Source organism: Sceloporus occidentalis, unplaced genomic scaffold, assembly GCF_023333645.1.
Source record: "Sceloporus occidentalis isolate IW3139 unplaced genomic scaffold, rSceOcc1.0.p SCAF_74, whole genome shotgun sequence".
NCBI classification, from domain to species: domain Eukaryota; kingdom Metazoa; phylum Chordata; class Lepidosauria; order Squamata; family Phrynosomatidae; genus Sceloporus; species Sceloporus occidentalis.
In genome coordinates, this window is record NW_028317054.1 from 1,536,251 (window position 1) to 1,680,429 (window position 144,179).

The window sequence follows — 144,179 nt, forward strand, 5'->3', positions numbered from 1 at the left end:
TTTTAAATGCACTTCTGCGTACACCCTGTACAAATTAGGGCCTTCCTGGTCTAGACGCCCAAGGCTACTCCCTACTTCACCTGGTACTGAGGGCAGCCCTGCCAATGCACAGGACAGAAAAGGCGTTGGATTGTGGGATCTGGCATTTTAAAATCTCTTGAGAAAATAGTTGACTCTGCGTGACTCTGCAGGGCTTTTCAGTACTACTTCCAATGTGGTGGACTATTAAGTATTCCAACGTTGTATCCCTGAAAAAAATGTCCATTCAAAGGTGGTGGAACTTTTTACAATAAATGATCTTAAATAGTAACTCTAAATAATATTATTCTTGCTTTTTTATTCACCAGATCTAATTTGTGGAAAAGGAAAACCAAAATACCTCACTGGTTTATGCTATTGGGGCAAATTCTTATCATATTTATTTAACACTTAACAGTTACATTGATTGAACAACAATCGTTGGAGGTCAATTGGATGATGTATCTCATAACTCTACATACTTAAAATTGATTTTGGTTTTGACCATATATTTTTTAACCCAACACAGTTTGGTATTTGAGGTTTTGTACTAACTCAAGCTAACCTGTTTGTTTATTAACGTTGTTTAAGCCTTTGGGACCTGTTTATGGTAGAATTCAGAATCACTGCTCAAAATATTTATTTCCCAGCCACTTCTTTCGTGTTCCGCAGTGATGAAGCGCAGAGAAACCTGCCATAGACATCCTTGTCTTGATTGTCATTCTAATAGTGATTTCACCTAGTGTACCGTCTACCTATTGATTGCCTTTAAAATGAATCCAAGAACAATTACATAAAATGTTTATCTCACCGCATCACTCATTGTAAACATCTTGTTATAGTGAGTGCTGAAGCATTTTTGAAAATCAACTAAAGTGCACCTTGCCACATATATAAAAACCGTTTCCATTAGCCTTTTTTGTATCCGATAGTCATGAGAGCTTTATGTCCTTAACGCTGTTTCTTTCTAAATGGGCACATTGTTCTTTCGGAATTATATCTACCTGAATGCTGACAGCTTTATCTTTTCCTGTCCCTTTATTTCGTCTGAGTTTATACTGGATTATTGCACTGGTACAGATTGTTTCTGTATGGAAAAGACAGCTGTCCTTTTAAGTTTCCCAGAGGTACATTTTGGGGAGAGTTATGGCCGTGGCGAACTCATGAGAGCTGTTATGTCCTTACATTAAAAAAAGAACAATAAAATAGACTGACTACATGTCCTCTATAATATGCAAGGCTGAAATCTATATGAAATAGGGTGAATACTGGATTTCTTTATGTCCCCTTTATGAAAAAAAATTAAATGTTTTAGCTGAGAAGCAAATAAAATCTTCTATTTTTCTATAGTGAGTGACAAGCCCCCTGCCTTGAATGTGGACACTTAGGACAAATGCATCCCACGGAGTAGCAATGATTTTAAATCAACTCTTCAAATTACATTTATACAAGTCTTGCCAGTTAAATGAAGGGTCTGGTCTGACTAAATTGATTATTTGAAGTCGCCGTCACTTTTAAATATGTAATTATATTGATGTTGCCTAATTTGAACCAAGTCTGAATAAAAGTGTTCACCCTTGTGGTTTTTCGAGTTCTTTGGAAAAAAACATTAAAATGACATTTCTTACATCAAGCGTTACTGCTCTGTGTATTATAGTCTTTTAGGTCACATAGACTATTAGGTGAATAGCAGTCTTTTCCAAACATATCAAACTGATTTACAAGTAAACTAGAATTTCAGAAATGTGGTATGCTATGCATGCAGGTGAGTGCTGGCCCCTTTTGGACTGGGGGGGGCAAGTAAGGCTAAGTGCCCCACTGGCAACTACTGCCTGTAACTAACACAGATACAACACTTACACACTTTTTCGTACACACACTCACACACTTACCTGCTGCACTATAACCACAAGGTCATGTAACACTGCGCTACTGCCCCTGGACCAGGTCAATTGCCCCATCCCTACCGGGTCAGACGTTGCTGCATACATGTTTTTTAATGACAAAATATTTTTTGGAGATTAAGTAGGATTGAGTAAAACCATCTAGTCTATTAGAAAACTGGCCCCATTGTAATTTGTACCATTTGGGATAAAATTCTCATACCCAGGAACTTGGTACATATGCCCCAGGGGCTCTTAATCTTCCATTTCATAAAGGAAGCAAGAGGGGCAGAGCTGAATTTATGGGGTAGTGCTCAGAGACCTCCAGAGACCTAACAATCCGATGTGATACAAAGGTTCTCTGGAAATCTAGTTCCCATATAAGCCCACTTTACTAAAAAAGCACTATGGGAAACAAAGATAGGTGTTTTTTTACAGCAAAAACATAATCTCCTCTTTTAATTAAAACAGACATATATTGCCTCAATACAAACTACATATGTTTGTATGATTGACCACTCAAGTTATCAACTCAAAGCCTTGTCAGATAAGCTAACACTCATAAGCCAATGCACCTTTTCATAAATTCTGGCCCCAATGAGAAATAAAAAAGACAAAATTTCACCCATGCAAATAGGGAATCATTTTATCGTTATTTCAGAAATTGTGGCATTTTACTATGAGATGAACAACTATACTTGCCTGTTTCGGTAAAATCTATGCCAACAAAATACTCTTTTACTACGGTATGTACAAATTATTACAAAATAATGACATTGTTTGCAACATATTTAATGTGCCTGTTTTATTGAAACGATTGGAATAGTGACAGAAGCAGTTTACTTATTTCCATTTTGATGATAATAAACTGTAAATTATAGTAGCCTAAATCTGTTCTTATTAGTGTCTACAAAGTGATTCATAAATGCATTAAAAATACAATTTAAAAAATAAATCTAATATATATATATACTACACACACAAGATTAGTTTAGTTTTAGATGGTTTACTATACTATATATACATGACATTTGTTGGCAAACATCCAAAAAACTGCCAGACATCAGGCAACATGTATAAAAATAATTCCTAGGACTTTATGAATAAAGAAATGACAATGCTACAATTGGTAGTGAAACGTGCATTCAATTATTCAATTTCTTCCGTCAAAAAGTCCACCTCAATCCCAACTGATTACTAATAAATACTAATTCTATTTATTTTCTTCTTATTAATTCATTTTGGTGACAATGCATTTTTTTTTACTCTTGATAATAAGGAACCATTTTGCATAAACCTATGGTGGAGGCTGTATTTTTTCAACGTAGTTTGAAATACATCAACACATGTAATACAGTTATTAGCCAGAACTGTTAACACTGATCATCTTGGTAGAGAATCTGACCGGTTTGTAAAGAAGAAAGACTTGTATGCCTGAAGGACACAAATGATGTAAAATACAAATATTCTTTAGATGTAAAATATTAAGGGTTAACACGTATGGTCGGTTATGGTGAGAGACCGCTGGAATAGAGCATTTTAGGGTTAACATTTTCAAGCCTCTCCAGGTCATCTCATTTGGACAGCTCCCAAGTATTCTTAATTTTTCATGATTAAAGCAAGGAAAGGTGTTTCCCACTTACACAGCAACCTAGAAGAAGCGCTGGCAACAAGACAAGTTTTAAAGGAATGTCAGATGGGAGTCACATCCAGTTTTTGTAAGTGTAGGTTTTAAAACTAATGAAATTCGTCATGCCCCGGAAATCTCAAGTATGAGAATTGTAGGAAGAAAGAAACAATGTCTTTTTAGAAGTACATAAAGAATACTACAAAACAGAGTGTCAGCCTGCTTATTAATATTGTATTTTCTGTATTTTATTGATCTAACTGATGAGCATGAAAAATATTTTATGTGAGCAGAAAAACACACATTCTATATTAAAATGCAAAAAGCTTGCAAGCAGGGCCCTCTCCACCTAATGTATCGGTTTGTCTTAATCTGTCAATTCTCATCTTGTCAGACCCCCTAAAATATATGTATTGTATTAAGTGCTGTGTAAATTGCTGGCGCTATATAAATAAACTTGCAGTGGGACATACTCAATGTTGCCATCTATTGGTTGTGGTGACTAATTCATAACCCTCCACAGAAAAATGGGCTGTGAAATTGTTAATGGACTCCTGCTCGCTGTAGGATATCATGTAACAGGGCTATTTTAAGTGTGCTAGAATGGAAGAAAACCTGCATGTAAAAAATGTTTACATTAGTACGTGGTAGGAGATTCCTTCAAATAGATGTAAACACATGTAATAACTATACATTAATGTGGAGCTGGTTGCTGTTTCCAGTAAAGGAGGCCCTTCTAGTCAATAAAGTCACAAATCACCTTAACCTAGTATTCAGAATAGTGACCATATTTTCAAGCTGATACTTGAGCCAAATAGAATAACACCATAGTTTATTAACTCTATATTTGACTGCTTATTAAGCTTCCTCTCAATAAGGTAGCTCTGCATTAGATTTTTATGTTTCTCTTTTTATTTCTGACCTCCATACCCGGTCCCATCCCAACTTCTTTTCCACTTGTCTCCTTGTTTCCTCCTTTATTTCATACTTCTACGTCTCTACTGTTCTCCATACAATACTCTCATACACTCTCTTTCCATCTGACCCATTTGCCCCCTCTCTCTATTGATCTTGCTCCATCTTCCATTCTCTGTCTCGAAGAGAAACTAAAAAGTCTAAAGACAAAATCTATCACTGCATTACATGTTTGCAGAACAATTGGGTTTTTACCCAAAAGGAAGAACTTACTAAGAAAAAACTTAGGGTATCACGAGACTCAATGCACACTTGATTTTCTGTTGCTTATTTTAAAAAAATTTTTTTTTTACCTAATCAATTTTCTTGGATTTGCTGCATTTTCTTTCTTACATGTTGCACAATGTATACCAAGTTCATCCTGAATCATTCGGAGTTCAGCTGCTGCAAGCGTTAAGTAAAGCAGAGTACATTTCCAGCACATTGTGCACTCACTTGTGGACTGCTTTTGTGTTTGTCTTAATAATACCTGAATTGAAGACCTTGGGGACCTAAATATGCTACCGGAGTATTTATAATACATTTAGAAAGTCCTCAGCGAGCAGTGAAAAAATATATAAACCAGCACAATATTCTCTGTATTTTTATTACACTGGATATTAAATTTGTACAGAAAATGCAGTGGAGATATGTTAAAATAAAATGTAAAACATGAGTCGTGTATGGTATTCTTTTACAAAAACATTATAAAGACATTTTTCAGAAATATATTTCATGTTTTATGCAAACTTATCATGCTATGGATATTTTAGACACTATTTTTAGGTTACAAATATCTAAAAAGATACATTTAATATATATTCAATGCTACAGTATGTCTTATGTGTGTTCTTGTTGTTGGTAATTTTGTATATTGATAATTTTTATCTTGTTGTTACTTTTATTATTCTCACAATAGCACTCTGTTTGGTGGTGCTTTATTAAAAATGCAGAAATTACAATAATAAAAGCATATATTGTTCTGGGAGTTTGGCCCATCTAGGATTAATCCAGATTTAGCTCACTAATGCCATTCATAATGGGGAAATATGCTGGATCACAGGAAGATAGTTCATCTATAAACATCAGCCTATTCTCTTCAGCAAGAAAGACCACAAAACCCAGACAAATGTTTCATCCTTGCCAGTTCGAAGCAGCTGATCTCCCTGGGCAGAGTTGGCAAAATGTCCACATCTGAATGCCCCTGTGTTCCTTGGAGAGGCTGCCAAAATGTGTTGGATATGCTCAGATTAATACTAGAAGAGTTTACAGGGGCAGGGTGGCTAGCTCGGCTAGATAGGCAAAAACTGCCTTGTGCCTTTTCTTTTACTTAATTGGACTACCAGAGATTAGATTCGTCCCTTCTCTTTGTGTTTTTTTTTCTTTTTACCTGCAGTCACATGTAATCAGTGACTTTTTCTGGCCTAGGCCAAGGGCAGCAGGTCCAGGGGAGCGGCAGCCCCTCTGACGCATAACAAAGAGCCACAGGCTCCAGGCAACTCCACTACTCAATGGGCCGGTTAAAAGAGAGATCATTGATCTCCCCAATCAGCCCATTAACACTATGGAGGGTTGTGTCGAGTCAGTGTAGTCTTTCATACAATCATACTTATGCTTTCTGTGGCTTATCTATTCAGAAGCGGACATTGAGCATCAGACTGGCCATGGCCTTAACATTACCAATGTATCTTGATATTTTGCATTGAACTGGACAAGGCATGGCCTGCGGTCTTAAAATTGTCAATCTACTCTTAAAGCTCAACTTTTAGTCGTGGAGACTTTGCTATTTAAGTTTGAATTTAAGGTTGACAGCTAAAAAGAAGTATAAAATAATCTTATGACACATAACCAGGCTTGAGTAGTTCATAATGAAAAAAGGGTTTTAAATAACCATTTTAAACATATCTATTAAGCTGAAAATGTAAACATTGAATTTATTCAGAATAAATAATTTGGGTATTATAAGGTCTGTTATATTGTGAGCTGAATTTTCACTTGGTGGAAATCCAGGTTCCAGAATATTATTGGTATACTGGAAAATTTCACTTTTATAGCAGCTACCCTTAGGAAAAACTGCATCTGTTTCCTACTGATAACTTTCAGCAAACATCCCCCCCTTCTATCTACGAACAGGAAGCCGAAATTGAGAGAGGTTTACGGTCACAGTCATTCAAGAAACAGCCTGGGAGCCATTCCAGCATTTCAACAAAAGATTCTGACACGAGAGGTGGCAAAACATTTCTCAACAAGATGACAGAAAATGGTCAGAACAGCATCTCCAAAGGTTAGCATAAAACTTTGCTCTTCTTTCTCGTTTGCATACGTTATAAAAGGATAATTATAACATGGAATGAATTTATCATTTTAATGAACGATAAAACAGAAGTCTGATTTTAAAAGAAATATATTTTTTTGAAGGATTAGATATGCCATGCTTCTAATAAATAATATGTTGCTGAATGTGAAGTTTAAAAATACATTTTCACGACATTTCCTTTAACATTTCTAGTGCCAGAGTTGTAAGGAGCACAGAAAGCAATGTATTGCCTGCCCCATGCCACCAGTGGGTTAGCGGAGGGGGGGGGGGTCATAGTCTTTTTACTGATATTAGAAAATATAATTCAAAACATATAAAATTAAAGTATGTTTAAAAAAATTAAGTTTTTGAGTTAAACTACAAAAACAAAACCCCAACAGGATTATATAAATGTATCGGCTTCATTAACCGACTTCCGACAGACCATCACATTGGTAAGTAGATGTTTATTGTGACAGGTGCTGGACACTATTCAGCTTGGTCCGAGGATACATTGTGTGATCATTTTCCCTTCCAATTTAGCTGGGGGTTAGACGGAAGGCTGATTCCTTTATTATCATTGAGTTCTTGTCTCCTGATACCTGGTGATAAGCACATAGGACAAGAAGCCTTCTAACCGGTCCAGTATACGTTCAAATCAATCTTTCTGAATATAATCAGGATTGTTTTCAGTCAAAATCTTCATTTAAAGGCATAATCTCAGCATTGCTGTCCTGTTGTCTTCTCTATAACCTTGACTAAATCAATTAACATTTCACTTTTTTAATTTAGCCTCATAGGTCAGAACCATAATCCTTTCTGCTGAAAGATTTATATGAACCGTGATTTTAGGGGTGGAGTGGAATTTTGCATATTCTTATCATTCATGGAGTCTTGGAATTAACAAACAAGTTGGTGTCTGTTCGTAGTGTCGCCATGTCAAACTCAGCAAATGCCATAGAACTCAACTGTACTCTAGAGAGGATTTTCAGCTAAATATATGAGAATCTCTCTCCTAAGATAGATTTATTCCTCTGAATCGAATATCACTTTTTTCTATGTAGTCCAACAAAAAAATAGAATAATATAATAAATAACTTTATTTCATGTAACTAAATATAATTCTATAGGGTAACTTTTTTGTAGCTCAATTGAGCAGGAACACTGCATTGGAGGTGTGGCTACAAGCAATGAGGGCGGGACTAAGGGCAGGGATGGGCAGGGCTAGAGCTGGAGCAGAACAAGCTAGACCTCTCACCCACCTTATCAGAAGAGCAACCTCGCTCACCTGGAGAGCATCACCAGGAGGCCACATGAGTGCTGCAACAGCACAGACCCCTATTGATTTTATACCTTCTGTAAAAAGGTGTTAAGAATATCTAGCCAAAGGGTCCATATTCCCTACTACCTGCAAAAGTGGGACAGTAGGGTAGCTACATGGGACAGCAGAACCCAAAAGTTTGACTGTCCCAGAAAACGTGACATTTTGGAATGGAAATACAGACTTCTCATATTGTATTGCACAAATCCGTTGTGGGATTAATTCGCTGGAACACTGTAAAATTTTGCATTTTTTCTTGCTGATTGCCGGGTATGTAGTAATGCAACGATGCCCTAAGCCTGTGCCTATAACATAAAATGCAGCCCTATTCGCACATTAACATATCATTTGATTACATCAAAGTGTAATAATGTATAACGACATATGTGAGCAAAGCATCGATCATTCTAATTATTACAATTAAGAAAAAAATATTATAATAAGTTAGATGATTTAAGAATTAAAGTGCTGATGGCAACATATAATACTTGTACCCAAGTGTCCTCATGTAACAGTTTAATTCAGTAACTTTACCTTAGTTTTAAAGGTCATACTTTGTGCGTGCCAAGAATACTTGATAAATATACCCTTTAAGATAAAATATGTGTACACGGTGTCATACCTTACAGTGGGTCTATGGAAAAGTTCATTATAAGGATTGAATTTATGTTCGCCACTTCACATTGTTATAATTGTTCTAATTAAAAAAAAATACCCAATATATTTTGCATCCTTTGATAATGGCAAAATAAATCATACATAAACCCATGTCAAATCTGGAGGAAACTGATTAATGCACAATCAAAAAAGCAATGTTGTACGTGACATTCAATGGAAATTAAAATTATTGTATTTCTTTATTTTTCGGAAACAGCCAACATGTTCTACAAGTATATGTAATAGTATAGGGTAAAAGGATATTTGACATAAAGGAGAATTGTCAAATAAAAATTGATGATGGTTTTGTTTTTGAGCCCTTACCGTCTAATGGTAGGCAGGATGCAAGGGTTTATATGGTTTCAGCATATATTGCATGTCATTCGTTCTAAGGGTGGAAGAAAATAATTAACAAAAACATATTTCATAAATTAAGGGGAATTTGAAGGTAAAAAGATTTTAGAAAGCTTAATTTATTGGAATTCTATAAAGAGGAAAAAGTTAAGGGGGAAATACTGATGTCAGAAGCAAAGGCTGACTAATAAAAAAAACAGAGATTATAAAAAAATATATAAACTTCTTAATAAAGTTGCCACAGGTGTTTTTTTGGGGGTTTTTTTCAAAATAATGGGCAGAAAACACTTTCTTCTTTTTAAGATCAACATCCAATCCATCAATAGTTATCAATGAGGTCCATTTTGCCGGCATTATTTAAAGAGAGGTTTATGCCTTATTTAGGGAAGAACATATGATTTTTTCTATTTAATTGGATAGGTAAGGATAGAGTCTGCTGTGATCTCATAGAGCAGTTAGGGGGCATAACATTTATATTTGGATCTGGTGACGGTATACTTAATCATCACTTGGTGGTCAGAGCATAAAAATAAACCTTTAGCTAACTTCAGATACCATTACTAACATGAGCTGTAAAAAAGATATCTGTAGCCAGAGGTTTTGCGTGATGATGCAATGTTTAAACAGAGAATCGGAGGTGCTGAAGTAAACAAAGTATAGGATCCGAATATTTATGTCATTGATGTAACTGTTTATGTTTATATTGTTTAGTAATTTTCCTTATAAAAAAACAATACTCATTTTAGGAAGTATGATCATCGAGAATTGTGTATCATGTTAACAGAGTATGCTAAGTAGCCATATAAAGACTGAGGAAGGGCATACAAGTCTAAAGTAGCTGTTGTCATCATTAGGAAGTCATCCCTGTTGTTCTTGGAGTCTGTTTGCTCACTGATACGTTTTTATTTGTACCTTCTCATATGCTAGAAGGTCTTACAGCCCACAGAGAACATCTCTTCATCTTGTGTAGGCTCTAAACTTAGCAGCAAAACCAGAAAGGTATTGGTTTCAAAAGTAATCTAAACAAGATACATCCAGGAACAATTCATGTATATTCATGTCAAAAAAACACAAAGACCTGAAAAAAAAACTAAATGAGGGAAATCTCAATTGAAGTTGGTTACAGATACTTTTAAGTGTTTGTGACAGACATGTTTGTATATTTTTAATTCAATCGTAGGGATTGAATGGTTAATGTTGTTTCTATCGATTGAGTTCCAGACGTTATTTGCAATAATCGTTAACTAAAGACTGTTGTTATTAAGCAGGGGCGTAAACTATGATGAGGTTGATGTTTACAAGCCCCACCGTACCAACAGCAAAGGTGGGATGACTGCTGGACCCTTTTATATGCTAGAAAAGAGGCAGCTAATGGAACAACTCATACGTTTATAAACAGTATATAAGGTTTTTTTCTGAACGAGGAGGACTAAAATTCCCACCCATGCTTCCCAGTTTAGTCTTTTTTCTACCCTTGACTATTCATTCTGTAGCTCCTGTTTATCAGCTCTACTCAAGATTGTGATGGAAAGGCGACTGTAAACTGGATGTTGGGGACCTATGCCTCTCTGTGTAGCTGAAAACTATGGTTGCTGGATGTTTTCAGGTTTACTGTCTACCATGCCATTGTTCAGCAGGTGTTCATTTTTAAAGACAATTGATGATATTACTTGTTCTGGTTTTAGCAGTGAGCAGTGTTAGTGGGTCTATTCAATAAAAAGAGTTGGTAGAAGAGTTGAATTCTCCTCGCAGAATTAGCTATACATCCTACAAGGCCATCTCAGCCCTTCATCATCAGAGGATATCCAGCTACCCCCTCCACTGTAGCTCATACCTTTTTTTAATAAATAAAATTACAGAAATGACAGAGAATATATTTATATATATATAAATATATATATATATATATATATATATATATTTATATATTGTTTTTTATGTTTCTTTTTTACATTTTACCCTTTACAGTTCAGAGGATGTTGAATACTAACATCCACTTTCTCTGCTTGGATGTTGGACAAAAAAATCAATGCCTAACATTTGTTAGTTTTCCCTCTGGTGTGCAGTTAGCGGATAAAAATATGTAGTTCTGTGCCAGCGTTGTTTTGTTCGTCATGCTCTGCAGTAACAGATACTAAAACAGTGAATATATTAGTTCACTAAAGGACAAATAGGATCAAAAAGACACGAAAGGTCACCAACAAAGTTAAAAAAAACCTAATCAGCATTATATATATATATATTTATACTTCAACAGTGTTTTATGAGTAAAAAATTGTTTTTCTAATGTGGTAAGAGGCTGCAAGCAAGTAATTACCACACTGTAATGCTAAGCAGTTTTCTTTCTTTGATTACATGCGGTGTGTAGCGCAGCATTATTCAAACAGAAGGGGAATAAAATGAAAAATAATCTATAAATGCCATTTGTAGAAGAAAAAAAACTATAATTCTGTCTTCACATGTTACAGTGTGCATAAATGGAGAGTAAAAGATATTGAAAACAGTCCCTGAATTCAGACCTGTCCATTATTTGTGTCTGAATGTATGTCCCTGAGCCCCGTTTAATGACAAAAATTTGTGTTTATTTTCTCTTTTGCTTTAACCCCTTAAGGACAATGGACGGGCCCTAAACCCATTGAAAACAATGCATTTTGAACCCGTACATGTACAGGCTTTGTCATTAAGGGGTTCAATGCCATAAAATCCATTGAATACCATGATAAAATTACCACCTGCGCAGGTGCTTTAATTTAATATGTCTTATTTATGTCTTCAGATAGATTTTGCTGCAATTAACGACAAATACACATTTAAGTTATGTTTAGCTTTCAAACATTCTGTTAATTTATACTTTCTTTATAATAGATGCATTTAGTTTTCCTCGTACCTCATACAATGTGTATATTTTCCCTTTCTGTGTTAATATGTAAGACTATTATGCTTTTAAAGCATAAACTTGTGCTATTTTCTTAATGTTTTTCAGCATGTGAATTCTAAACAGAGGGTTGGGGGTCAACATAATAATTTCAGGGTATTTTTAACTCTTTAGTGAAATTCCAAAAACTTCTTAACTTCTAAACTACTTTTTATGTATAATGGAAAGAGGTCTCTCTGTCTGCAATTATTCCATGTATTGGTCTCTTTGCCTTTTTCACATTCCTGAAACCCACGCTCAGAGTGTCTCTCTAGCTCAGAAAGCTTCCCATTATGTCGATGTTGAAGAGAAAGAATTTTGTGGGTTTCTAGTATGTCTACAGCTGTCAATGAAAGTCAATGGCAAGATACGCATATCCCCACCTCAACACACAGGGCTAATTGGGAGCAGTGCTACTGTGGTCCATGCCATCAGAGGTCTGGATCTGCCCTCATTTGAAGTTCCCATGATAAAGAAATAAGATATACATTCTAGACATACCACTGTGTGAACTGAAAACTGCTATTAATTGAGTATGTAAAAACAACCCACATTATCCTAGCAGAAATATGCATCTCAGACATATGGAAGCATTGGACATACCTAGAATTTAGTGACTTAAATGCTATGTGTGAAATAATATATTACCCAACATCTCAACATTTGTACTTTCTTTCATTTGCTTGTAGCTAAAATTGATTATTTCAATATTTTTGCTTATGGACTCTAAAAACAGTTAATCATAGTTTATTGAGTTGCCATTTGTATGGAGTATTCAGAGGAAGCCTTGAGATGTCCACACAATGTAACAAAGCTCTCAAAAGCAACTATGTATCTCAAGACGTGTCATCGGAAGCTCTAAATCCACTGTTCCTAAAATAATAAATAGGGCAACTTTAAATGGAACATTATCTCAGACTCCCAGAAAATGAATTAACATGTTAATTTGTTTTTACAGGCTAGCTAAAAAAAAGTGATCTTATTCAAATATGTCCTGTATCACTCCCGTCTAGGGTGCCCCCTTTTTTACCCTGTCTGTTCAGTACAAACTGGAGTTTTAACTTTGACCAGGTCTTCAAAAAATCACCAATACATAGGAACACATGCGTAATTTATTTATAAATATGTATGTTAGCTGCTCCTCATGTCTATGGCATTGAATTTGGATTGTTAAAATTTCTGAACTATCAATTACGGTTCAGTGATGGCCTGAGCCTGCACCGATATAAAAAATAATGCTTGCAGGAATAGCTTTTATCATGTCTATTAGTTGTCATTTTGTTCTCGCTGTTGACTTCGAAGCATAGCTCAACAAAGCTATTAAGAATAACCATCAGGATGTTATTGTAATCTAAATGAGAGTAGCAGAGTTGGAGACTGGCCAAAGGTAGACAATGGCCGTCAATACACCTACTAATCACCAGAAAAGTGAGAAATACATGATAATGAACAGCAGAACGTGGGAGTGTAATATAAACTCATGACAGGGATACAGAAGATGTAAGCAGAATTGACATACTGTTGTATCACAGATATCGCAAACAAATAAAGAACCTAGCTACTGACATTGGATATATTTTACAGAAACTATAGTTATGGTGACTGGAATCATTCTGTCTGTGTGATCAGAAGGGAACACTATTCTCGCTATAGATTACGAGTCTAGCCAAACAAATTTAGGTCTCAGCTGTCAGAGTCTAATAATGTACAAGATATGTACAAGAGAGCCAATTCTTCTTACAGTGATTTTCTAGGTTGTTTCAAAAGAAAAGTTGGGCAAAGTTTTGTTTTAGATGTGAAAGGGTTTCCGTATTCAGATATTGTGTTTTTTTTCCCTTTTATCCTGGACAAGGTCATTGTCATAGGTTCAACACTAAGATATCTTAGGGAATTTGAAACAGAATATATTGAACTCCTTAATATATTGGAAATACATCAAAAGAATCCATTAATGGTTTCCAGTGAGTTGTACTGTTTCAAAGTTTCAGACTACTATATTTTTGTATATAATATAATATTTTACATAATATAATACTGTATATATCTACAAACCCGGTCAATTGGTCCTATATAAACTAATATAAATGTATATATGTATCATCCAATGATCTCCTTCTCTCATCTCAAGACCCTCTTCTTTAAGGACGCCTACAACCTTAAATGTTAACTCCCTTCCCCATATTCCTTTAGCTCACCTTTCCTAGTCTCTCTCTCTTGCAATATTTATAGACAGACACTCCTGTAGGTACTTCCTATCAAGTTCAGTTAATGTATCCTTAACTTGGTCATCTGTGTTTAACCAGGGATTTCACTAATTATATATAAATACATTTCTTTGAAAATATATATGGACCTTTGTAAGTACAATGCAGGCCCGTGCGCAGATGTGCACAGCACGAGGGGACGTTATTACCAGAATCTGCCCAGTGGAGAATTGTATCTCCTTTTTTCATTTACCTAGACAGCCATGATAAATCTCTTAAACCACTAGGAATGATAATCTGTGAGTCTACAGGCCCATAACACGGTTTTGCTAGAAACAGGGGAAGGGATTGTCAGTCTATAGAAAAAGGGAAGGTGGGAATTTGATAGAAAGGTAAAAGATGAAAGAGAAGGGAAGTTGAGAACGAGTTGGTTACGGTGGGGTAATCTTCCCATTAGTTGTCTAACCATTCAGTTCTGTCTCTGCCTGAGCTTGCAGAACCTCTCCGGGACCAAACCTATCATACCTTTGAACTATTCTGTTTCTCATCTGATTCTGTATCAAGCAAGAATCAAATCCTCCCCTCATATTACTTTTTTAGGATTTGGATGATTATTTCCATTTAGGCAGTATTTTACGTTTTAATTGGGAGAGTTTCATGAAGACACAATCCTTTGTACTAACGGTATCACACATGGTAAGAGATTGACATCTCTTTAGCTGATAACGATCTACAGCAGCTAATGCCCATTTAGAAGCATTTTCCCCTATGTTAAAAGAGAATTGTGGGGGCGTGGCTGACCGGCTACCAGCATGGCCGCTTGATTCTGGAGCTCCGGCGCACCTGGCCCATCTTTAGCTATTTTTAACGCTCCTTGGCCGCCATGGGCAAGCACGGCAGGGTTACTGGCACCCCAAAACCCTCGGGGTCTAAAGACAAGGGGTCGCTTACCTCGTTGCGCCCCTTCTTTCGTCCTCCGCCTGATCAGGACTCCCGCGACTCCTGTGCTAGGCCGCCATCTTCTACGGCCAGCGTGGAGAGTGATGTCGCAGATGAGGCTGCCTCGGTCGCTCGACGACCTTCTCCTGACCCCACTCCTCCCGCTTGGCAGGACAAGTTTGATCTGCTGCCTACTAAGCAAGATATTGCCGACATCGTGGATCGCGCTACCCAAGGCATTCGCTCCAGTTTAACCGCCATACAAGCGGACATCCGTCATGTAGGTGACAGGGTTGCGGCCCTGGAGGGGGATCAACCTCGTGTTTTCGCGACGGTGGACTCGTTATCTGCTCAACTTCGCGAGCAATCGATTGTCATACAACAGCTCACGAGGCGGATTGATGACCTCGACAACAGAAGCAGGCGCAATAATCTTAGGGTTCGCGGCCTGCCGGAATCGATCCTCCACGATGACCTACCTGCCACGCTTACGGCAATCTTCAATAAAGTTCTCAACAGAGAGGCTGACACTCCTGTTCGGTTCGACAGGGTCCATAGGGCCCTGCGTCAAAAGCCTTCCGGCTCTCTCCCTCCGAGGGATGTAATTTGCCGCATTCAAGATTACCCTCTCAAGGAAGACATTGTGCGGGCCTTTCGATCTCGACCTACCTTCACCTGGGATTCCTGTCCTGTTGCGGTATTTCAGGATTTGTCTCCGGCGACCCTTCAAAACCGTCGTTTGCTCCAGCCGATTACCCGGGCTCTCCGTGAGGCGAATATCCCATACCAATGGGGCTTTCCCTTTGCCCTCATTGTTCGGCGAGGTGGCAGTGCCCATATCATACGGCAACCGGAAGATGTACCCCGTTTTACGGAATCGCTTGGCCTGCCATCGTGCGACATTCCTGCGTGGGATTACTCCTTCCACCAGCCGGCGAGTCTGTCGGATCCGTCTAGGGTTTGGTCTCCTCGCCCGCAGCGTAAGAAGAGACACCACGGCGGAGAGGTTGTGCGAGCTCGGGACACACACACTGACTAAACTCGTATGTTTGCCTTTATTTTCGCCTTTATTTCTTTTTTAATTTTTGTTATTTTTTTTTTTTATACCTTATTGTGGGACGCTCTACCCTCCTGGACTTTGCTTCACCTGCTGGAGTCGCTGACGCTCGCCTTCTGTGTCCTGGCCTCTCGTCTTCGGCGGTCCTGCTTGGGCAATGTTCATGCGGCAGATCTCCTGACTGGCCCTCAGTGCTTCCTCCTCCGCTGTCGTTTCCGGACTCTCGGCTTCATTCGACATCGCTACGACGCTCAGGTTCCGGGAGGGTGGGGATGGGGGTCCTTCGTTCTGACGGCACATTGTCATGGCTCCGCTAGCGTTTTGTTTTGGGGGTTTTTTTTTTTTTTTTGTTTTTTTTTTTTGTTTTTTGTTTTTTTTTGTTTTTTTTTACTTTTATTATGCGCCGTTCTGTTGTTTTTATGTACCATATCGTATTGTGCTCTGGCCCCCTTCCCTCGCTTGTAGACCGGTGGTCCTTGTCCTCCTATTCCTTGCCGTTGATACGGGTGGCACGCCTCAGATCCCTGGCCTCGGGAGTCCGAGGGGGGTAGTGGTTTAAGTCTCTGCCCCATCGCCCACCACTTCCTCCCCCCCCCCTTTTTTTTTTTTTTTTTTTTTTTTTTATATTTATTAATTTTTTATTTATTTATTTTTTTTTTATTTTCATTTGTGATTTATTTTGTTTTTTGTCGTGTGTCCCTTCATGGGGGTACTTGTATAGGTGGCCCTTTCTATTGTCCAAAGGAGTCCCTGCCCGCACCCATGCGGTTCATATGGGCCGGGTGGCGCCACCAGACTCTTCCATGTTGGATGTTTTACTGGTTACCCTCTTGTTCCCCCCCTCGGAGCCGACCTACTTCCCTCCCTTTGGGAGTTGGAGTATTGGTTTACGACCTACTGTTAGGTCTTTGGGCTCACTATTTGATGCCTCGGCATCCGGAGTCCTGGGTTGCTTTCCACGGGCATTCCTTGGGCTCTTACTGTTCTTGTTTGATTTTTTATGGTTTAGTTTGTTTTTTTCTTTTGGCTTTTCGCCGCCAGGTAGTCTTACATTGCATTATGTCTCTTTTAATGTCTAGTTCCGATGTCTATCCCTGATTGCATTAAAATCACCTCTCTTAATGTGAGGGGTCTTAATAAGCCGCAGCAAAGGTCCAAATTATTACACACACTACACTCCTTTCGCTCTCATATCGCATTCCTTCAAGAGACCCATTTTATAGCTTCTAGAGAATTTAAACTTACAGATCGGCGTTTTGCTCAGGTTTTCTTCTCTAGTTCGCCCGATTCTAAAACTAAGGGAGTGGCCATTGTTATTCACAAACTTCTCTCCTTCCAGCTTCTGGATGTGTGGAGGGATTCGGAGGGTAGGGCCCTTTTTGTAAAAGGTTTTATTGGTAATCAGAAGGTCACGTTAGCCAACATATATTCGCCGAATCGCAACCAACCAGCCTTCCTGTGTGGCATCTTAGCGAGATTTGGTGATTTTCAGGAGGGCCTGTCCCTGTTTGGGGGAGATTTTAATATGATTCTAGACCCCCTCCAGGACTCCTCTGCCCGTGTTTCTCACATCCCTTTTCGACATATCAAGAAGGTTAAACGCGCTCTCCACTTAAATCAGTTGGTAGATGTTTGGAGGTCCCAACATCCCTCTGATAGGGATTACACCTTTTTTTCGCCTCCCCACAACAGGTATACACGCATTGATATGTTGTTTCTCTCGCACCACCACCTTTTGCACCTTCGCTCGTCTTGCATTGACGTTAGCTCCTTTAGCGACCATGCGCCGATTCATGTCACGATCTCGCTGTCTCGGTCGCGCCTTAAACCCTGGACCTGGAGACTGAATGAAAATCTCTTGGATAATCCCACTCACTTATCGGATCTCTCCGATCATCTCACACACTATTTTGCCGATAATGTTACGGATGACATTCCCTTTCCTACCATATGGGAGGCCCATAAGGCCGTTATGAGGGGTCACCTCATTCAGTTGGGGGCCACCCTTAAGAAGCTTCGGCGGGCTGAGGTTTTGTCGCTTACTACGCAGATTTACAGATTGGAGCAGGCCCATAAGGCCTCCCTGTCCTCTGTCCTTCTTCCCCAACTCCATACTCTTCGTTCTCAATTGGCCTCCCTCCTGGATGACAGAACTAAACGCTCCTTCCTGCTGACTAGGAAGCATTTTTACGAGTTGGGTGATAAGCCTGGGAAGCTGCTGGCTCGGGCTCTTCGAGCGCAGTCTTCTGCTTCCTATATTCCCAGGATTAGGAATGGTGGGGGCGACCTCTGCTTTGAGTCTTCCGAGATTGCTCACTGTTTTCATGAGTTTTATGCGGCTCTTTATAATTTACCCCACGCTGCTCCCTCCGATTCGCATTCTCGCCCTTCTATTCAGGATTACCTGGCCAAACATTTTCCCCAACGACTGGAGGACTCCGTCATTGAGTCCCTGAATGCTCCGATTTCTAGTGACGAGATCGGCCTTGCTCTGAAGTCCTCTTCGAAGGGCAAGAGTCCGGGCCCAGATGGCCTTACCACTGGTTATTATAGTCGTTTTTTTCCAGTGCTGGGCCCTCACATGACCAAATTCTTCAATTGCTTGGCGGAGGGTCAGTTGCTTGATCCTCAGTCGAATCTGGCTCACATAGTGGTTATCCCCAAGCCTGGGAGGGACGCGGATCATTGCTCCAATTATCGCCCCATATCCCTGATCAACACAGACCTTAAACTTTTGGCCAAAGTGATGGCGCTACGTTTGGGCCCATATATTCCTGCCCTGGTCCATAGGGACCAGGTTGGGTTCGTCCTGGGGAGGGAGGCCAGGGATAACACTATTAAGGTGCTTAATTTGATTGCGCACGCTACACATCACTCCACCCCGTTGGTCCTGTTGTCCCTGGACGCCGAGAAGGCGTTTGACAGGGTGGCCTGGCCCTTCCTGTTCCAGACGTTGTCCTCAATCGGGCTTCGGGGTCAATTCTTCAATCTAGTTGGCGCCCTGTATTCCAACCCCTCGGCTCAGGTCAAAGTGAATGGTATTCTGTCTTCCCGTTTCCGCATCCATAATGGTACCCGTCAGGGCTGCCCCCTCTCCCCGTTGCTTTTCGTCCTGGCAATGGAGCCCTTGGCTTCTGCACTTCGGGGTAACGCTAACATTTCCGGCCTCCGCATCGCTGATCATACGCATAAGCTTGCCATTTATGCCGATGACATGCTCTGCCTGGTTACGCAGCCCTCCACTTCCCTCCCGCATATCATTGAGGAGCTCCAGGTCTTCACGGGCCTCTCTAACTATGTTATTAATTTGCAAAAATCGGAGCTTTTAGGAATTAATTTGTCCCAGTCCCTTCGGGATTCCCTGGCCAGATCCTTCCCCTTTCGCTGGCAACATGAGGCCATAAAGTATTTGGGTCTCTGGATACCGGCTGATCTCTCTCAGCTTAAATCCTTAAATTTTGACCCCCTTCTTTCCTCTGTGCAAGGCGACCTTCGCAGGTGGGCTGTCCCTCATATCTCCTGGTTCGGCCGTATAGGGGTGATTAAAATGAATATCCTTCCCAGGTTCTTATACCTCTTGCAGTGTTTGCCCATTTTTCTTCCCAAAGCGTACTTCAAGGCCTGCCACAGGGTGTTCCGTAAATTCATTTGGGGGGACCGTTCTCCTCGCCTTTCCTTTCTACATATGGTCCGGCCTAAGCTCCGGGGAGGTTTGGGGGTCCCTAATGTGGAATGGTACTGGTTGGCGTCTCACCTTCGTCGTGTCGTGGAGTGGTCCTTGGAGGCTCCGAAGTTGTGGATACCTCTGGAGAACTCGTTTTTGGCCCATCACATTTCGGCGGTTCCATGGTTGCCAGACCGTTTCCGTCGCTTACTGGTGCACTCACATCCCACGGTTTTGGCCACGTTGCGAGTCATGGGTCGTCTCTCACGCCGTCGCCTCCTCAGGTCTGTCCCATGTCCCCTCTTCCCTCTCACGCATAACCCAACTCTCCCTCCCGATCTCAGTGGCAGTCTGGCTGGTTCTTTCCCTCGACTAGCGACGGACCGTGTTAGATTTTACCATTTCCTTCAGGGCGCTGAGTTTAAACCTCTTTCAGCTTTGGTAGGCCTGGCTCCCCCCCCCTTTCGGTCCGCGTTTTTGTATCACCGTTTGAAACATTTTCTTACCTCTCTTCTCCCTAATCCCTTGCTCACCAGGGATCTCTCTGACTTTGAGCGGCTCTGCGTTCTCCCCAAAGAGCAACCGCACTTGCTCTCATACCTGTATGCTTTGGTTGTGGACGCGCATTGTACTTCGAAACCGTTCTACCTTAGTCTCTGGGAGAGGGACCTCTCCGTCCAGTTTGCTGACGATGATTGGGACAAAATTTTAATGCTTACCCATAAGGGCGTCCTCTCCTCTAAAGTTCAGGAGACCGCCTTCAAACTATTGTCTCGCTGGTATAAGGTGCCCCTGGAACTTCACCATTACTTACCTCAGGTTTCTCCATTGTGTTGGAGGTGTGCGGAGGCGGAGGGCTCCTTTCTTCACCTGTGGTGGGAGTGTAAGGATATTCGCCCGTTCTGGGAGACAGTAGTCAGGGTGATCACTGAGGTGTCCGACCCGGATTTTGTTGCGTCCCCTCAGTCCTTGTTACTCCTCCATACTCAGGTTTCCTTCGGGTCTTTCAAACGGTCTCTCACTATTCACCTGATTCAAGCGGCGAAATCTGTCATTCCTAGGTTTTGGAAGAGGCCGGGTCCCCCCCCTATCGCCGCTTGGATTTCTAGGGTCAATTTCGTGTGTCAGATGGAGGACCTTGTGGCGACTTCTCGGGGGAGGGGGTATAAGAACGGCCTTAAATGGTTCCCATGGTCATCCTATATGTCCTCATCGCGTGGGATGGCCATTGGTTGTGCACAGCCTCCATGACCTCGCTGGTCTCGCCCTCCCTGGGGTCCTCCGTGAATCCCCGGGTTTCGCTTTCGATAGGGTTTGAGGTTGCTCCTATTTCTCTTTCCCCCCCCCCTTTTTTTTTTTTGTTCTTTTTTTTCTTTCTTTTTCCGTGCTCGTTCTGGCTGCGCAATATGACAATAGACATTTTTCTGCGGATCTTTTTGTGCGGTGAGACCCTGGTTTCGTTTGTTTCTTGTTTGACGTTCGACGCTCCAGACAATGTAACGTCTTTATTGGGGCTATGTATTTTTCTTCTGTTATTCTCCTGTGCCTTTTGAGCAACTACTGATGTGTGCGTGACTCTGGATTGTAGTAAACTACTGATCCTTTCAGGTCTATACGTGTGTAACTTATATCTTGCATTATGTATCCGTGGATCATCCATTCTGACTTATATTACGTGCTTCTTGTGTGACTCTGCACATTGTACCATGCGTTTGTAACGCCTTTGTGTTTACTGCTGTGCATGTTTTTTAATAAACGGAGAATTGACAAAAAAAAAAAAGAGAATTGTTGTCAGTAATTTCAGAAAACAACATTTCTCTACCAATATACCACCGGTCACTGTCTGTCTACTATAAATGGCAATGATGTTTGCCAAAGGGTTTGTAACGCTTTGAAAAAGAGCCTGCGCACATAAATGTAGTCTATACCCATGGCCAACAGTGCCCCTAGATCTCACTTGCTTACCTCTTATGAAGAAGGACTCATTAGTTGTACTCATAGTGTCTAACAGTGTCTGTCCGTTCAGCTGCACACATTGACAGTGCCAAATGGGATAAAGTGTTTTGACCAGAACTGTCTGTACAACGTGCGAGTGTGGTAATTACCAATTAGCAGACATGATTTCACAAGAATAATTTATCCGTCGGCGACAAAGCTGCCAGTCTGCCCTTTTGCAAGTGACTTTTGTAAAGTTGCCATCACTTTATAAGTGTTCTAGTGTAGAATGATTTTATTTTTGCATGTTGTTTTTGTTTATTATTTCATTATTGCTTTTATTCCTAATGGATAAAGATGTTTTAATTAATTTACAGGGGTGTATTTGCTTTTAATAAATTAATAAGATAATGGTGTCTCCTCAAGCAGGATTCTAGAGCCAGTCACTGACTCAGACAGTCAGCGTACAAGACTCAGTCCCTAAAAATAGATTTAAAGGTCCACCTTTTTGCATGCAACAAAAATAAAATCAGCTGTCACCATTAACTCATGTGAGAGAGGGAAGAGTATATTCAGAGTGGAGCTGGTCTCCACAAACTTACTATAATAACGGGGACTGGGAAAAATTAAAAATAAAATAGAAACGGCCTACGGTGGTGAAGAAATTCATTATATTCTTTTTAATTCTTATTTGTATCTAACGAGTTACAACAAACCTAGAGATAAGGTAAGGCCATTTTAATTGTTTTATGCTAAAGCTTTTAGACAATAACTGTGTTGTAATGTATTTTGTATTCAGTTGATTCTGTGACTCTTGGGGCATTTTGTGATTTAATAATTTAGGGCATTAATATAGAAAATCCAATACTTTTTTAAATAAAATATCACATTTTGCTGATAACACGTTTTTATTTGTCTGCAGAGAAGTTCTCAAAAAGTTCTCTTTCCCCTTTTTTGCCTCCTCTTCTCTCTCTCTCTCTCTCTCTTTCTCTCTCTTATACATCCCCTTTGTACTATTTTATCTTTACATTTCTGATTCTGAAAGTTGGCTTGCAACCAGCTACAACTATTAAAATTCAGTATTTTAAATCACCATTTCAGATACAAATTGGAAACATAAAATACTAGTACAGCAAAAAATGCAAAAAAATGGGTAGAATGGACACAAAAAATAACCAAGTGTTTATGAGTCAGGTATATGGTTTCAGTGTTCAGTTCAGATTTAGTAAGTCTCTAACTTTCTCCGAAGATGACACGTTCAATGCTGACACGTTACATTTTTGAAAAGTAATTTTTTCGAACACTAATAAACAGAACTTAAGTTATTTGAGGTTACATAAAATTGTTGCCAGCAATAGCATTACGCATGTACATAGATTACTGTCAAGAGGAAAAGAAAAATAAGCTTCCAACATGCTTAGAGCTCTGGTTATTGCATGCTGGTTAAGGTAAGATTGCATTTTTCAATGATTTATGCTTTATACCTGGATATTTTAAGAAGTAATGAAACCAAACAGGATAAACTTGGTTTTTAAATCACCCAAAGTTAAGATTCAATGATATGCGCTGTGTTTAATACTAAAATATGTTCTGCCTGTCTGAGTAGAGCTGGAAAGTTGTAGGCATAGGAAAAGATTGAATACCCATTATCACAGCAGCGAGTGTCACATCATTAGGTAAATTTATTTTTGGTTTCTTTTGCAATTGTTTTACATTCAGATAGCTAGAGTGACACAGGACTTGCCTGTGTTGAGCAATCAGGAATAAAAAGTTCAATTTCAAGGTACATTATTACATATAAAGGTAGCGGTCTTCCACAACGGTCTTTTTGAGAAACAGACAGAGTGTCGCTTAGATACATTCGCTGTGCAGATTTTTAGCTTGTTTTTTTGTTCGCCTATTAAATGAATCACTTCATATAGTTTTACCGTGAGAGGCCAAAGCCAAAAAAAATATGTATTTTGGAAAATGAAACATTCAAAAGAAGTGAGTGTTTGGTTTTTTTGGCGTAATATAATATTTAACCCTCAGTGTCATGGAGGTTTGCAGGGTTAAAGCTGCAATGCATGAGTGGAAAAGGACTTGGGCAAATAGAACCGCTTTCTAGTGCAACGCACGCTTTTACTCACAGAGTGGCTATGCTCCTAATGGAGCTATATCACAAAAAATGTGTAATTCCCCTTTAACCATAGCTATCTTTAATTATAATTTTCTCTATGATGACTGTTCTATGAATAGTTTTCTGAGCTTATCTTTGCAAGACTTGTACTGCTCCACTTAATAGATCTCTACATAACACAGTGTACTGTACTTACCGTACAAGAACAAAGTTGAATGACATATTCACTAACTAAATGGTGTTGCTAAAGACTTTGTAATGGGCAGACTAAATGGGGTAGAAAGTCTTCTGCCATCACCTACTATGTCTCTATCTACCAAGCTAAGACTACAGTTAAGAAGTGTCCTAAGGCTGGGGCTTATTACATCTACTAGGTCTTAGAAACTTCATTCTTTGACTATGGTGAACCAGGTGGTGGCTTGATATAAGCCACGTCAAAGTCAGACCAGCCAAAGGACTCAGCTCTGTTCTTTGAGACATTTGCTAAGTCTGTGGTGTTTGAGTTTGAGTTGGCTTGGCTCTGGTTTGCGCTTCTCCAATCTTGTTGGGCTAATGCTGCATCATCCAGTTATAATGAAGATATTCACATAAAATCACAACAGGCTTTGGCAATACCCTGGGGGAGGTTTCTTGTGAATCGCTTGTTTGATTTCTCCACTACTTGGATAAGGCTGGCATTGGTGGTTACTGTTTTAAGATGACTGTTCTGTGTTTCTTGCCGGTGGTCTTGGGTGTATATTACCTGGATACAGTATACAGCATATATACATATACGTACATATACACACACATATATACATTTACACAATGGCAGACTTTACACAGTGCCGGCGCTCTGTACCTGACATCTCACTGTCTTCTGACCATAGCACTGGGATATGACAACATATCCGAGGGTCAGTGGAATGAGCGGCTGCACATTGGAGACAGGCCTAGGACAGTACCCAACATAAATACACTACTATCCTGGGACAGGCCTAGGACAGTACCCAACATCAATACACTACTATCCTGGGGCAGGCCTGGAACAGTGCCCAACATAAACTCACTACAGCATGCTCCTCTGCTCACACTTTCCAGAGGCACTAACTCCACTCACTCACACTCAATCAAGCCAACAGACACTAAGCAACATTTAAGCCAATTATAATGTTTAATTGATTTATATAGTGTCATCACATTCTGCAGTACTGTACAATGGGAATCCCTCACACAATTAATGTGTTAAAACAAAGTATAAAAATGTAATGTTTTGAAATATGATATGTGGTATTAATCATAGTGGATCCAGTATTTGTGGTATGCGCAAAAACGTATTATTTGCAAATCGCTCCCACTATACCTACTAGCAATTATCTTTGATGTATCTCTTCTTCTCTATGCGTTAACTCAGTTAAGAAAGGTCTAGAAGTTGCACAATAGTTTGGAGTGTTCCATTAATCTTATTGGTTGAAGTCTAGTTTGGTTGTTGAAATACAGCATGCTGAACTGTGATGGACTAAACATGTATGTGCATTCATACAGTTAGCAATCATTTCTTGTTATATGTGCCTCAAGACTTCAGTTGCCTCCTTGTGACTGTGATTTTTACCTATCATCTTCATTTTCTACAAAATTCTATGCTGGACTTCACAGTAACATGAATTAATCGTTCATCCCTACATGAACTCTAACATTTTCACACAACGACAATGATACATTGAGCACAAGATTGCACAGGGACAGCTGCATCAATTTCCTGTATTAAAAGATCAACATTTAATATACTTGAAGTGTATGTAATTTGCAATTACTTTTATAGTCACATGGACATGGATGGGTAGGTCATATAGATCGATAGATAGATGGATAGATGGATAGAGTCACGAACCGGGTACACAGGTAGAGAAGGAGCCCAGGTGCAGGGGATACTACAGATGAGCGGAAAGAAACGAACCACAGACTGATGATACTGAGAATACTTGTATTTTAAAGGATGGTACAACATATGAACAAGGAAAGTCTCTTGGCTGGAAGCCCTCGGGATGGGGCACACACACGGCAGGAAGCCCTCGGGATGGGGCACACACGGCAGGAAGGCCTCGGGATGGGGCACACACACGGCAGGAAGCCCTCGGGATGGGGCACACACACGGCAAGAAGCCCTCGGGATGGGGCACACGCTCGGCTAGAAGCCCTCGGGATGGGGCACACACTCGGCTAGAAGCCCTCGGGATGGGTCACACTCGGCTAGAAGCCCTCGGGATGGGGCACACTCGGCTAGAAGCCCTCGGGATGGGGCACACTCGGCTAGAAGCCCTCTGGAAGGGGCACACTCGGCTAGAAGCCCACTTGCAGGGCACACGGCAGGAAGCCCACTTGCAGGGCAAGTGTTTGAGCTCTTTGTCTCAAAGTGGTAGATTTAGAGGACTTTTTTGTTTTTTGGTTTTCTTACATGATATTTATTTAGAATACTCAAAAAGTACATTGAAATACACGCTACATGTAATGAAAGAAATTTCTAGACCACAGTTGTATCATATAGACAACGTGTCTGTAGTCTTGGTTCAGGTATTTCTGGAAATGAAAGGAGACCATAAACTGGTTGCAGGAATTTGGTGTGAAATCACTGGCTGATTTCAGCGCTGCTGACTGTCAAAGGTCATGTTACGTGTGTGCTATTCCTAGTTTAGCTACATGTGAAACACAATCTGCTGAAAGTCTTCCTGAAGCCATTCTTTGTATCTGAATAGGAATGCATGTTTTGCTGCATATCCATTACATATTTTTTGTCTATTTATTCCATGAACATTTGGCCTGTTAACCAATGAGCACCATTCTTTTATTAACTTTAATGTGCTCATATTCATAGTAGGCTTGTGTAACTGGTGGCATTAGTGTTGTTCTAGAATCTGACTCTTGGCATTTTAGAATCATAAGACTGTAGGACTAAGTGACTCCAACAAAGCCATCTATATAGTTGTATACATTTAGAGTTGTTTATTTAGTGTTATTCTATATATATTATAATGTATCTTCTACAGGAACTTCAATTATAAGAGCTGTAGGTTGTATCAGCTGGAGTACCACACATAACAATATCAGCTGAATGATAAAACACATACAACCAAGAAAATGTTGTTTAAGCTTAAGGTGTTTCTTTATTTGTAAGTATATTGGATTATTATGGCTTAAGTATTATTCGCTCTCAAGTTGAAGGCACCAAACCTTGAAGGTGATCTGCCCGTGTAATGGATTGCAAGCCTTTGAGACTATTTGAAACAGAAATGTACAATATGCCTGAAGAAGAGTCCAAGATAGTCTTGAAAGCTTGCAATTCATTACAGTTAGCCAATCAAGTTATATCCTTTCCTTAATTTGCTTTTCTCTCTTTCCACCATAACATTCTATATAAATAAACTTATGTAATGGTATTTACAAATTAAAACAAAGACATGTATTAGAATTCTACGTAGTACAAACTCCCATGGGAGCTTCCATCTTAATGTCCTGTTTGTAGGAAGTTCCTGATTGTTGTGTATTGGCTCACTCAGCCTTTGTAAGGGTGAAGAAGGAGAAAGTTAATTATTCTTCCTAATTATGTTAGATTCTGCCACAGATCAGGCCTGCCCTGGCATAAACTTTTAAAATAAATATCTAAAACAATTACTAAATACATTTATTAAAAGCTGTGACAGTAAAACCCCACTATGATATGGCATTAAAAGCATACAATCTTCATATAAAGATTGGATTGAGCTTGTAATGAACTCTGTGCTAGAATTCTGTGACATTTCATTTGAAGATAATTTTAGGTCCTAAACAGGTGTAATACATTTAAGATGACACATAAACTGCAATGTCTCTATAAAGTACCTCTTTGACTCCGGTTCTTACGTTGAGTGCCAAAGCCAATTTTCAGGATCCTCTCATATGGGTTTAGGTAGATTAATCATCACAGGGATATCTGCCAGGATGACTCACTCACTTGGAAGGAGAAGTGCATGTTTTGGTATTATTATAGTGTCACTTCTCTCTATATTATAGAATTCATCAAAACAGTAGCATCTCCTACTTGCCTATGGGCCATTGGGCCCATTTAGCTGCACCAATGACTTCAAGGGCTCCAATTGTAGACTAAGCAATCACAAGAGCAAGACTATGTAGGAATTGCTTAATATTTAGTTCATTTTCATACTTTTCGTTAAAAGCTTTGATTCACTTACTTATAATTACTATATTGTAATAACATAGGCTGTATACAAGCAATCTTTATTATGGGGCTGTGCTGGTTTCATTTCATTGAGTGTGATTAATTTCTAAGGCTACACAAATATATGCCATCTGAGGCAATTATAATTCTTATATTAGTATCGTAAGAGTCTTCACTGAATGTTGAACAGCTTTTAGATAAATTAATCTAGAGATGTCCGATTTGACTCATTTAGAAACTTAGAGAATACAAGTTGATTAAAAAAATACTAATAATGTTACTGGCTATTTGTTTAAATATAAAGTACTGATTCTTCATGATATGGATTCAGAAAAATAAAAATAATTAGTAGTATTTACTTTAAACTGATTACAAAAGGTCATGTGCAGTCTAGAAATATTGACAGCATTTATTTAGTTAGTTATTTATTTTATTATAAGGCAATAAACCAGGTTTGAATATCAAAAAGTAAAAGCTTTTGTATTTTGTAGTATGAAATGTTGTTAACCCTATAACCTCCTTGGCCACATAGCACTAAGTACCAAGTTTTCAATACAAAATATTAATATTGAGGTATTTAGTAATGATGGCTATCTTGACTCTTAAACAGTTTTATATTCAACTGATAATATCCTAAAAGACAAAACTTCTCTTAAAGAGTCAAGGTGGCCATCAGTAAAAAAAAACATTTTTGGTTTCTGTCAACTACATACAATGTTGAGGATTAGGTGGAATCTAACTCAATTATAGAGTTCTCTTCTTGATGTTCTAGAAACGTCTCATGTTGTCAGGGTCATGGGTGACAGGTCAAGTTTGAGTTCCCTTGCAGGGGCAGAATCGAGCTTTGAACTTGGCTGGAGGCGGATGGGTGTTGTGTGTCAGGTTGCAGACCACTGTCATTTTCTCTTTGGCGCTATCTGTAGACACAACAGGGAGTCTAAGAACAAGCTCACAGCAACAGGGTCTGTAGAGCAGGCAGGTAGGGCAGAACACAACAAGGTCTGTAGAATAAGCAGATGGAAACAGGGTATGTAGAACGAGCAGACAGCAACGGGGTATGCAAAACAACAGTCTGTAGAACAAGCAGACTGTGGAACAATAGCACAGTAATGAGAGTAAACTGAAAGGGGTAACAAAATCCAAGCCAAGAGTCCAGATGATGGGAATAAGTCACTGTACAAAGGACAAACCAGATTCAAAGTCCATGCCAGGGGTTGAAATCCAGATAATAAGCCACAGTAATGAAATACATGGGATACAAACAGGGAAAGGAACACAATGATCAAGCAAGAAAGCTTGGAGCATGCCCGGGTATTTTTAGGCCCTTGATTGCAGATACAAACAGGTAAGGCAGAAACAGGCAGACATATTATGTCAATGGGGAGGCTGATAGTGGTCTTGTTACCTAAAAGTTATTACTCTGGCTGCCAACCAAACAAAGATGCATCTGATTCTTGGTATCTTAGAATCATAAGATCATGGCATCTTAGACTATAAGACTAAGTGACTACTTTTGTAGCATCTTTTATAACGATTCTAGAGTTGTCTTATCAAACACCGGTATGTCCGCCAGCAACCTACACATCAAAATAGGAATATGCTCAACTAACGATATCCAGTTATAAACTGATTTTTTTAATCTCCTATAACCCTCTTTACAATTAAATGTCTTGTAAAGCTTTATGTGCCATCTTATTGTCATCTTGATTGTAGTTAAACATAACAAATATTTTTTCCCATGATAATACCCAAGCAATTAATCTTTCAATTTCAAATTCTTTCACACCGCTGTCTCTTCATATTTCATTTAAGATAAGCTGTTTGTCAAAATAATTCATTGTGCTTTATCTTGGGAGCCTTGTATAATATTTAGAACTCCAGTATTCTTGTATTGTGTCTCCATGTTTCTTATAGAACCTGTTTGTAGGAAATATACATCGTGATTTACTAGCCACATGACATTAAAAAAGAAATCAAGTAAATATACAGTATGTTGTCTTCTAGATTTATATTCTACACATGTTTTCCAGTGATGTAATGTTTTTAAAATAAACCCGTGCAGACAGTGTCTGTGAGGTTTCTAAAATGGGTGGTTAACCGTTTCATACGGTAATATCATATACCGGCAGTGCGATTTAATTAGGCACTGAAAAAAAGGAAGGATTGAAAGCATTAAAGGCAAAAGACAAATGTGTTCGTCATATATACCTTATTATTTCTGTATATACTGTGGAATAATACAAAGGAATAATTGCAATAACATAAAAATCCAAAAGCAGAATTTTGAAGGATCTCTAATCTCAAGAAACACACAAAACTGTGGGTGGGGGGGAAGCCCCATCGGGTCTGACAATCTACAAGAAGCCTTCTGATTAATCATTGAAACTTTCAGTAACTAATTAATTACAGACAGGCAAAATGCATGAGTGCATACATTCATTAATATCGTTGATATTGTGCATAGAAAAAATAATCTGCTATTAATCTGTGATATTGTACATAAATTATCCCAAAAAATACCATTCCATGACAATTAGTCTACAAATGTGGGCAAAGTGCTCAAAGTTATTACCTCGGTCTCCAGTATTTTGTGTTACCAAATAAAATAAATAATTGCCTTTGAAAATACATATTTTTGATTGGACAGTCTGAAGGAAAGGTATTTTAGAAGTCACTTTCAGAAATGAAGTGCCCAAGGTGAAGAAGGATAACAAATAAGATATTTAGCATTTTCATTTCTCCAATTGTTGTATGATATTGTAATGAACTCATTAATTGAGAAATTCATTAATCTAACCAAATTCATGTGTTACATTTTATGCTTGAAATGTATTTTTAAACAGAAAAAAAAACACTGGTCTAAATCATTGACAATCCTTGGTGCCTGGAAAATCCATATAAGAATGGTAATTACATTTTCTTCACCTTAACTGTAATTGGATAATGCTATTTACACACAATAATTAACATATACTATGCCTTTAGACAAGGGTCAATCACTCAACCAGTCTGTGCTCCCAATGAAAGCACCATCACATTTTTAAATTAAATTCAGCTTCTGTTGTGGAAGCCCAAGTTAGTTTTCGTATTTGCCATCGAAACTTCCATAAAACAAGTGAGTAATCTGCTGCCGTTCCCAACGTTCCAACAAATGGAAAGAGGGGACTTAAAAAGTTAAATTGACATGTGACACTATATCCAGTGCTTCATTTAGGTTCAGGCTACCTAAATGCACATGTCTGTCTCACTACCGAGCCCATATGTCTAAAGTGGGTGTTTGTTACACATATCGTCTTCAGATAATGGTTGCATTAAAACATTAGCAACAACAGGGATGCATGATAAGGAAATTGACCACGCTGATTCAACACTATATCAGCTCCAGCCAGAACTTATATATAACTTATATGAGCTAAATGAAAGCACTTATACAAGTTCGGTATGTAATGGGGCTCTCTGTATGCACTCCATCGCTTTAGGGTAAGCTGTTAAACCAGCAATTTTCGAGTGAAAGATGGCCGGCTATTAACAGAGTCAGTGAGTTGAAATGTTTGACTCACCTGCAAACTAAGGATTACTTAGTAAATCATTTCCTTTTCCTAGTACCCGAAGGGGCAATCTCTGGCCTGTGAACAAGCACAGTCACTTGGCCAAAGAGATAAATCCTCACAAATGTCAATTCCATAAGAACGATTGCAGCCGGAACAAAAGCGTGATTCCAATAAATAACTAAAATAGGTAAATGTGCTGAACAACCTCAAACCAATCATAATTTCTAAAAACATTCCTTTCATTGGTTGTGTTGTATAGATACCTATCCCAATATAAAAAATGCATGTCACGGTGGGAATTGTCAGTCATGCTAGAGGGGCTTAATGCCAAGTTCTAATCAATGAGCACTCGTTATAACGGGACTGGACCCTGTAGAGCTCATCGTTGATGGCCCCACAGGCTTATATCACTCAATTTTGAAAAGAGTGTTTGGGGTGCATTTGTTTGTTAGTGTCATCTTTGAGGTATAATAAATATGAAAAAAACTCATCTGTCTTAGAATTTTTTTAAATTCTCGCTGTACCCTACCCATATGGGGCAATCGCTGTTCCCTTCCCCTCCTTTATAGAATAAAGTAAAGCTGAGAAGATGCTAGAGGCTGGGTATATATGACATGGTAATGACTTTGAGGTTGGCCGATGACTTTGCATGAGTTATCTCCATTGTTCAGGACAATATGTCACAACGTGACACATTCTGTTTTATATACAGGGTAGAATGTGACGGATAGGAGGAAGTAGAGAAATAAAAAAAAAAAGAATATGCTTTTTTCTCCAATTTTAATGAAGGGCATTTACACTGGTATTTAAATAAACAGCGATAGGGCTAACATTTTAAAATATTCTATATATAGCAACTAAATGGTTTTCAACATGGTTAGAATAACAGTAATATGATCCTTGTGATCCTCTTATGCTTTAACATGAGGATTTATGCAGGACTAAGTGATATGTATTAATTAATTGGTGTTGGGATGTACAGTAGTTCTGCAGAAGCTGAAACCATAATCACTTCTTAATGGGACATTTATACTGATTACTTTTTGTAGGTGGTGGCATATTTGTAGGGATAATAGAATTAATAATGGAAGGATGTTTGTCGCTTAGCAGACATGCACTCGGTGCCTAGTCGCGCTTTTTGGGGTAAATTATACATAATTAATCACCCTTAACCCTCTTCAGTTCTTTTCACTTCTCCTCCTTCCTCCTTTTAATTCTACTATAGCATATTAGCTTCTACTACAGAGGAGGGCATATAATAAGGCAAATCAGCAACAAATGAATGCCCCCGAAGGGGTGACAGTCAGGAAAGGTAGAAGACAACTTTAGTATGTGGATAATTGAAGGGTCAGAATATTATTTAACCCTTTTAAGGGCGGAAACAGTTCTATAATATGATGCACTGACCGATAACACATTGACAGAGAAAGCATACATGATCTATAAGTGCACCTGCATTCTTATATATGTAACACCATTAAAATGCTTGAGTATGATGCTTTAAAATACCACAAGGAATACGACACAAATAAAATGTACACATTTCGGAAAGTAACACGTTCAAGTAATGCTAGACCTTCTAGGCTTGTGGCCAGAAGATATATGCTACAGTTGTCCAAGCACCAAAACATGCTTTGTAGTTTATCATAGGAGTTAAATATACTAAGTCACGTCATACATTAGACTCCTTTATCATCTGTGATAAAAAAACAAAAAACTGTTGTAACATGAAGTATAGTTTAAATGAATTACTTTATATTCCAGCTTTGTTACTTTATCTTTCTACGCCGGCATTGTAAAGGGTATCACTTTCGACCAAAGACTCCATCTTCTCATGGAACCAATGATGCTATATCCATTTTCTTTACATTTACAAGTATATATTAGCTATAGGGTGTTGCCTTAAAAGTGGTTATGGTATAAAGTCTGAAAATTGCTCCTGTCTGGCCAAACACAGACTCCAATGTATTTTACCAGATACACAACAAGGCATGCATTCCTTACAGGAGTTGGAAATAAAGACTTTAGCTTACTAAAAAAACTAAATTTTACTGTAATGTCATAGTTTGGTTTTTTAAAACCATTTGTTGTATATACATTTTTTCATAGAGGATGGCATAAGTAACTCCTGCTGTTTATTTTTCTTGAAAACAGCAGATGGATCTAATTAATGTTTTTTTCACATCTATGTCTCAAGCTTTTCTTTTTTCATCCAGTATTCTAAATCAAAATGATATTAACATAATTTGGAATGCTTGTCATTCAATTTTAATGGCTATAGCGACAGATTGGATAATCCCTCAAATGTAGTTAAGACAGCTTCTTACATTTATATACAACATATGACCAAAAGTATGTGGAAGGCTTGTCTGCGGGAGTTTGTACCCAGTTGTGAGGTCAGAAGCTGATAATGGACAAGAAGACCTCGCTCTTAATCGGCCTTCCAATTCATCCAAAATATGGGTTTATGGTCAGGGGTGTGTGCAGGGCTCAAGTTCCTTCACATAAAACTCATCAAACCATGTCTTTATGGACCTTGCTTTCTGCACAGGGGTACAGTCAGGCTGGGACAAGACAGGGCCTTCCACAAACTGGTCCCCAGTAGGCAATGCATTCCTGTCTCCCTGGGCCAGTCCAAGATTGTTCATAAAGGGCCAGTACATTCTGTACCAGGCCAGTCCAAGTCGGACCACATTTTTGTGAACAGTTTTAAAAGTGAGATGAAGAGAAAGAAATCTGTGGGTGAGAGAACAGGGTGAATGAGTGAGCAAGTGAGTGAGAGGATAAGATAGGGAGTATGTATCTATTTGTGTGTCTATGTATGTTAGAGTAAGAGTATATGCATGAGTGTTTGTATATGATCATAAATGTGTATGTGCAAGTGTAAGTGTGTATGTGCGTGTATAAAAGTGTGCGTAAAAATGTGTGCCAGTGCATATGTAAGTTAATGGGGGGGCGGGGGTACAAAATCCTGAAAAACAGCTCCAGACCATTATCCCTTCTCTGCCAAACTTTACAGTAGGCATTATGTATTCTAGTATGTAGTGTTCTACATACCCAGATTCTTCCTTCAGACTTCCAATGAGTGAAGCATGCTCCACAGAACATGTTTCTGTTGCTCCGGAGGCCAGTGGCAATGTGTTTTACACGATATACGCTTCAGCACTCTCCAGCCCTTCTCTGTGGGTGTGAGTGGTTTACAGCTTTGTGGCTGTTGTTACGCCTATACACTTCTATTTCAGAATAATAGCACTTACCGTGGACTGGGGCAGATCTAGCAGGGAAGACATTTCACATACTCAATGTGACAAATCTGATTCTGATCCACCAATGAGTTGTAAGGAGGTTGTAATCTATTATGCAGATGTTTACCCGAGGACCCATTAGACACCAATAGAAAAAAAGAAAACAACCTTCCTAATTATGTGCCTTATTTAATCACCTCCCCATTATTGGCCAACAGACCATGTAAATGGTAAAAGTGGTGGCGGACTATAGCCTCCAGCTTATATCTGTGGAAAATGCTCTGGGTTTTCATCCCCTTGTGCCAGACACATCGACATAAGCGATTCATCTAGCGGAATCACACCATATGCCAACATACCTAACAGCTTTATCTTAATTTCTGTTTTTAACAGCTTCAACGCCTCGGTGATAAGTCTCATCTTACTGTAAACAAAGTGCATGACCAGAGGCTCGAAATATATCACACTTCATGTGCCTGGTCTGGCAACCTGAGCTCAGACTCAATTTTAGCAACTTATTTTAACGTACTCTGTCGCTATGACTTTACTTGTAAAAATTCCTCTATCCATATTGTTATTTACAGATATAATATAACAGAAATGTAGGTTACATTATTATTTACCTTCCGCTCGCATCTGCTACTTAGTTGTTGCTGTATTTTGATTTTGACATTTCTGCTCTTTAGGATTCACGGCAAATTACAAAGTTTTGTGAAAAACTCTCCCTGACCTTGTTATGATGAAAATGGAAGTTTTTTTTATAAAAGTGCAATTGGTTTCAGAGAACTCAGTTTCTCTAGAACTTTGGGTAGTTTTCCAAACCCCTTGGAAGTTAAAGGCACCCCTAAGCAAAACCCTAAGGTGAACCAGAACAAATCTCATTAAATCAACTGCGCCTTTGAATATTTAAATGTTTGCTGAAAGCAAGCCTTTTAAAAAATAAAATAAATACAATTTAAAATAAAAAAACAATTAAGATTTTTAAAAAAGGTTAAAAAAAATGAATCTGTGGCTGATGGCTGTTGGTTGCAACGAGTTTATATACCCCCATACAGCACTGGCCCCTAGTGGCTAGAGGATGCATTGCAAAATAGTAATGGAATGAATAATTTCTTTTTTGCTATTTATTTTGCTTTCCTTTAATTTTAAAAGTAATGTATTTGTTATTTATGGGGAGAGTCTCACATTTCACATACAAAATAGTTGTATCTTGCATGTACAAATCTTTGAGGTGCTTGTTATTATTATTTATTTTTTTATATAGCGCCTTCAAATTCTATAGCGCTGTACAATGGGTGGACAGGACACAACAAATAGTATGTAACATAAAAATTTGACTTACAGAGACAACAGGTGTGGAGGGCCCTGCTCAAAGGAGCTTACAATCTAGAGGTTGTATTTTTAAGTCGAGTGTTACTGTATCTGTGAGCGAGTTAGCAAGAACGAATATGTGAGACTGCTGCTGGTGCAAACTCACATTTTATTCTAACTTGCATGTAACACAGACCTCCCCGTGCAGGTTCCTATCTCTCTTTAGATTGCAAGGTTCCATGCATTTTGCCTAAAATTAGTCACTATAATTCATTGCTAACACATCTGTTGACATTAAATTAATAGAGAAAAATAATAGCAAAATAATTATATAACCTAGACCCATAAGGCATCAAGCCGTTGTGCGCTCCCACAATCCTCAGCCAAAAAGCTAACCAAATTTTACAGGTGAAGTCTACATTAGGAAGGGTGACATACACCTATCAGGCATAACATTATGACCACCTGTCTAATATTGTGAAGGCCCCCCTCTTGCCCCTCTCAGTGGTTATAATGCTATGGCTGATCGGTGTAGGTGCCTGTGATGGGAATTATACTCTACATTAGCTGTAGAGTCAGAGGTTGGATCCGGCACCCGCAACAAGCTGGTCATTTTGATACATTTGTACTGACTGTTCTACAGTAATAAATCTGATCTTTGGCAGGTATTCTTCAATACACTGGGAAAACTGCAGCTTCTTCATCCTTTCTGTTTCACCAAACACTCTATTCTCTCTTTATACGCTCCCATGAGCAGGGACATTGCTGCCATTTGTTTCAGTTTATACTTTGATGTCATTTTGTTTGAAATTATTGGTCTCCATTTCTCCAGTTCTTTTAAGAGGAAATGCAAGAAAAAAAGTATTTCTATTTTGCTTATTTATTTCGTTTTTACTCGTGTGGGAAGCTGTATAAAGTAACACACATCCGCATATGCATGCTCCGACATGCCGACACATAATTACTAGCCTAGTCGTACATTGATTTTGTTCAACAACTACGATAAATAAATACACAATTGGTAGCATCATGTTAGATATAACGTAAGGGCATTTTACTTTACTGAGAGAGTGGTAGATAAATAGAACAACCTCCCAGCAGACGTTGTCAAGGCTAATACAGGGAATGGAAAAGAGTTTTTTTAAATACCTTAAACACCAATATCAAATATATAATAATTGTTCAAGTTCAGTGTTTACATTTGAACTTGTTTTCTACGTCAAGTTGGCCATTATGAGCAAGTCTACATAGTTAAAATTTAAAACCAAGATGACTTAATTGTAGAATGGAGTACAGCATGTAGGAAGCTTACTGGGGTATGAGACAATAAGGGACTGTGGTTCGAACTCATTCGTATTTATTTTCATCTTGGGCTTATTTTTTCCGCTCTCGGTTATTAAACCCAATGTCTTGAGTGACCAGGGAAATCAAATCTTGTTTCACAAATGAATAATTAAACTCAGGCAATGCTAAATATACAGCCAATGTTAAGTTATAGTTCTTTAAATTATTTCAAAAGATCAGTTTTATTCTCTTAAATGCTCTTTTTTTAAAGTTAAATTTGATAAAATATTATTCCCTTGCTCATAGTTAGATAGCACCACATCATTTTAATGCTAGGCCATCTAATCGTGTGAAGCTAGCAATATACTTTATATTAATGGTATCTGCACCGTGAAAATGCATTAAACTTGTAAGATGAACTAATTTTCTGTCTTATGTTGTTTTGATCGTCTCTAGGATTTGATAAACCTAAACAAGGGCCATCAGACGAAGATACCACCTGGAGTGGTATTATCCCCTTAGATTTCCAAGAATCTTTATCTTTGAAGGAAAGAATGGCATTGTACCAAGCTGCGGTTTCCAACAAAAGTCATAGCTCCGTCACAAATGTAAGTTGCTATATGTGGATATTCTTGTGAAATAGCAACTTCTTTATTCCGATCATTTAGCGGCCTTCATTCCGACTGAGTTCATTGCAAAGAATTCACGATGTTCTCATGTCTAGCCAGCTGAGCTGTTGTAGGAGCTATTGATAGGTAGACAAACAGATAAACACCGAAAGTAATTAGAGGGATGGATTTCTTTCAAGTGCCAAACATCATTTAGACACAAACAAATGTGAACTTGCAGTAAGCCCACTGATCGTAGCCCTTCCTGGATAAAGTAGCAAGAAACCTAGAGAGTCACCCAGAGGGCAAGAGAAAAGAATGAGAAGGACAAAGAAAAAAAATCACAAAAAGAGAGAGGGTGATACAAGGACAAAGAAAAGCAAACCATGTGACATACATAAAGCCTTTTATAGCATAAAGCACTTAAAAGCACTTAAACCAGTTTACAGCAAGTGCATTTGGATTATGCGGTCAATGGTAGTTATACTGTGATACTGTGATCAAAAAGTATATTTAGCAGAATTTATTGATTTGCAACACCATAACCAGGTTTATATTCACCTTACAAATACAGATATTTTTTAAAGTGCTCCATTACTTACAAAAGAAATTGGTGATTTTGAATGGAATAATGGAAAGTCTATTTGTTCTAACCTCTATAACATCTATAAGTTTACAACTGGTGTCAGAATATATTGATCAGACAAGGAATCTAATGCAAAAATGAATGTATCAATAACCATCTGGCCAGGATTGGCCATCTGGCACACCGGGCAAATGCCAGCTGGGCTGCTGGCCAACAACCTGCCCCAATCTGATGCTGGAAATGCCTGGCCACACATTACGTGACGGAAAAAAACATAGCATATGGCTGTACAGGCGCAGCCACATATCCATCCACACTTATGTCATCAGGTAGCTACTGCCCTTACAGTACCAGGGCCACCTCATCATAGTCAGTCCAGCTCTGATAACCACCAATTCAATCATTTTAGTTCTAGTAACTGGAATTTACCTAATTATTTATGACAATTTTCAAACTCAAATTGGGGAGCACTATAATCTGTATAGGGAGTCCCTTTGCCTACTTATAAGCACCAGAAGCCTGGATGGAATTATTTAAATATATGGTGTAACATGAAAGGCAAATACTGACAGTAAATCGTGATGAAAAGTCTTCAAATGATCTACAGATTATGTGCAGGTTGTCTAGCAATAGCACATGGTCTTTGTGATTCCAAATGATAGAGGAATTTTCAGAGCGAATCAAATTTGAAGCACGATATAAAACATATCAAACTGATGCAACACATTTTTTTATCTACAAATAAAGTGGTTGTTCGATGAAAAACCTATTAGAGATAAGCTCTATCTCAGTTTTTGCAACGGGAGCCCAGCATCATTTTTTTAAAATTGCATTTTAATTCTCTGGCTGTGTGGTTTTATTTTCTTAAAGCACAGACTAAATCCATTAGGGGCAGCCTAATCAGCGCTGAAAACGGTTTACTAGCAATGACTCATTCCGTTAAACCAATTATGATTAGTGCAACAAGCTGGATGCGGTGCTAGTGGCTGCTTCATGCACCGGAGATTGAAAATGAAGGAAGGTAAAATATTTCATTTTCTTTCTCTCATAAGCAGGTAAAAATCTAAAGAACATAATTTTTTTACAACGAAAGGTACAAACTTATTGGAATCTGGTATTTAAGTATTTTATAGCATTTTATATACAGTTACACCATTCTATCCAGTTTCACCTGGAGCATCTTGGTGAAGTGCCGGGCTCAGGACCCCCATGCCTCTCCCACTAGCCACTCCGATGTCCAACCGATTACTACCACCCATTGCTCCACCCATGCCACACCCATCACCCTGCCTTGAGATCCTCCCATAAGCACGCATTATGAGAACAGGGTTAATGACGCCAGGGTGCACTATTTCTTCAGAGTTCCTTGTAACTGTATTTGTATGTTTTGTATGACACAGTGGTGTTAACCCCTTCAATCCCCTATAGACGTACCGGGACGTCCAAAAAACACCCACAAAGAAACCCCTATGGACGTCCCGGTACGTCCAGCCCTTCGTGCAGCGTCAGGGACACATCCCTGCCGCTGCACGGGAGACCAGGCTGTCGTTTGACAGCCTGGACTCCCCCCTGGCAGCAGAAGCCGGCATCGCCGGCTTTCTGCTGCCCGATCTCCGGTAACAGCTTCCGGCATGAAAGCCGGTAAGCTGTTACGGTTGAAAGTGCCCGATCGCGCGAAACGCCTGCGGGGATATCCTGCCCTCCGATGAGGCACAGAGACGCTGCGATCTCTATGCAGGTCTGTGAGGACCTGCATAGAGATCACAGTGTGATCGGTGCAGGGGGATCGCGGGGAGGGGAGTGAGAAACCATCTCTCTCACTCCCCCTCCTGTCCTGAAAGAGAAAAGCAGAAAAAAAAAGTTAATTCATTTAAAAAATAATATTAAATAAATCATTAAAATAATAATATATATAATACAAAAAAAAATTATAATGTGAGCTGTGATGTCATTGTGACATCACTGGCATGTTCAGGAGGTCCCTAGGAGGACCTCTAACCATTTCTGTGTAAAAATAATATATAAAAAATAAAAAAATTTAAAAAAAAATTAAAAAAATTTAAATTACAAAAAATAAAAAAAATATATAAAAAAAGATATTGCCATAGTATAACATCTAGCCAGTATAACCCTTCTGCCCCCGTTCACAACCCCCAAACCCGTTAAGCCATAGGCATAAAAATTATACAAAATTGTACACCTTATAGTATGCTCCCTGGTGCTGGGAAAGTCTGGAAAATCTATATAAATTAGGTATTTCTGAAATCAGGACACCTGAATTGATAAACTTGGAGGGGATTTTCCATCACTTTACCTAATTTTGTGAGGATTAAGAGGGAAAATGTAAAAAAAAATTAGTTTAATTTTCTAATCTTCGCTAGTTTTTACTAAATTTCTCATTCTAAATTTTCAGCTAATCATCCAACTATGGTATCAAACGAAAGCTCTATCTCTCCTTGAAAAAACAATATATAGGTTACATGGGTACACTATTCACAGGAAAAGAGAATCATCGCTAAACCGACATACCCCAAAAATGGCAAAATTGCTCTGGGCTTTGAGGTACCAAAAACCCCTGGGATTGAAGGGGTTAACTGGTACTTAATGAATAAACAACTAATAATATTTTGATGAAAGAACATATTTACTAAAAGGCAAACAGGATATATCAGCTTCTGTTTAGTCAGTTTATTTTGTAATTAGGTTTTTGATTACATCACAATCTGGATTGTTTTTTTGTAAATTCCACATGCAAAATATTACAAGAGGCTTTTCCTATAAAAGACCACCTGTCAATGGCTTCATTTTAAAGACATGATTGTCTGCCCTTTAACCCAACTCTTTTGCTTCTTGGCATAAAGCAGACCATCCAGTGTACAAGCAGGGATGATGCCTACTGATTAAGATGATCACAATATGCCTTTTTTCCACATTGACCAAAAGGACATCAATAGAGAGAGATACAAAATACAACAGATTTGGACAGAATTGACCATTTAATATGGTTTATAGGCAGGTTTTTTTAAATGGATCTATGGAGCCAAAAATTTAGACTAATAGAACTTCAGGGTCCTACACAGGTTTGGATTTCTGGAGCAAAAAGGGATAGGGTTTAACAGTTCAGCAGAGTGACTCACATAGAAACACTCTGCAGGGGAAAGGGAATTTGCTTTTTGGGGACCTTTTTTTTTTACAATAACATAAAAAGTGACAGGGCTGTTGTTTTAAATGTCATACTTCACCGAAAATCTCACATTCTCTCTAGAGCTATTGCACAACCTTTTCCCTTGAAAAGAATGGTCAGCAAATACAAAAGGAGCCGTTGTATTTAATACAATATTTAAGAGACCCACACGTTCTTCTATTTTTTCAGCAGAAATATTAAAAAATGATGAAGCCGTAGGGTTTTAATGCGTTACCTCCTACTCTGTTTTATGAACATGCTGCTTACTTTGAGTGGCAAACCAAATTGGATCAAAATGTTATGAAGAAATGTAGATGGCTTGTCAGCGTGACATGGTGATAGGAGATGCATATGAACTGTCAAAGCTAATATGTTTATGCTGTCAATCTTGCTGCCTATTTTCTCCTGGCCGACAGCTTGTCTTTTTCTTAAGTAATCGCATGGTCATACCATTAGGTAGGGCAATAATATATGTAGAATGTTTTATGTTGATCAGAACATCCTGCTGATTTCAACATTTCTAAAACGCCCAGCAATTTAAATTATCTTCATACATTTTTCTAGGCATTTATTATATTGCTACTTTCTATAACAAAATAAAATGAAGTTGTATGTTTGACTTTGCTCATCCTGAATAAATAAAATATGAATAAAAACATATTTGATGACTTCAAACTGATTTTTCATTTCCATTTATTGTCTTAATTTCCAAGGCTGTAGAAGAGTCGGAAACTCGTGCAGTGCCCGGCGGACTGGCTAAGATGAAGGAACAGTTTGAAAAGTCTAATGTTGCTTTATCTCACAGTGCTGTTACTCAGTATCAATATCAGCAAAGAGCTGTGAAGGTGAGAACGTTATACTAGTTTCAGGTTTTAAGGTCCAAGGCTCATCACATGTTTAAGGTCTAATACACATTGGTGTTTATTCACTAAAGAGGGTTTTGCAGTTTCATCTTTGCTGACTTTACAGTATGAAGGGCAAGCCATAGCAAGACGTCAATGATAGATTAGATAGCCTAGAATAAAGCATATTTGAACCGGTAAAATAAATTCAGGAAGTTGAAAACTTTGCTTTCACTGTAGTCAGTCTTGCTCTGACATACCTAGTAATGCTCTGGGGTCAACCTGGTCTCTGGGTAAAAGCCTGCTACCCAAGACCTCCTGGTTACTTTCCTCTTTCTCCAGGCAGTGGGGCAGTATTTGACCACTCCAAATCCCTGCCTACTCCCGTCCTACTCTCCTGTCCACTAAAGGCAGTCAGGGGCTAGTTCCACCCATACGTGCAGCTAGCCGTGCCCCCATCTGCCCTTCCCCCATGAAAGGTAGATCACTGAGTATCCTACCTTAGGAAGTTCCCAGAATGCTTTTTGATGAAATGCAGAGTAATCTGACTATTGTCTAACATGTTCATTTATTTTAGATCATACACAACGCAACTTCCTATTTATCTATTGCTACCTCTCATCAGAATACCATAGTGAATTTAAACACGATATTGAATTTGCCTCTAAAATTAAATCTTTTATTAAAATGAAAAATATGTTAAAAAATAAAGCACTTTATTTATGTACTGTAAGTCTTGTCAAACACCAGCTCTAGTGTTTCGGTGCGATATTTCTACATATGCATTAACAGAGATTTAATAAATACATTTACATACCTATTTTTGTTCAGTACTGTGATACATTTGTTCTTGTTAATGAATGCATTAAGATCTTAAGTATATTGAGAAACCATGCTGTGGTTCAAATAACATTAATTTTATAGGATAAGCACTTCCTAAATTAGTCAACATTTTCCTTTTGCAATTTTTCTTCTTATTTTACAAATTATCCATTCCAGATATTAAAATATCGATTATGTGAACTTATGGCAAATGTCTGAAAGTCAGGCAAGGTGGTAACAGCATTCTAGACCCAAGGTTGATTGTCCCATGAAACATAGTGCTTCTTGCAGAGACCCAATGGGCTTGAAGTACTGGAATATATTCTACTCATTCCTGGTCAGTTCTCCTGCATTCTTACAAATTCCCACATTAAAACAATTTAATTCCAAATTAAAGTTTGGGGTGGGATGCATTTAATGTATATCCCACATGACAGAAAATGACAGCTTTATTTACTGCTCCAATGATGGAACAACAAAGACCTCTTGGCATTCTAAATTCAAAATGGCTGTTTATCACTAATTTCTGGAAAACGATTATAACCTAGAGTGCCTAGAGATGTAGAGATGTATTAAACCCACCAAAAAATGGCAACAAATTCCACATATTAATTGACCTTCCTGCAAGGAAATTTTTGACTGGTTAATATAAAATGTTCTCTTTAACTTTGGTCTTCTTAGGGTAGAAACATTCTAGGCTCACACCTTTAGGGTTTAATTTTAAGCATATTTAACAACTTTCTTGAATAGCCAAACTCACTGGCATTTTGTGGCAAGTTTGATGTCATTTATTTGTCACATATTTACTCAACACGAAGAAGTTCTGAGTTTCTTGGTGAAGTCATCAAGCACTCAAGTTAGCAACCAAGTTAAACCTGTGTTTATCATCAGCTCAATTCAGGGTTTAGTGAAAAGGAATAACAAAGGTTTTTCAATCTCTACATATTCGCTGTCCATCACTGATAGGGTATGGAGGACATATATAATGTTCTCTGTGAAATTCCATCAGTTATATATTCTTCAAAGTCAGTAACATTTACTCAGAATTCCTCTACATATTACTGTGAAGAACACAGATGCTACATAAAGACACATGAAGTAGCTAGCGAATGTTGTTTCAGATAAGAGGTTTTTGGCGTTTATTACTTCATTATCATACATCTCGGTAAATTTTTGCAAGCGATAATGATTCTGGAATATGTGAACAGTCTTGTAATAAAAGCTCATCAGGCTATGTATATACTGCACATAATGAAAAATCCTAATTGCACGGTTAAGAGATGCATTTATGATAATACGGAATATGTGACAGGCAGTATCATAAAATACTTATGAAACTTTGTAATTGTGAATACAGATTCTAATTATAAAAAGAACATATTCAAAGTCATACTTGGGTCAGTTATTCCCAGAAGTTTATCAATCAAAATAATATGCAATAAAGTTCTCCTACATGGAAAGGCTAAGATAAATAATAGAACTGGAACTGGTAGGCAGATCTAGAACCTTTATCCCACCTCGTGCAATAATATGGTGGAAGTTTTAGTCAACAGGTGCTGGCAAGGGGAGGATAAGCTCCTGACTGCAATTTTACTCAAAGTATCAATGTGAGTAGCGGGCCATTTCAAAAGATGAGGAAGCATACCCCTATAATTTCAAGTGTGTTGGGGTATGACTAGTGGCATTAAAAGACAGGGTTAGAAGCAGAAGTTAGTGCACATGAGTTGGTTGTAGGAAAGGTTAGAAGTTTTTGTCACCCACCAACATTGGTGGTCAGCTGACCTCAATGGATTTCACAACTACCTGGGCTTGTTACAAAGAACAGCAAGACATAATTGACTAGAATATTTAAAGAGATAGGTAGAAATCTAGTAATATAATAGTAGATATCCTTAAGAAAAACATCTGAATCTAATTGGCATAAGCTAAAATTCCAAATTACTGTTACCACCAAAACCTTCTCCACAAAGACAAGAGGTTAATAATCCTAGCCACTGAAAAGTTTGTCGTGAATTGTATTGTGTGCAAGCAAATTTTTTTCAGGCACAATAATGGATGCAATATTGATGCGAGGATTATAAACTAATTAGTGCATTTTTATAATGGTTTTCTAGGTTTCAACCACACTACCGCAGAGGCAGTGCCAACATTCCCTTCCAACCAGGGAAGTAATAATTGGCCAATGGAGACACATTTAACACTAACAAGAAAACTCTATAGCGATACCTTATAACCGATGTATAAAAATGTAATGTGATTTGCAGATCCAGCAACTTTATATGGGCTTTTATTCTTTTCAAATGTTAATTGAGTAATGTATTTTTTTGCAAGAAGCATACGCTGCAAGATCACATTATCCACTTTTCACATTCTATTAAAGCATTAATAATTTCCACTATTCCTGTTTTGAGCAGGTTTATGGGCAATTAGATAGTTTCTCTGAGCTTGTGTCCATGTAATTGAGAATAATACTTTCATTTTCATTTAAAACCAAATGGGATTTTTCTTTATTTCTTTTTTTCCTTTGCCACGGTGGTTATTTACACAGTGCATTCAATGCAACTGCATTATCTTTTCAATTAACACTGACTCTTTTTATTGTTTTATTATATTATTTAACTTCTAGAAATGTCCCAATTCTCTCATTACTTCTTTGGTCATTAATATGCAAAACAGATAACGTCACAATGACTGTGATTAAAACAGCAGTTGATGGTTCTTGATTTAAAAAAAGTAAATCCTTCATGTTTGCATTTGTTATAGCATGCAGAAGGCGCTAATTTCAGTGCCGAGATGAAACACAGCCTTAGAACATTGTCTATACAGATTAATTCTCACAGCGGGTAATGTTCCCGTTGTAGATATCTTCTTTGTGGATGCTCCTTCACGTTCATTGGGACATTCAATGGTTAATATATTCCTTAGTTATAAAAATATTACAAATTGGAAAATCCTTCTAGGTAGTGCCGCCATTTTCTTACGTGTGTATCTGAATGACGTTTCCTCCTTAAGGGGACACAATAATCAGGGCCAAACTCAGGGTGACGAGGCGCCCCTGGCAGCCAATCAGTGCTCCCATGGCGTGCCCCTTAAAAAATGCTGCTCTACCCAGAAAAAATATTAACTGTAGCATAGTAAGTAAAGGAAATACAATTCTTTGCTAAATAGTCAAAAACATAAAAACAATATAAAAAGGACTATGTTTTTTTTTCTGCTGCTGTTATAGCAACAGACAGGAGAGAATAAATCTGACAGAGAGAAAATTTATGGTACAGAACCTGACTGAGCACCTTAAGCATTCAGATATAATAGGGATATTCTTCCTGTTGTATCTAATTCCATGTTTTTATATTAATTAAAACTATAATAGTAAAATTATATGACTTAATAAAATGAAATCATAGGCATGTAGCTTTTTTTTTCTTCTCCAGATGTTACACGCGGAAGCTAATAATTACTTTGGATGGTTTATTACCCATAACAAATAACATGATATTTTATATATTTATAATTAGTTGTTTTATATGTTCACAATGAATATTAATGAATCTCTTGGGCCTATAGATTTTATTTTTTTTCTTCTCTCCGCAAGCTTTTGGAACATAAGTGTACTATGTTCTCATATCAATATCATTATACTGTCAAATGATCTATATGATCATCTTTTGAAGTCCAACTGGATAATGTTTCTTTATTAAACTGGGTTTTTATCTGGTATATTTAGATATTGAAAACAAACCTTTAAGTGCTTTTTTCCACGAACGATTGCATTTAAAAAAAGCTTTTCAGAGGCAGCCAAAAAATACATTCCCCACCAGCTCACACTGCAATCTCAATTGCTTTTCCATTCCCTAATAACGTAATACTTCTGAATCAACTTCTTGGTAATATATGAACGCACACCTTACATGTACCACTTCACAAAAGCTAAATTACCTGTGGGAATTAATTATTTGGTGCACCACGTAAAAGCTTTAAAGTACTCTAAAATATTATGTCAGGCATGTGGTTTAAAGCTTTTGATATATCACAAATGCTTTTTACTTTGCAGGAATATGTGGTTGAGGTAAACTACACAATTTATATAACAGATTAATGGCAGTAACATGTAAAAGCCTGTGTGAACAGATCAGTTATTGTGATGTGCTGTGGAATGGATAGACACTCATGGAGCCTATAAACAGATGTTTACACGTCACCATAAACACATTTTAAACGCATGGATAGATACATACCTGGGGACTCGGTGGTCTACCTCCACTTCTTGATATGAGTGCTGGTAGGGTCTGAACCAGGGTCCTGGAGATGGGGTTATCCACAGGGAGATGTAGCTTGCTGCAATGGAAGAAAAACCTTCAGTAAGTAAGCAAAGTGTAACACCAACCTCCTTCCCTGATTTTATAGAAAGTAACCTAGAGGTCCACATACCTCCCAACAGTCCTCATAGTCCTAGATACACACTTGTCTGAGATACCGTCACATAATGCGACACTCGATTGACGAGTTAGGCACCTTAGACGGCGCCTTCAGTGCATCATAGTAGTATCTGTGAGGTGGCAGCGTCCAGTGGAGTTCATCTGTTTCTGAATTATCTGTCTCTGTCACTGTATTTCATTAAAATAATACATTTTAATATTTAATGCATTATATTAACTGGTAACATATATATATATATATATATATATATATATATATATATATGGCATTAATAGCATAATAGCAAGGGACGTGTATAATAGACATACCTGGGAACTTCTGGGCTCCAGCTACCCTTGCGGGACGCGGCCAGTACTGCACACTGACGTCAGCAGTCTTTCCCGCTGATATCCGGGGCATTCCCGCTCACTGTAGCAGGAAACACCCCCATTTAAAGGAAAAATGGGTGGGGAGCAGGGCGTGTCAAGACCCCACTCCCACGACCTGGAGGATTTGGGTCTTGACCCAGAGAACCGGAGAAGCAGTGCTCATCCTGCAATCTCCGAGTCAAACTGGGAGAGTTCCTAGGTATGATTATAGGGAAGGTGAGGAGAATTAACAGGAAGGGGTGGGAACAGAAGGGGGTTGGTCATTAACTATTATCCAATATTTAACATTGCAATTATTTTGTTTGATTTTTTAGATGCCTAGTTTCTATACGTTGTCATCAAATATGTGTTTGTTTTAGTTCGGTCATAATTTAATGCTTTGTAACTGGTTGTTGTTTAGGAAATGAGGCAGAGCAATGAAGTCACATTCATGAGCAGCTCACAAGCAAATGAACAACACACATCTCAAAGTGAATCTCAGTTTACAACTTTCAATACGGCACAGGTATGAACCTATTTTGCTATCTTGCACATAATCTTGTAACAGCCACTGGCTGCCAGGTCTTGCCAAGCAGGTGCATCCAACACCAGAACTATTGGCAAGCCCTTAACTGTACATTTAGACATAGGTCCGGCCTAGAGCAGCCCCAAAGGTAAATACACCATTAGTAACATACAGGGTTATTTCAAAATGTATTCATATGTTTATTGACATTTTTGATCTGCAATTAGCATTGTTTTCATAATCAAGCACCATATTTTTTCTTACCTAGGTATCTGCACTTGAGCAAAGTACCCACGAGAAACACACAGCCTCTAATTATAGTCAAGCAGCCGATGGAGTAGGTAAGTCTACTACTTTTAGATTTGCTTAGAAAGGCTGCAAATATGTTGGCAAATTAAACTAATTCTAAGGTGTAAATTTATTGATTAACCAAATAAATGACAACATATAAGGACAGACACCTAACATTTGAATGAATTAACACTTACATTTTATATTTTACAATACATGTGCACTGATATAAATATATACTAGATAGATAGACAGACAGACAGACAGACATACAGACAGACAGATAGACAGATAGATAGATAGATAGATAGATAGATATACATTTACATTTTACTATTTATTTGAAAAGCAAAAGCAACATTGACGATGAAGATCTTATAGCACTCAATAAATAAAAGCGATCCCCCAGATGATGTTTGGAACCAGGATAAAACATTGATAGATGGTGCATGATAAACATTTTTCATACTTTTGAAGTCTATTAGTTTTGTATGCCTCATTAGTATTTTAAGCAAATGTGTTACACTTATTCTTAGCAGACTATAAAGAAATCCCAAAGATTTCAGCACAGGTTGTAAAGGAACAATTTGAAAGACCTTCCAAAGAAAAAAGTACAAATCCTAGTGGAGCCTCTGTGACACGAGGAAAAAACACAAAGGTATTTATTTTCAAATATATTTCCCTGTGCTCTTTCCTGCAAGCAAATGCATATTTAATATTTAATTTGTACTGTTATTGTTCTGTTACAAGTGATAATGTCACATTCTAAAACAACAAGGTTATTATAATAATATATTTTGTAGAACAATATCAAGAGTTGACACAGAATAACAAATCGTCTTTCCTTGATTTTAATCTTATCTTATGTTCCTTTATTAAATAATAATGTGAAGTATGTTGCCCAACGTGACCTCATATTTCTATGATATATAATGTTAAAGAAATGAAAAACAATAAACGTTTAACAAAAAGGACGTATTAGGAACAATATTTTATCCATTATCCATTTGAATTGTTATAAAAAAATGTATTCCTATTGTATCTGAAATTAACGATTATGTATAAATGTATTGGAATTTTGAATACACACAAATAAGTACTTATAAAATATATTTTATCCCCTAAAGATCTATAATGACTATCCAGAATTTGAATGGCCAGTGGTACATAGCAACATCAATGATTCATCAAGCAGAGTCTTTGAATCAACAAGTGCAACCACATCGAGTAAACATACATCTTCTGCCAGTGCTGGTTCCCTTAGTTTTGGAAGCTTAGAAGAGTTTCCGCCACCCCCTCCTCCAGATATCTTAGATACAGCAGAAATGGCAGAATTTTCCCAGTCCCCTGAAGCTTTAAGTGCTTCAGAAAGGCATGTATCTACAGCGCCCAAAGAGTTATACTCAAAGCAAAGAAATCTGTATGAGCTAAAACGTTTGTACAAGCATATACATCCAGAACTTAGAAAAAATTTAGAACAGGAATATATTAGTGCCGTTTCTGACATTATAACAAGCCAATGTGATCAAAAAGATATGAAATCAAATGATGTACAGCAAGTTAAGTATGCATTTGAAAATGCCAGGGGCAGTCCACAAAAATGCATCAGTCCTGAAAGAGAATATTTAGAATGGGATGAGATTTTGAAAGGAGAAGTTCAATCCATGAGGTGGGTCTTTGAGAACCAACCTTTGGATTCAATTAAAGACGAATCACAAGAACCAAGCCATATTAAGAGTATTGGAGAGCAGGAAATTATCGCTGGTGGGGACGTAAAGTATACAACATGGATGTTTGAGACGCAACCAATCCATGCTCTAAGTACAGATATATCGGATTCTCCAGAAAACGTGGAGAAAGTTCCTGACCTTGCAAGAGGAGATGTTCGAACAGCTACCTGGCTATTTGAAACTCAGCCTTTAGATTCTCTGAATAAAATTTGCAAAGAAAATGACTCACTGGAAACCACCAATGCTCTAGAAGACATTATAGGCGGAGATGTAAAAACTGCCAGATATTTATACGAAACTCAAGTTCACGATGAAAATGTTAGTTCTGTTTATGAGCATAATATGTTAACATTAAGATCAGAACTGCAAGAAATTAGAGGAGATGTTAAAAGAACTGTAAAACAATTTGAAACTGAACCAAAATATGTCTTGAAAGATAGTTCAGGCAAAGTACTGGAAATCAAAACTGTATGCAAGGAGGATATTGAGAAAGGAGATGTGAAAACAGCACGATGGATGTTTGAAACACAGCCCTTGGACACTATTAATCAAGATGAAGTTCAAGTGAAAGTTGTCCGAGGCATATCTATGGAAGAAAGTGTGAAAGGTGGTGTGGGAAAAGCAAAATGGTTATTTGAAACACAACCTTTGGACTCAATTAAAGAAGAAACTTCCATCACAGAAAAGGAAGCCGTTATTGGAGCTGATGTTTACCAAAAATGTTGGATTTTTGAAACAATTCCCATGGATATGTTAAAAGACAAAGCTAATGAAAGGCCCCTCCAGGAAGAAGAGATAATAGGTGGCAATGTCAGCAGCGCCAAACATTTATTTGAAACTGTGCCAATGGACATGCTTAAAGAGAGCTCTGATGTTAATAAGCTTAAACAAGTAATCACCACGGAAGAGGAAAAAGGAGATGTACGACATCAAAGATGGGTTTTTGAAACAAAACCTCTGGAGCAGATTAGAGAGGAAAAGAAGGACCATATCCGGACTGTTCAACTTGAAGAAATTCATAAAGGTGATGTCAGTGGTTGTAAAAGTGCATTTGAGAGAGCAGATTGGGAAAAAATAAATTTTTCATCCAAAGTTCAAGTTGGAGATTTTGCTAAGGGTTCTGTACAGCTAAATCGAAAACTTTTTGAAACCACTCCTTTATATGCTATCCAAGATCGCTTAGGACATTATCACAAAGTTCAAACCATTCGTCAAGAAGAGATAGTAAGAGGTGATGTAAGAAGCTGCCAGTGGATGTTTGAAACTATACCGATAGATCAATTTGGGGACGATGATGAAAACTACCAAATTATCAAAGGGATCTCTTCTCAAGAAATAGTCTCTGGTGATGTAAAAACAGCAAAATGGCTTTTTGAAACACAGCCCCTTGATTCAATCAAGTACTTTAGCAATGTGGAAGATGAGGAAACTACTAGAGATCACCAAACTGATATTGTTAAAGGAGATGTCAAAATGTGTAAATGGTTATTTGAGACTCAGGCTATGGAAGATCTCTATGACAAAGATGTGAAAATGACAAACAGCGTAGATATTCAAAAGGGGGATGTAAAAACCTGCACTTGGCTTTTTGAAACACAACCACTCGATTCAATACAAGAAAATCCAGACAAAGATAATGAAATGTATAAAAGAGATTGGGAGAAAATTCAAGGCAGAGATGTACAAACAGCGTGTTTACTTTTTGAAACACAAAATTTAGAAAATATACAAGGAGAAGAAACAAAAGACTTTAAAAGGGTAGTTGAAATAGATGTCCAGAGTGGTGATGTATCCACCATGAAATATATTTTTGAAAACCAGCCATTGGATAAAATTAGTTCAAGCTCAGAAGAAGTTTTGCAAAAGATAAAAAGTATGAAATGTGAAGATCTTCAGAATGGAAATGTCTTAAATTGTAGGTGGCTGTTTGAGAATCATTCTATGGATAAGATCAATGAAAATGTAGAGGAAAACAAATCATCGTATGCCATCAAAGATGTCCAAGGAGGAAATGTAAAAAAGGGTTGTTTTATCTTTGAAACATTCTCTTTGGATCAGATAAAGGACTCAAGTTTTGAAGAGTCTTTGACTAGAACAGTCAATAAAGATGAGATAATTAAAGGAGAAGTGAAAAACTACACTATGATGTTTGAAACACAGCCTCTTTATGCTATTCAAGATAAGGAAGGACACCTTCATGAAGTCACTACTGTGAAAAAGGAAGAGGTCTCTCATGGTAACGTTCGTGGAACAAGATGGTTGTTTGAAACAAGGCCATTGGACTCTTTTAATGAAACAAGTGAAGTTTTTCTGATTAAAGCAGTTACCCAAGAGGATATAGAAAAGGGAGATTTTAACTCTGTTCGATGGAGATTTGAAACACAGCCACTGGATACCATTTCTGATGATGTTAAACCAAAAATAAAAACGATTGATGATGTTCAAGGTGGCAATGTGGAAGCCAATAAACAGCTCTTTGAAAACAAAGAGGACAAGGACCAGTTTGTGAGAACAGTTAGTATCAGTGAGATTCAACAGGGCAATGTTAAAACATCCACATGGTTATTTGAAACGCATAACATTGATGAGATTCACAGAGATGGCTACCAGAACATAAAAACTGTGACAATGGAAGACATTCATAAAGGAGATGTTCAAGAAGCAGTGTGGCTTTTTGAAAACCAGAATTTGGACTCAATAAGAGAAGATGAGGAAAATGCAAGAAATATAACAAAGGAAGAAATTCCACAGACTGATGTTAGAACAACAACATGGCTTTTTGAAACTACACCCTTGCATGAATTTAATGAGTATAAAGTAGAAAGGCAAGAAGTCATCGGGAAGAGTATCCAAGAAACATTAAAAGAGCTATACAGTCAGAAAATAGTGGAATCACATGGCATTATTTTAGAAACAGATGAAATTGGTGATATCCGCATGGCCAAATACCACCTAATGAATCCAGAAACACCAGTGATTCAAAAAGAAGATGTTATAAAGGGTGATCTCCAGAATATAATGATGAATCTACTATCTCAAAACACATCCACAGAAAGAATGGTTCTGTTAAATGAGGAAGAAAAGGGAAATGTCACCTTGACAAAATCCCACTTGTTAAACCAATCGACTGAAGTACAAGTTCAAAAAGAGGATATTGTTGGAGGGGATATACAGGAAGCCATAAAGAAACTTTTTAATGATAAGACTTTCGAAAAACAAGGAATACTAATTCAAGAAAGTGAGAAAGGAGATATTAAGATGACAGTATACTCTCTTTTTAATAGAAGTAATAACAAAGATTTTCAACGGGAGGAAGTGTTAGGTGTTGACATAAAACGTGCAATTTCTAACCTCAAATCATCAGCAGTGGCTAATGAGACATTAGAGAGAGTAAAAATAGAGGATTCTGAAAGGGGTAATGTCCAGTTTTACACAACATGTATTGAATCTGGAGCATTGGATTATCTGAAAGGTTTGCAGCAAACATCAGATGATGTTTCAGAAAAAGAAAATGAGGAGATAATTGGAGGTGATGTGGAAGGTACAAAACTACTGTTAAAAAGACAGCTATTTCAAGTTGAGCGCACCATTGATGAAACAGACATCATCCCTGGAGATGTGTACAATACAACAAAGGTTTTTATGACAGTGCCGGAGAATAAGTCACTTGATGCAAATAAAGAAGAAATTGTAAAAGGTAATTTGAGAGAAACCCTAAATTCGCTTAACCAAGCTATAAATCAGACTGTGTGTGTTGAGAAAGAAGAGATCATTAAAGCTGATCTCACTGCAACTCTAAAGTCTCTCACTGATTCACAGAATCAGGTAAGAGATATAGAAAAGCAAGACATTATCCCAGGTGACATTCAAGGAACCATTAATTCTCTTGAAAAATCCATAAACATTAAAACAGAGTATGTAAAGGAAGATGTTATTCGTGGCAACCTTGATGCAACATTAAAATCTTTGAAGGAAGCACAACAGTCTATAAAGCAATCAGAAAAAGAAAGTGTAATCAAAGGGGATGTAAGTGCAACAGTTCAAACTCTACTAGATGCCTCTACAGAGAAGAAAAATGTCCAACATAAGGTCATTGATCAAGGGGATGTGAAAGGTACCTTAAAGACCTTGTTACAGCCAACATTTCAAACAGTCCAACGAAAGGCGAGTGTGGAAGGCAATGTTAAAGACACTATCAAAAATCTAATGCAATTAAATGAAGAAATCCAAATTGAAAATAAACATTCAAGTACAAGAGGTATATCTGGCGAACAAATCAACTATGGAGGTCAGACTGACCAATATCATGCTACAAAAATTGATGGCAGAAATCAACAAAGTATTCATTCCTCACAGCAAAATTTAATCGAAGCCAGTGATACCTTGGTTGATAATGTCACAATGAAAAATGAAAAAGCTGAAATAAGTAATATATCTGGTCACAATATATATAACAAGGCTATGTTCTGTAGTGATGATGAAAAGATTCTACACCAAACAAAATCTGAATCACTCAAAGCTTGGAAGAAACATAAGCTGGTCACTGGTGATCAAGCAGCAGAACCAATATCAGCAGAGAATACATATTTACTTCGAGGATTTAGTGACGAATGCAAAGAAAAAACATCTACAGAACTCATCGATCAAAACAAGGTGATGCAAAACGCAAAAATGTCATCCAGTATTAATACCTCCAAATACACTGCATCACAACAGCCTATCAATGTGATTAATAGAGGGAGCCGTCATACATCAGACAATGTTCACAAGGAAGTAAAGAAGCAACAAATTCAGCATTATAGGAAAACAAACGATGAAATTAATGTTCAACGAGCTCAGGTTTTAGATTCTATCAATAATAATGTTGACAATGCAAGAAATTTGCAAATAATCAAGGACAAAAATGTAAGAGAGAAAGAAACAGAAAAAACCCAAACAATGGCAGTAAAAGAAATGAAATCATTTCAAGAAAAAATTAAAACAGTATCCACCAGAGAAGATCAAGAGTCTTTAACAACAAATTATTCTGGTTCTGCAAAGAAATCCAAAGAGGAGAAGAAATCTGAAACTTATTTGCCTCCTCCACCTCCATTACCACCGGTATCCTCAAATCAGTTTCTACCACCTCCACCTCCACCATTGGCAAATATGCAATCATTTAAGATGAGCGTCGAACAAGAGAATTTTCCATTGCCACCCCCACCAGTACTTGATAATGGATTTCTTCCACCACCACCACCACCTGAAACACCCCCATTAACTATTGAGTATATAGAACTAGCCAACAGAAAAATGAATATTGAATCTCCTCAGCAGAGGACCTCACACAGTGAACAATTGCAGTCACATTCAAAATCACAAATGACCGCGTCTGATCAAACATATGTGTCCGGACAACCTAGCAAGTCAAGACTGCCTAATTTGAAACCTAACATAAAAGAAATGTCAGTAACAAAAGTTAACCAAAAACAAAATATCCATAAAGAATCGACCATTTCAGAATATATGCAAAAAGTAAGCACGAGTCACTCTAGCACAGACAAATATGAACAACAGGCATATGATCATAAAATAGAAGTAATTAATCAGGGGACATTGCTCCCCAAGAAAAGGGAATTTGTATCTCCAAGAACATCGTCAGTTTCGAATACTAATATCCCCTCTACAAAAACTCACATAAAAGATAAAGCAGTTACTCAAGTTAATGAAAGTATGATTTCTAAAGATGTTTCAGCTTCAGTAACTAATCAAAAAGTAAGAACCAGTGAGTCAAATGCTCAAAACTTCAATCACCTTAAATGTGAGCAAGAATTAAAACAAGTGAAAAAGGAAAGTTTGAAGGCTAAGAAAAATGTATGTTTTTCCCCAAAAGCTGAAAATTCACCAATAAAAACTAAAGTAATAGACATTTCAGTTGCCCAAGTTGGTAAACGTGGTATTACCTCAAGGACACAAGAAATATCTTCAGAAAGTGAACAAAAAGGTAGTACAGTCCAGTTAAAATATGAGGACTTTGATCAGTTCATGTGTGATCAAGAGCTAGAAGGAATTAGTGAAGAAATTTTAAAGCCCAAAAAAAGGGTATCTTTTTCACCAAATATGTCCCCAGCTTCAGAAACTGTTTCAACACCAAAAACTAAAACAGAAGAAGCGGTATCCATTCAGCGTATGGAACATAAGCTACACAACATGGAAGTAAAAAATTATGTGGGGACACAAAATGAAACTGAGCAAGACTTTGATCAGGAGTGTGATAGAGAATTGGAAAAAATTCATGAACAAACTTTAAAACCCCAGAAAAATGTGTTTTTACCACCAAGGGCATCTCCAGCATTAACAACAGAAACAATACCAACAAAGCCTAAGACATATGTTAGAAAGTTTAAAACCCCTCTTATGATTGCAGAAGAAAAATACAGACAGCAAAGAGAGGAAATGGAAAAAAATAAACAAAAGGCTGTGTACCAGGTTGTTAATACATCCACCATGAAATCAGAAACAAACCATATCACTGAAGACCTAAAAGTTGATCAGTCTGCATCCAAGGTCTCTCTTGAAATGTCGATGGCATCAACAAAAAAATTAGACCACGATAAAAGTAATTTAAATGCTAGAGAGAATGTAATCTCTGATGAGGATTCTTTGTTATGGTTTGATCGAAGCAAACATGATTCCGCTCTATTAGCATCCCCAAAACTAAGTAACTTTGAAAGAAGTGCAGCATCATCAAATGAAGAACATGCGAGACAGGAAAAAAAATTAGATGTTGTTAAGCAGAAAAAAACAGAACATACATTTAACAAATCACAAAGGTCAAACAAAGGAGATGAATTGACTCTTGTGAAAGAAAAGACAGATGTGAAACATCTTAATAAAAGCATTAAGAATATACAGCAAGACATGAATGTGAAGCAGATACATAGCGTTGGGAACACGAGGCAAAACGAGAGTTCCACTACCCAGATGAAACAAAGAAAGACTGAGGCATCTCACAAGGTGTGCTTCAATGAAAAGCAACAAAGCCATGAACTAAAGGCACAATCAATTTCACACAACTCAGAACAACAACAACAATTAGGTATTTCTGGAAATATAGAAGAGGTGTGCAATGAACTAGAAACACAGAAAGAACAAACCAAGCACACAGGGATCACAATAACAAAGGCTGAAGGAACGGCAAGCCCAGAAATCTTAAAGAAACATCAAGTCAAGATTAATAAAACAATTAAACAAGAAAATATTGAGAGTCAAGGGCAATCTGAAAAGCCAAAGTGCTTACCTATCCACCAAACCCCCAAGGTGTTTTTTCCTAAACAGTCAACCCAAGAAAGCAAAGAAATCTCTCAAAATACTGTTATAAAAAGGCAGGTCCAAGAAACAACTGCAAAAACAGAAACATCAGAAAAGAAACAATCACTTCCAGTGTCACAAATCAAAGAGGAACCTAGTTCAACCGAAGTCATTGAGTATATTAGAAGATGTGAGGAATTACAGCAGACCCTAACAAAAGCAAAGAAAATTGAATCCAATCCACAATCATTGAATATATATACATTTACAACTTTCCTAAATATTGTTCCCAACTGGTTAATTAGTCAGGAAAAAAAGAAAGACATGGCGAATTTGGCTGCATCCAACAGTCCGGATGATATTACAAAGCAAATGTCCTACATTAAGCGCCAAGTAATGGACATGCAGTCTTCTTTTGAAAGTCAAATACATTCAGTCATAAAGTCTTCCTCAACTGCGAGTAGGCATGAATCAAGTAGTCACAGTGAACTCTCACAGAAACAGATAAGTGCCATCTCTAGAAAAGTGGACAAGACAAATCAAGTCCAGGAGAAATCGCAAAAAATTGGTAACGAATTTGGTAGATTATCAAGTGATTTCAGGGCATGTTCTCCATCCTTAAGAATGCGATCCCCATCACCTACATATATAACCATAGAATCAACAGCAAGAAGAACAGAATCACCTCAAAACGGCCCACTGCTATCCCAGTCTCCTTTAACAAAGGAACCTGTAACAGCACCTTTACCTCCTCGAAGATCCATGACACCCAAAATGACATCTCCATCTCCAACTCCACAAAAGAACCGCTCTGAACAGCTAGCCAAATTAAAAGACACAACTGCAAAGTTATCTCATGGACCGTCACAGGCACGGTCAGTCACCCCAATTCCTGTTGTGATAGAGAAAAAGTGTGAAATAATACATTCGCCCGCTTCTCTACGCAGACAGCTCAAAATAGAAAACCATTCCACAGGGTCTGTGTGTATCACTCCTACTCCAGTCAGTGAAATTGCAGTAAGTACAGTAGAGGACAGAACAGAACTTTATGAAGAAGCTAGAATGTCAGAAGTGCATAAACCATACTCCCAGAAAGATCCAACACACATTCCAGTCTGGCCTAGTCCAGATATGGATAGTGTGGATGTGATTTCAGTCACACAGAAATTTGAGGTTCCCACTAATCATTCATCTGAACGAAAAGATGCAAAAGTCTATACAAGAGAAGGGGCAAATTCATATGAAAAATCAGTCATTGGGAGCAAAGCCGAAATACACCGGACTGGTGAGGTTGAAAATAAGAATCTCAGGACAACTAAAGGCACATTTCATACTGAGCAAAAGAAGATATTAAATCCAGAGATAAAGAAATGTGATCCTCAAATGACACAAGCAAAGTCTACTCCCCATGATGACATGAAAGGGAAGACCAGAACTGTTCCAATAAGACAGTTAAAAGACCCCAATGAAAATACTTCTAAGCAAATATTTGTAAGCAGACAGCATGAAACTAAGGAACACATACTGAAACCATTGTTGCACTCTGAATCCATATCTATCACAGAACAAGTTTCTGGGACAGATCAATTAAAAAGCAAAGTGGGCAGAACTAGAACATCATTGAATTCTGAAAGTATAAAATCTGGGTTTGAGTTTAAACATGCTCCTCCTACATATGAAGATGTCATATCAGGACACATGCTAGACATTTCTGCGACCGAGTCCCCCGAGGAAATTCTGAAAAATTTTCAAAAGACATGGAAAGAAAGCGAAAGGGTCTTTCAAAGTCTCGGCTACACGGTCTCCGACACGTCTGAAATGAGAAGTAGCTTCCATCAGGAAGAATTTATTACTGGTAAACAGGCATGCTGAGTTTTCTAAATACTTAAATGACTAAATGTGAGTCTACCACACTGTAACGTTTGTGGCTTTGTGAACAGAATAATAATATGCCGTTTGAAACTAACACATAAGCTTTTGTGCAGCTGTTTTTCTTTCTGATGGTGTCTAAACACTGTATGTTTGTCTCTAACACTGAGTGCAGTGCAGGCAAAAACTGCATTCTAAACTTCAGTTTAAAAGAAAAAGGAAATAACTCTCAAATGAAAGTAAATGTTTAATCTTTATGAACTCTTATGGTATGCAAAGAGGATGATGGTACTGGGTCTTGAACGATATATCAACCATGATACATGTGCCAGTGGTCACCGCAGTATGTCTAAGGAAAAGGATGGGCAGACAGAGCATGCTTTTTTTGTCTAGTTAATATTAAGGCACACCATAATGCTATATCTTATTGAATGAATATGGTTGAACCATAAATTCCTATGTAAAGAAGGCCTTTCTATGTCATCCTCAAAAGATTGGTTCTTTGTGGCAGATGATGGAATAGAACATCCTCCATTGTAAAGCTCCCCGCACCTGCAGTGATAGCCCAGAATCCCATCTGTCAGTAAGAACCAGCATTACGTTTTCTGAACTGACAGAGTAATAGCATGATGTGAGCACTCTTGTACTGTTTAAATCCACAGAACAAATTAGAATCTTGGGTCTCTAATGGTCATACCTGGGAACTTCTGGGCTTCGGCCACCTGGAGCCTTCCCTTTCGGGACGCGGCCAGGATTGCACACTGATGATGGCGGGGGGTCCAGCTGATGTTGGTGGGCGGTCCCGCTGACATTGGGGGCCGTCTCACTGACGTCAGGGGCGGTCCCGCTGACGGCAGCGGAAAACACCCCATTTAAAGGAAAAATGGGCGGGGAGCGGGCCGTGTTAAGACCCCGTTCCTGTGACCCGGAGGATTCGGGTCTTAACCCGGAGACCCGGAGGAGCAGCGCTCATCCGGCAATCTCTGGGTCAAACCCGGAGAGTTCCCAGGTATGCTGATGATACTCTCTGCAGTAAACAAAACTCTGCAGTTGAGTCACTCCACATTTTGTACCACCTAGAAAAGAAAAATTATGAAAAATGTAAATTAGTTTTGTGCTTAAGGGTTTTTGTATCTTTCAAATGTTACTTTAAATGTATAAATATGTTTGCAGACAAAATCCTGGATTGTCCTTAAAAAAATAAATGTATAATTTGTGTGGGTATCCAAACCAAGTGAGAGGGGAACCACAATGAAACAGATATTGTAAAAGTTCTAAAATGACCTGTAGGTGTAAGAACAACCACATAGAACAGCCTTGCTCCTTAAGGGGTTAAGGGGAGATATGCTTGCACTATTTGCCGGGCCTGATGTTCCACTTTGGGAATCTGTGTACAATAATATTTTTTTAGGCTTGCAAATGCTTTTTGATGTCATGCAAATCAAATAAAACTTGTATGGTTTTTTTTGTTGAAATAAATGCATGAATTTTACATTTTTAGGACTGCCCTTGTAGCCCTGCTAGTAATTTATAGAATATTGATAAAATGTGAAATATATAAATAATATATAGTGAAAAATATTAACACTTAACACGTTAGACCTATTTCAGAATTGGGTATTTGACCCCTGCATCCCTCCCAACCCTGCAAGTTATATATATATATATATATATATATATATATATATATATATATATATATATATATATATATATATTTTATTTTTTTTATTTTTGTGAAAGATGTAATTTCTATGCTCATTATTATCTTTTATTTTAAAACAACTCTCTAGAAAATGCTACATCAGGACAAGGAAGTCTGCATTGTTTGTCAGCAGAAGGTTTATCCAATGGAATGCCTAGTCACAGACAAACAGACCTATCATAAGAATTGCTTCTGCTGCAGCCACTGCCATAGTAAATTAAGGTAAGCCGAACTATTAATTAAGACAATAAAAAAAGATGCTTGCTATATTTCTGTATTTAAACATGTTTAAAATTATATAAAATACCCAAAAAGTAATAAATTTTAGAGGAAGCATTCTAGAAAGTTTAACCACCAATTCTGTGCTAGGAAGCTAAAACTTGGTTGGTGTTTCATTTACTCATGAGAAAGGTGTGAGATATCATTAGCCAACCTAAAGTCCAGTTGATAATTTGGGATGATTTAGACATGAGTTCAATTTAGGCAGTATGCAAGGTGATAATTACTCATGTTCATGTTAATACAAAAACGATCACATATTGAGTACACTAGGGTCAAATTGGACCTAAGTCCCTTGATCCTTACATAGCAGGCAACGACTCCAGTGAGTTGTATATAAGCCGAAAGACTTAAATCTTAACTAAAATGTAGAACCATTATTTAACAAAATGGAAAAAACAAACAACCACACCCTAAAACAACGCACAAATTATAACAGAAATAAAAAATAGAAATCCAGAAGTTGTATAAGACATCTAAAGTCGCCCAAACAATCCCCACAGTCCTCATCTTGTAATGTAACATACGAAACATTGTTGTATGATAAAATTATCTGTGTATCATGCTTATGTATTCTTCTTTTTTTTGTAGCTTGGGAAATTATGCATCTCTCCATGGAAAAATATATTGCAAACCCCATTTTAAACAACTTTTTAAATCAAAAGGGAATTATGATGAAGGATTTGGGTATAAACCACACAAAGAGCTGTGGAATTCAAAATCTCAGAATGCATCTGAGACTAATCCAGGAAAAACGACAATAATCACAGACTCAAAAATAAATGGCCCTCAAAACGTGCAGCCTAAGCAGGAACAAGTGTATCAGGATGATTTGGATGCCAGCTTAAAGATATCTAGTGAAAGAGGTAAACTGAAAGTCACATGGCCCCCTTCAGTGGACAGTTTAAATAAAGTTGGCACTGTTGAGAGTATTGTCGTAAACAAACCAAAATGGCCTCCTGAGCATTGCGCAAATCAAGTGGCTGTAGAAAGGCCACCTCCTGAAGGAGGTGAGCAAGGCAAAGCTGAGAATGAAAACTCTGTAAATATGTCTAGTGAAAGAAATGTGATGGAAGGCATGGAAATTGAAGCACCCAAAGTAGAGAACGAGATGGAAATGTTGCAAGATGGTAAAGATGGACTTAATTCGTCAACTGAAGAACCCAGTGATGTAAAAAGAATGAAACATAGAATGAGTACTGGAAGTTTTGGGAAAGCAGAGAATACAGATATGCATGGTAATCTGAAAGTTACTCAGGTTGATGGCAATGAGGTCGTCAACCCCCAGTCAGGCAACAGTAATAATAATAATAACACAAATAATTGTAATGTTAACACACAATCTTCATTCACAGAACACTTACAAAAATATCAGCAATATAATTAAAGTAGCAGAGAAAATCAACTGAATCTTGAGGAACACATAGGTAAAATAAAGACACGTGAGGACTTTGTTAATAATAGCCCGTTGGCTCTTGAAATAAGAAGGGGAAATCGAGCCACTACATATTCAAAGTAAGAGTGGATATAAACCTAATTTCATTGAAGATTCAATGTGTTTGGATCCTATTACAAAGACCATTCAAGATTCTGGAAAGCATGATACCAAGATATTGTCTTACAGTGATAGATTTCAGACAGAAGAAATGGCTGAAATAATTGTTCTGCTTGATTTGTCATCACAGACGCTTGCTCCCAAAGAACATAATACTGATGTCTTAGGAAGCTTAGGCATAAATGAACCATGAGTTATGCGTACAGCATTTTTTGATAAAAGTATTTTCTGTTCAGATGTCAGAGGACCGTCTTTCATCAAATGAGTGTAAGATGATACGTAGTAGCAAGTTTGTGAAGGCAATGCAACAAGCAATGTAACAAGTAATGAGCCAGTCTTGAATATCATGCCTTCTGACCAGAAAAAAAAAGGAATTCTAATGACAATATTTTATGGAAAAGCTCTGATCACGTTATTAGTGCAAAGAATTGTAGATATTATGAATAAGATTAAATTGATCATTTAAGGATGGAAATAAATATACATCAAATAAAGAGCAGGTTATATGTTATATTAAGGAATACACATTATCCTTGTGGGAAACCTCACGAAAAAAAGGTCAGATAGGTAATTTTCTTGTAAGATTTGCTACTTATTCTCATTAATTTCATAATTGCACAGTCAATGCACTCAGGAAACATAATTTAGCAATTATTGTTCATGGAGAGAACAATGCAAAAGTCAGAGATATTTATTCAGTTTTATATGATATAGATATATTAAAATATGGCTTTCTTAAAGTTGTATCAACCAATGCTGTCTTATTTTGTAGTTTTGGATAAATGAATATAAGCACCCGGTGTGCCTAAAATATCAAAAGATAATTGATTGCGTTTTTCATAAAATATATGATATGTAATATGTACAGTGGCTTAGTGAAGTTAATGTTTTGCGATTTTTCTTTATAAAGCAGTATTTTCTGAAAAAGAAAAGTATCAAGAGTATCAAGGGGAAAAAAATATTTAAATATAATGTTGCACATTTATAATATGTTTCTATCTGGTGTAGAAAAGATTTGCAAACTGTAATATAGTATTGAACTGAGATCCCTTCTTCATTCATTGAGTACTACTAGATTACGCTTAAGATGCAAGAGAAACTAATGTTTTCAAAATATGTGGGTCTGGAACCTACAAGAAAAATGCTTTAAAAATGAGTTTTAAGCAGGACACACCGTGTGACTTTTTAATCGTTGGACTATATCTTCCATAATCCTTAGACAACTGATACTGGCACAGAATACAATAGGGGTGGTTTATGGGGTCTCTGCCTCAGGATGTAACTGTATTCTTGGAAAATTCTGTGCAGTGAGTATCAACCCCTAAAAAGACAGCTGTAGAGCTTCCGCCAGACAGGTCCATGCAAAAGCAAAGGTTGAATCACAGAGCATAACATTTACATTTTACATTAAAACATGTCAATAATAAGAAATAATATCAGTACCATTATATGAAGAGAAGTTGAAGGCTTCTATTTAGATAGCTAGATGGATCGATGGATGATGGGATAATGGGAGATATTGTCAAAATCAGCTAAAGATAAGTCATTAGTTTGCCATCTATTGTAAGGGCAGACTGTTAAATGATTTTCACTATTATGTTAATTAAATATTAACTGTAAATGTTATTTGCTATATTTTATCAACCAAACACCTGAAATAAGGTCATGTACGTAGAGAGTGAGAAGAAAACTCATAAGCCGTAGATTAAGACCACGCTAACGGAATAGATTGGAGTTTTTCTTGGCTCTAATGTGCCCTTTGGGGCTATGTTTACTAAGGAGTGCCAACCCTAAAGTTACCTCTAGACCCGTCTTTCTCAAATAAACAGTAGGGTGCTTTATGGTTTAGTACTAATTAGTAAATCTCAGTTTCACCATTAATTAAGAATGGTGGTTGCCTGTTCATTATGAGACGTGTGCATTTGTGGTCAAATTGGTTTCCTATGAGTTGATCAATATTTGTGTTTATGTGTGCTACCCATATTATCATATTATTATTTTGCATGATGTAATATGGTTTTATTTAGAAATCACCAATAAAACTGGTTTCACAAAACTTCACTGAGTTGGTTTGCAGTCTTTAGTTGGAATTGATACATTTTATTTGGCCAGGTTTCCGGGCCTCTGTTTTGATGGAATGTTGTGTTGATTTGTTTGGATGGATGTTTTTAATCATTCACATCAGAGGACAAAGTGCATTTTAGAAGAATTTCACAAGTACGACAATTACACTTTATGACCTAACATTTGTGGACACCTGACCATCACACCTATATGAGCTTGTTGGATGTCCCATTTCAAAACCATTTTAATTAATATGGAGTTGCCCCAACCCCCACCCCTTGGCAACTTTAATAGTCTTCATTCTCCTGGGAAGGCATTCCACAAGATTTTCTGAAATTGTGCCCATTCAGCCTAAAGGAGCACCTGTGAGAAGGTCCAGCTCGCAAACAGAGTTTGAATTAATCTCAAAGGTGTTCAGTAGGATTAAGGTCAGTGCAGAAATTTCATAAACTGGCTTGTGCTCTTCACTATGACCATTCTATTTTTGTTAAAGGAGAAGGTGATTTTATATACCTGTTAACAATGGGTATGGCTAAAACAACTACACTCAATAACTAGAAGGGGTATCCACATATCTTTGGTGATATAGTTATTTATTTAATATCTATTGAAACCCAACCCTATAATTTGTGACAATTCTAATTATTTCCATGCATGTAAAGAACCCACATTTTAAGTCTACACAACTGGTAGTTAAATCCTGCTTCTCTATCTTAAAAACAGGTGTAACAAGAGATACAACAAAATATAACATGACTGCCCTTATTAATCCAGATTAACACTGAGAAAAGGAGACACAGAGCAAAAGGCAGAGAATAGAAAAAGAAAAATGACCACAGGGAGGGAGGATGTGTTGTCTAGTAAAGTCTGCGAAACCTTGTCCAATGAATAGGGTTACAGATGAAAGGACTGAAGACGAGGAAAAGAAAATGTCAGAAATTATAGTGATGAAAGGACAGGAGAAGGGTATCTTTCAACACTGTACAAAATCAGTTAAAATACGTTGAAGCCAGGGGGTGGGGAAGTCTCAAGAAAAACCCCTAGGGGTTCAATCACATCTATACTGGTATAACAAATTCCCTAAATTCAAAGCTGTGGCTTAAGTGTGTTTTTTGTCGTAAGGCACACTGAAGGTTATGAGGAAAAATCTCTCTTTTTACTGCTCTAGAAAGCTACCATTTTGCACCTTTACACAAAAAGCCACACTTTGAGAATAAAAAGGTGTACATTTGCCTTGTTATGCTTTTGTATAAAACATAGAAATTTAAGAACATGGAATTTCTTGGCAGAAAAGAGCCATGCTATTTTTTTAGCGTTTTTGGGTCCTGGGACAGGACTTTTAATAGGTAAAATATATCTACATAAATATATGTATATCTACATATTGAAAGGCAAGTGACAGTGTGTGTGACTCCACATAATACATTGGCGATGTTCACAGATTATTTCCCACCTCACCCAAGTTCCATTACAACTTTTTTTTGGATGGAATAAAACTATAAGTGACAGCAAAATTTTATCACACTGAGCTCCAATCTGCATGTTAGTACTTAGAGTCTGTGTCTCTCTCTGCTCCTTCATTTTATGTGTATCCCATGATTGCCTATCTTTGGGTGATTCTTAATATAGTGAGTTGTGATGAAATCAGAAAATTATCTACCCTTTATAGTTTACAAACCAGAACCAAACATTTTTAATCAAACTCCAGATAATAAGACATTTCCCTAAAAGTACAATTGCTGTTGACATACAAGCAGTAAAGGGTTGGTAATGTTTAGCCCTGTGTGTGGCTAGTCCTGCCCAAAACCTGAAGGAGAATACATATAAAACTCATTAAGTCCTCTTAGATCTACAGTAGACACCCCAGTTTAAATATGGATCAAACACACATAAAAAGTTTAAGGTAGTGGCCCAAAATCTTGAAATTGGATGGTCCAAAATGGCATCTACCAACTCTTCCTTGTACAAAAAAAAAGATGTTTTGTCATTGGCAGAAAGATATATAATCGTTAAAGTCTATATATGTGAGTTTACTGACACAAGCAAACTCTGGAGTTTTCAAAGACCCAAAGTGCATCTCTGGTCATGTTGCACTACATGGAAAAATTGAAAAATGTAAAAACAAAGCAAGAAAATAAATAAGGTTTAAAAAAGCCCCAAAGACAGACCCCAAAATAGGAAATACTGCATTGTTATTATTAAATAATAATGTTATATAGTTTTATTCTGAGAAAAGGTTTTGAGTACAAAAAATAATACGCATGTGGAGTATTTATGTTCTTGAGCACATTGCTGAACATTAACTAGGTTCTTTCAGTTGTGGCACCAATCCAGTGGAACAAATCCTATGCAAACTTGCAAATACAAAAATCTTCAATTGCCACCCACATGTTTATATTTTGTTCTGATAAATACTGTGGTATAAAGATAAAAAACATTTTTTTAAAAAGCCTTATATTTCCTGAAAGAATTATATACTTTGTTTGTGTAGGCATACAAAAAAAAGGGAATTGTGCTAAACAATTCTATCGGTAGAGATTGTTCTATTTAGAACTTTGCTTTACAATTGCTCTTTATAAATATAACCCCTGGCACCTCACTTAACAAGGCTTGTGTTAGATTCAATGCTAGCAGCACTTTGTGTATGTAACGCTCTGCAACCTAAGGCCCCTTCCATTTTTTTTTAAACTTAAATGTTTTAACTATAAATTCCCTTTTCACACATTCTGACAGAGCAGAGAGGAATGATTCAAATCACAAAATAGCTAATCTGATATTATTTACTTGCTGTATAGATATGTAAGTTGACAAGTTAAAATAAGTAATTTGTTTTAACCCCTTTGTGACTGAGGAATTTGACCACCCTAATTGACAATTTTTTAGCACATATTTGTTTAACCACACATACCGTATTTGCTCGATTATAAGACGACCCCCCCCCCAAAATCTGAATATTAACTTAGGAAAAAAAGAAAAAGCCTGAATATAAGACGACCCTAAAGGAAAAAAGCTTTACCAGTGTTACTTACCTGCCCCCAGATCCCACGTTGCCGCCACGGAGGAGAGGGAGACCCCCCTCCAATACGCGGTCACCGGAGCTGGCACGGAGGAGAGGGAGACCCCCCTCCAATACGCGGCCACCGGAGCTGGCACGGAGGAGAGGGAGACCCCCCTCCAATACGCGGCCACCGGAGCCGGCACGGAGGAGAGGGAGACCCCCCTCCAACACAGTGCCGCCTCCGCCGTCATCTACAGGACTGCCGCGCAGGAGAGGCAGACCTCCTGGGACACGGCGTCCGGTTTCGGCACTCACGCGCCCTCTGGTGGTGAACTCCCGAACTGCAGGCATATATGAAGGGAGACTGCGCCACACTCATCATGGTGGTGATTCTACTTAAACCTCTTCAGTTCTATCTGACCTTGCCTTCTGTTGGTTGTCTATGCCTTGTGCTAGTGCCCAGATAGCGTTTCCTGATTCCGTATTCCTATGTATGATCCTGGCTTGTCTGACTTCGTTGATTTCCTGAATCCTGACCTCGGCTCTGTTATACGACTATCCTGCTCTCCGGAATCCTGACCTCGGCTTGTTATACCTGTTCTGTCCTGGAGTCCTACCTGACCACGGTGTCTCCTAACTAATTGTACGTGACAACCAGTAAGTGTTAATTCATCTAAACTATTTTTTTAAATAAAAGCTATGATTGAGAAAAATATTTTTTTTGTTTTTATTTCCTTGTATTTTCCAACCTGTCCCCCAGTTACGCACATCCGCCCCCAGGCTTGCCACACCAATATGGCACTGTGGCCCATGATATGCCTTTTAACCCTCTATATGCCACTGTGCCCCATGGTATGCCTTTTGACCCCCTATGTGCCACTCTGCCTCCAGAAATGCCTTATACCCCTATATCCCATTCTGGCATTTAGGGGGTTAAAATGCATATTATGGGGCAGAGTGGCATATAGGGAGGTATAAGGCATTTCAGGAGGCAGAGTGGCATTAAGGGAGTTAAAAGGCATTGTATAGAGCACTCTGCCTCCAGAAATACCTTATACCCCTATATGCCACTCTGGCATTTAGGGGGTTAAAAGGCATATTATGGGGCAGAGTGGCATATAGGGAGGTATAAGGCATTTCAGGAGGCAGAGTGCTCTATTAAATGCCCCCTTAACGCCACTCTGCCTCCTGAAATGCCTTATACCTCCCTATATGCCACTCTGCCCCATAATATGCCTTTTAACCCCCTAAGTGCCAGAGTGGCATATAGGGATATAAGGCATTCCAGAAATGCCCTATGCCCCCATTTAACACACACACACACACTTACTTACTTACTTACTTACCGGTGCTTCCAATTTCCTGCTGTATTGCCGGGGTAGCGGGTTGACGTCTCCTTCCGCTGCAGCCAGAAGGAGGTGGAGTTGGCAGCAGGGGTTTGTCTGCGTCCGTCGCGCATACCGTCCCCGGCTGTCAGAGATCAGAGTTCCCCGCACCGGTGCGCAGACAACCCCCGCGGCTAGCCACACCTCTTTCCGGCTGCAGTGGACGTTGTCTACGCGGATCGCGTAGACGTCAACCTGCTGCCCCGGCAATACAGCAGGAAGCACCGGTAAGTGTGTGTGGGGGGGGTGTTAAATGGGGGGGGGGACAGGAGGATCCAGGTCCCCTGCAGCGGTGCGGGGAATCTGGATCTTAGTCTCATAATCAGACCTCTATTTGAGGTCTGATTAGAAGACGACCCCGATTAGAAGACGAGGGGTATTTTTCAGAGCATTTGCTCTGAAAAAAACCTCGTCTTATAATCGAGCAAATACGGTATTATATATTGTTTTCCATGGACAGATCGGGCTTTCTCCATCTACCACTTTGTTTGTATAGTCTGTCCATTGCCCTGAATTGTTGATCGCAGTTCATGTGATAAGCTTGCTGGGGTACATATCATAGGTGTTCAGAGGTTTTACATTTAATATTTTTCTCGGAAGTATCAGGATTGATACAGCTGGCAGAGAATGCTTAGACTTCAGTTCAGACATTCTCCATTATTCCAGTGTAACTGGTCATCAGTCATCAGGAAATTAACCAAGCTAGCTGTTGCTGACAGGGGAGACTCTCCCTTGTGCCAGCAGGGAAATTTCTCTACCAGTGCAAAAACCATAAGATGTACTATTAAGTCATCAGTCATCTGGGTCCTGTATTTTAGGACGCAATAGTATGTCCTAAGTTCACTAAGCAGTTAATGTACACAGAAAATCAAACTGTCACATCTATACAGTAAGCGTAACTATCCAGTTATGGGGTTTAGCCGGCAACTCTAACTCATCTAGTCATAAGAAGTCAACTCAACACAACAGCAAAGACCTGTGATAAAAAATGGTACCATCCCACAAAAAACATCCACGGGGTGGTTAACAGGTATGCCTTTATTTCATAAATACTGTTAAATTCATGGATTTATTATCCCAGTTTTGAATTTATAAACTAATTATATGCCATGTTATCACTCTGTTATGTATAGATTTCCATTTATAATGTAGAATAAAAGTTGTTAAACTGAGGAGACAATGAAAGGAGCATTGCATCCAACAACACCATATTATAATAGTAACCACATAGCTTATACCGAGATCCTGAAAGCATACAATTTTATTGATAAAGATGACTGACGGGTCACCCTATGTTCTGTTTATTTATTTAGATATTTATTTTTATATTTTTCAATAAAGCAGTTTCTTTGCTGCTGTTATTAGAAAGCCCTCCATAATGTTTAAGGCAATCATGAGGCATCCAATGGATTACTTTCAAATCCTTCATATGCACAAATATTGCATGGGGATAGACAGCTATGCTTCCTCAATTTTTATTCCAGAAAACCTCTTTTCCCTTTTGTAAAGTTTTCACATATTGCATATATATATATCATATACCTTTATTTTAATCAATTAATAAAAAAACACATATTCACATATTATACTTTTGACCTTGAAAATCAACAAATATCGATAAACAGATATCGAGGAACACACCAAACTGATAAAGAATCACAAATATGCCCACCGCAAAAAATAAAACACTTACATATGATATGGTAACATGTACTCATGTATTATATAGATGACTTAATGTGATGAGAGTTGAAATTCACAGTATAGATTTACAGTTTGATTGTACTTTGATTTCTTTTCTAAGGAATAAACTATAACTATATTGTTTCTCACATTTTTTAATCTCTTTTAAAAGCTAAAGAATTTCAGGTGTTACATAGCAAGATATCTAGAATAAACATTGTAATAGAAATTGCCCAAATTTCTTGTAAATGGGACATTTTACTTTACAGTCATAATCCGATTTTAACAGGAGATGGTAATAGCTTGCTATTAAAGTAGATTATACTAAATAAAAAAGGCACCCGCAAGCTTTAAAAATTACATTATTTTTTACTACAGAACATTTGAATTTAACTATACACATAATTGTTACAATATGCCAAATGCTGATAAAATAACAGACCAAAAATAATTTAATTACCCTTTAACAGAATATTTAAACGTAAAGATGTTTTTTTTTTGTTTTTTTGTTTTTTATGAAGGTAAACTGAAATGCAAGTATTAAAAAATAGGCAGAACTTTTCAGGAACTGATACATTAACAAAGAGCAAAGAGTTTGACGGCAGATAAGAACCATTCAGCTCATCTTTTCCTGACATAAATATTCACTCTTCAGCCCGTCATCTCTATATCCTGGTACCGTGGTAGAAGGATCCTATAGTTTATATAATAAATTTGCATTGACATTTTGTGTATTGATCAATATATTTGTAAGCACAGAGATAAAAAATAGATCATGAAAATCAGTACTATATACATATATATATATATATATATATATATATATATATATATAGCATACAGAACTCCAAAGATATATTTATTAAATAGATTATGTAAATAAAATACATTCTTCATCCTTGCTAAAATCAATTAGACAAACCATCAATATATAACAAAATATCATAAAAAGACTTGCTAAAGCCATAACTTCTACATATAATCACCCGCATACAACAAAAGGGTTCTTCTTTGGCCTTTTGGTGAGATTTTTGATACCAAATCTTTGCATGTACTCGAATATGGCCCTGAGGGATAGAAATCGTACGTGAAACTGGATTAGGTGTATAATTTCAAATAAAATCTATTACATTTCTTTTCAAATAAAGAGTTGCTAGCTAAGTGATCTTACGCTCAAAATATTTATATGGGTTATATCTGAAACGATCGATGCAATGCCTGCAGAGTCAGCACAAATTCAAATATCTCCCGCATTTTTGCGTAGCACTCACATACATGCTTATGCTTTTCTCATAACGCAGGCCTCCACTGCCACCCTGTGAAGGGAAGGTACATGAAGGACACGCTACGTTAGCTAGTAAATAAACTTAAATATTCTACATTCCAACAGTGATCCTTCTATAAGATCATGTTACAATATTCTCAATGTTTTGTTTTTTTACTTACCACCCAAAAACGTTGAACTCCACAACATAGATGTAAGGTTCGTCCAATGCATTAACATTGCCGTTCCACATATTCTACTAAATAACTACTTGTGTCACACCTGCAAACACTGCGAATGAGAGAGGGATTGGCAAGCAGCAGTAATGACTACGGATTTTACATGGCCTTAGTACATTCAATACAGTTAGCAGGCAATCTGTTGCTACATTAAAGTATATTGTTAAACTGTAAAGCAAAGTGCGCACATTATGATTAACAGGCCCATTTTTTATAATTTATTTTATTTTCTATAATATAAAAATGCGGTCACCCTTCTGGTGGCCCCTGCAAAGTCTCCAGGGGACCATGGTCCCTAGGCAGTTACCTAAGCTGTCTGTGAATAATTTGTATATAGTGGAATATACCAGATGCTTATGAGAAACACGCTTAATGCCATCATCTACAGACCACTTCTCCCAGGATATATCTAATGAAGCCGAAGAATAACAGGGATGCAATTTGCTTATGCGCCTACTTACAGACTGCAATTTCCACAACTTGCTTGCAAGCAGGCGATGGCCCATGACAAGATGGGCTTTCTATATTCTCACAATACTCATTAAGTTTATGTCTGAACTGTTACACAGTGAGAGCCCTAGTTTTGGCTGAATTCTGAGAAGATCATTACAGCCTTTTAAACGTACTATTTGATCTGTGTTATTGTAGGATGACTCTCATCACATATTACATTTGTAAATGTAATATAAATTTCTAACTATTTTTATAGAATCTTTTGGAAAATGATATTCCAACAAAATATTTTGTGTATTGAACAGGTTCATGTCAACAGACAAAATGTTGGGATAAACACAAGGCAGGTATATGGAGTTTATAGCTCATCCCTACATGGTTGGCTGTTGGGTGTTGTTGCCTTACAAACCTTAGAGCAACTGATCAAAGCTGCTACTACAGACATACAAGCGAGGACACCACCTAAACTCCTGATCAAGGCATTCTGGGCATGTATTTTCAGTCTGGGCCGTGGAGTAATTGTGCAGTTATTGATAAAACAAACATTACACAATGTTCCATTTGTAGATCAAAACATTTGTATTATGCAATTTACTTTCTATCAACTTGGCAACAAATTCCACTTAAATGATTTTATTTTTTAGATAAGTATTGACCCGCATCACAAACGCTGTTAACTCTGTATCAATCTATGCTAGTTCTGCAGCACTGAAGAATTTTGTCCCTATAATATTCTCTAAATCATCCACAAAATGTTCACGGATCATGCATTTTCTCTACTTGAAATGCTAATAACCAGGATAATTTATTAAGTATAAATCTTATTTAATTAAAATCATTGGTATAGTGGGATGCCGTTTTTAAGAATCTCAGTTGTTTGAAATCAAATTCTGGTCGCAAGGAAATTCAGACAGAAGACAATCAGCGTTTTTGGTTCTAGGGTACTTTTCCATATTTTTCAATATATAATGACTGCACTGTCTACAGAATATCTCACAGCATAGTGACAAAGTTATGGAGGACTCTCCCCAATGTTTTTTAAGTAGCACAGGGATACTGATATCTGTATTACAATACGACAAGATATCCTTGGGCCCAAAGAAATACATCCTTTGCAATGCCCCGGCAGCGAATAGCAGAAGCCTGGCTCGCAATCTCCATTCCGGTTCATCCCAAAGGTGTTCGATGGGGTTGAGGTCAGGGCTCTGTGTGGCGGTCAAGTTCTTCCACACCAAACTTATCCAACCACGTCTCTATGGCCCTTGCTTGAATTCTTGCTGGAATAGAAATGGGCCTTCCCCAAACTGTTCCCACAAAGTTGGAAGCATAGCATTGTTCCAAATGTCTTGGTATATCCCCTTCAGCTACCTATAGCTTTCAGACATTATGAGTGACCCACATTCTAGATCAAATAAGAGCAGCTTAAAAAATAATAATTTTACACGTGAAGAGTAAATGTTACCAGTTACTAAACATTTTTCACTATTGACTAGATCATTTCCTTGGGCTCCTAGTACTGCAGTCACCTTTGGAACCTGCTCAAGTACATTTCCTGACCTTATCCAATACCAAAGCTAAAATACCTAATATCTTATTTAGTCCAGGACACGATATAATTAAAATTCTGAACATGAATCATTTAATTCTTTTGAGTATGTCTATTAAAGCTTCAAAAACCAAAGATAAAGACTATTCCCTCTCACCAGCTACTCTAAATGTTACTATTAATATTTTGCCCGACCTCTGACTCTGCTACGTATTATAAAAAAGATTTTAGCAGCAACAGATGAGGGAAATAAAAAGTCAGTATTTACATATTTTCAGGGTTTCTGTATGTCATCCTTGAATATGAAAATTACATTTTGAATGTATTGGTAACACAATTCTTACACTTAACAGCTTAAAAAAAAACTACAATACAGTACAGCATTATACAGGCCACACCGGAAGAAAACCTCGTAATCATTTGAAATGAAAAAGGTACCACAGCATGAGAAACTTCTTCAAAGTTCTTAAAATACAATAGTCTCAACTCATTTAAGTTCAATTAAAATCGCGTTCCAGTAATATAGATTTATTGCTGCCTGTTCCGCAATTCAGTTTGATGAATTCCTGCCACCGGTTCACATATGGCCTTTATTTACCATATTCGGGGGGGGGGGGGTCCTATTTAAATAACTTCAATTCATATGCAAACTCTTTGAATTCATTCATTTTAGAATATCTGAAGAAAAAAAACATATCCTGATATCAAGTCAGCCAACAGAACATATTGTAGAGATACAAGCTCAACGTGTGCGATTTGTCTGTGCTTGCTGCTATGACAAAAATACATTTCCTATTAAGCGTGTTTTCCAGTAAGCATTTATAGAAGTAGATCAAATCCGATTATACAGACTAATAAATAACCAATGTGTGACTAGTATACCTCTCTATTTCTTAAATACCCCTATATGCTACATATTACACTTTAATACACTAAACAATCCTATGTAATTGTGTTAACTGATTAAAAGAAAACTCTTACCATTTCCAGAAATATTCCTTTAAATAAGTACATTTTTGCCCTTATTCATATTTTTGGTGGGAACACTCAATTGTAATGCGTCAACAGAAGCAGTAATTGAAAGGCTGTTGCCATAGAAACTGACAAAAAAAGCTTGTGCTATTTTTATGGCATTAAACCTTCAGAGGAAATAATAAAAGATCAGATGTGCTAACATATGTGTTTAACATACTGAAGCAGGTTTCTTCCAACCTGGGTTTAAAACAATATACTGGGGAACAAGATGGCCGTCATTGGGTCATGGCAAGGCTCTTACTCTGCCGTTACAAAGAATGTGAGAGAAATAAAATACTAATGTGAAACAAAATCCTGAGATTTCTGTGTTCAAATGTTTTTAAGCACACATCGGTGGGCTCCTTGGCACAGTAGGCCATAAGGTTCCATCCTCTGAATGTCCACAAACTGGGTCATGTTGGATTTTTTTTCACAGTGAATAATTATTTTCTCTAAATGGAACAAAATCTTTAAAATAGTATAAGAAAACAATTCCTACAATCCACCCTTTTTTGTGGAAAGAATGAAAAACAATGTCGTCTTATTGAAACGCAACCTTTTAATTAAAAGCATGACTGTTTTTTTTTTTACTTACATGGTATAATGTCTCACTCTTCAGATGGACACAACACCATTAGGATGGCCACTTGAGAATAGACCAGCAACAAATCAAAGATTTCTTACAAATTAGTGACACTTGAGAGAGGCAAGAGGAGGTGAAACGCAATTTATTGAATGGTAAAAGGATGTCAAAAGAGTCAAGTAGATTCTTTCCATGATAAAAGTGGCTCAGGGTACAAAAACACTTGTGTATTTACCAGTTTAAGCTGATTTATCTTCTGTTTACGAAATCAATGTGTATTGGATTTACAACAAAAAGATCACATACCAGCAAAACATTTTTTAGTATCTCTTTAATATATAACAAGCCTGACGGTTAACTTAGTATCAACAGTATTGTTATTCATCGGGTTGCGGAAATAAGATAAAAAGCAGATTCACAAAGTGAATGAATATATGAAAAAGTACACAGCAAAACATTCACCAAAAGAATAATTTTTACTTAAATTAGGAAAATAAAATATGTTTGTAGATCTTTACTCATCAACAGTGTAGCTAACAGTGTAAGCATGTAATACATTTTGAAGATGCTTCTGTAAATTATATAGAAAATGTAAATATTTTTAGAACATATTAGTATTATTTTTTTATTTAAGTGGCAGAAAAAAAAACATTATTTCTAACAAAAAAAGGAATTATTACTTATTCAAATTTTGGAAAACATCAATAGGTTTAAAATGTTTGATTGCTTCAAATCGTAAGCAATTCAGTGGCCAGCATGGAAAAGGTGGTGAAAAAGTGACATCAACAAGCAATGGGATTTGCTAAGCCAGGTGCATCTGTAATAACCGGAAAAAAAATGTAGATCATGTTAATATTTATTCAATCTGCTATTTGGTGTCTAAGAACATCTGTGTTTTCTAAAGAAAAATAGATTTTATGTAAACTACTGATATATTTAACATGAATAAATGGCAGCCCGTCTCTGCATGTGTAAGCACGGCTGAAATAAATGCAGCACTTTATAATAAACACTTTGATGCAGCATATGAAAATATTATTAGTGTTAGTTTATTTATTAGATTTAATTTCAGATTTAAATATTTGTGCTAATCAAATTCAATTTTGGCAATAAAAGTGCTGTGTATGTTTTAAATGAAATTGCCAAAAATGCAAATATTGATACACTGCATATTCTTGTTCCCTTAAACTAATATAATCAAATTGTATTGGGTTTTAATTATATTTACTCTAGGAACAACCATCTAAAAAAGAAAGTTTATGAATATGTTAGTCAACTAAAAGGTATCACAAATGTCTGCAGACCTTCTTTTCGCTGGACTATTATGGCATTATCCATTGTCGAGTACATTATTATGTGCTCACATATTGCGGGCATCAGTTTTAATCATCAGCGGGATTGATACCTGGTAAACATTAGTAAAATGCTATAGTGTCGACCACTGTTTCTCAAAAGCATTCGAGTGCGTTTGGCTACAACAGCTGGACGCCTCATTTTCTTAATTATGTACTGTCCGGGAATGAAAAATGTTATTGTATGTACAGGAAGCCCCCAGAATATGGTACCCATCAGGACATAGTTATGGCTGTATTAATAGACAATCTTTTGTAAACCACTGGTGGGAACTCTCTGGGTTTGACCCGGAGTCTCTGGATGAAGCCACCGCATCCCTGGGCCTCATGGACAGTTTCTTCTATCTGTGTGAAGTGGAGGGGTGCTTGGCCACACCCACATCCCTCTCATTTGCTGCCCAGTTCCCTCACAGACCCCTCCTACAAAAGGCTGCCTAGTGCTAGCCCCGCCCTTATGCATGGCTATCTCTGTCCACTACCTTGGAAGAGGGAGATCTCAGTGTGACCCACCCTGAAAGGTTCTGGGTTATGCCCATTTGTGTTGACTGATCTTTAATGCTTGTACTTTCTTCTCTTCCCATGTCTTCACATGTTTCTTGTATGTTTTTGTTTCTATTATTTAAGTTTGCTTTTATTGTAGATCCTGGTATACAATATATATTCCTTGTGTATGGTGGAGTAGTTTTGTTTAGTTATATGAATTACTCTCATTTTTCATTCTTTCTCTGTGCCAAACTGAATGTGGAATCTCAATTAGACTTCATATTAATGCCTATGGTTTTGGAATGGGATGTCCAACAAGCTCATATAGGTGTGATGGTGTCACATATAGTGCATATGACTTGCCTTTATAATAATTGGCTTGAAAACAATGGGGGTATATTGTGCTATAAGATGCAAATTGTATATAGTATTTGTTCAAAGACTATGTGAGGAATTGGTAGGCAGCTTAGTTCATCCATTTTATATCCTTTTATTATTTGGGAATTGGACAGAATATTTTAGTGTGTATGTCACTGAAAAGGAATTACTTTTGTTCAATGCAAATAGCTGGCATTTAAAACAAGTAATTATATTTCTTCTTTACTTTGTTAATATAATTTCCATTTTATTAAAGAGGAATATTGTTTTTTATTTTTAAAATATTTGTATTAGAATTTATGGTACATGATTTTCTCCTTAACACTTAATTATTGACGTCATTAATCTCCTGTAACGAAGTGTAGCAAATCACTGCACAGAAATAATTACTTCGCAGATATGAGTCAACGGAGATGCTGTGAAGGAAAACTAAAGGGAAAAGACACTTTAAGGTGTGAAAGCTGCTGCTCATTCTCCATGTTGATGGTTGGCTGAACCCTTTTTTTTCTCCAGCACTGGCACGGATGATTAGTTACAATATTGTTTACCGTGACCATATAACTTACATGGAGACGTATAAAAGAAGGGATATATCAACAGAGGCTGTTAAATGTTTTACTTGATTTGTTATACTGTTCCTGTTTATTAACCAGGGAAGGTTGTCAAGGTGAATGTGAAGGGTTTTCCATAGTGTCAGGGCCGAGCTTGGGTGCAAAAAGCTTGTTTTAATTTTTTTGACATCAGGATGTCCTCCTGATTTGGCTCTATTTGGGCTCCTTTTATTGTTTGTTTGGTTTTTTTTGTACAGCCTTTTGCTGAATGTGTGTTCATCAAGACTAGTTTAAGATGGAGTGTGTTGCCTGCTGTTTGGCTACTGATTTACTGAGTCTTTTTGGCTGGACTAACACCTGGGCTGAAGGTTGCTAGTCTCCCAATAGATGATAAATAGTTTAACTTGCTATTAAGAAGTGATGCACGAGGCTTGCTTGCCATGTTCTTTGTAATAGTGAACACATGGAGCAACAAATCAAACAGATCAGGTAAACAGTTAAGGGAGGCAGAGAAATAAAGGTTTTATCTGATACACATTTTCGAATGCACTGAAGAAAAAATACTAATAAATATTTTTGACATGGACTTCGTTCCCATTGTGGGATTTTAATCCTGCATATTCTGAGCTTTTACGACTACAGGATAGGATGGTGATAAACCATAAAATGAATTGGTTTCCTATAATAAAAACATCTAGACAGTGTCTTAATAATTAGATAATACAGGCAAATTCACTCTCTGCACCGCCTGGCTGTGCTGTGAATCTAAACAATTGCTTAAAATTGTAGATCAATTTTGTTGCAAAACAGTTAAATATATTTTTTATTAGATTAGATTAGATTTGACAAAAAACGCGTTGTGTGCATACCTACCAATTTCCGCCATGTTGTGATCACCCTCTCTATACATAACGTGCGTGACCTGGTTATAGACTTGATTCGTATGGGTTTATATTCAGGAGTGGAGATTGTATGATATATTTTACAAGGGAACTCCCATCCATTGTTTTATTACTAGTATCAGATAAAAATAATAAAAATACATATTGCATTGTTCTGAATTTCTTCAGGGATTTATTTAAGTCCAGTCCACTAGACAAACACCCTGACTCACACTGTCTTTATTAGTATTGCCATAAAGAATCAACTCAGTTTGGTGTTTGAGCCAGAAAAGTAACCCAACATATCACAACTGACAACAATGGCAGCCCCCATGCCTGCAGATAAAGAAGGATTAGTGGAACAAAATATGATAAATCCATATTTCTGTCAATATTAACCTACATTATTGTACCAAACACTATATGCTAAGCTCAACCAGGGCAAGACTGGAAATTAAAACTAGCCCTGGAAATAATTGAATATTTGAAGGGGGGGGGTGCCGTGTCATGACCCCGCTCCCAAGACTCTGAGGATTCGGGTGTTGACCCAGAGAACTGGAAAAGCAGCGCTTCTCCTGGACTTCCCGTTGAGTTCCCAGGTATGGCAGTACCTATTCTCACAGGTGCAAATGAGGCATAAAGGGTTAACTTCACAATCTGTGAGTTATAGATTCTTGACTTTGCTGTAGCGTTAAAAGCTATAGCATTTATTTTTACCGTATAGAATTTTTTTTTAAGTGTTCATTAGTTGAAAGGGCTGGTGAGCACCTTTGAATGGTACATTTCATTCCATGTTGCTATAGTAATGGTTTCACAATGCAACCAATCGCATGACTTCAAATTTTGTTAAACTAGGGAATAATACAATGAGTATGAACACAAAAAAAACATTTTTGTATTATTATTATTTATTGATTATATTTCACAGAGCTAATGCTATTTAATATAAATCCTCCAAAGTGTAAGGACATAGACTACGATAGAGAATGGTTGTTAAAGCTTCCCGTTCGCCTGAAATATGTAATGATTATTCTGTAAAATGCTTTTGTATATAGTGCTGAAATGTAAGCTTTATCTTGCCTTCTGTACATCTTAATAACACATTTATCCTGAATATGTATGGTAATATTTCATGAACAATGGGGATCAATGAATGACACTGGTTTAAAATGTTCTGTCCTTGGATACATTGTACTCTCAAGCTCTAGCTTGAGCTTTTATTCAGCACAGGACTGCCAAACAGGTGGATGTGGAACACAAGGGGCTTTACGCAACAAATCACTAGCCCTTCTTAGAAAAGTATTGCAGGTCCCTTCCCTTGACTCCATAAGACAGACTGTTCTTTGAGAGTTTCAGGCCTTCTATAATAAAAAAAAGTCAATAAACATTCCAAATCTCAATTATCATCTCAATGGCTACTTGCTCTTCATTGTCCTGGTTAGAAAGGCTATTGTTTCCTTGCATACACCATGGTGATGCAATATGAAGTGGATGACCATTTTGTGCTAAAAAAGCTTATAATGTGCTAAAATTTAATTGTTGGTTTTTCTTAATACAAGTTGCCAGTCATTTTTTTAAAAAAATATTACTTTGTTGGTGTCTGCCTACAAGAAAAAAAAATAATGTTCTTTGAGCAACCTCTTTAAGGGCCTCATCTAATGTTTACCACCCTTGTTACCATTTCATATGACAGTGTGGTCAGATTACAAATTGAGTTTTCCTTTAATTTAACTTGAGTAAGGTGTTCTGTACACAAGTTATTTTTTTTGGTTTTTAAAATCTTTGAATGATTTTTGTAACCACCAATATACTATTTCCTAATTATGCCGAAATACCCAATCTAGTAAAAGATTTGCTACAATAATCCAATAATAATCGCCCTGGTAACGTGGCATAAAGGACTATCTCCAGACTGAGTTCCATTAAAGAGCAAGCACAGAACTGATTAAGGGGGGCTAATGTAGTATGTCCAATGTCACCTTTTCACATTGTCACATATTTTTATTATTATGTAAAGATATAGCTGGTGTCTGGAATCTTTCCCAAACCCCATCCCATTGGATGAAGAATGGGACTGTTAGACATCAGGTGGGTAGATGGGACTATCACGGGACAGGACTGAGAACTGAGTGGATAGAGCTAAGCGATGCTTTCCTCCTTGACCCTATGAGTAACACACCAACCTGGGATCCCACGGAGGCAAATCCATAAAGTCCCAAGTTTTAAAAAATAATAAAAAAGCTATATGTCAAGGAAGCAAATTTCTCTGCACAATTTACTTGAGCACACAGTTCTCTTTGAAATCAGCATTTCTTGATTGACCTTGATTAGTAACGTTATTTGCTACAAATTCTCCCTAATTATTTTTGTATACAAAAATTAGTTTAGCAACTGTTAGGAATGATACAAATGTCAAGCAATGCTAATGAATGCATCTACACCAACACTTAGAAGTGAAGGTGCTACCCAAGTGTGGTTGGAAGTCAGGCTGATATTTAATTATAATGGTGTTTATTGGCGAGTAACGTAGAATAATCTTTTATACGCCAGCTTCCCACACACATCAAGTAGCAAAAGGTTAGATGGCTGGATATGTGAAACCACAAGACTTATAACGTAATGTAACCATTTTAATTAGCACTTCTTATAGTTAGTTCTTTGTATGGAAGACTTGCATGCCATGTGAGAGTACAAAGCATGTTAAGTCTTGGTAAAAGTCCTTTTATATGATTATTACTATTATTATTGATATTATATCACAGTCTGTATAAATACTGTTTTGTACCCTATATTACAAGTAGATGTATGCATTGAAAGTGGATGTATCATCATTAAAGTATTTTTTACGTAAAATTTATCTTGAAAATTTGCTTTTTTCAAACAGTGTAAAAAAATAGTACACTACTACTTTCTTTTACTCTACTTCTGACACTAATTATGTGGCTTGCAAGTATAATTATAACCTCACTGGCATGTTTCTTGCTCCCTTTTTGCGCTGCTGGGACATGTCACCCCTCCCACCAAAGGTAGGTGGAAGATGACAAATTAACCGGATGACTAACCCTGCAAATACTACTCGGAAAAGGTGAGTGTTGAATTATCATTGTAACGTAACATAGTAAATGAGGCTGAAAAAAGTCCATCAAGTTCAATTGCTGTTTATCCAGAAAAAAAAGCTAAAAGCTTGCAAGTTGACACTTAAAAGCATTATTTTATAGATATCATTCACTTTATTTACATATTTAGGCTCTTTATATCACTTCTAATTATAGGAAACATTCAGCAAATTTCCCAATCAGATGCTGACCTTGCTGCCTCCTGGCATGACATCACCCCTTGGGTTTTGCTACACAATTACTGCATAATTAGCTACTCTGCTAATCCATAATTCACCAAGTGGCTTCCCAAGTGGGCCATATTCTTTCTGACTTTACTGGGGTGCATGATTTTTTTTTTACATCACATGATTCACAAAAGATGTTTGTGGCCAGGTCGTTCATCTGGACCCTACATTACTCCAGAAACATTACAAATAACATGCTATTGCACATGATGCTGAGGGATCCTGATGGGTTTAATTGGTAAACTCAAAGAGTTGAAACTGAATTGATATTAGTGAATATCATTAATCATGAATTTGTATGAGGTATTTCTCTACTGAAGATAAAATTCTGGAGATTCTAGTGAACTCGTGTCACTGGATGCTTGTAGACTAATTACTTGAGAATGTTTAATGATATGAAGAACATCTGTAGTGACTTTGGTGCACCTTCAGTACACGTGGCCAAAGACTGTTGATGGTTTCCTTTATGGTACCAAAGAAGACCGCATTGATCCAAAGTCACAGTTAAAAATATATATTTAATTTACACATGTATTGGTTTATGCCAATCATCCGGACTGGGGACGATGTGATGGCCAAGGCACTTTAAGGCTGGTGGCTGCCAATGACTTAAGTGTGGACGACGGCTGGATATGAGAGGCCAAATATTAAGTTTTTATGCTCATGCAGCAGGCGTCGAGGCAAGGCCGGTGGCCGCACACTGCAGCACCCCCTGGAGCGGTAAAGGAGTGCTGTTGGTCAGCGGCCAGTTTTCCAGATGGCCAGTCCAGGTCTGATTCGAGCAATACCTACACAAAATCATCAAATTCACAGTGAGATTTAAAACACAAAGAAAACAACACGCATAGGACGTTCCAAAACATCTCATGGCTTTAAGAGTCTGACATCTTACCATATATTAAAGGGTACAGCATTGCTGTGAATATCAACACATGAATGCTCTACTTTCTATACATAAATAATTTTTTTTACAGACATTGTATTTATATATCTGATTCCCATGATTAACCAAGACATAAAATATTTAACCCTTTCAACTTAAATAAAGAAGGATTAATGTTCGAACTGCATATGCTTTTTAATAACAGATAACGACAAAGTAACACTCACACTTTAGATTATAACCTATTTTAACAAAAATAGCCACCTGATTTTATATGCAAGATTAATATTCATGGAACATATGAAATTATAAACCTGATTCCAGGTACAGGTGGAATACACAGACTTATTTGGCCATTTATTCACTTAATGTTTCCAAACACAAACTAACTCTAGAGTAGAAATGTACAGTGCTGTGCCAGCTGATGGCAGTAAATAAAACAATACATAATAATAATAATAATAATTGTGACTAATAATAATAGTAATAATTGTGACTAATAATAGTTTGTTCTACAATAGAAACATTTCAGGTCACCTCCAGTTCTAGAGAATGGGTCTAATGAGCTCCCCACTCGTGATTCTGGATTTGCTGTGTCTCATGACTGTATATCTGGACCCGTGGAAATCCACTAGCCTTCCTGCTCCCCTCACTAGATCCCCTCCATCCCTTCTCCTTGCCTTCACCTCTCACAGCAGCTCAAGAACTGCAGCAGGCATCTCTTTCTGAGTCAGGAGGGGTTTGTGACATCAGGGGCAGTGGCTTCCCAAGCTCCGGCTTCTCCTTCCCAACTGCTCCTGCCTGCTTTGGGCGTGAGGATTGCATTAGAGGCTGGGCTTGTCTGCTCCGAATCCCCCCACAGCCTAGGAGGTCTCTTCCACTGCCTATCTGTGCCTCTTGCAGCTGCAGGCAGCATCTCCTGCAGGCAGCATCTTCCCTTGCCTGCTTGCTTGTGTCGACCTCTGCAGTGATTGTCCTGGACACACAGCGGATCCTTCCTGCACTGATGGTATGTGCTGCCTGCTGGTTGTCTAAGGAGGCGATTTATCCCCATTCCCAGCCGCTGTGTACCATGTGGGGGGATATATCAGCCAGCAATGTATGTGGATAAAGGATGCAGTATCTCTGGGTGAGCCAGCTCTCTGTTCTCATCTCCTTTCATCCTTTCACTTGCTAGGTTTCATTCCTTTTTCTTTTGCTTTTTGATTTTGCTACCATTACAGATTTTCACTGTTGGTGATATTTAACAGAAAATGGTAGCTGCTTATTCTATACATCCTATCAACTCTGGTATCCAGATCCTCCTTACCATACCATGTGTGTATAACTCTCTGCTTTATTCTTTATGGGACCTGTGCTCCTTGTGTCAGGGCCTCTCATTGTACATCATGAGATGTGCTTTAAACATTTGCATCTGAAAAGGTTTAAGCATCTTTTGTCCTTCAAGTCATCCTTTGCTAAAATGTCCAACACAGTGAAGTTCAGTTTGACTGTTGTTTCTGGCAAATAAAACTGAGATTTTCTTTAAAAAAACCTTTTCAGATGGGTTCATATCTATGGCTATGAAATGGTTAAAAAGGTGTTTAGACAGAAAAAATAATGGAAAGGTGTTTAGATTGATGAAGCTCTCCTTGTGGCAGTGGCTTTGGATACATTGTATTTATGATAACAAATTGGCTTTGGATCACAACTCTCCACTGTGTGAGATCAGACAGTATATCATGTTTTGGGTATATGGTCACAATTGTATTAAAAGGACAAATATTTGCTTAAGAGAACTTTAGTCCTATAGTTTTTTTTTATGCTGGGGCCATAATTTAATGAAGAAGAATGACTTCAAGAATAATATTGGTAGTTTGTATTTTTTTCAGGTTATGCATTTGGCTTTTCTAGTAGATATCTGTATCGAGGGTGCATGGACCAATAGTAAAATGCATGACATTTTTCTTTTTTATAACGGTATTATTATTATTATTATTATATTTACTATCCAGTTAAGCTTTTTTTATTTGTTTTTTAAATATATTTTCAAAATTGACTTATTACATTTATGAATTGTCATGTGTGCAAAAACAAGACGGCTGTATCTGCTTTGCATGTTTTTAGTTTTTTTGGTGTTTAGTTTGTAAACCATATACTTTTTTTAAATTGGCAAACCTTCAAGTTAAAAGGGCCATTTAACCAAAGGGTTAGTTATTCATTTAGTTATTTCACTGTTTTTGTAACTCACTTTTTTCACAAACAATACACAAAGGGAACTAGAAGATAGGAGGTATATCATACTAAATGCATTCATATATATATATATATATATATATATATATATATGTGTGTGTGTGTGTGTGTGTGTGTGTATGTGTGTGTGTGAATGCTGTTATCAGGCTTCCAGCATGTATCAGAATGAAAGCTTTTTGTGATATCCAGGATTGTGTCCCCAACTCCATACAACAGCATCATTCATGGGAAAAAGAACTACTCATGAATTTATAATACACAATTATTTAACGGTAAAACATAAATGGAAAGAGTGTGTATACAAGCATTTTGCAGTTGTTTAGAGTCAGTTATAGGCTAGGGAGACATGCAATGTTGCAGTTTATAATAACTTAGTTGAACATCTTTAATACTATACCATAGTGATTTTATCTCCTAGGGGCCCTGGATTGTTTTAAAAAAGTACCCAACACTACAGTAAAGAAATAATGTGTGCATGTGTGCTTTATTTGAGTAAGCACTTTGTTATCTTTTATACTATATATATATGGTATGAGTGATGATAAATTAAATAAATGAATGTGTAGGTAAATCACCTGTTCACTATATGACTGTTTTTATTTCAGATTGATTTAGAGGTATTGATTTTGAAAAACAGAATAAATAAATCTTAATCGGGTACTTTCAAAAGGTGAATATGATTTACTGGGACAATTGAACGGGAATATTTCCTTAAATCCTTTAATATCAAAGAGAAAATAAAAACAAAAGAACACCTGTTTGTAGAATAGTGTGTAGTAGTGTATCACCATGCCTTATCACCAGTGTATGATATGCACAAAGAGTGGATACACTATAGTGTTTCAAGTAGACAGTAATTACGATGACTTCTAAAGCAATCAACTTAGGTACTTAAGTGTAGCTGAACGCTGACCTGTAATATAAAAAGATTAATTGTATCATTTCTTTTACTAAATCAACGTTTTTAATTATTTTTAAGACAACATACATTAGTTTGGCTAATATAATCACAATATTTTTTTCAAAATAGTGTAAATGTTTTATATTTAATGACCCTATTTAAGCAATATTACGCTTAAACAAAAGTGGATCAGTGGAGGTGACAAGGATATTTTTGTGTATGTTATGTCTTTAAATATATATTTTTTTAACAACGGGAAGTTCACTAATTTGTATGTTTTTTGCTTTCCTTTGTTTTCTTTTAAGGAGAAAATTACAAAATAAATAGTTGCTGGATGGAAGCTAATCAGCAGAGTATTATCTACAAAAAATAGCTTTATAATTAAGAGGACATAATAAGTCAAAAGATATTCTAATAAAAGGTAGACTACATTAATTGGACTTAAAAAATAGATTTTGAAATATTTTTTTGTATATTCCAAGTAAGCATTTTCCTAACTTGCTACAACTACTAGTCTTACACAGTTGAGATAAAAAAAAAACAAAACTTCCGGAAGCTGGAGGTGGTATTTTATATCTCTTAGCAGGCACTTCTAATAATAGTGCACTACTTCACATCATTCTGGAACAAATCCAACACTTGACAATGGCCAGAAGGAAAAATGTCTTATTACGAGCCATGTCACATTTCAGTTGTTTCTGATGGAACAAATATCAACCAACTTTCTTAAAATATTGGGAAGTGGAACTTTAGTTAATAGCATCCTTACTGTCATGTCCAGTAACTTACCTCCTTGAGATACATAAAAAAACAGAGGTAAAAAGGGTTGTAACACATTGGAAGCCAGTGGCATATTCTTTGTATTATGTATAAATGAAGTACCTATCTATATGACCCTGTAATGATAAAGTGGACCTTCACAGGTCCTTGCATGAAGGTCTGCTTTCTGTAGGGAATTGACGTCCCTCTATTAGTTTTCCCTAAAGCTGTCTTCGCTGGTGAGTTCACCGGTTGTTATCATGAAGGGCCTTGCATGTACATAGATGAATTTTATGGGTAAACGATAAATCACCTGTGTTTTGGACAACATGAATTGCAAGGCATACAACCTCAACAGATTGGCTGTTAGATCCATACCATCTAAACCTTAGATTATGATATACAGACTTGCAGCTGGCCAACAGAACTGTATTAGATGATTTATGGGTTTTTTGAATGTATACATCAAATTTAAATACACTAGAAACAACCATTGCTTAGACCAGAAGTGGCCAGTGAAGTACAATCTATCATTTTTGAAAAGTAACTGCCGTATGGTAAGAGGAAGTCAGCACAATAATATTAAGTAAAGGTTTAATTACACATAGAACCTGAGTTAAGAGAAGGAGCACAGGGCTTTTACTAAGCTGACAAAATCAATTATGTGTCATACAATCATAAAAGAAAGGGCATTACAGTGTTTTAAAGACATTTATGGCTATTACCTATCCACAGTATTATCACAATGTGGATGTTGTGGAGACAAAATTATTATCCCAGTGCGGTCTGGGCCATATGTGTGGAATGTAATGTGACATCACACAGCCATATAGCGTTGGTGGGAATAGGTGTAATACAATGATTCCATCCATCACCTCAGTGAAGTTGGGCAGAACTTTCCAACTATGAACTGGGGGTATAGAAATGATATGGAAGACCAAATCTCAAAATAATGAAATATGCCCTCATCATTGCAAAACCAACAGTGTGATATGCAACACAATTACTTTTTCTACCCATGCAGATTATTTTTTTTCAGATCAAATCATAAGAGTATAATACACTAACACAATGGATCTTGGGTCACAAACAAAATGGAATTCTTAAACATGTTCTGTTAAAATACATTTACATCTACATCTTACCCGAGAAGCTTTTTGCCCCAATCTCAGAGTCTCAGAGTCTCAGAGTATAGGGGCAGATTCTCAGGATCACATAGTGTGAGGCTGTCTCTTTCCTATTCTATACTGCTATAATCCTATCGAAGACCCCCAATTAGTGCTTTTGCTGCCAGTAGGTTATAGTTTATATCCTTTCTTGAAAGTAATGACTCAATTAACTGTATTTTTAGATAACCGTATCTTTAAAGTCAAGGTTTCCATGAGGACCGGTATTAGAGCCAGCTGGTTAACACATTTGGTGAGTCACTACAAAGCATGTTTCTGATGGACTATTTAAAGGCCGATATGTCAAAAGTCTCAGGGCCATTTAGAAAGTTTGACAATTTTTGTAGATTTTGTTTCATTTAATCCAGGAATGGACAGAGTTTTAGTGTCTGTTCCCATCCAGTCAACCTGGTGAATACGGTTGCCATATTTACAAGTTGTATTTTTGGGCTATTATATTACTAGCTAAAAAACAGATAAAAATGTATACCAACTCTCTGGACAAGACAAAGCATTGCAACATATGGCAGGAAGAGTAGTTGAAATAAAAAATCTTTTATGGACGCAGCTGCTACAATAACCCCAGTATAACTTATTGGTCCGTTGGTGGCATATCGTTTTTTCTGTTGCCGTAATAGTGTATGATTTATTTTTTTTCACATCTGTTCCAACAGTCTGTGTTGGGGGGACATTAAAATCTGTTATATCACAACTTTAAGATGAATAAATTAGCGAGAACATATACACTATATGTGACAATATCAAAATAAACTGTTAAAATAACACTTTATTAGGGATGTGGGTAGAATGATTATTGCTGCAATTAATGACGATATATGCACATATCTACATGTACAAACAATGGTAATAGAAAATATAATGTAAGACATATGAAAAGTCCCAGAAGATACTCAAATTAAAAAGAATTATTTCCATTATGCTAAATCTTATCACTGAACATGTGAACCCTCGATAAGCAGCCATTCCTCGTTTTTATTGTTGTACATTAATCGAGTGTTGGATGGGGATTTTTAAGAGAGGTTTTATTTGAAAACATTCTACCCAAGGATGACAAGAAGAAGATTTGTTATGTTAGTCCTCTTCCTTGAGGTGGAAGTGCCCTTTGGGACCAACGTGTATTAAATGATTGCTTTGCTAACCCCTTTTTTTTTAAATCAAATTTTGATTCAAAATAGTAACTCAATGTAATTAAATCAGGAAAGACAAGGTAATGTCTTCGGTCAATATTAGCTTCATTTTCACAGATTTAATTGTAGTTTGTATGGTACGTCAATTTAAGGAACATATGCACTGAAATATATAGACAGAAAAAAACAATATGAGGTTTTAACCATTAATCTGGACAACATATATTAGTCAATGTGATTATTAACTATGAAATATAATTGGCAAAAAAACAAATAAAAACTATGAAGTTTATTTATTTCGCTCAGCTATTTATTAAAGCACTTTGTCAATATTAATATTAATGACAATTATTTAGCTAAATTTAGTAAATATTTATTGGGGTAAAACTCAACAAAGAAAGGTCTTCCAGTAGATAAGTTGTCACCTAATTTGAAACCAAACATTACAACTTGAACATGCGGGATTAAGCTTATAAAGTATGTCATTTTATTTTTTTATGTAATATGATAATAGCGGATTGAAAGAGCACAGAAATCTTAAAGTGTCTTCTGATATGGCAAAAAATATTTTCAATCTACAACTACCCTCTGACGTTGAAACTTGGCCTGAGGAGACCATTGGCTTCGGCGGTATGAGTTTAAGGTCCGTAAGAGCGACTATTGGTCGCCGGCAGGGGCCTCCTCTGGCATCAAGCAATGAAGATCAGCTTCTCTTCATTGCTTGATGCCAGAGGAGCTCCCTGCCGGCGACCAATAGACCTTTAACTCCTGGTGTGATCCTACAGATTCCCATTCCCGCTAACCCCTGCAATGCTATGAAGACTTAAGGTAGGCTAGAGGCAGTGACTTGTATGCGAGACCAAGGAGATTAGCTAGGAGATATTTTCTAAGATGAACACGAAGATTCGTGTACATTTACCCGACGCCATATCAGTTTATTCAGTATTCGGTTTGAACAACGAAAACGCAACATTTGTGTTCGTTTTCATGGTCTCCCGGACCACAAGTCTAGTGTTAACAGAAGAGCCAGAGGCAGCCATGCAATGAGCAATATTAGACTCCATGTCATGTCCAAAAATATTATTATCCTTTAAAATTATCAGGTGCTAAGAGGAAGAAAGAGGGCATACTGCTCTATGATAAAGTCCTTCTAGAGCTGAAACTTCTTGCTTTTGATAAGGTAATGTCTTTAGAGTGTATATTCTATACCTCATGTCTTTAGACAAAACAACCTTATTCGTCCTGACAATTTATTTTGTGGTTCACAAATTACTCGGCATGTCAGAATCAGTTTGCTTCTCTGTATTTCGCTGCCTCTGTTAGAAGGCATTTCATGGTGAAATGAGAATGGATTTCCTTTCTAAATACTCATTTGCTAGTGCTGACAATTTTGTGTTATCAGAATGCAAGGGTTTATACAATGCACATCAGTAACATTACTGGAAAATCCCGGGTATAATACATAATATGCAGGGATAACTTTACATTTAATTTTGAAGGTAAAAATGAAGTACCTGTGTATAGCGCGCTCCCACCAAATTAGGTCACTGGCTGCTGATTAAAGAATCATTAATCATTGAACAGATGTCAATTTATTAGGTTAAAAATCAGTGACCTAAAATGTAACTAATCAATGTACAGATAATAATGTGTTATGTAATAAAAATGTAAAAATAACAATAAAATATATTTTATTAATAACGTGTGTATGTTTTGTTTAGCTTATGAACTAGGTGACCCCTTTCTATCTCTCTTGAAGATTTTTTAAAATGATTTTTATTATTTATTTTTAACCATATGGGCACAGCGTTGGTTATGACTTGGTCCACACAAGCTTGTGGGGCTGAAGACATGGCGTGATCATGTTGTATTTATACCGTTTTTTTTACAGTAACAAAAGATGGGCTCATGTAATCAATTGACTTTAAAAAAAAATAAAAAAAAAAATATATATATATATATATATAGATAAATGGAAAAATGCAAACTATACATGCTGCTTATGTCATACAAAAATACTGAACTAATAATACCTTCTCAATTTAGTACTCCAAAATCCTCAAGGATACCACTGGTGTGTGTTATAGTTTTATTATTAAAGGTCAGCTTTCTTATTTGAGGTTATATTTGCTATTGATTCTAGCCGTACAATGTAGAACCACACATTTAGTCCCGCAGGACTTGAGTGACATTAACAAACAGTGCACTACCTGTCGTAGACAAGATTTAGAATCAATAAAAGTTCATTTCTTTTCTGGCATGACATGCAAGGAATTTTGGATGACACGTAAATGACACCTAAGAAGTAATAAAAGTATTAGCTGTCAAAGTATAGTTGTTTCAGGTTTTACATTCTTTTTCTATCAGGATATAAATAATTGAATGGCTGTCTTTGTTGAACAAACTCACTTGTAGATAACCTTTATGATGCTCAACTTTTGTCATCCCCCACATCTTGGCCCACGTGAGGAGACATACCTGCTTCCAATATTCTGCCGTGCCACAGAAGTGGCAACATAGTAATAGCAATGTGTTGTTGATGTGGTATGCTCTGAAGATGAACATTATATATTGAATAATTACACCTAGTAGTTGTTGATTGCCTTATTCCATATTTGTAACATTGCATTTTATGATGCATTGGATTCTTATATTAGCATGTTAATACAGGAGCATCCCTAAGCACCGTAAAATTGTGAATAAAAGTTGATTGACAAAAATGTTCATAAAATCTGAATCTGATCTGTGATGGTGATCTAGATATCTACAAAGTATAATGACTTGCCTGTCCTGCATGTTACTCATATGAAACTGGCATAGACAATATTCTGTAGCCCATGCTTCTCATTTCCATCTCTAAAGTTGCCCACCAAGAGAGTTTGTAGAAGGAAACCAACCAGACCCCACTGTTAAGGTCCATGAAGGCAGAGATTTATGTAAGGAGTTGTTGGTTCCCTCGGTCGAGGAACTTAGCTTTAGATCTGGCTATTTTGTTTTTGAGGTCTGAAGATCTGGAATAGATACTGGGGAGCTAAAGCAAGACTTTTTTCTCAATAATCCAGGGCAATTATCACAAATGACCTTTTTAGAAATGTGTTAAGATACTATTATAAATGGCAAAACAATGTATAAGCCATTCTGATTGATTTAAATCCTATACTTGAAGCCTACAACAGGTTGAGAGGGTAGCTGAAGAGGCGTGGAATATTAGTGAATATTGAAGAATAATAGATAGTAATAGGGAAACAGGAAAATGAAGCAGTAGAAGGAAGGGAGTAGGAAAGTAAATGTGGCATTGATGTACAAAACAAAAAGTTCAATAACTATTGCTTGAATCTAAAGTTTAATAAAACATGCAAGACAGATGGCATACCCTTGAGTGTATTTAGAGAGTTTTGTTTCGTAATTGTCAAGTTTCCATGTTTTACTTCAAGGATTCACATTGAGAAATGTTACTTTGTTGGCAGTAGGAAGATTTTGAGACTTTATTTTAAATAACCCTGTCTCCACTTAAATGATTTGCAAGTGTTCATACTTTCCAAGTGACTCTACTTTGGAAGACAATTCCACTTTCAATTCCCTCAGTACTAGTTTTTACCCCTAATGTCACTCTTTCCCGAGAGATCAGGGTGGTTTGAGGGCATAATGGAATTACATAGACTTCTTGCTTTAGAATCATTTACTTTAACTTGTGTTTTAACAGCAAGGAATGAGTTTATACTTTAATTTGTGTGATTATTTTCAGTTCAAATTACTTCCTCAGTTACAAAAAAATTGTCACAATGTCTCGATAAATGAACACCCAGCCACACTTCGAAATGCTTTCCCTAAAACTGTACCTCCAGGCTAATTAGAATTGCTAGAGGCTTGATCTAAGACACAGAACATAATTTAAGCAAATGCAATACCACCCAACATTTCAAATCTATATCAAGGGGACATCTATAACAAGGGGACATCCTCTACGGTTGGAGGAAAGAAGGTTTCTACACCAGCACAGACGGGGGTTCTTTACAGTAAGAGTGGTGAGATTATGGAACTCTCTGCCAGAGGAAGTGGTAATGGTAAACTCAATAAAAGAGTTCAAAAGGAGCCTGGACGTGTTTCTTGAAAGCAATAATATTACAAGTTATGGATATTAGATTAATAGGGACAGAACGTTGATCCAGGGATTTATTCTGATTGCCATATTTAGAGTCAGGAAGGAATTTTCCCCCTGGTATGGGGCAATTGGCATCTGCTTCATAAGGGTTTTTTTGCCTTCCTCTGGATCAACACAGTAGGGACACAATATGTATATAGGTTGAACTTGATGGACTTTGGTCTTTTTTTCAACCTTATGAACTATGTTAAATACCCAAAGAGGGATACTTTTGATTTGGAGATATGGTTAGAGGAATGCAGGGGAGGGCAGGTTGGGCCATCCACATACTGAGTGGATTTTTCCTATGCTCATTGGTTATCTATGCATTCCCTTTCTGTAAATGTGTTTATTTAAACAGGCCTGAATAGTAAAGATATCTTGGGGTGATTTATTACTGGGCTGTTGAGGAGTGCTGGCATCTGAATGGTGCCAGCACTCCTCAAGTTTGGGGTATTATCAAGGCTTTTCATGTGACATTTTGAGCTATTAGTAGCTATTTATGTAATGGGACACATCATTGTGATTTTTATGTTCCTGGAATGAATTCTCTGATACACTCATACCCCGCAAATATTCTGAGCTTCTACAAAAGAGGGGCAGAGGAATTTGGGTCCTAAATAGTGACTGGCCCTCCTAAATGAGAACACTTGGGGAGTATGAAATGTTCATCATGTATTGTCATGTGTAACATGGAAAATTTCTGATTTACTAATATAAAGCTATCATTAGAGTAGGGCACATGAAATAAGACAACACAGTATTAAAGTCAGTATGTCTTTGATTAATTATAATTTAACCTAACTTAACCTCTCTGAATACTAAAAATAACTGGCCTTATTAAAATACTACTTTTCTGTATGCTTTTAAAGTAGTAAAAACATTTTAACTGAATGATTGCCATTCAAAATCGTATGACCAATTTAATATTTTAGCAATATGTATAGCATAATTACATAAATATCCATTGTTAATTTTCACAATTAAAATTTAAATATTTGGTTTGTAGTCACATAGATCTCACACTAAATTATTCCTTATACCAGCAAACATTAAAACCTTGTGCTACATCCACTAGCCTTGCCCCCAATGAAGTGAAGACCCTCAGCAAAGTAGGTTTAATAGGCAAATGCCCCTCATTTGTATTAGTGTATATAATAGAATGGGTGCAATTTGTTATTTTAGCTGAGAGGTCTCTTTCATATGCATTGGTGGGGGGTTAGGATGCCAGGGACATACAGCTTTTACATTTTAATTTTCCCCACATTTTGGGGTACCTGTTTTGTACGCAGGTTTATGAATCAATGGTCCAATCAGTAAATTGGGACAAATTCTAATCCCTCGTCTGGAAATCTAAGGTGTTTATTCATTAAAGAGTTGGTGTTTTTTTACATATATCTATATCTAAAAAAATGTTTATTAGGGTATTCAGCAGAAGATTAAGTAGCTGTTGTTAAGGTGGGCATTGTATTTCATTTTGATATCGATATAAGGGTTTCAATTCCCCTTTTTATCCAAAACAGCAAAATCAGAAACTATAGAGATGCTACTGAAGCTATAATTAGACATTTTTTTTAAAAAGAAAGACAAAGCAGGAATTTGCCATTTTAAGCATTTTTGACAGTAATTATACCAGTGAATTAACGTTCCGTAGAAAACAAATAGAACTTAATGGTAAAGCCCTCAGTTGTCAGGTCTAGACAATTGATTTAAAAGAGTTAAAAGCAAAATACTGCTGTATTCCAAGTGAATTGAGATTTCCAATTCCTGCCAGTAGATCATCTCTTAGATGTGCCGACACAGTAGTGGATATATGTTTGTGAATGTGTTTCAAAAATATTAGATTGTGGCTGTTTATAAGAACAGCTGTTGACCAGAGTATGTAATGACACATAAATTAGGTTATATAATAAATAAAACCACAAGTGTCTATAAAAATACATGCAGAACAATGACTGTGTCCAGTTCCCTAGCTTGTATTAATAATATATACTATATAGCTGCATGGCCCCTAGGGGCCAGTGACTGGTTAGAACCCAGTGTACATGTGTGAAAACTGTTACCGTTCATATTTAATAGGAACAATTTCCTGCCACTGATTGACTGCTTCAAGCAGCCAATCAGTGACAAGTATAGTTGGACCATGGAGGCTCTTCTGCATCAGGTAAGGGCTTTAATTTTATTTATTTGTTTTTGCTTTAATGTACGTTTTTCTATAATTGGGGGTGTCAGGGATATTAGAGTGTCCCTATAATGTTACGAATATATAGCTTTATGTTTTAAACAATATACAATTAGAGTGTAAATTAAATAACCCATTGTAACTCATATTTATTGACCTAAATGCTACTTTGCATCTATAAAGAGATGTTATAATATTCCCTTAACCTCCTCAATGTTACGGCCACATCTAGAAACAAAATCACAAAAGACTGAAGAGAAACCCCAGTGAATTAAACGGTTTTACTAGGAAAGGAAGCTGCAAATCACATTTCAAGTAACTCGCAGTCATAAAAAAGTATCAAGGGGTATAGAGTCTATAAAAAATTAATTAATGCAAGAGAATAACAATACCGAAGTACACGGAGTAAGACAAATGGAGAGTCTGCCAAACAATAACGACATAAAAACAATATTAAGAATCCGAGTGTATCCGGAATCGTGCAGAAATGTGGCCAACAAATTATCACAGACCTGGACTGGTCATTTATTGCCAGCAGACCCAATGCTTTAGTGTAAGAGCATAGCATGTGGACACATGCATCCTCCTGGGGGCAACTTGTATATCACTAAGCAGCTGCTGGCCTTAAAGTGCCAAGGACACTTTTCTTTCCCTGTGTGGGCCTGTTAATTACTGTCCCTAGCAATACAAAACTGGTGACTGGAACATCAATAATGGATTTTTGATGGTGCCCCCAGCTATTCCCCAAGCAACTTTGATGAGGTGGATCCTCCTAAACTGCTGCAAGATGCTGGGACATAATTTCCCTTCACTCCACCTTGGCTCGTGCTATAAAGACCATCGCAGTATAAATAGGCCGGTTTCAAATAACATCTCTGATCTCCCCAGTCAGCCATTAAGAGCTAAGAAGCACTACACTTAGTGAATTGCCACTCTAATAAGCTTTTTTTGTAATATAATATATATATATGCACAAAGAAAAATGCTTCCAATTTCTACTTTTTTAAGTTCACAAAATGTTTTAAATACTTTATTTTAGTATATTATTATTTGAACACTAAATTAACAGTATACAATATACATTTATATTCTGACATACATTTACATATGCTGAGATAATTTGTAATTAGAGACGTCGATAAATGTAATCATGGCCTTTCTAGCAGTGGCATAAGTATAAACCACAGGGCCCACCACTTCACGAAGCAACATGCCTCACAATGCTAGCTTTACCCCAAACATGTTTTCAGTGCCACATTTGCCCCAAAACAGTTTCTCTGTGCCATCTTTGCCCCCAAACAGCTTGCATATGCTTGTATAGCCCTTTTAGGCTATTTAACAGCTAAGGCTCATTTCCTCCTTGCCCTTGTGTTTTGTTCCGGCTACCAAGTGCATTCCTTAGTATCCTGTGCTCCGTATTTGACCCGTCTGACTTTCCTCCTGGCTCCTGGCATCTGTACCCTGACCTCGCCGATCTCCATACTCCTGATCCCGGCTCGTCAGATTACCCGCTTTGGTTACTAACTCTGGCTTGTTTTGTGGATTGCGTATTTGGGATCACGATTTTGTTACCTTGCTTTTCCGTTAATATAGGGGTCTCTATAGCTTATATATGTCTGGTTCCTGGTCCCTTACACTGTGCCATCTTTGCCCCAGACAGGATGCCAGTGACCCTGCCCACACCACAAAACCTGCAGGACTCATGTGTTGCTTTTCTCAGTGCTGTGTGCAGACTGATCCAGCATGCAGGAAGTGGATGTGATGTCACTTCCTGCATGCTGGATCACTTAAGCACAGAGTGCAGGAAGCAGAGGGGGGGTCAGGCAAAGGCAATTGGCGCCATCAGTCCCTTGCAACACCCCCTCACACTGGCACACATTTTACACACTCTCACACATACAGTACATACACACTCATTCTACAAATATACACATCTACAAACTCATACACACATTACCACACTCATATTAACTCACACATTTACCAATATACTGTATGCTCATACACACATGCTAACATGCACACTTAAACATAACACTCATGCTTACACACATTAACACAAACAGTACACTCATATCACACACACTTACACATATACACTAATTTTAACACACGCTCATGCCAACACACATTTATACACACACACGCATGCTAACGCACAGACTTACACACATGCATAGACATACACGCTCATGCTAACACATGCAATATACAGTATATGTTGTATAAAACGGCATTTCCCAGCAAGCAATGCACGAGGTAGGACCTGCTAACTACATACACCTGAACGTAATTTAAAACATGTTCAAAAGGTGGTCAGAACAGCAAAAGCTCAGAGCCTTTGTACCTCTCCTGGCAGCAGAGAGGGAAAGCTGCATTATCACTATATATATATATATATATATATATATATATATATATATATATTGTGCTTCTTCCAATACATATATTGAAGGGGTATAAAAATGGGCACTGCTCACACTCTTGCACTCTAAGACATGGAAATGTTTAATAGATTTGCATCATCGTATGCATTCAGCAATAGTCTTATGCAACATGCAAATAACCCTGGCGTCATAAGAAATAAATTATGCATGATAATAATGCAACAGAATGATTGTTAGAACATTGTAACACAACAATACATGTCTGCTTCTTAATCAAGATAACACTGTGATACAAAACTCAACAAACTGTGAAATGCATAGTTTCCTGATCGGACAGCTCATAGACTATTAAGATGCAGTCTGCATAACTGCATATTGCCATTGCAGATGGAAAGACAATTTTGACCCTTGTAACTCTATGGGTCGTGGAGATGTTCTGAAGGTGCTACTGGTTAGGGTCATTTATTTGTTCCTGATTATTATATAATTGTCACATTATAAGGATTTAGATACTAAATACAAAAAAGACGTTAGGACTATCTTTGAGCTACACCGTATAAAGTGTAACAATTGTTATATTAGTGTTGTATTTTGTATAATTGAAGGTGATATGAATAGTCCAAGTCTGTTATTAATATAATAAAAGAAAATCTATTACCATGGTTTTTGTTCTGGACATTTTGGAATTAAGTTGCTCTGTAAGGATTTCCACTTTATAAGCACTGTCTATTCTTTGTAAGAAACATTGACGGTATTTTATGGAGGAAGTGGCATTATCATATTTTATATGCCCTTCAGTACAAAAAATTCTAATTAGAAACGCAGCCCTGTGCACTTAGTTGTCGGATTGTGTCGTTTATAGGAGTTGATCATGTCCTCTTGAAAAAGCCAGACAAAAAAATTCACTTTAGGAGTAATCATTATTTTTACTATTGTAAATAAAGGGATTATTATTTTATGTTTTTCTTTTCTTCTTGTTTTTTAGAAATAGCAAAAAACATCAGCTTCTTTATCAATACGCATACAGTTATATATATATATTAGAGGTATCTCATTGGGACTTTTTCTAGGCCTTACTTCTTATTTCTACAGCTTTGTGATATCCAAGATTTTTGTTGATTCTGTTGCATACTTTTTGTAACAACCGGTGATAGGTCATTATGGCAGCAGAGACATATTGCAGTTGCTTAGTGCTCAAAATAGGTTGACGGGTGAATAGCTGCTGGAGAAAACAAAGGAAAATATGAAGCACGGTACCAAGTTGTCCATCAATGTCAAGACACTGGCACTAAGCTTTATATGACTACGTTACATTGTGTTTATCTTTCGTATGTATGTCTCATAATGCCCCCAGATATAATCACCAGAGGTAGGCAATAGCAATATGTGTATGCTAGGTACCCCATTGGCACCCATGACCTCTGCAACGGGCACATCCTGACAAAATAATCAGTTCTCACCTTTTGTTATTTTAAGAAAAAGTTACTTTTAAGGTAATTTGGTGGCAATGATGAGAGCTCTAGCATGTTAAGGTTTAACTACATGTAAACTTTTAGGAAGCATCTATGGTAACAGCCTATGAGTGCTGGATTGTGTATCACATGATAAGTGTTCCCAGCACCAAAAAATATGAATTAGCCAAAATTTCACATAGTTAAAGAATTATTAATTTGAAATGTATGGGCATTCCCAGAATACTTGGAATAATGGTTTTAATGCTGCTTTTAGTTACATATTTGGCAAAACCTTTTGAACCTTTTGAAGAGAACGTTTAGTGCCCTTGACAGCCCCACTCTAAAAGAATGTATATTAAAAAACTCAGTGAGTACTTTAAAATGCATTCTTCCAAATAAAGATAACTCACCCAGCACAAAAGAGGCTGCCCTGCTGTAGCAGCTGCCCTCCACCTCCATGGTCCGGCTATTCTTGCCACTGATTGGGTGCTTGAGGCAGCCAATTAGTGGCATGAAGGTGCTCCCAGGTGCGACCCTCACCTGCAGCATTCCCCAAGCAAGCAAATGCAGAATCCTCCAAGCAATTGCTAAATGGACACCATGAAAAGTTAAAGTCCACACAGCTATCGTGAAATGTGTGTCCCTTTAATAGCATTTTAAAGGATTTTGTTTCAGCAAGTACTTACAGTGAATAGTGACATTTTCTTATAAACATCATTAATCTTATTCTGTACCATAAAGGCACCAAACATTGGAAAGTAGTCAAAACTGTTGCTATGGCTGTGAATACTAGCAAGGTATGATATTACTAGCTGTCATCCCATGCTGGGAATAGCCCTCATATTATTTTTATTTTGTGCTGTTTATTTTATCTCAGATTTCAGTGAAAATCTCAATTACATTTCCGGTGCTTCTAAAGGTGTCTTCAACTATATTAAATCTTGCATCATTGATAAATATTTAAAATTCACGCAGAAATGTAAAATTTGAGATTGGACTTTTTGTATTGTTTTATAAAAAAGCACAGAAGTTTCCGTATGTTTTAAATGCCTCTAATTATAAACTAGTATCATTTAAAACAAAATCAAGTATTTGGTTTTCTGGATCCTTTTAAAAATGCATTTTTCTTTTTTTATCAATTAATATAACAAACTTTTCTATCACAAAGTTTTGGAACAGAGCCAACGTGCTTTTCACTATGTAGGTTAGCCCGTCCATTACGAATTCAGCAACAGCTGCTCTCGTATATGTTGGGTGTCAAAATTAGTTATGACTTCTATAAAAAAAGGAAATGCAAAATGACATTGTAGAAGAAGGCTTGTGCTTTTATTCACTTCTAATCAAAAGGTAAATTGATTGATTTATTTAAAAATCAAAGATATTCAGTTACAGTGGTATTGAGGCTGTCATTTATTTCGGATATTTCCGGTCAGGATTCATCACATAGAATAATTTTCTTGAGAATTGCTTAAATAGTATCTGAAGTAGAACCCTAGAAATGCTGCTGACAAAGATGAGTCATTAATATTCGGAATCATTTTCTTAGTGACCGTAGGTGAATGCAAAAAAAAAAAATGCAGGAGAGCAATAATATAGTAATAAAACCAAGACAGCAATAGTTTATTATCCATGCTTCTGATTTAAGACACAGTATCCACAACTCTCAGCAGAAAAAAGAATGGTGATGATGAATACATAGAATGGATATGTAGATGACGAAAAAAGACCAAAACAACTAGAAATGGAAATCCTGTTGGATGACATATGTTGCGGAAACAGTTGCGGTAGTTAACCGTTTAGATTTACTTGTGATTATAAGAAGACATCCTCCATCTTCGTTGATGGTTGCGCCTTTGTGAATAAGTTGGACTGCACTGCAGGGGTATCTTTGAAAACAAATAATTCACAAGAAATGGTCAGCAAGAAGAGGCCCATGTAGGAATAGAATTTTAAACAGTTATTGTGTGCTTTATCATATTTATAATGAATGTGTTTTAAAGAAATACACGTTACACTTCTGTAACCATGAGGACCCTGTTATTAAACTTATACAGGATCTCCTTACGCCAATGGTGCCCCTAAGCAGCTGCTTTATCTGCTGATGTCAGCATAGATAGTCATATAATTATGGCAAGTTGATACAATTGTTAAATTGTTATTTAGGCTACTTGGAGCTTATTTTAGTCTTTAACCCCTTAAGGACAATGGGCGGTCCCTAAACCCATTGAAAACAATGCATTTTGAGCCCGGGCTTTGTCATTAAAGGGTTAAAAACGTCTTAATTATTGGTTTACATAGGATTTTAAATCCCTATTTATGAAAAGATGCCTTAAAGAATTAGAATTCTAAATAAATATAGGTATAGAGTATATATATAAAAAAACCTTAGTCTTACCTGCTTTAAAAAAATACAAATGGTGATTTTGTATTAAAGTGTTTTTCCCTATAAGCAAAAAAAAAATTTTGTTTTATAGTCAAATTGCTGGCTTTGTAACAAAATGTGAAAAGAGAGAAATATTAACAACCGTGACACGGTGTCATGGCCATAAGTTCCATGGGCCAAGAGGAGACGCTGCCTCAGGGGCCACAGTGCGAGAGGTGACCTTAAGCCACCCGGTGGCAAATTTCCCCACACACCCCTTCCGCTTCCAGAAGCAAATGTGACATCAACGCCGGCGAGACCTCCGACCTTGTCCCAGGTGCCGAGATCCCCGCTTAAGGCTCTGCAGCGAGTATTACAAACATTTTATAACCTAGTTTGTCAGGAGCAGTTAGAATGTTTTAATGCTGCAGATACCGAGGTTGTTAAAGGAACATATAAAGCGAATCATGTTGCGGAGGGTATTATTTCAATCCATTTTCAGTTTGGGTCAATTTATTATTAATGTGAGCCTGTAAAAAATTAGGACATTCATCTTGTGATATCTGAGATTTATCTTTTCATAACAGAGGCTATAACCACCGCTGCGATTGGATTACATAACATTTTATCTGTCACTGCCAGACCTAATATATATTTTTTTGTTAGTTTTACCTTCTCTGTTGCTGTGTAACCATTCTGTTTAATATTATAAATGAGAAGATATATCAACACAAATTTGGTAGATTTTAAGTGTTGCTTGCCAAAATATGAGGGATATGCCGTTCTAATAATATCAATCATTTTAGACATAATTAGCAATAAAGAACATTTAGTTCAGATAAAGCCCTGACCAAAATTATAATGTAGAAGGTTGCAGAGCAAGCTATAGCCATTTTGCTTACGTGGTCATTTTAGTTTCTTAAGTTACTTTTTGATGCAGTCCTACTTTCATAATCAGGAGCACAAACCCTGTGGAATTACAAATAATGAACTTCAGTCAAAACATCTGTTATACAAATGCATTATTCATAGCTTACAATGGCATGGTTATATTTATGCGCACATCCTTCAAGAAGATTATTTAACAGAAAAACACAACTAATATGATTTAAGACATGTTAGTATAGAAGAAGAGGATTTTGCTCTATGGAATATGCAATTTATGAAATTGTAGGTAAAGAGACTAACATCCCAGGTATGATACACATCCCTTTTATTATGCAGGCTAAACTTAAAGTTTCAGGGACATTTCAGAAGTATTGTCATGTGCATGTGTTTTCAAAATAAGGAAACATGTATTATATGTGAGATATTTTGCATTTTATTCCATTACTGTGCCTTTCTTGCTATTTTCGCAAGTGCAATTAGCATAGAACGAGGAAGTGGTCCTTGGAGACCACACTTTTCTGAAGTGCTCTCCAAACACTTGAGTACCGTTGGTGTAGATTAAGCTTGCAAAGTAATCGTTTGATAGCTAATGAAAGATATTTATCAGTTTCAGAAAGTCATTGTGGATGATGTACACATACATGGATGTGATAGTAAAATTTGTGCAGATTGGATATATTTCTAATTTAGTACATATGCTGATGTACATTCAGTACGAGTACTACATTTCCTTTACAAATTTTAAACTTAATCACAATAAATTGCCAATCTCAGTGACATTAGACTATCCATTTTTTCCACACCATCCTAATCCATTTATTTTAATTTAACCTAGATTGACAAATGTGGTCAAGGTGCTGCCACTTAGTACACTTAGCACTAAATGCAGATCTGGAAACACCATTCCTAGTACTACTAAGAATCTAAAGCCTTAATAAATAGTCTTGTGAAGATGTTTTTCAATTTTTTTTTAGGGATTGTCTAATTGTCATGTGACACAAAAGCAGACACTGATAGGTTGTTGCCATGGAAACTGATACAATTGTCTTTAAAGTCCCTGCTTTGTTTTTATATGAATAGACATTCAGATAAAAGAATATAGTTCTAGAATGTCTAAGGCTTGTTGTATAACATGCTTCAGAGCTTAAATGAAAAATAACATATAGACAAATGTGTGCTTCTTACAATGGCATGCATAGGTAAATTTATTTTATGGCTCACAATACTTTATCTGACAGGACGCATCATACGCAATCCATAGCTGCAATATCGCTGAAATTACCATGCGCTTTGGCCCAATTGTTTTATGAAAACTTCCTTGAAGAAGCACTTGTTCTGCTTGACAGTACAGACAGTTATTTGCCTTCTGAATGACGCTCAGTCCTTTTCAAAGTTTTCTTAACAATCATTCCTTAAAACTTAAAGGAGATATATCATTTATAAACAAATACCTTATAATTTAAAAAGACGTGGGTGTATTACTTGTCATTGCTGTATTGTCTGTTTTTCAGAAAATACAGACCTTGAGTCCGTACAATAAAATTTGCAAAGAGTTAAAAAAAAAAATAACAATTAAAAATGTGTATAAAAGTTGGCAAGTGGCAACCTCATGCAGTGAATTCAAATTATTTCTAATTTTCACGCAAACACAGAACACGTGGGTGGTGTACATGGATGTGCAAAAACATGTAACATTACATATACAGTAATTGAAAATAGTCTTTTTTGTGATATTGTGAAGTTTACAATGTAACAGATGTTACTCTAATATGTAAATCAATAATTTAAACATCAATACAAATAAGTATCCGAATGCAGACGTGCCTCTCTTTCTTTTCTGCCTCAAAACGCATGAATGCTACTGGACCAATAAATAATTGGATGAATTTTTCATTTCATTTTTGGTCCATTCGTTTTCAGACGAATTGTTCGGACAAAATTCGGAGGGCTTTTTCCATTTGGAAACAGAATTTGTAGTCACTCTCTCTCAATGTGTCCCTATTCTGGGGAGAAGCTGACGAAGATAGAAGGAAAAACACCTAAGACACAAATATTGGGGATTCCCACTGATTCAGCACTTTGGTAAGCAATATAGCCATGTAAGATTAGATAGGACTCGCCAAACTTGGGGTACTTTGACATAGTGTCCCCAATATTTATGCCTTAGGTATTTTTTGGAATTGTATTCACTGGATATGCAATTAATTTGTGCTTTATTCTGTGTATTTATTGATCATTATTCTTCTAGCAGCAACCCCGGAATCTGAATGTGTATCCCTTTTAAGGTTTTTAGGTTGTGCGCTGCCCTTTCTGTATATCATAGCTGCAATCCCAGGTTAAAATCAGGTGTCATAATTCAGAATACATTTTTCTTCTGACAAGCAGTGGTTTCCATGAGCGCCACCGTTAACCAATTTGTTCCTACCATTAATAAGTCACTATAAAAGAGCGTTTGAGTGAGCAATTTCAGAAAGTTCCCAGGTACCCACTTATCAAAAGTCAAAACTAGAAGGGTCTTGGCTTTTGATAATAATAAGACATCGGGTTATTATACAGAAAAATGAACTTCCACATCTTAGCCAATTATAATAATAAAAAAAATATTATACTATTCGAATGTGTTCAATGTTTGCTTAATACCTACTTGACATCTGCGGTTTCTCATTGCTCCCAGATGAATTTTAATGTTTTATTCTTTAGTCTTTTTTTTTTTCTTCATTTTAACCATGAATACGCAGAATTTTTGAATCTTATTAAAGGAGAAGCAAGGATATAAGAAGGCATACAGTTTATATGGTTTTAACAAAGTAGAAGTATCAAGAAGCTTTAATAGAACAATTAATGGTTTAACATACTGGGTTATAAATAATAACCATCGTTTACAGCTGATGTTTAAATGCAGATGTTATGTCCCTGCGTATCTTTTTTTCAGAAAAGCATTGAAAGATCATTTTAGACAGATAGGTAGTAGATTGTTTTATTATAAGATCTTATTTTTTATATAACATACATAATTGATGTTATATCGTGTTTTATGCTAGAACCTCACATCTTGTGATGAAAAATACACCTTCATTCCAAGACCTATTAGCATTCCTGGTGTCTCCAGGCAACCCCCTGCTACCCAGGTCCCTTTTCTCCGGGAAGGACAACGGCTATCCCCTATTGCACACATATGTACACACACTCATGCTAACACACATTCACTTGCTTACACATACAAGCTAATGCACATTTACACAGTCATGCTAACACACACTCCCTCTAATATCGATTACACATACACATTCATGCTAACACACAAACACTTCCACATACACACTTATCCATACATTTTCATTCTAACATACAGTACATACAGTCATACATACTCTCTCATCCCCTTACCTCACTGACAGATTTCTGCCTGGCTTCTCACACACCGTGCAAGCAGCCTCACTTTCACCACAGGGTCACATAAACTTGTGCTATATGACCCCCCTCCTGTGCCAGTCCAAAACTGTTTACGAAGGGCAAGTCCATATTTGCGAGGCCTGGTCCAGGTCAGACCAGAACATTTTGGAGAGTACTGTGGGGCAAATGGCTCCCCCTTCCCTCAGGCTAGCCCCCCTCAGCCAACAAAGTCCTATCAGTTTCTTTTCTAGCAGATGATCAGTTTCTAAACTAAAGTATACATAACAAATACTACAAAAAAGATTGCTTTGCCTGAAGACTCCTCTTCCTCAAAACAGAATGATTAATATTTCAAAGATTATTTCAAAATCGAAATCCTTCTTAATAGATAGCCAATAAATATCAGATACTAGGACATGACTGCAGGTATAGAAGCGACAACCTCTCTCCAAATCTCTCTGTGATACAAACAGTTCTGAAACAGATATTACCTTCATTTTCTTTACCAAGAATTATGTTAATTGATAATAACACACAGTTTCTATTCTTATCCTATACAGTTTCCTTGTTGGGCTGGGACAAGCATGAAAAGAATCACAAAGTTATCATGGGAGACCAGGTACATTTACTCATAATTACAAATACTCTTTGTATCTTACATTGTAACTGGCATTATTGTATCTGATTGTATATCACATTGTATCTTACATTATATATATATATATATATACATATATATATATATATATATATATATATGTATATATATATATATATATATAGTGGTAATGTGACTTCACAAATAACGTATCTATGATTAAAAACAGAATCAACATATAATTTGAAGGCTGAATAATTAAAATGGAAGATAAAGAAGACTTTGGCATTAATGTAAAACTTGTTAGATTAATTTGCAAACAAAAAGTAAACCAGTTGATAATCTGGAGATTTAGGACTGAAGTGAAGTCTCTAGGAATGGCAAAATTTTACTTTAGTGCTTACTCAATAAACATGAGTCATCTGCACTTTTAGACGTTACACCAACAGCTGCAAACTATTCCAGTCCCAGGAATAGATATAGAAAGGAGAATGGCATAGATCTTCTTCAAAATAGAAATAAGGACATCTGCCAATAGATAAATCAATAGAGTATACAGAAATAAAAGACTGGGTTAGAAAGGAAAATTATTTAAAAAAATTGTACATTAAAAAAAAAAATATATATATATATATATGTAAAACATTGAGGTTGCAGTAGTCAGTGGTCTATTGCAATATATATATATATATATATACACATACACACACGTACTGAATTCCCAGAAAGAAAAGTGAACATTATATATTTGTTTTTATACTTAAATAGCTTCTTACCTTCAGGAAGGACAGAACTATAGTATATATATGTATAGTAGATATAGCAATGTACTAGAATATTCCTGATTATTCCTGATTATTGTTGGGCAAGCTGTTGTCCTTTTGTGTTGGGCTTAAGCTCAATGTCTTGCATTAAGATTGAGTACAGCATGCTGGAGCTTAAAACACCTTCATAAAGCAGTAATGAAGACCTCAAGGCTAATCTAAGCAGCTGGTATAAATGAAAACTGCTAATAAAAGGAAATCGGGCTCTGCACACAGTCACTCCAATCCAAACAAAATAGCTGTGGATGAAACCTGAGGGAACACTATCTGGGGAACAAACAGGTTTACTAAAAACCTGCATCTCTAAAAAGATTGGGTGGTTCATAGACTTGTGCGTTCGGATTTGTACACATTGCAAATTTACAGAATATTGGTAAATTCAGTGATTCGAATAAAGACACAAAATTTAGGCCATTCCCCTCCCCCCACAAATCAGACAAAAATAAAAAGCAAAGCAAAAAGCTCTGAATTTCCATCTGAAATTTGTGGGTCCACATTCACTCACAGTTTCTCATACTGACTCTCACAACTCATTCTCGTTCATTTGCTCACGCTTTCTCTGCCGGCCACTTCCACTTTGTTCATTTTCTATCTTCTATCTTTTATCCTCTCTTATCGTCTATATTCTATCTTTGTCTGCATCTCCACGGACATAGCCCAGCGGGAACTTCCTCCAAAATAGCAGCACTTGCGATGACGTCCTCTCCCCGATCCACCAATCAGGGGAGAGGACATCACAGAAAGCACAGTCATTTTGACCTCACTTGAACTGAGGTCCAGCCAGTTTATGTCCGCGGGATGCTGACGGAGATAGAAGATAGAAGAGATGGGAGAAGATGTGAAAGAACATGTGGAAGCTGAGGCGTTCGGCAGAGAATGTAGAGAAACATTTAGATAATGTGAAAGAGAGAGTGAAGGAGAATGAGTGTGTGAGTCCAAATAATTTTTTGCCCATTTGCACATGTCTGGTGGTTCACACCTAATGCAAAATACCTCCTCTCCTTTTGTAGTTTGGTCCAACTTGGCAGTGCTTCTCGAGCTGAGCCTGGTTCGGCACCAACTTGGATCCTTCTGCCAAGATTAGCTTGCTCATCTCCACCACTGACTATTGCAATTTAACAGTTTTGCGTCTTATGTCCTTTTAATACATAAAAGCCATGTTTGAAAAAAGTGACAGTAATACAATTATATGGAACTATTGTCTCCATGGCACGGAACACAAGGATATCTTATGTCTATCTTTATATCTTTACATAGTATTAACAAATGCACTTAACATTGTATGAGTTAACCCTACATGAATTAATCATTTAGTTTTATCATTCACAAACATGTACCCACGCTGTACCCCGTATTTAATAAAAATAAAATATTAAAACCATCTAATTAAAAATAAAATATTTGGTTTGAAGAGTTACCAATAAAAGTTTTTTTTGGTAATTTAGTGAGAGCACATGATTGTCCTTAATGAAATTCAGCCATTATGAGTCTTTTATCTAGGGTCTCGCCATGAGATTTATTATATAACATTTCATAGTTTGCTGTGAATTCTTTGAAAGCGGCTCACTATGTTTATCACATACACACAAATAGCAAAAAAAAAAAAGAAAAAATATAAGCCTTCTAGAATTTGTGGGGAAGAAAACCCTCTTTTTTTATTTTGAAGAGATTCATCATGTGAAGTTGTGTGGGTGAGCAAAGACTTTTGCTTTTGAAACATCACTGGAAAAAACCTCAACAAAGTACACCTTAGAGATGCCTCGTTGGCATGGCAACCGCAGAGCCTTAGCAATATTAATGGCACGGCTCGTTACATAGTAACACCATGACTTAAAAGGGAGAATGTTTAGCACCTGATAAAAGAAAGTTTAAAAGTCCGTACCTCAGACGTGGAGATAAGAAGATGCTTCTTCTGTAAATCGTGTTGTGATATCATGTACAAATACTCTCTCGATCTTGCAGCAGATTTGTTTATAGAGCTCAGTAAGTATTTGGATATAAACTATTAAAAACAATAAATTTGATTTCAAGTGCATAGCAATTCGCAATTCTTTTAGGTGGAAAGAGGCAGACGCTTCAAGGTTTGTACAGAATACAGGTTTCATGATGCTAAGCATTTCATGGTTCTTACTACCATGGATAACATGAAAAACCAAGGTATTATGGGGTATTCAGGGGCATGCTGAAGCAGTTGTGGAACGAAGTTCCGACTCAGATCTGCAAATCGCAGGCAACTCAAGGGTTAATGCATCTGCAAGTTTGTTGCTTTTTTCCACCTTTTTCAAATCGGTTGAGTATATGCCAACTGAGAGTGACTTTTTGTAAATTGGCTTTAGTGATTTTTTGAGTTGGACTTTAGTCCAACTCATGGTAACTTGGTTCTCCAAGTTCTACAAACATGTAAGCAGTTTACTGAATCAATTTGGTTGTAGTATCATCCGTTTGTGACAACTATTGGTCAAGGAGAGGGAAGAAAGAGAAAATGATTTTTTTATTCTTTATAATATATCTGAAACATGTTATATGTTTGCATTTCAATATTTAATTTCTTACGCATACCGGTCATTTCTTATTCCCCCTTAATAAAAAATAGAATAAGAATAGGAAGAGATTTTGAAGGTTTTCAAAAAACTTCAATACTACATACAAATGTGGTACAACTTGACCATTAAAAGAATACTAATATTTAATTCTAAGCATTGGTTATTCTTTTAATAAAGAAAAAGTTGTAGAACATTTGTATGTCATATTGAAGTCTCTTATTAAGCTTCATATCTCGTCTTGTTCTACTGTCGATATTTTGATCTTGCGGATCTATAAGTCTGTGATTGATCAGATTTTCAATGTTCCTACCGATGACTATGCTAAGCAGTAGCATTTTATTGGATGTGAGCTTCTGAGGCTTACTTAATGTTTAACCCTTTAAATATCAAAAAAGCATTACAATGCATTGCTTTACATACCTATGTATATTTTCCATATAGGACTAAGATGTTTGACTTCAAAAGTAGATACATTTTCTGTAGTTTGTCCATAAACATGGTGCAGATAACCACCCCAACCATCCTATAAAACGGCTATAAAGCTCAAATATTGCTGATATACAAAACTATTTTTTTCAGAATTTTTTTTTTCCCATTTTTATTGTATCCAGTGTCGAGTTATGATTGTAGCCATTAGAACAGGTACCCAGAATAGCTGAATTCCTAAAGGGAGAATGTTTCTTTGAACTTACATATAGCGTAGGAAGTGAGAATAGCAGAAATACGTTGAAAAACCATGCTCTATATATTCCTTTCTGTTTTAATAAATGATGACACCCTTTTAATTATGAAGTTGGGCGATATAAAACGAAGTTATTATATATTTGACACATTGAAACAGTTTTTTTTTTAACCAATGCCAATTTCTTTATAGTTCATGTTAATTAACGGCATCCAAGCTTTAGGTGGTGAGAACATCTTATGTTGAAGTGGCAAATGCAACAAAGAATCTGTCTCTTTGCATTTCTGTCATTGTATTATATGACAGTATGTCTTTCACTATGAATTTTCCAATCTGCACCTGTCATTCTCGGCTGCTTTTGTCTTTTCCCTTCTGCTTTAGTACTTGTGCTAAACAAAAATTTAACACATAAGTGTCAATGGAGTGTATCACATAATAGAAGTCATGTTTATAATTTTAGATAAATCTGTTTCTTCAATCGATGTAGTAGTGGGTAAAAGAAAGGCCACACTACTGTCAGTGAAACGTTCTGCACATTCTCTAACCATTAAGAGACCGATTAAAACCCTTTCTTATGTATCTTATAATTGTAATTAGCTTTTGCTAGGAAGAATGGACATATATACTAAGCACACTCAGTTTGTGGCTCTTGGTAGAATGGTTCCGTGTTATTAAGTCAGACGTTTGCATCTCAAAAGTCCAAAGGAGAGGCTACTGAGAAACCGGCAATGTACTAGATGGAAGTAGAATCTTTTATGCAGGTTCCAGTGTGGATGGAATAGGCAGTTTCAGGAGTACCAGGAGTACTAGAACCACAGTGTAGCTTGCGTTGGGATTCAGGAGATCCATGGTCTTTACCTATGGTAATCATTATCCCCTTTGGTAGGTGCCCACCAGCGCTTTCCTGCAAACAACTGAGATCCAAGGTAGATCAATACAGAACATGAGGCAGAAAGCTAAACATGAGCATGCTGCTGAAAACATTGGAACAAACTGGGATTAAAGTGTGCCAATAGTGACAAGGAGTATGGGCATCACTTATACCCTGACTGGATCCATTTGATGCACCTTTCTGGGCATTTCATTTTTGTTAATGAGCATTAAACAACAAATATGCTCTTGTGATTCTGTAAAATTAAAACACTTGGTGGGATTTTAGTACCACCAGCAGATTCTGTAGCACTGTTACAACAGGGGATGGTAAAAATTAATAATACCATTAAAATCTGATAATATACAAAACTGACAAAAACAGTAACACACGTGCAGACATACATAAGAGGACTCTGCTCTTGGGAGTTTATAATAGTGTTAAAGTAAATGTATGTCCTAATTATGTCAGTATTTTATGGTCAGTTGTACAAAGTTTTGAAAATCTTATACACACAATACTTTGTTTTCTCATAAATCATTTACAAAATGATGAGTTAATACATTGATGAAAACGGTGAAATCTATGCTATACAAAGTTAAAAAACTTATTGAATTGTAGAATCATGCTTTATTGCGTGAGTTTACATAATGTAATGTTATATGTTAAAGTTGCTATGCTATATATATGATATTTTATACTAAATGCACCCTTGATTACTTGTTGTATTATCATGTAGCCACGAAGAATCAATCAGCTGTTCTTATAGTACTTCTTGCCCTACTTTATGAAATCATTAGTGGATATGGAATGGAATGAAAAGTCAGTAAGCAGACTTTAAAGATTAGGAACTTAAAACAAAATTGGATAAGAAAGAAATACAATATACTGGTCTCCTGATGTCTTTGAAAAAGGTGGATAAAATAAATTGGAAGGCAGAGGTAAGTTGGTGTAAATGGAATATACATGTTGAAATCAGTGCTCAAAACCATGTCAGTTTTTTACCACTGTTACAGAAAACTATTTTTTTCCTAATTAGTACCGTATATGCAAGTTTTGTGAAAATCGAATTATTGCATGGCTATCTTTGCTTCTGTTTTATTGGCTTCACAGCATGTTTTGTTGAAGATAGAAAGCATCCTTCATGAATATTATATTGTTTGTGATCGTGTCAGCATATGTGGAATATTGACTTACATTGGCATGAGTGATAGAGACTCCGGGGGTACTGGAAAAATGATGCCTTTAAAATACTAAGAGAGATATAATTCTGTTTCCAGTAAAATCTATTTCTGGAAATTGAACAAGCAGAGCACATCTTATCAGCCTCACTTCCGGCCTTATCTTTGCCCCTGTGATAGATTATTTCTTCTTTTTTTCCCCCCTATTTGAAGTATTTATTTAAAGGGGTCTACCACCTGTGCACTTAATGTCAATCTGGCAGCTATGGATTAAGTGTATCAAATCTCTCCAGTTCCTTCTGGGAGACCTTTCAAAACCATGCTCCCTTTTCAATTTATATTGGTGGAGTTTAGCTGGCATGAGCAGAACTTATAAATACCGGTGACATGAAAATAATATGTTGCTTTCTTCACAGGCACAAAAAACTCAATACAGGAATAAATGTTTTCCTGGTTGGAGGACATATCGACATATTTTATTCGGTGTTGATTAGCAATTTTGCGTAAATTTCATTTTTTTTTTTTTTAATAGCCTAAGACTAGAAATGTGTTGCAATTGTATTCAAAATTGTTAGATGGAGACCTATTGTAGAGTGTCAGCATATTTCTTCTTCTTCTTTTCTTTTTTGTTTTTATTATTATTTTTTTTAGCAGCACTAAACATAAAGTTCTATTATTTTCATCTTTGATAGATCATAATCTTGAAAGTAGTTTTGTAACAGAACATGAGACATAAACTGTCAATCAAAGACTGTCACACCACTTGAAATAATTGGTTCCTCCTACACATTTCAAATAAAATGCTCAGCAATCAGCTTCTCTAAATGTTGCCATATTACGTGCTGAAAAGTTCTAGCTAACCCAGTTCTAGCAGTTTGCATGATGTTGTTAATCCATCCCTATGGCATTGCCAGATTGAGAACTAATCAGAGTGTGTTAGTACATATATAAACAATAATAATTCCCTATGGATTGTGCTATCCGAGCTCGTTGGAAGCACACAGTTACCAGGGCTGAATTAATGGCGGAGCACACAGAGCAATTGCTCCAGGACCCTGGCATTTTGATGGGTCCAAACCTCTCACCTGTCCCAAGAAGCGGCGGTCCGATCAGGTCCCATGACATGAGGCAATCATCCTTCCTTACTGGCACCGGTCGCCCGGAAGAGACATCACTTCTTGGTGCACGGTGTCAGTGAGAGAGGATGATTGCCGCGCATCGTGGGACCTGATCAGATCGCTGCTCGGTGAGGGAGCTGCAGGTCACAAGGAATATACAGGAACGCAATGAACGATGCGGTAACTACTGTGTGTATGCATTTGTGTGTATGTGTATTTGTGTATGTGTGCATATATACACTTTCAAAGTAAACTTTGCCATCCAGATAAGATTATGTAATGGTGTTTTATGTACAAGGCACTATATCTTTCCATCAGGCTTTCCACAAATAAACAAAAAATATCAAATCCTTCTTCATGGGTAGAGACTAACTAAGCAGAGATCTTTCTCTCTAGCACACTGGCCAGCTACCCCGGTTCCCGGTTACACAGTAAATATCAGGATTTCTTAGAGTACCTTCTGTAGGGTCTCTAGGCATAAGGCTCACAGATTCCTCATTCTCCCACAGTCACACACACACAAATGCCGTCTGAGTCTACCTTTTATTCCTTGTAGAAGAGAAGAGACAATTAAAACGTATTAACCCCTTCAGTCAGGGAATCAAGAGCACTCCAGCCTTTGGCTTGCATAAACAGTCTCCCTTCCCTTGCCACAATATGTATGCTCACATTTCATATACAGTTCATATGTGTTAGAACAGAAGTTAGAGAGAGGGTTAAAAATGTAAAAGGAAGACAAGCAGATTAAAAGAAAAAAGAGAACGATGATAGAAACAAGTGAGAAAAACTGCAAGTGAGATGGAAAAAAGTGATAGGGCAAAAGAAAGAATAGAACATAAGGAAAGAAAGGAGAAAAGAATAGTATGGAAAGGAAAAGGATCGCAAGAGACAGAAAATAGAGAGAAAAGAGGGAAGAAAACGGTTGCTAAAGCCAGGAAATCCAGAGAAGGGGTCCTTCCTGTATAATTGCTCCAATGCCCCAAGATCTTTAATCTGGCCTTCACAGTTACCTTACTACTGTGCAAAATACCTGGAGTTATTCCAAATGTTTTATCTACCTCCAAGTTTAAAAGTCATTTATCTTTAACCGTGCAAACAAAAAGTGAAAGGTTTTGAATAGTTAACAAAGGCATTGTTTTCCAGAGTTAGGTGACAAGCTGACTTTTGATACAAAGAGGGGATGTGAAGTTTTACATTGTACTGTTAGGTCTGTGTAATGGCAAAAGTGAGCTAAAACTAGAAACGTTCCACATGTTGTGCTATTTGTTTTTGGTTTTCAAATCTTTTTGTATGCTTTATGAGCTTGTACAGTATGATAAGTATGGAGGCATCACACAAAAGGTTTACATTATTCAGAAAACACCTGAGCCCATACATTCACCTTTTCCAACGTTCAATTCTCCTCTGTAGGCTACAACGATCTTTCACCTCTCTTCCGGCACAAGGCTGAAACAAAAGTGCAGGCTCAGTTCTGGCTGAGATTGAGTTTCTTTCCATAGTTGTCATTCTAGCCTCCTTGCCAATGCCGACCTACTTGAAGGGAAGAAGGTGACCAGTGGGCTAGCGGGCAACTCTACCTGTATGCTTTCTATGGCACATATTTTCCCTGCGGGACTTCCTTGTCCTCTCATTTAATTGGTAGGAAAGTGCTGGAATTGCACGTCGCACTAGCAGCAATGTATTTGCCTTGGGCACTGCCATAGGTGTTACTCAGGTCAGCTTCCGTATCCGTCTCCTTCGCAGCCACAGTCCCAGTGCTGAGCAACATGTTATCATGTCAAATTTAGATTTTGGAATTGTTTGTGACTTTAGTTTTGCTACGGGACACTCTTACTTCACCTAGTTGATTTTATTGTTTATACAGTTTATTACTGTATATCAAATATATGTTAAGAAAACCTCAATTATCTTTTTCCCAATTAGTGTAATTTTAAATGATGTGCTCCACATTAACTGAGATAGACCCTTTCTTCTATTGTTAGATCTAGCCAAGGCTAATTTTAATATCCTGATATGCCTGTCAATTTAAATTATTATTTTTTTTTAAATGTGCAGAACTGCTCCTTTTCAAAAGAGAATTATACATCTATTAGAAACTTTTCCCCATGCGTGTGACCTTGATATGCCATTATAAGTACTGTGAAGAAGGTCACTGTGTCATCTGTATTACAGAGTATGTTTAACCGAGCCACCTGTTTTCTCACAGTGACCATTGTTATTGCCATGGCTGTCCCAACTAAGCAAATAAGCGGCCAAACAGAATCAACGGTCCGTTACTCCTTCGTGTATAATCCAATATTTATATCTTCTGAACAATCAGAAAATGACTAATTATAGTCAAGTATGAGACTTAATACCGAGAATCTGAAAAGTTCATAAATTGATTCAAGTAAAGCGAACCATTGCTTACCTCACGGGTACGCAGTCCAGAATCCAAAAATATATTGTCGTTTTTAGCTCACTTAATGCATTACCAGTATTTTGACATTAAAATCCATGTCAGATAAGTGATCAATATATCTTTATAAAGTCTCAGCATAGATACGAGTGATTCTGATGACTCAGGCAGCAGATAAAATCTCTGCTTTCTGGCTTCAGCCTTTAAAGTAATAAATCCTTTATATAGCAAATATAACCATTACCTTTTGTGATACATGGTTTTCTTTGTATTGATGGTGCAATTACTCACCATAGTGCTGCCCAGCTCACTCACGAGCGGGTCACAGATGCTCTAGATGTTATTCTGTAGTCCATTAAAATTTTTTATAATATAATAGAGCCTATGTAGTATATCATTGTCTTCCAGCTCACACCAATATTGCTTTTTAAGCGTTATTTTATGCTAGTGAAATGATTATGGATTGGTTTAACATTATGTAGAAGATAGTATGAAAATTATTAAAATATAGTTATCCAATTTAGAATCTTTGTCAACATAAATGTGCGCGTCCCGCCTACTGATTAGGAAATAAATTAAAGCAACATTCCCGTTTATCTCTGCTGAATGTGCTTTAGAAATGGGTAGAAATTTACATTTTTTACCGAAAAAGATTTTTTTTCACTGAAAATATTTAAATATTTATTGGTGGAATATTTGTTATGTTGAGCATTTGAGGAGCCGCCTGGGCTGAAGTTAGAGGATTTCGCTTTACAGTTACAGGAACCACAGGATTTATTTGGGCTGTTTTTTGCACTTTAATTGTTGTGCCATCTTTCATGAAATAAAATGTAATTTTATCTGATATGTCCCATGGAGGAGCTGCTTCTGAGTGCATAAAGACAAACAAAGTTTTCCCTTTTGTCTTTTCCTGTATATATATATATATATATATATATATATATATATATATATATATACTCCCCTATGTGTGTAATATATATATATATATATATATATATATTATACGGGAAGTACTGTTTGGTTAGCAGCAACACAACAGAATATATATATATATATATATATATATTTCACATTATTTCACATTTACACACATGTTGTGTCATTTTCTAAGATTTAAACATGCATGGGATAGGCAGAAAGCTATTCTGTATCTAAGACAAGACCAAGGATTGACTAAGGTTTGCGTCTTTGTATCAGGAAACATGGGCAGACTAGAGGGCCAAACGGTTCTTGCCTTGCATCAAATTCTATGTTTCTGTGTTATGTTCTTGTTACTTAGTTCTTGTTTCCCAGTGGGACAGTAACTAAAGTATAACAAAGTATTGTGAGAGCGCAGATTCAATCCCTTAAGGACCGTAAAATGTAATATTACGTCCTCGGAAAACAAGTCGGAGGATATATCACGTTCTCCGATGTTGTCATCACAGCCGAGTATCAGCATCTATCTGCCGGAGGACTGCTGCTGTTGGCTGTCTGGAGGCCCAGGCAGACCACCAACAGCCAATAGGAGCTATTTTTGTGCATGTGATTGCTGTAGGAGCCAATCACATGCGTGTTGCCAAGGGCAATGTCCCTTGGCAGTAATCTTTGCCTCTCTTCCTCAATCTGATCGTTAGGCAGAGAGAGGCACAGAACAATGCTTTAGTGAGTACATTTTATTTATAAATTTGTATTTTTTAATGTCTCACTCATCACTCTACAGAAAACAAGATGTCTAGAAGGAACCTTTCTCCTGAACATAATAAATTTGTCTTCAAGGTCTTTGCCCGTAATTTGTATTTATCATTCTAAATATATAAATGATTTATTCAGCACATATTACTTATGTTTAGTAGATAGTCTTCTGGGAAAGTCACCTGTGAAAGTTAATGTATGGAATCTTCTGCAGATAAGTGAATCAGCAGGAATTATGTAAAATATGAAATCAAAGCATTGTGCAGCAGTTTGATTTCTAATAAGGCTTTTACGTTAAAGGCAGAGATAAGATCTAGAATTGTTTTGCCGGAATGTGAAAAAATAACTTCTTATTGATGATTGCACATTTTGTTACATTCCACTTAACAGGATCAAACACCAGAATAATCTCCATACTTGAATCATGTTAGTTGGAAATAATTGAGTAGGTCATAGTGTATAGTTTGCCCTTGTTGAGTTTTGTGCTTCATAAAAAACGTACAGTATGAAAGAAGAATATTGGTATTGTCATCTTATTCAGTGCTGAAGCTCCATTCTCTTATCTTAAAGCTATAATTAATGAAAACTTTCTCAGTGTGCCCTTGTCATATTGTTGTGACTGAAGATAACATGCTTGTCAGTATTATTGGGTACATAGTAATGGCCTAACAATGGCAAGGTCTATACAAAGGGCACCATATTGACAGGGACAACAATAATTTTCAGTATCTTTTATTATTGCCTCTATTGCCACCAATGTCACAGCCATGATTGTCTGATCATGTGCATATGGGCATAGTATCAACCAAAGACATTTGTGCTTAAAAGAAAAGTAACAAGTGTGACTATAAGAATATCAAAATTGTACATAAAGTGGGTTTTTTTGCTATTATTCCAATAGATTGTATGTTTAGTAGATATGATACAGATTCTAAGATGAAACCAAGGACTGAAAAAACAGGCAGATCAGATGGGCTGACTGGTCCTTATCTGCCATCAAATTCTATGTTTCAATATATCTTTGATTTTCTCTTTAAAAGTATTTTCTCCAGAGACGTAGAAACTAAGGCACGTATAAAAAAAAGAAAACTATTTAACAGCTGAGCAAATAATTAAACCAATGGGATATGTACTCGTAATATACATACTGGTATTAATGTCTGCTGAAACGATATCGGAAGCCAAAAAAGGCAAATAGTATTTTCAATCATATTTAGGTAGAATACTTTTGAAACTTGTCCATCCAGAGCAAATAGCTACGTTATTTGATCTACATACGGTATTCCATTTTTTTTAGTCTTGAAGGTGTAAATTTTATATCTTTAATTTAATACTTAGTTAAAGAACAGTCTAGAGTCTTTTTGCTAAACTCAGTTTGAAAAAACAGGAGAGTGAAGTTGAGATGAGTTGAACAAAGCCAGAAACTAGTGGATTCAGTAACCTGTGGGTTGAAAGTAGACAACCCTCCCAAAGGCCTTGCGAGGTGAGCTCCCATTACCTGAAGATATATTTTAAAAGTTTAAAAACAAAAAAAAATAACGTTAAAAAAAAGAGTAACACTGAGTTCTGTGCTATTTGTGGCAAAAGCTGTGTAATGATTACTTTCCTGTCATGGGCTTCCCTTCCTTCTTCTCATTCTTCCTTCTAAGACTGAGAGAACCTCTAAAGAGATGATGAATAGTTTGAATGTATCTTCCAAACTGATTGAGCTTGTAATGATTTCCCATCAGCTTCCATGATTTACAGTCCTTTGGGCCACATCATACTTCGTGAAGTACAGTCAAGGGTCTAATTAAAGAATACATCTAGAGAAGTATCACTTAATAATATAGATTTTTTATTCTCCAAATAAGTTGTCCAAAATTAACAGATGGGAAATTTGCTAATGTTCCATAGAAATTTTTAAAATGTCAGTTTTTAAGATAAATTTGAACTCCAGTGTCACTGACAAGCTTTCACATTAACAGTGAGCTTTTAGAAGAACCTAAATCTTCAAAGACCATGAAGTGGGTAATGTACCAGATATATATAAATGACTGACCCATTAAAACACCATTACGTCTGGCTCAGGTAGTATGACCTTCATGTGCCATTTTGTAATTAATATACTTCTCTTAGAATATGAAGAAGTATGATTAAGTAAGAACTTCTCTGAGTGCCATATTCTCGGCTGTGTCGCCATCTTTCTTAATTTGGATCTTTGACCTGGCCCCTTTTTCCAGAACTCAGAAATATGTAAGCAGCATGGTAATTTGCTTTACTTTTTGTAATAAGTATTTAAGCATTACTGTCTCGAATTGAGGGAGGTAACAGTTTTATAGGGAAAAACAAGAAATACACCATACACTATTATTTATTTTCAAAGAATTGGTAACTTCACTGTAATTATAGCCTGCCAATATCAAACAGATATTTAACATTACCTATACATTTAAAATTGTTAAATTTTTTACATTGAAATCTGCATATGGAGACACTATTCTGTGTTCTCAAATTAACCCTTTTGAGTGTTAGAAATGGGTGGCTGTTTTGCAGAGTAAGGGGATGCTCATCTCCCTAGCCCACAGAGGGTTACCCTAATTGATCGAAAGAATTGAGACTTGTGACTTGCATTAATTTAATTCTTGGAACATGGTGTGACTGATCGTGTGTCTACAATGGCAACAATTTGTGTGGTTATTATTTTTTATCCCTAATCTTTGCTTACATTCAAGATTCGATTTTAGATATGCTAGATGCAGGTCTGTAATTTAAAAAAAATGTACATTGTGTAAGTAATATCACTTGTCATGGTCAAGTTCAGTGTGACTTTTATGAATATATTTATTAGTCTTTGAATTAATGTTGATAAAAAGTAAGATTCTAGATATAGATGTGGTTGTTAATCTACATACTGCAGCAGACAGAATTCATTATAATGATTTGTAAGAGTAACAAGAGTAACAGCCTGTAAGAGTTATAAAATATATTGCCCGAATAAACATTATAAGAGTAAAGGAGTGGCCCTCAACTCTGGTCCTTAATATCTCCCAATATTTTAGGTATTTAGTTCTCTCCTAATTAGCTCCTTACTATGACTAGTACATATATGTCTTAAAACAAGACAATCAATTAAAATAACCTTGTGGGTGTGAGTGAGCATGAATTATGCAAGACATAAAAAGTAGCTAATTAAGTTAAATGTAGAAGTAGTTCAATCTTACCCATTTCACCTTCCATAGTAAGCCTTCCTGCTGCTCACATCATACAAAAAAGGCTTGAGATTAACTCACTGAAAACAGACAGCCACTTAATAGGCATACAGTGCATCCCCACTCAGAAGCCTAAGAAAGTTTAGCTCTCTGGCACATCGGTCTCATCCTACCACAAGGACAGTCCAGAGCTAAAATGCTGGGCAAATTTATTCTGCATGAGGGAAACAACAACCCCAGACGTACGGGTCATGGGCCTCGTCACTATTGTCCAGTTGGTATCCAAGCGAGGAGGTTCACAGCTGGACTCACCTCTCACTTGGGGTGGGCCCTAACAGGTACCCAAAGGGCAAATTACCTAACAAAAAAGATTATGAAATTAACTCACGCTTAATAGTATGTCCTACTGTGTTTCCTTGCTCAGAAGCATCTCAAATGTTAATTCTCCATTGAAATATCAGCCCGATCATGGCAGTCAAGAATTCAAATTCAAGGCAAATTTCCTTAGCATGGGAACAACCCCAGACATACATTTTAGCCTTCATGGGCCTGGTCATTAGGGTCAAGTTGGTATCCCTCTAGGCACAAGAAAACAAGGGGGTCAATGTCTGGACCTTTTTTATTTGTAGTGGGCCCAAGAGATCCCCGGAGGAAGAACTACTATTAAAAAAAAAAGGTTTGAGAAGATGCCTAGAAAATGCCACTGGATTTATGATAAGTAGATAGATAAATAGACAATAGCTAGAAGCAGGCTTGGCACTGTTTATTATCTTAAGTGTTTCTGTAAAAACAAAATTCACTATTTATTACACTGATGCATGCTTCCTGCCCCTGCTATTTGTCTCTGACCGTGCTGGTACTGAGGATGGCCATAAAATGTTGTGAGATCCTTGCTGACGGTAGAACCCGTACTGATGTGAGAGAGCAGGGGACATGAAATGATTGGTATTAAGTAAATCAGCCTTTTACGCAAAAACTTAACAATTGTATAAACCTCTCCTCAAGAAAAGTTTATTTAATTATTTTCTTGAGTGTAAAAAAAACCATTCTGGCTCTTTAAAGCTAGTAAAGTTTTATTATAATGTTACATTGTTAAACTATTTTCAACAGCAGCAACAGATTATTCATTTATGAGAAACGTGATCACCTGTCCTGGGCCCTTTTTAATCTTTTCACATTCCCAGATGAAGACCACATATTACTCTATATTTAGGATAATAATGATAAAATCATTTGGAACAGTGAAAGGTCATATTTAATTATGGTTATTAAGCACCCATAAGTGCTCTGTGATAGAACTCTTAGAGGGTTCTTACATATGTAGCTCCCATAAAGACTAGATGTGTTGGGACTGTTCTTATAGGCATTATGCTGTTGGTAGCAGAAACTATAAATTTCAAGTTCTTGTATCTGCAGATACAACATTGTACAAATACCACATGTCTGATCAAACACACCATTACATCTCTGTCCTTCTTGGGAGTCTCAGGGATTTTTAGACTTTGGTGGCTACAGACTGAGGGCAACTCAGAAGGACACCTTAGGAATTGTTGCTGTGGCTGCTTGCCCTTTTGGCCCCATTGGAAATCCACACCAGTTATTTACATATCTGTAAAATGAGACGCAACATTGATTTCCCGACTGGAACCAGCCAGTTTAATCCACAAGTCTATATTCTAGTAAATATTAAAATCAGCCCAGCAATTGTAAGGCCAGCGCCCAATAAATTATGCTTTTTTTCCCAAATAATGGAAAACAAACAGTTCTAAATATATTCTTCAGGGTGGTGAAAACCAATCACCCATTGTCTAATCTTGGTTGTTCTTAGAATTTGTGGACTTATGATTACATTCTTACAAAACTGGTCTTTTGGACCCAACAAAGGTAGACAAAGGTAGTACCTACCGCTAAACAGGCATACCCAGTTCCAATACCTAATGCAAAAGACTAGCCATGATGTAACCTATCCTCTAAATGTTGCATTGTGAAGTTTAAAGTATTGCATTTCACTATAAAAGAAATGGATAAACAGTTCCTGCACATCTCATATACCTTATACTCTATATCCCATTTACCTTGGTATAACTCCTAGAATGTCCATTTGTGTGTTTCTTAGAAAATCAAAGCATTCTTCCGAATAAAGTTAATCTTAAAAACATTAAAAGAAACCACAGGATATCTTTAAAATGTTTGTAAATGATTTGCCGTAAAAGTTAATTTATTCTATTCTGCTTTCAATGGAAACCTGGAGTTGGCTGTACACTGCTGTATTAAACTGCAAAGTATGAGCCTTCCATTAAGTATGAATTTATTTTAGCTGTTTTTAATGCTAAGCCGCATAAGATATGGCTATATTAAAAGAAGATTAAAAAAATATAACTGCTATAAAAATTGTACTTTCTTAGAACAGCATGTTATTTTGTTTTTCATCTGTTTTTATACTGTTGATTTTACGACGGCTTAGATTGATTAAACACTTAATTTGCTTTGATGTGAGTTTCTTAATTACCTTGTTGTTGATGTTTTGTTACAACTAAGTACTTCACCAAGATCATATTTCAGTTATTAAAATGAGTTTAACCAAAATGGAAAATGTGACGATTGTGCATGTAGATTTTGAGGTAAATTCGCAAAAATCAAATACATTAATGTTTTACTTTTAATACCCACATTTTAAGGTACATTGAAATCCTTTTCTGAACTGGAATACATTATATTAGCATGTTTTGCCTCCAGTTTGATAACTTACTAGTAGATTGACCTCGTGAGCCATGTTTCCCTAGACATATAATATTCATATGAGAAATGTGCTGGCCTGCAGTGTGTCACATTCGTTACTGGTTCCCTTTCATGAGTTTATACATCACACACACGCTTTAGGTCAGAACTTTAAGGGTGCCAGCCAGGAACGTGTGAAAATAATATGTATTCGGGAAAACATGGACAGTGTGCATGTGGCAGTTTCCGGCAATTCATGTCCTGAATTTTCCAAGTTATAGATGACTGGGTAGATGACCTTCTAGCTGAGCAGGTGGATCCATGTCTCTGTCTCACTTACAGCTTGACCTGTGCTAATGAAGGTGTATCATTTTAAGGTAATCTGGGAATCCTGACCTTCACTCTGGGTGGTACTTGGGGACCAATGGTGATAATGTTTGGTCCATGGCATCATCAAGCTGGCTGTTTTTCTTACGGTAAGGAAGATTGTAGCTTTTTTGTTTAATATTTTGCAAGCATTGAAAGGAAATGCAAAGAATATATCTGCTTATTAGCAGCCGGAACATCCCACTGTTACCTTTCTGAACTGTGTGACTATAAGAAACCCTGCAGTTGGTGATAGATTCCTCATCCATGAAGTAAACAAAATCATTATTTAGGTAATTATTTGCAAATTGGTTCAAATAACAGCAAATGGGATTCATTTAAAATTACATTTCTGTCACCAGTATTTTTGGATATTTGATACACTGTGTGTAGATGCTCTGCAATTTTGTAACACCTCAGGTGCAGACACTAAGTGAGGAGTGTAACCCATGGAGGCATTCAATCCATTTCTACGGGATTCACATGGGCACTGGTCAAGTTTTTTTAAGCAGTCAGGGCCATGCTGCCTTTCAAATATGTTTCAAAGGGTTATGCTTGAGCTAATTCTAGTTTAATGTTAAATAATATTAATAACCAATTGCCTTTAATATGGCTTGTTTGTTAGGTACCCAGGTCACTAGCCTGGAAGGATCAGCTGTACGACAGATTAGTGATGCAGTTCCTTCTAAGAACATGTTAGTAGGAATGGTGGGGGGACATCTAAGTATATTCATACTTGGCCTGTTGTAGCACAGATGTCCAGTGCAGCTCCTACGTGGCCACCATGTGATGCTCTTAAGCTGAGCACCACCAGGTGGTCCTTCTTGTAAAGTCTGTGGGTGTTCACGCCTCTGACCCTGCTGACTTCCTGGGGGTGGTCTTTCTACACCCCACCTCTTTCCAAGCACACCAACATTTTATGTGTCCAGGTCGGTATGTGGGACGTTGGTGGCATCACACACAGCTTTCTGCTTTGCTCAAAAAAAAAAGGAACCACCATATTGACAACCTTCTTGTTGACCAGTTTTGTCAGAATGTGGTCATAAATTGAATTCATGGGTAGCCATGGTACTCATTATATTTGTAACATTTAGACAGTTACTACATACAATAACAAAAAAAAAATAAAACCTGCATTAAAACATTATATATGTGAATATATTTATTTTGCATTCATGTTTTAAACAGTTATTGTGTGTCCATTACAAGTATTTTATTCTTCACATTTATTCTATTTGTTTTTTTTAACTGTTATGGAAAAAATAGGCTTATAAATATGTATTAAAAAGGTTAAAACAGCTGCATAAAGATTTTGTTTTAACTCTGCAACCCATTGCGGCAAACATAGATATGAAAAAGCCTATTATAATGGTTTTGTGAATCCAGTTTGAATATGGTTACTGTTAGATTGTTGCGTAGCTGGCGGTGATGGTGAGTCATGATTTCCCATTAAAAATAACAAGCCCCTTTTTCCTCGTTTCTTTAATTTAAGTCAAGTGAAGTTAACAGCCGTTATCCATAACACATTTAATGAATCATAGTATGTTTAATAAATATGACAAAGCTCTGGGACTAAATAAAGCACTGCGAGTGTTATTCATTATTAGAAGAAAGACATCAGAAGGTCTTTCTTATTTGATGAGTTTCTGCATAAGAAGACATAATACAGAAGACTACTCCAGGTTATATTGTTTAAATCATGCGGTGACCTCACAGTGTGCTAATACGGCACGGAAAGGGCACTTGATAATTCAGAAGCTCCAGGGACCATGATCACTCTTACCTTTTGCCAACTCAAGATAACCAATAAAAAATGCAGTTCTATTGCCATTTTTGCTCTATACACATATTTAATAATATTAACCCCTTAAGGACAATGGGAGGTCCATAAACCCATTGAAAACAATACATTACATGTACTGGCTTTGTCATTAAGGGGTTAAAAAAGAAAGCAGCTAAGAGAGAAGAGGGAGGTCTCCTGTTGAACCTTGATAGAGATATAAGAGTATTTCCACATACACAGCTGCTAACAGTGACTGTTTAAATTAATATGCTTAAATTATTTTAATTAATAACGTTCATATGTATAAATATGTCTCAGGGCAAAAGAACGAGGTGTAACGTTTAGAGTGACATTTTGCATGAGCAAATGTTTGTTCTGAAAGTAATCCTCCTCTCATCTTTATGCTTCGCTTGGAATTATTTACAAGAATTTCAAATGCTAGCAGCAGTCACCAAAACGACATTCTCCAAACTGGTAATGTCAGACTGTCAGGTTCGCACAGATTGCAGGAAGAGTAACATTTGTTGTATTCTTGTACTTTCACCCAATGCAAGGTAAACTGAAACGTTTCTGCCACAAAGTGTGAGCAGCACGAAGGGTTAACCCTGAGCTCAGAACTGGTGAGGATTGCTTTGGTCAACCGTTCGGCGATCGGCCCTCTGGCGCTCGCAGGATGATACGCTTATAAGGCCTTTGGCATTATTTTTCACCACTTATGCATACTGATCAGAGACTTATACAAGGCGCTTTCCATGGAGAAAATAAGTCATTTTCTTCCTAAGTAACCAATTTTAAACTGTTCTGCTTATTGACATACAGGATTATTTAATGTTCTGGTCGCATGCGATACCATAATCCTTTATTTATTACAGTACATTCTGTTTGGATAAGATTAAAAAAATCTTTGCAAGGAGAGCCTTGTTTGCATTTCAAGCTTTTCATGTATGAATACATGTATGATTATATTTTTCCAACCTGTATATTTTGTTTATTCTAGGTTAGAATAAATTATTTAAATGTTCTCTGTTTCTCTGTCTGGCAATATCCCTGATCAGCTTTGATTTTTTTATTTATTCTGTAACGCTTTTCTCAAGTGATATGCTCATAAAGTGGCAAAAAAATGTCTTATTTTTTCCAGTTTCTCCTTGATTGGCCAAATCCTAAGCTTTTACACAGAGAAAAAAAAACATATTTTGTAACTTTGTGACTCTATCAAATGTTTTGGGATTTCTATATGATCTCTATATGTATGGCACAGTTTGCCTCTTTAGATATGTTCAGAGGTATATATTGAAGGTGTTCATTGGGATGAACCCTTAATGGATTTAAAACCAGATGGTGTGTTACGAGTGCCCATAAGTGCCTTCAAAAAACTATAGGTTTACTGACTGTAGATTACATCATCATTGGATTTTACATACACTGTAGTTTGCTGTAGGCGTTTAGAAGAATTTCAACTTTTCTTTATTCGTTCTTTCCCTTTGCCCATTTTTAAATGAAGGAAGCTAGATAACAGGTAACTGTCCATTTTACCCTCTAGAACAATGGTGGTTTTGTCTACTACAATAATTCTGTATATTATCCTGCCGACTATGGCGCTTAATGGTTTTAATTGCAGTCTTTAAGACAGATATTCTGTCTGGGATCTTCAAACAGGGTTTTCAACAATTGGGATAGGTAAGCCAAGGCCATGAAGAAGTCAGCTCTAAATTGTGTAAGCCAACCCAAATAATTTGACTATTTGCATATTTGGCAACAGTTCTTTGGCCAAAAAGTTCCCCACAACCGTCCTACTTGCTGGCTGTCTCAGCCAGGGTCCAATGAGTGATTTCGAACTATATGATCACGTCTTTTGTCAAGTCCAAAGTTTCTTTATTATTAAAGTCATATCTATGTTTACTACTTTCTCAGTGGTTTACTGCCCTATTATTCACCATAAAGATGGGCCTTCATTTTAACGACATATATGATGTGATGGACCAGAGATTGTACTTTCATGCTTTATATTCTGACACAGAAAATCTTAAAATTATGGCTCAAAATATTAAAGGTGTAAACAGAGCTCATAAAAGAAGAATGATTTTCTGGGATTATAAAAAAATGCAGTAACTGTTTGATCAAATTGTTTGTGAAAATGATAAATATTTACCATGAATACCATAAATGGGGGGGACATGAAAGATTATCACTTATTACTAATGTTTAATTAATTCTAAGGCTAGAGATTTGACAATGGAATAAAAATATTTTTTGGTTGTAATTTTCTAGTAAAACATGTTTTGTACTTTTTAAATATGTTAAAAACAACATCCAGTGAGTGGGGTGTGTCAGGGCCCCTGGAGAACCAGCGCTTCTCCCACAGTCTCAGGGCAAAACCCGGAGAGTTCTCAGGTATAAACATGACTCCTCTTAACATATGGTAAACCTGAGGGGTGGCAATTTACTTTAGTTTGCTTGTAAACTACAATAAAATATCTTAATGCCATTTTCTTTTTCATCTTAAAGAGTTAAAAACATAAACCACAGGCAGTCATGTATTTTCATTTTAGTTATTATTTTGCTTGTCACATGTAAACATAAGTAAAGCAATTTGAAGTTTGTTAGATTATGGTCTGCCACATAAATGTATTGACTAAAACACAGAGAAAACATCGACAAAACCCCAAATACTGACCTACAAATGAAGGTACAGTGTACATGACACGCTCTGCCTTTTGGGCTACAGATATAAGTATAATGAAAAGTCCAGTGCTGTATAGAGTCATTTTGTTTAGCTTTTTTGTTCCAATTTTTTGTGGACCACACTGAGCTGATTACGGCCGTGCTCATGAAGTCCGCTCCTATGTAGACTTTCATTAGCCAAGCTGTTGAGGTATACCCTCCTACAGTCCCGTTTTTCAAAGGACAGTCCATATTTTTGGGCAGCTGTCCTCAGATAGCTGCCCTATTGTCCTGTTTTTGTGGGCATCCTCTGATCTCCCCTGATCAACCCGGGGAGCTTAAAAATCAAAAGAGGTCCAATGTATTGGTCTTAAATGCAACTGCCAGGAAACATGATTTAATGCAAAAACTAAAACAGTTTTAAAATAGCACAATATTTTTGAAAATATTTGGTGGCAGTTCCACTTTAAATAAATGTTGTGATATGAAAAAGCCCCATTGCAGAAAATGTGCTTTCTGACATCCCAACAACCGTGTCATCTGCACTTAATATCAGCTTATGTCCTTAATAGAATTTCCAACCTTTACCGTCATTGATCAGTCTAACCCTGTACATTTTACTCTTGTAAACATTTTCTGCTGCTGTGTCATACATCTCGGTTATGCTAAGAAATTAAAGCATATTCCATACGCAAACAGTTTATAAATGGTGAGAAAAGCTTCATATATATCAAGCATGGTCATCGTACAAAACGTAGATTGTCAAAACCAATATATATGTATAGGAACATCAGATGCATGCAAATAATTATACTGGAATTTCCTAAATTTTGCCGATTCTGTGAAATTTATGTTACACATCTTAATTAGACAAATTCATTTAAAGAATTATATCCATAAACCTAATATAGCCTTAAAATACTTATAGATTTATGTTGTATTCTGATTTTCCACCTGTCTTTGTTTTTTTTATCCCATCTGTTCATCCTATAGTTATTGGCTAATATAATTAAGCCATAATTAAATCCCACTCAGTAGTGTGAATGCAGTTGTCTAGCAACCTACCAGAAACAACACAAGTAACATTTCTTGTTCTTGGATAAGGTACTTTAAGTATTGTAGGCTAAACATCAATAATTAAACTACGGCTCTTAAGGAAGACGAAACATTCAACTGCAGTTAAGGGGGTAGGCGAGCAAAGGCTTCTATACCCCTCGCAGCACGAGGAATAACAACAGTGCCAGGGTATACCCGAAACCCGATTTATACTCTCACATCCAAAGTATTTGTACTTTGATAGTCATATAATAACATTGTCAAGATCACCAATGATACAAATAACTAAACAATAGACATTGTTACCGTAATATATGTTGTTACAATATTACGTTTTTTCACTTTGTGTTATTGAGGATCTGTTTACTTATGTATGACTTGATAAGAGGCAACAACCAGAGTATTAGCAGTCTGTTTGATTTTTGGTAAGATGAACCTTGATTCATTATGTGAATTTGGCAGGGTCGCTCACCAGATTGAATCCAACCAATTTCAGGAGGCACCTGCAGTTGCTTTCTGTGTGGATTCAGGTGGGTGAATGCCAATCAAATTTTGGCTCCCAAGCTGCACTTGAGCTATATCAACATTTTGCATTTAACCTTGGGAGTACCACTGAGCATGTGCAATGGGTTTCAATATGAATGTTTCCTGGTTTTAACGAAGGCAGCCAGGGGCAGTTTACTGTTCTTGACGGTATATCAAAGTGTTCTGTGAGTACTTTAACATGAATTCTTCAAAAACAAAACAAAAAATGAAACACGTACCTGATGCAGAATTTGAAGCTCTGCAGGTATAGATGCCCTCTTCCTCCATGGTCTGACAACTCTTGCCACTGATTGGCTGCTTGAAGCAGCCAATCAGTGGCACGAAAGTGCCCCCACTGAAATCAGTGAGAGCATCTGTTGGAGCTCATGCAAAAATATAACAAGCATTAAAAGTAAAAATTGCAATTATAGGGACTAGATTGTTCCTTTAATGACATTCACTTTTTTATGCAAATATGTGGGGTTTTTTTGTCTTTTAAGAAAAAAGTTCCATGTAGCTGTGGGATTTCATATTATGGGTTCTGCTGTTACTAAACTTTAGCAGCCATAGTCCTTATAGAATATCTATCTCAGGAATATGTTCTGCTTATCTAAAAGATCAAAGGTGCCTCATTGCATTCTGTCCAAACAGCTGGGCCGGAGATTCAAAGTCATTACCTTGGAGCTTGTATGTCCTTTTTAATTAGCTGTGCTGTTAAATTGAGAGATTACAGGAGCGCCTGGATTATTAATGTAAAGAACAGGTGTGCATTATGGATTGCCGCAGCATTTATATTAAGAAAAACATTCAGCCAACTCTAGTTTTTAATACAGAAACAGCTCATCTCCCTCAGCAGTTCTACATCTATGGCAAAGCCTCTGTGTTGCATTTGGCGGAGCTTCAAGCTTATTCCGTGTTACTAATAAAGAAAACATAGCAGGGAAATCTAAAATGAATTTCAACAATAACACATTATTGCAATCCAGTTTATTTGAAATTAGTGTCCGGACAAATCTACCAAAAAAAAAAGGGACGTACAAAACGTTTACGCTTTAAACAAAACAGCAGATCTATTGTAAGAGTTTGTAAAATATATCTAACAGGCGTACAAAGAAATCAATTACATAATCTCTGTTTCTTTCAAAGCAAACCAATATTGTTTCCTTCAGAAAACAAGATAACATAGTAACTCAACCTTGATAGGTCTACTACCCAGCAATGTAATCTGGCCTAGAACCGGAGGACTACTCTTGGACACTGTTTGAGCCCTGCTCGGTGGGCCGGTTGCAAGATCTCTGGCCAACTGGCCCATTTACACAATGGAGGACTTTGCACAGCCTCCATAGCTTAAAAGGCAGAGGACTGGGAAATTATATAAAATTCTAGCACTCAGCATTATGGACTGAACCAGCAGAGCCTCCACAGGATGCATTACAAGGCGCTGCATTAACACACAAAATGCCAGGATATAATGTCATATCTTGGCACTCCACAGTGAGGTCGGTGGCTAAGAAGGGGCCGCTGGTCGCTTTGCCCGGGATCAGAACAAGGGTAGCTCCCAAGGTAAATACGTTGCAGACTAAATCCCATGAAATTGTGAAAGGACGAATAAGGGATTTAAGGATCGTTCAGATGTTTGAAACATTCCTAATACATCATTTATCAATGTTATTAAACAGACTTAATAAATCACTCATGAGGAGAAGCAACATGGTAAATTACTAGTGAGGATTAGGTTAGCTGCTCTAAGCCTGAAATAAAGCAACACGACAGCAATGAGTCCACGTTACCTTAATAGATTTACCTTGCTGAATAGTCTCCGCCATGGTGATCGAGTGGCACAGTGATCTAGCAGCATGAATGATCCCTGATGCAGCCCTATACCTTGGTTTAGTTACCCTAGATTAAACTACTCCACAGTGGAGTATTTAATGTGGAGAGATGGTCTTGGTGTCATAATAAAAATGAACTTGGCTAGGGCTAATTTTGCCCCGATTAGTATCCTGGAGAGCTCATAGGAGACCAGAAGTCCCTGATATTGCTTTGCTTTATAATTGGCCAATCACATCGACCTTGCTTTGCAGCAAAGGCTGAGTAAGCCCCTTCATAATCAATGTAAGTAGAGTTCTTGAAAGCCTTCTTATTTAATTATGCATTAAGCAGGGTCACATGGATGAGAAGTTCCCTGGGGTTTGCTCGTTATAAAGTTCCCTTCTCCTGCACACGGATGTCTCATGTCGGTATGTATACGTGAATGTTTCAATTCCTGCCAATTCCTGCCGTGTTTGCTTAGAATCATCACTGGATTTAATATGGTTAATAATAATAATAATAATATAATAATAATATAATAAATAATAATTATAATTTCCAAATTTTTTACTTAATGTGATCTATTTAGCAACATTAAAATACCAGAAATATATTACTTAGCTCCATGCTATGATTTAACAACAACGACTTATAAAGACAGCTCATAACATAAATATATAGTTATAAAAGGGTAATCCGGGAACGGTGTACTCGCCTACTATATTATTCTCGCTGTGGTCAGATCTTTTATATTTCATGCTTGTCTCATGGGCACATTTCCTGTTGAACCAAATAAATTCTTCGCATCAACATTAATACTGGCTGGTGATATAATTTTTTAACATCGCCCAAGGCACGTTTTGTGCAGTTTTCTCTTAAGTGTACATTGTTGCACTTTTTACTTCAAAATTAATATAAAATATTGAAGTAAGCTCTATGAATAATATATTGGATAGCGCTGCTTTTAGTCACATTCATTATAAGTCTGAAATATTCCCATTGTACTTTGAATAAACTTTTTAAAATAACCCAAGTAAAATATTCATTATGTTAAAAGTACTAACAGAAATCTTAACCATATAATTTATTTATTTAGCAAAAGTAATGGGAAACATAGGGGAATGGGAATATATTTGTATTAAGGGTATAGAAATGCATGTAGGAATATTGATTATGCTTTACAAAGTGAGTTTGATTATTCTCTAATATTACATACCATCAGGATATGAAGATCTTGAAGATTGCAGGAAAATATGGTTATGAAGACATATACCATAGGTTAAAAGAAGAACTGCCACTTTCACGCCACCTTCATAATCAATGTAAATTGGTTTCTAGATAATTAATGTAATTCTTTAACATCTGGCAATATTTTAGCTTATCAAAGCCAATTGCTGAGCAGAAGGTGGTAAAACTTGCATGTCCTCACCCTGACCTACACAGCCATTCACACCACAGCACCCCCATTTCTTTGCTCTTATCTCCAAACCACCCTCTTTCCATGACTTGCATCTCTCTTAAGGTTATGCGATTTGTGTTTGTATTCTTAAGCCTCGTTATTTCTGTTTTGTTGTATTGCTGTTCTCCTGTGAATCCTGCACTTCACTCTGAAATATATTTACATATCATTACCAATGTTATGGGCTGGCATCATTTTAGATGCACAATATTTTATGCTGCCTTTCAACTTAGTCAGCCTCCTGTCATTCTCAATGGGGCTCCACTTACTCTTCTCCCATCTTGTTTTTTAATCACTTGCCTAGTCAAGAGATAGACCACAGTAGGTTTTAATGTAGCCCTCTTTCATATGCATTTTTATCCATTGCACAGTATCACTGAGCTGGATAATGATTTGATTGTACCCTAAACAGGGCATCAAATTTGCACAGCCCTTTGTATATTGCTGTATTGGTTTCTTCTAATAGGAGGAGATCAATAGTGCCTTGGTTAATAAGGACAAGGTTGCAATGCTCTTAACTCTCCTGGAATTATTAAGTAAAGCTTAACAAGTTTTATTTCTGCTTGGATTTCAGGATTCGGAACTAGTTAGATTAGGGTCTGGTGCTCAGTGCCTGGGTCTATAGGGCCAACTGGTGGCAAAACAGAAAGACAAAAAAAAGATTTATTGACATTGCTAAGAAGTTTTCAGATTTCAACCAGAGAGCTGGTTCCTGTTCCTCCGGGTTGTGTTTAATATCCAGGCTGGGTGACAGTATTTGGGTATGCCCACTTGCCATCCAAATCTGCACATTCCTGCCTAGGTTCTGCCCAGTACCCAACCCATTTGAATCTATTGGGATTGATCGCCTTATTTTAGGCATACCTCCTTCCGTCATTCTATAAAGAGCAAGAAAGGCAGAACTCAAACTCTGGAAAGTTCCCTTTGCGGGTCTGGTAGCAAGAGACACAACCAAGGAAAAAAAATTACTTCATACAAAACATAAAGATCAACAACAGAGCACTCATGAATAATGAAGTTACTGTGCCAGATCTAGATAGAAGCCATAATTATCTAGAATGGAGAATCTCAGGATTGTAAAGTGATGAGCACAGATGGATTATTCAGTGCTTATCTTTCCAAAGTGACCTAAATAAAGCTGTACTGGTTACACATATATTTATGGCAAAATATGATTCATATTATTAATATACTGAGATACTATTTTACTGCCCTTGTGATAATTGCCAAATACCTATTTTGAAAACTTTAGAATTGTCCGCTCTTCAGCTTCATTTCCTGCACATGCTTAAGCGTCTGCTGCATAAATTAACATTTCTACCAGTTTTAAATCAAGACTAATTGCTACATGCTGTGTAATCATTTTTAATAAATATCAATATAAATGTAATTAAATGTAAAATGAAATATTTTTCCAATCTTTCTCAGCATTATCATTAAGTATATTAACTATAAATAAAATTTGGCTGATCTATGGTGTAAACCTCAAAATGAAAGCCTGTCTCAGTATTTGACATTGATTCTTTACACAGACTTCTACCGTATATGAATGAAAGTAATGAGGTTAGACATAATGCAGATGTAACTTTATGGTGCCCTGAAGAATCCGGCTGTCTTGCCTCCACCAGCTTGATAGCTTAAAGGTTCTGTTCAACTTTATCAACACTTAGCTCATGGTAAGCAATAAATCTCTACTTTCCTCTGAAATTTGCCCTAATCTATGACCCTCTAGTTTTAGACTATGTATGACCTGTTGTCCTAACACTTCTTTTCCTTTGATATATACTTCCCTTATTTCTATCTTGAATATGCCATGTATTAAAATATTTATATCTCATTCCCCTCTTTCTTCATTAGCGCAATGTTAACGAGTAATCTTGCCGCTGAGGTCAAGATGTGCTGTGACCCTATGACTGTGGGTGACTCATCCTCTTAAAAATCCTCTTAAAATGAAGAGCGTGTTGTTCTTTTAATAAAAATAGGATTACAGCAAAGGTATAACCATGTTAGTTATTAATGTTAGAAGGAAGTATGTTTTTTTAACCAGATCTGTTCTTCATTTAGTGCAACAGAAGAGTTTACTTTGGGCAAAACACTTAAATAATACAAAAGGCTACATCTATCTCAATTACTTTCCAACTATATTTTGTGCATAAAAAATACATTATTGTTCCATTTCATTTTTGTAGAACACTGACCGAAATCAAGCTACAAAAAAATTGCAAACAAAAATATATAAAGAAAATGTAACAAAGTTATGTTTTGACATTTTCTATCAATGCGGCGAAGAGAGTCTAGCCAGGTAGCAATCGTGATTTTTACAACATGTTTTAATGATGGCCACAGACAAGATTGAGAAGAAGTTGAGAAGTGAGACAATTCAATCTATCTACTAAGTGAGGAGATCATGAATCTCCATCTAGCCAGCCCAAAGTGAAGGGAATGTGAGATCTCTAAGGCTAGGTTTCCACTTGGGTTTTTGTCCTGCGTTTTTTTTCTTGATGAAAACCGCCAAGAAAACTGCCACTGCATTTTCCTGCGTTTTGGCGTTTTTTTCTGGAGTTTTTTCTGGCGTTTTAGCCTTTCTGTGGAAATTGCTTTTTTTGACCTTAGGCAGTTTTTCCAGCCTTTACAAGTTCGAAGTTTCACCCAGCTAAAAGGGATTAGGATTAATGGCAAGTATCTGCCCCCTCCTGATGTCATTTACTTGGTAGAGTTCTACTTAAACGCCCCGGCGGACCCTTTTGTCACTTTTCTGTGGTTTGTAAGGCCTGCTTTATTCCGAATGTCTGCTCCTCTAGGAAGATTGGCCCCAAATGATGGTGCAAATTGTTTGCTGTTGCTTTTGGCAGGCAGGATCATTTGATGCGTCGCGTATGTTTGTTTGTAATGGCATGTTTGTTCCAAATGGTGTAGAATTCAATATGAACTTTGTTTTGTGTGAAACTGTTTGTTTCCAGCCTATTTCTCGTAGGACACACAGATACTGGGTCCATCCTCTGCATTGTAACTGTGGAAAAAACGCCATAAAAAACGCCAAGGCAATAAACCCACATGGCTTTTTCATGGCGTTTTTTCTCTCCCATAGACTTCTATTGGAGAAAAACGCCAAGATTTCCTTGCAAAAAACGCCAGAGTGTCAACATGCTGCGATTTTGAAAAACTGCCACAGAGCCCAAAAAAGCAGAAAAACGCCAAAGAGGACTGAAAAAACGCCAAACAAAAAAACGCCAAGTGGATATGGCATTCTGCGATTTCTTATTGAAGAACAGCTAACATCTGGCTGCAGCGTTTTTTCACTAAAAAAACGCCAGGTGGCGCTATTGGCGTTTTTATGGGCGTTTTTAGCAAAAAAAACCCAAGTGGAAACCTAGCCTAAATCTGCTCTCCCTTGCCAGCAATTGATGCGGAGCTCTGGGATGTAACTATATATCCGGCAATCAGCACTGAAGCAACAAGCACTGCGAGGGAGCCCTGTAATGGGGGAGCAGACTCTGCGCTCCCACAACAAAATCACAATATAAAGAAGAAGGAAAAGCAGAGAGAGGAATGTAAGATGGGGGGAGGGATAGAAAGAAAGGGAAAAGTTGTTAGTGTCCACGTACAGTGTTTTAAAGCATTCTGGGACACTGAAACATGTGTGATGTCACCTAAATTACATGAGAGTCATTGGGATCTCATGGAGTGTTTCACCTCATCTGGTCCTTTTTCCAATTGTAACATTCAAATTTTTAAATAGGAAATTGTTCTCAACAGCTTACAGTTTTGGCATAAACCTAAATATAGTCTGGTATCCCACATTTAGAGCTGTATCTCATTGTTGATATGGTTTTAAGTTTCCAGGGTTCAATGGACTGCAGGTCTAGTGAAAGAGCCCCGCATATGACTGCATGCACCAAGTTATGTAACAGCTTAGAGTCCAACCCGTTTCTCATCATTTACATCTTCCTTTCCTATAAACGAGATCTGTCTTATTTAACATACTGCAAGAAAATCTTTTGATATCATCTGATCACCTATTTCTTGACACTGTATATACTAAGAATAAAGATGTATGAGCCTTGTCTTGCCTTCCTGGTCTATACCTATAATTTATTTAACAGGAGACTATAAATCTGAAGGACAGAGGGCTCAGAAAAAAAGTGTTTTTACAAGAGATTATTTTTAAAAGCTATTTACTTCTCAAAATGTTATGTGCAGTAAAGCTCTGTGAAAAGGTGTGCAGCTTTAGTGTTCCTTGGCTTCCATTCATGTCAACATTTTGACAAAAGTCCATTAATCATCCCTGTCCAAGACATTAAACCATGTATGTGTAAAATTATGTTCCAGACAAGAGCACGGTGTCTGCAAAGAGAGCAAAAAATATATTGTACAAATAAAGGGAATATATGTACTTTGTAGATAATGTATCAATGGGAAGGGCTGGAACAATGAATGATGATAAACTAGATTCTCATAATTCATGCATGTTTGGAACTATTTACGCATGGTACAGAATATATTTAAAGCACACCCTAAACCACTCCTTAAACATGCTAAATAAAGTTTATTTACTAAAACTATCTTGCTTACACTAAACGAGGAGTTAACTTGCAGGACACTTGTAAAAACTCCCAAAAGTCCTGTCCTTCGTAAGGATCTGAGAGTTCAGTGGGAATTGAATGCAGGAACACATATGCAGGATACTCAATTGTACCATGTGAAATTGATTGATTTATATAAACTGTCATTGGGCTTCATTCACTAAACTGTCTTCATTATTCATTATGAAGTGGCAACACCGACAGGTTTCTCCAGCAAGAAGGCTGAGCTGGCCCTGTATAATGTATGAGATCCTCTAGATCTTTCTCTTTATCTCTCCATTTTCTTACTATGTCTCTCTTTTGCCGCTATCTCTCCCCATTTCACTATATATATATATATATATATATATATATATATATATCTCCCCTTTACCTTGCTGAAGTCCTGTGGTGAAGTGCAGGGTCTCTGTCCCACCAGCGCAGTCCTCCTCTGTGGCGGAGAGTCCAGTCTGTCAGAGAGGAGGCACCCTCACGTAGATCTACACTCTAGGCCAGTGCCTACTTTGCCCATAGGTACCATCGGCCCTGACTACATACACAGATTCCGGATGCTGATTAGCAGAAAAGGTCACAATCTCTAAAAGAAATTAAGAGGCCAAAAAGGTGCCATCCTATCTAGTTTGCCAACCATGTATCATGGACATGGCAGATATTCCAAAGGTTACAGGTAGGGGTGGATGGGTTGGCTGATTCTTGCTAAAAACTGAGCTTCACACACACAGAACAGACATTTTTTCTTTAAATTCCTAGACACAATATTTCATTTTAATAATACTGAGTTTCAGGAAATATATTTTTTTAATTATGCCACAACTTATTTGCCTACTTAGTTGCTATAGCAATCAAGATGCGTTGTGTCGTTTTGTTTTCTGATGTTTTCTGTCTAATTACATTGGCGATTTCTCACTGACTTTATTGAAGTCAAACATTTTGTCACTTAACATGCTACCATCTGTTGTCTGGTTACCATAGTTTACATCCATAATTTCTCCTGACACCAAGAATGTTCTCGTTCTGCACTGCATACGCAATAACGGGATAACTGAGAGTTCTTAAGGGAATACAAATTATTACACTGAAGCAACACATTGGCCTGTTCTCATATTTCAGTAACATTAGGTTAGGTTTGAAGAAAATTGGAAAAACAAAATAGCATTCCCTAGAATAGATTTGTGTCGTATTAATTTTTTTATGTACTTTCACTGCATTGTTACTTATGACAATATGCTTGACTAATTAAATCAGAGCAATAGATTTGTGCCTGCCTTAGATTAATGTCTAATGTTGGCGTAGAAGGGATTTTTGGTCCTGATTATGTTAATTATCTCCTACTTATTTACAGATCTTTAAAATACAAAATTAAATGCACCACTCAGACCATTTATAAGTTCTACTTTTATTATTCTTTCTTTCTTTTTAGGTTACTCAGATCTAGTCCATGTACAATGGGTAAACAGGGCATAATAAGTAATATATCAGATAACAATTTGGTAAATAAAAGGTAAGGAGTGCCCTGCTCGTATGAGCTTATAATCATGCAAGTGATCCCTTAGTAAACATTTCAATGAGATGCTACCCTCAACTTAAATAGGAAGCTCTAAACATACTTGGGATCCTTCTGGCTACAGCTACCCAGAGCCCCCCTTGTGGCATGCGAGTAACAGGACCCTCTGGCATTGGTGAGCAGTCCCCCTGATGTTGATGGGTGGTCCTGCCGATGTCACAGGACATGCATTGTTTTTAATAGGGAAGTGGGCGGGGAGTGGAGCGTGCCGCAACTCCGCTCCGTGACCCGAAGTTTCCATTTAGTAACCTAGAGACCCAGAAAAGCCTCACTTAACCTGGAGAGTTCCGAGGTATGGCTGTAATACAAGAGAACTAGAACTAGATAATGTTTATGATTTTGCATTTCCTTTGTAAAATAATTTTCACAAATACTGTGTCTTGAGATAAGGAGGCAAACATTTTCTATAACAGCAAGCTGGTGGCAAATAGTAAGAAAGTTATAAATCTACATCATCTGAAATATGACAGAACCATTTTAAAATGTCACAAGCCCAACAGATTTTTAAAGAAAAAAAGAGTGCTTCTTTGAGTAAACAAGTAAAAATAAACTATTTCAGTTGAATGCTTACTTTTATTCTGGACAGCTACTTGTACTACGAATAAACAGCCACCCAATGAGACACTGTCATTAAAACCAACTTGCAGCTGTTCCATGGAATGTAAGCAAATCACAGATAAAGCCTCCCTCGTTTGTTATGAAAACTATTTCCTTCTCAGGATAGATTTCACCTTACAGGTTTTATAGATACAGTGGCAAAAAATGTAGGTGAGCCAATTAGAATTATTAGCATGTACGTATACATTTGTCTATTTGTCTTATAATATATGGTCTTCATTTTAGTTACAATAATGAACAAACACAATCAAACTAATAACACACACAACTATTGTATTGTTCTTGTCCAGTGTGGGTTGGAAAAAATAATTGAAACCCTAGGCTAATTACTTCAACAAAAGCTAATTGGAGTCAGGGGTTAGCAAACCTGTTTTGGCATATCATATATGACATGCCAATTTCTTTGTGATTCTACCTCAACTGAGAACATACTTAATGAGAAATATTATAATTACAGCTTAAAGCTGTGCTGAGTGTAAGTATCTTCCAAGGCAATTTGATTTAGATTTCTGAAAGGGGCAAATTCAGTCATTTGGCCCTTTACTCCCAATCCCAGCTCTACTCTCTGCTGTAAGGAAATACTTTATCTGGAGCTTATTGCATGAAAAAGGTGTTTTCCTAGTGATAACTCATCGTACTGGCTTCTAAAACACTCCACAATAGTCATGAAGCCAGCATGAGAGACTAATTTACTACAAGTGCTTCTGTAATGGTTATCATTGTCTGTTTTGAATATGTTGTCCAAGGCACAATGCAAACACCTGGAACAGTGTGCTGCAGTATAAAGGACAATAGAAATTGAATTTGCCATGTACTGTACCTCTCTGTTATTTAATGAAGCATAACATGCATTTTTCCAGAACTGTGAATCTAGTGACCGTTAATGTGCAATAAGGTAGAGCAATAGTAAAAGGTATAAATGTTAATTGTATTTTCAGTACTGTGTCCCTTTAAGTTGTGTAATGGGGCAGAACAGGCATTTTTCCAGAACAGGCATTTTTCCAGAACAGTGCTTGGAGCTGCACATTTTTGTTACTGTCTGGTTTTCCTTGTTTGATGTTTATTATTTCATCACCTAGTTTCAGCTTGGGTAGTTAATGCAAGGGTATATAACTGATATATAAGTCTTTCAACAAACACTAACACATCTAAAACAGGTGGTGCACACAAATAGACAATATACCATGTATACCTGTTTGAGAGCTTTATTATACAGCTTACAAATAAATTTAAAAAAATGTATGAATCTGAATGTTTCCCTACCTTCTCTCCCGACCACTTCCACTTCTGTGTCCCGAAGCTCTGATTCCTCTTTCTTCTCTCTCTCTCTTTCTTATTCATCTGCATCTCTGTGAGCATGACCTCCTGGTGAGCTTCCACCAAAATGGTCAAGCATCCTATCTCCCCAATAGGAGGCACGGGGTTGAGGACGTGACTGAAAGCTTTGCCACTTTGCTCTAAGATAACATTGTGTGAACTTCTGCCAAGATGAAGGAGCTTCTGGTGACATCCTTTCCCCCGAAGATAATTTTTTTTTCATCTGCATCTTCATCCAAAAGGGCAGAGTTGCCAGTGATGTCCCCTCCCCTAATTGGAATTTCACCAGGAGGTTATGTGCGCAGAGATGTGATTGAAGACAGAAGAAAGAAGAGAGAAAGGAGAAGATTTGTCATAAGATAACCTTATGTGAACGTCCGTTAAAATAGCAGAGCTTCTCGTGACGCCCTGTCCCCCTACTGGAGGATCGCCAGGAGGTTATGTCCGAAGAGATGTTGATGAAGAACGAAGAATAGAGAAAAAGAGAAGATTGAAGAGAGAAGAAAGGTGAACAAGAAAATGAAGAACAAGAAGAAGTGGAACTGCAAGATATGGAAGCAGAAGTGGTCAGCAGAGAAGGTAGGGAGGGATTCAGAGAGCATGAAAAATAGAGTGAATGAAAATTAGATTGTGAGAGTCTGACAGAGTGAGTGAGAGTGAATGTGGGCGTCGGACAATGAATTTCCTTCCCAAATCTAAAATACTGACCGATTTTCTTCCGAAACAAATGGGCAGGAAACGGAATTCATTGTCTGAAAACGAATGGGCCAAAAGCGAACAGAAAAGTTTATCCAAATCATTTTTTTGGCCAATATGCACATGTCTATAAGCTATTACTATAGAGTAGTGGACTGATTGTAACATATAGGGATAGCTATTCTCCATATGTCACATAATCGCCTACAATTGCAACTTCCTGGTG

The 144,179-nt window shown here is 36.9% G+C and overlaps 1 protein-coding gene across 1 annotated transcript; it reads left to right on the plus strand.

Annotated features, from left to right (window-relative positions):
- Positions 1 to 18,196: 18,196 nt before the first annotated feature.
- LOC149285923 (xin actin-binding repeat-containing protein 2-like) lies at positions 18,197 to 63,789 on the plus strand. Its single transcript, XM_089494651.1, has 15 exons — positions 18,197 to 20,172; positions 29,058 to 29,113; positions 31,434 to 31,573; positions 33,450 to 33,561; positions 37,982 to 38,133; positions 42,617 to 42,748; positions 47,619 to 47,633; positions 48,773 to 48,877; positions 49,146 to 49,218; positions 49,705 to 49,826; positions 50,296 to 55,803; positions 55,939 to 57,548; positions 57,711 to 60,043; positions 62,707 to 63,339; positions 63,590 to 63,789. The coding sequence occupies exons 1-15, from the start codon at positions 18,197 to 18,199 to the stop codon at positions 63,787 to 63,789; spliced, it is 13,167 nt and encodes a 4,388-aa protein (XP_089350777.1).
- Positions 63,790 to 144,179: the final 80,390 nt, after the last annotated feature.

Excerpts from the sequence above, each read along its gene's own strand:
- LOC149285923 (XM_089494651.1), top strand. The coding sequence starts at position 18,197 with ATGAGGGGTCACCTCATTCAGTTGGGGGCCACCCTTAAGAAGCTTCGG. Across the intron at positions 20,173-29,057 it reads TCACGCCGTCGCCTCCTCAG|ACACAACAGGGAGTCTAAGA; the intron begins GTCTGTCCCATG and ends CGCTATCTGTAG. Across the intron at positions 48,878-49,145 it reads CAACTTTCAATACGGCACAG|GTATCTGCACTTGAGCAAAG; the intron begins GTATGAACCTAT and ends TTTCTTACCTAG.